This window comes from Salmo salar, chromosome 13 (assembly GCF_965601325.2).
Source record: "Salmo salar chromosome 13, fSalSal1, whole genome shotgun sequence".
Lineage (NCBI taxonomy): Eukaryota > Metazoa > Chordata > Actinopteri > Salmoniformes > Salmonidae > Salmo > Salmo salar.
The window spans coordinates 97,390,966-97,535,144 of record NC_138303.1 but is presented as its reverse complement, the minus strand read 5'-3'; the positions used below and the strand labels follow the sequence as shown (position 1 = coordinate 97,535,144).

General features: G+C 43.6%; 5 protein-coding genes across 16 annotated transcripts in view; 2 read left to right on the top strand and 3 right to left on the bottom strand.

Annotated features, from left to right (window-relative positions):
- The window catches only part of LOC106568132 (ras-specific guanine nucleotide-releasing factor 2), a 74,223-nt gene extending 26,815 nt beyond the window's left edge, over positions 1-47,408 (bottom strand). For 3 of the 4 annotated variants that reach the window (XR_014380190.1, XM_082960476.1, XM_082960478.1), the window contains exons 1-18: positions 46,639-47,408; positions 35,008-35,114; positions 33,145-33,292; positions 32,105-32,194; positions 31,739-31,992; positions 31,573-31,652; positions 22,325-22,518; positions 22,036-22,145; positions 15,993-16,111; positions 15,654-15,817; positions 15,419-15,485; positions 15,076-15,212; positions 14,811-14,893; positions 14,417-14,665; positions 13,785-13,877; positions 9,433-10,043; positions 9,131-9,349; positions 8,738-8,844 (exon numbers count right to left, since the gene is read on the bottom strand). Coding sequence is in view for 3 of the 4 variants with exons in the window: in XM_082960476.1 (XP_082816602.1) it covers positions 8,738-8,844; positions 9,131-9,349; positions 9,433-10,043; positions 13,785-13,877; positions 14,417-14,665; positions 14,811-14,893; positions 15,076-15,212; positions 15,419-15,485; positions 15,654-15,817; positions 15,993-16,111; positions 22,036-22,145; positions 22,325-22,518; positions 31,573-31,652; positions 31,739-31,992; positions 32,105-32,194; positions 33,145-33,292; positions 35,008-35,114; positions 46,639-46,917 (3,111 nt within the window). In the remaining variant the exon portion in view is untranslated. The remainder of the gene's footprint in view (positions 1-8,737; positions 8,845-9,130; positions 9,350-9,432; positions 10,044-13,784; positions 13,878-14,416; positions 14,666-14,810; positions 14,894-15,075; positions 15,213-15,418; positions 15,486-15,653; positions 15,818-15,992; positions 16,112-22,035; positions 22,146-22,324; positions 22,519-31,572; positions 31,653-31,738; positions 31,993-32,104; positions 32,195-33,144; positions 33,293-35,007; positions 35,115-46,638) is intronic. The other variant, XM_082960477.1, reaches the window with a different exon arrangement.
- An 11,206-nt stretch (positions 47,409-58,614) lies between these two features.
- Positions 58,615-86,649, top strand: LOC106568133 (exportin-7). 7 transcript variants are annotated; one of them, XM_014138179.3, is made up of 30 exons: positions 58,615-58,886; positions 61,398-61,544; positions 61,907-62,000; positions 62,105-62,186; positions 62,311-62,395; positions 62,489-62,554; positions 62,684-62,788; positions 62,907-63,072; positions 63,873-63,946; positions 64,038-64,157; positions 64,289-64,435; positions 66,091-66,263; positions 66,337-66,530; positions 66,654-66,759; positions 74,543-74,678; positions 76,240-76,313; positions 76,394-76,474; positions 76,581-76,644; positions 76,768-76,876; positions 77,300-77,495; positions 77,709-77,816; positions 78,511-78,576; positions 78,913-78,995; positions 79,088-79,302; positions 79,443-79,581; positions 84,218-84,282; positions 84,378-84,470; positions 84,560-84,664; positions 84,856-84,983; positions 85,078-86,649. In XM_014138179.3, exons 1-30 carry the CDS (start codon positions 58,836-58,838, stop codon positions 85,169-85,171), a joined length of 3,366 nt encoding a protein of 1,121 aa, XP_013993654.2. In that variant the 5' UTR covers positions 58,615-58,835; the 3' UTR covers positions 85,172-86,649. The 7 variants fall into 7 exon arrangements, with proteins under 7 accessions (XP_013993654.2, XP_013993655.2, XP_013993653.2 ...); XM_014138180.3 differs by having other exon boundaries at positions 62,486-62,554; positions 84,560-84,658; XM_014138178.3 differs by having other exon boundaries at positions 62,486-62,554.
- Positions 86,650-86,759: 110 nt separating this feature from the next.
- pbdc1 (polysaccharide biosynthesis domain containing 1) lies at positions 86,760-91,544 on the bottom strand. Its single transcript, XM_014138198.3, has 6 exons — positions 91,298-91,544; positions 90,222-90,287; positions 90,053-90,112; positions 89,795-89,935; positions 89,567-89,678; positions 86,760-89,424 (listed from the first exon to the last, which is right to left on the bottom strand). The coding sequence occupies exons 1-6, from the start codon at positions 91,325-91,327 to the stop codon at positions 89,333-89,335; spliced, it is 501 nt and encodes a 166-aa protein (XP_013993673.1). The 5' UTR covers positions 91,328-91,544; the 3' UTR covers positions 86,760-89,332.
- Positions 91,545-91,579: 35 nt separating this feature from the next.
- Positions 91,580-126,239, top strand: LOC106568134 (dematin). The gene is made up of 16 exons (XM_082960475.1): positions 91,580-91,715; positions 108,293-108,358; positions 110,468-110,542; positions 110,782-110,853; positions 110,934-111,014; positions 111,108-111,134; positions 111,321-111,417; positions 111,526-111,570; positions 111,681-111,815; positions 113,104-113,207; positions 113,386-113,506; positions 113,586-113,626; positions 113,711-113,767; positions 120,481-120,546; positions 120,640-120,720; positions 122,285-126,239. The coding sequence occupies exons 2-16, from the start codon at positions 108,350-108,352 to the stop codon at positions 122,396-122,398; spliced, it is 1,125 nt and encodes a 374-aa protein (XP_082816601.1). The 5' UTR covers positions 91,580-91,715; positions 108,293-108,349; the 3' UTR covers positions 122,399-126,239.
- A 1,486-nt stretch (positions 126,240-127,725) lies between these two features.
- LOC106568136 (serine/threonine-protein phosphatase 2B catalytic subunit gamma isoform) lies at positions 127,726-143,433 on the bottom strand. Of its 3 annotated transcripts, none has more exons than XM_082960472.1 (13): positions 142,819-143,433; positions 132,873-133,070; positions 132,674-132,798; positions 132,281-132,392; positions 131,888-132,033; positions 131,487-131,704; positions 130,594-130,688; positions 130,357-130,482; positions 130,176-130,253; positions 129,603-129,687; positions 129,319-129,416; positions 128,591-128,617; positions 127,726-128,043 (listed from the first exon to the last, which is right to left on the bottom strand). In XM_082960472.1, the coding sequence occupies exons 1-13, from the start codon at positions 142,877-142,879 to the stop codon at positions 127,886-127,888; spliced, it is 1,527 nt and encodes a 508-aa protein (XP_082816598.1). In that variant the 5' UTR covers positions 142,880-143,433; the 3' UTR covers positions 127,726-127,885. The 3 variants fall into 3 exon arrangements, with proteins under 3 accessions (XP_082816598.1, XP_082816599.1, XP_082816597.1); XM_082960471.1 differs by having other exon boundaries at positions 127,729-128,052; positions 142,819-143,432; XM_082960473.1 differs by lacking the exon at positions 128,591-128,617 and having other exon boundaries at positions 127,727-128,052; positions 142,819-143,432.
- Between the last annotated feature and the right edge of the window lie 746 nt (positions 143,434-144,179).

Sequence of the window (144,179 nt, the reverse complement as noted above, 5' to 3'; positions counted from 1 at the left end):
GTCATATCATATCTACTACAGTCATGTCATATCTACTACAGTCATGTCTACTACAGTCATGTCATATCTACTACAGTCATGTCATATCTACTACAGTCATGTCATATCTACTACAGTCATGTCTACTACAGTCATGTCATATCTACTACAGTCATGTCTACTACAGTCATATCTACTACAGTCATGTCATATCTACTACAGTCATGTCATATCTACTACAGTCATGTCATATCTACTACAGTCATGTCATATCTACTACAGTCATGTCATATCTACTACAGTCATGTCATATCTACTACAGTCATATCATATCTACTACAGTCATGTCATATCTACTACAGTCATGTCATATCTACTACAATCATATCATATCTACTACAGTCATGTCATATCTACTACAGTCATGTCATATCTACTACAGTCATGTCATATCTACTACAATCATATCATATCTACTACAGTCATGTCATAACTACTACAGTCATGTCATATCTACTACAGTCATGTCATATCTACTACAATCATATCATATCTACTACAGTCATGTCATATCTACTACAGTCATGTCATATCTACTACAGTCATATCATATCTACTACAGTCATATCATATCTACTACAGTCATGTCATGTCTACTACAGTCATGTCATATCTACTACAATCATATCATATCTACTACAGTCATGTCATATCTACTACAGTCATGTCATATCTACTACAGTCATGTCATAACTACTACAGTCATGTCATATCTACTACAGTCATATCATATCTACTACAGTCATGTCATATCTACTACAGTCATGTCTACTACAGTCATGTCATATCTACTACAGTCATGTCATATCTACTACAGTCATGTCATATCTACTACAGTCATGTCTACTACAGTCATGTCATATCTACTACAGTCATGTCTACTACAGTCATATCTACTACAGTCATGTCATATCTACTACAGTCATGTCATATCTACTACAGTCATGTCATATCTACTACAGTCATGTCATATCTACTACAGTCATGTCATATCTACTACAGTCATGTCATATCTACTACAGTCATGTCATATCTACTACAGTCATGTCTACTACAGTACACTTCATTTTTATGCTGATGATACTGTTATTTACTGTTGTGCTTCATCTCTTACAAAAGCTTTCCAGAACTTGCAAACTGCTTTTAATACTGTTCAACATACCTTGTCTCAATTGAAGCTTATCCTCAATACTGACAAAACTAAACTACTGGTGTTTTCTAAAGCAAGAAATAGACCCCTGAACCTTTCACCTATTACTACCTTTCAGGGCAAGGAGATTGAGGTTGTAACCTCATATAAATATCTTGGAATTTTGATTGATGATGGCCTGTCTTTTAAAATGCATATTCAACAACTTACAAAAAAATTGAAGCTGAAATTAGGATTTTATTTTAGGAATAAGGCTTGTTTTTCTTTTGATGCCAGAAGGAGGCTAGTATCAGCTACATTTATGCCGTTACTAGACTATGGGGATATTTTATATATGAATGCTTCCGCTCAGTGTTTGAGATCAATTGACACCCTTTACCATGGCACTTTGAGATTTATTTTAAATTGCAAAACCCTTACGCACCACTGCACTTTATATACCAGGGTTGGCTGGCCTTCTCTAGTCACTCGTAGGCTCAGTCACTGGTATACTTTTATTTACAAAGCCATTTTGGGTTTACTACCTTTTTATTTGGGCATTTTTATTGTTCAGAAATGTGGTGGGTACTCTCTTCGTTCGAGGGACTTTATCTTGCTAACTGTTCCAAATGTCCGAACTGAATTTGGTAAAAGGGCTTTTATGTACTCTGCGCCATCGTCTTGGAATGCCTTACAAAATACTTTTAAACTGGAAGAACTTGTCCCGATTGGTATTTTTAAATCACTGATGAATGATCTTGATACTGATTCCCTGACCTGTCAATGTTTTTAATTTGCTGTTTTTGATTTTGTTATATTCTTTGTTAATTCTATGGTTTTTACTAGATTACTTGTAGTTTTTTATGTTGTTTGTCTAATTTTTGTAATGACTTGGCGCTGCCTATCTTGGCCAGGACGCTCTTGAAAAAGAGATTTTAAATCTCAATGAGCCTTTCCTGGTTAAATAAAGGTTAATAAATAAATAAATAAGTCATATCATGTCTACTACAGTCATGTCTACTACAATCATGTCATATCTACTAAAGTCATATCATATCTACTACAGTCATATCATATCTACTACAGTCATGTCATATCTACTACAGTCATGTCATATCTACTACAGTCATGTCATATCTACTACAGTCATATCATATCTACTACAGTCATATCTACTACAGTCATGTCTACTACAGTCATGTCTACTACAGTCATATCATATCTACTACAGTCATGTCATATCTACTACAGTCATGTCATATCTACTACAGTCATGTCTACTACAGTCATATCATATCTACTACAGTCATGTCATATCTACTACAGTCATGTCATATCTACTGCAGTCATGTCCAATCTACTACAGTCATGTCATGTCTACTACAGTCATGTCTACTACAGTCATGTCATGTCTACTACAGTCATGTCTACTACAGTCATGTCTACTACAGTCATGTCATATCTACTACAGTCATGTCATATCTACTACAGTCATGTCATATCTACTACAGTCATGTCATGTCTACTACAGTCATGTCATATCTACTACAGTCATATCTACTACAGTCATGTCATATCTACTACAGTCATGTCATATCTACTACAGTCATATTATATCTACTACAGTCATGTCATATCTACTACAGTCATGTCATATCTACTACAGTCATGTCATGTCTACTACAGTCATGTCTACTACAGTCATGTCATATCTACTACAGTCATATCATATCTACTACAGTCATGTCATATCTACTACAGTCATGTCATATCTACTACAGTCATGTCATGTCTACTACAGTCATGTCTACTACAGTCATGTCATATCTACTACAGTCATGTCATATCTACTACAGTCATGTCATGTCTACTACAGTCATGTCTACTACAGTCATATCATATCTACTACAGTCATGTCATGTCTACTACAGTCATGTCTACTACAGTCATGTCATATCTACTACAGTCATATCATATCTACTACAGTCATATCATATCTACTACAGTCATGTCATAACTACTACAGTCATGTCATATCTACTACAGTCATATCATATCTACTACAGTCATGTCATATCTACTACAGTCATGTCATATCTACTACAGTCATATCATATCTACTACAGTCATGTCTACTACAGTCATATCATATCTACTACAGTCATGTCATATCTACTACAGTCATGTCATATCTACTACAGTCATGTCTACTACAGTCATGTCTACTACAGTCATATCATATCTACTACAGTCATGTCATATCTACTACAGTCATATCATATCTACTACAGTCATGTCATATCTACTACAGTCATGTCATGTCTACTACAGTCATGTCATATCTACTACAGTCATGTCTACTACAGTCATGTCTACTATAGTCATGTCATATCTACTACAGTCATGTCTACTACAGTCATGTCATGTCTACTACAGTCATGTCATATCTACTACAGTCATGTCTACTACAGTCATGTCTACTATAGTCATGTCATATCTACTACAGTCATGTCATATCTACTACAGTCATGTCTACTACAGTCATGTCATATCTACTACAGTCATGTCATATCTACTACAGTCATATCTACTACAGTCATATCATATATACTACAGTCATGGCATGTCTACTACAGTCATGTCATATCTACTACAGTCATATATCTACTACAGTCATGTCATATCTACTACAGTCATGTCATATCTACTACAGTCATGTCATATATACTACAGTCATATCATATCTACTACAGTCATGTCATATCTACTACAGTCATGTCATATCTACTACAATCATATCATATCTACTACAGTCATGTCATATCTACTACAGTCATGTCATATCTACTACAGTCATGTCTACTACAGTCATATCATATCTACTACAGTCATGTCATATCTACTACAGTCATGTCATATCTACTACAGTCATGTCATATCTACTACAATCATATCATATCTACTACAGTCATGTCATATCTACTACAGTCATGTCATATCTACTACAGTCATATCATATCTACTACAGTCATATCATATCTACTACAGTCATGTCATATCTACTACAGTCATGTCATATCTACTACAATCATATCATATCTACTACAGTCATGTCATATCTACTACAGTCATATCATATATACTACAGTCATGTCATATCTACTACAGTCATGTCATATCTACTACAGTCATATCATATATACTACAGTCATATCATATCTACTACAGTCATGTCATATCTACTACAGTCATGTCATATCTACTACAGTCATGTCTACTACAGTCATGTCATATCTACTACAGTCATATCATATCTACTACAGTCATGTCATATCTACTACAGTCATGTCATATCTACTACAGTCATGTCATGTCTACTACAGTCATGTCTACTACAGTCATGTCATATCTACTACAGTCATGTCATATCTACTACAGTCATGTCATGTCTACTACAGTCATGTCTACTACAGTCATATCATATCTACTACAGTCATGTCATGTCTACTACAGTCATGTCTACTACAGTCATGTCATATCTACTACAGTCATCCCCGTCATATCACTACTACAGTCATGTCATACTCTACGTCAGCACCCGTCATATCATATCTACTACAGTCATGTCATATCTACTACAGTCATGTCATATCTACTACAGTCATATCATATCTACTACAGTCATGTCTACTACAGTCATATCATATCTACTACAGTCATGTCATATCTACTACAGTCATGTCATATCTACTACAGTCATGTCTACTACAGTCATGTCTACTACAGTCATATCATATCTACTACAGTCATGTCATATCTACTACAGTCATATCATATCTACTACAGTCATGTCATATCTACTACAGTCATGTCATGTCTACTACAGTCATGTCATATCTACTACAGTCATGTCTACTACAGTCATATCATATCTACTACAGTCATGTCATATCTACTACAGTCATGTCATATCTACTACAGTCATGTCATATCTACTACAGTCATGTCATATCTACTACAGTCATGTCATATCTACTACAGTCATGTCATATCTACTACAGTCATGTCATATCTACTACAGTCATATCATATCTACTACAGTCATGTCATATCTACTACAGTCATGTCATATCTACTACAGTCATGTCATATCTACTACAATCATATCATATCTACTACAGTCATGTCATATCTACTACAGTCATATCATATATACTACAGTCATGTCATATCTACTACAGTCATGTCATATCTACTACAGTCATATCATATATACTACAGTCATATCATATCTACTACAGTCATGTCATATCTACTACAGTCATGTCATATCTACTACAGTCATGTCTACTACAGTCATGTCATATCTACTACAGTCATGTCATATCTACTACAGTCATGTCTACTACAGTCATGTCATATCTACTACAGTCATGTCTACTACAGTCATGTCATATCTACTACAGTCATATCATATCTACTACAGTCATGTCATATCTACTACAGTCATGTCATGTCTACTACAGTCATGTCATATCTACTACAGTCATGTCATATCTACTACAGTCATGTCTACTACAGTCATGTCATATCTACTACAGTTATGTCATATCTACTACAGTCATGTCATATCTACTACAGTCATGTCTACTACAGTCATGTCTACTACAGTCATGTCATATCTACTACAGTCATGTCATATCTACTACAGTCATGTCATATCTACTACAGTCATGTCATATCTACTACAGTCATGTCATATCTACTACAGTCATGTCTACTACAGTCATGTCATATCTACTACAGTCATATCATATCTACTACAGTCATGTCTACTACAGTCATGTCATATCTACTACAGTCATGTCATATCTACTACAGTCATGTCATATCTACTACAGTCATGTCTACTACAGTCATGTCATATCTACTACAGTCATGTCATATCTACTACAGTTATGTCATATCTACTACAGTCATATCATATCTACTACAGTCATGTCTACTACAGTCATATCTACTACAGTCATGTCATATCTACTACAGTCATGTCATATCTACTACAGTCATATCATATCTACTACAGTCATGTCATATCTACTACAGTCATGTCATATCTACTACAGTCATGTCATATCTACTACAGTCATGTCATATCTACTACAGTCATATCATATCTACTACAGTCATGTCATATCTACTACAGTCATGTCATATCTACTACAGTCATGTCTACTACAGTCATGTCATGTCTACTACAGTCATATCTACTACAGTCATGTCATATCTACTACAGTCATGTCATATCTACTACAGTCATGTCTACTACAGTACACTTCATTTTTATGCTGATGATACTGTTATTTACTGTTGTGATTCATCTCTTACAAAAGCTTTCCAGAACTTGCAAACTGCTTTTAATACTGTTCAACATACCTTGTCTCAATTGAAGCTTATCCTCAATACTGACAAAACTAAACTACTGGTGTTTTCTAAAGCAAGAAATAGACCCCTGAACCTTTCACCTATTACTACCTTTCAGGGCAAGGAGATTGAGGTTGTAACCTCATATAAATATCTTGGAATTTTGATTGATGATGGCCTGTCTTTTAAAATGCATATTCAACAACTTACAAAAAAATTGAAGCTGAAATTAGGATTTTATTTTAGGAATAAGGCTTGTTTTTCTTTTGACGCCAGAAGGAGGCTAGTATCAGCTACATTTATGCCGTTACTAGACTATGGGGATATTTTATATATGAATGCTTCCGCTCAGTGTTTGAGATCAATTGACACCCTTTACCATGGCACTTTGAGATTTATTTTAAATTGCAAAACCCTTACGCACCACTGCACTTTATATACCAGGGTTGGCTGGCCTTCTCTAGTCACTCGTAGGCTCAGTCACTGGTATACTTTTATTTACAAAGCCATTTTGGGTTTACTACCTTTTTATTTGGGCATTTTTATTGTTCAGAAATGTGGTGGGTACTCTCTTCGTTCGAGGGACTTTATCTTGCTAACTGTTCCAAATGTCCGAACTGAATTTGGTAAAAGGGCTTTTATGTACTCTGCGCCATCGTCTTGGAATGCCTTACAAAATACTTTTAAACTGGAAGAACTTGTCCCGATTGGTATTTTTAAATCACTGATGAATGATCTTGATACTGATTCCCTGACCTGTCAATGTTTTTAATTTGCTGTTTTTGATTTTGTTATATTCTTTGTTAATTCTATGGTTTTTACTAGATTACTTGTAGTTTTTTATGTTGTTTGTCTAATTTTTGTAATGACTTGGCGCTGCCTATCTTGGCCAGGACGCTCTTGAAAAAGAGATTTTAAATCTCAATGAGCCTTTCCTGGTTAAATAAAGGTTAATAAATAAATAAATAAGTCATATCATGTCTACTACAGTCATGTCTACTACAATCATGTCATATCTACTAAAGTCATATCATATCTACTACAGTCATATCATATCTACTACAGTCATGTCATATCTACTACAGTCATATCTACTACAGTCATGTCATGTCTACTACAGTCATGTCTACTACAGTCATGTCTACTACAGTCATGTCATATCTACTACAGTCATGTCATATCTACTACAGTCATGTCATATCTACTACAGTCATATCTACTACAGTCATGTCATATCTACTACAGTCATGTCTACTACAGTCATGTCTACTACAGTCATATCTACTACAGTCATGTCTACTACAGTCATATCTACTACAGTCATGTCTACTACAGTCATGTCTACTACAGTCATGTCATATCTACTACAGTCATGTCTACTACAGTCATGTCTACTACAGTCATGTCATATCTACTACAGTCATGTCATATCTACTACAGTCATGTCTACTACAGTCATGTCTACTACAGTCATGTCTACTACAGTCATGTCATATCTACTACAGTCATGTCATATCTACTACAGTCATGTCTATTACAGTCATGTCTACTACAGTCATGTCATATCTACTACAGTCATGTCATATCTACTACAGTCATGTCTACTACAGTCATGTCATATCTACTACAGTCATGTCATGTCTACTACAGTCATGTCATGTCTACTACAGTCATATCATATCTACTACAGTCATGTCATATCTACTACAGTCATGTCATATCTACTACAGTCATGTCATATCTACTACAGTCATGTCATGTCTACTACAGTCATGTCTACTACAGTCATGTCATATCTACTACAGTCATGTCTACTACAGTCATGTCATGTCTACTACAGTCATGTCATATATACTACAGTCATGTCATATCTACTACAGTCATGTCATGTCTACTACAGTCATGTCATGTCTACTACAGTCATGTCATGTCTACTACAGTCATGTCATATCTACTACAGTCATGTCTACTACAGTCATGTCATATCTACTACAGTCATGTCTACTACAGAGGCCAGAACACCAGGGGGCCCCTGGGGAGCAGAGTGACATTTCTCTGGTCATCACGAGTACAGAGCAGGTCTGGCAGGGGGTAGGCAGTGTGTGTGTGTGTGTGTGTGTGTGTGTGTGTATGTGTGGTTCAGACCTGTGAGTGCTTGGAGACCCAGTGACGCAGTACATTGAGGACTCTGTTGGTAGCAGCTCTACGGATGATAAACTCCTTGTCACAGGTCCTTTCACTATTATTGAAACCTAAGAGAGAGAGAGAGAGAGAGAGAGAGAGAGAGAGAGAGAGAGAGAGAGAGAGAGAGAGAGAGAGAGAGAGAGAGAGAGAGAGAGAGAGAGAGGAGAGAGAGAGAGAGAGAGAGAGAGAGAGAGAGAGAGAGAGAGAGAGAGAGAGATAAGGAGAGAGAGAGAGAGAGAGAGAGAGAGAGAGAGAGAGAGAGAGAGAGAGAGAGAGAGAGATAAGGAGAAAGCGAGAGTCAAAGAAGGAAATTTACGATGCAGGTATTTACCAGGTGTTGATGTTGTCTTTTACCCTGGGAACTGCCGTGTCCGGCGGCTGCCGTTGCAATAGCATAGGCTGAGGCTGGTGACATCGTACCACGATTGTTCTCCCCCGTGGAACCTCTGTATCGCATGTGTCGGTGTGTAGAGGGGGAGCGACAGGGGGACTCTGTCAGGGGGACTCGATCCTCGCTGACTTGAGGGTTAGACTCTGGAAGGAACTTCTCCAGAGAAACGGTCTCCAGAACAGCTGTTAATTAAAATACACAGGCACTCAGTAAGTGTGCGTTTATTTGTGTGTGTGTGTGTGTTCGTGTGTGTGTGCCAGCCTACCCCTGCGGATGCCTCGTCTGAGTTTCCCACAGCTGGCGTCGATGCGCGGCATGTCTCCTCCTCCGTCTTCCAGCGTTGGGGGGGCAGGTTCCGGAGAACCGGGAGAATGGTCCACAGAGGTGGTGTGAGGGGAGTTGGAGAGCCCCGGGATTGTTGGCAGGCTGGGAGCCCGTGTGCAGGTGGGAGGGGGGGACGAGAACCCTGACGGAGCCCGGTTGGAGGTGGGAGGGGGGGACGGGAACCCTGACAGAGCCAGGGTGGAGGTGGAGGTGGGAGGGGGGGATGAGAAACCTGATGGAGCCAGGGTGGAGGTGGGAGACGGGGAGGAGAAGGAGGGAGGGTGGGAGGAGGTGGTGGAGTTAGCAGCAGAGGAGGAAGGGGTGTAGAGGTCTAGGACTCCTGCCTTGGAGGAGAAGGGGGAGGAGAGGGAAAGTTTGCGGGAGTGGAAGGGGGAGGAGAGGGAGAGTTTGCGGGAGTGGACAGGGGAGGAGGTGAGGGAGGGGGTGGTGAGAGGAGGAGAGGAGAACTTGCGACAGAGACGGGGAGATTTGTTGTTGAAGTGCTCGCCGCCCCACGTCCCCTGGTTGGTAGCAAAGAACAACTCCAGAGACCTGAGAGGAGGAGAGGAGAGAAGAGAGGTGTGGGATAAGAAGAGGAGAGACCAAAGGTAGAAGAAGATGAGGAGAAAGAAAAAATTGACACACTTATTTCTACTGAGAAAAACGTCATGTGACAAACCTCTGCAACTGGGTCATTCCACGAAATGAGTGCCTTTTGATATTTTAGGTAGAAATTGTGCACAAATATTGAATTTTAAAAACTTGTTATATTACATTAAGTGACCTATATACCGCATGGAAAATTCAAGAAATCTGATGTTTTTATATGAATATAAACTTGCTAAAGTGCCAAAATTCAGCATCTTGACATCTCCCTCTGTGCACCCTCTGACTTCTAGGAAGATTTGAACCCACTTAACCCCAACATTTCTCCAAGTTTTCACCATCATTGTAAAGCCCTCATTATTTTGTTGCTTTAAGAAAGTCATTTCTGAAGTATTAAGTCATTTCTGAAGTACTAACTCATTTCTGAAGATGTATTATGTATTTAATGTGATTAGCGATTAAATGTAAGTTAAAAGAAAATACCTGTCAAGTGTTAATGTTTTTTAAAGAAACATTGAACATCTAATAGTCAGATCACATTGTCAAAGCAGGTTAACTGATTCTCTTTTTGGCCATTTTCTAGTGTTTTGTGGTGGAAAACTGAGCGGGTCGAGCCTTATAAGTCAACCCTGTTACCCATAGATAGGCTAGAAATGTTTAAACAATAAAAAAAAGAAATGTGTGACGCTTGCATTCAGTTGCTCCTCCTTGTTGCACAAAGCAAGCTTTCTTTCCCCTGTCACAAGGGGATTTATGGCTGATTTGAGATGAAATCTGTCATGATTCCACCTGTCACAAGAGGGCAGCAGAGACCGTCCAGGAGACATTAAATGACACTCAGGTGTGTCCTATTACTAATTATGATTTCCCTCTAAGAGAGGTGTGTTTTCTGTTTCGCTTTGCAGTAGCTTGATTTCTGTTCCCTGTGTGTTCGTCCCCAGAGTGAGTTGTCCAGTGTTGGTTGTTTTTCCCCAGTATCAATGCTCTACTTTCCGGCTACCCGGATAAAGCACTAAATAAACTTCAGTTAGTGCTAAATACAGCTGCTAGAATCCTGACTAGAACCAAAAAATTTGATCATATTACTCCAGTGCTAGCCTCCCTACACTGGCTTCCTGTTAAGGCAAGGGCTGATTTCAAGGTTTTACTGCTAACCTACAAAGCATTACATGGCCTTGCTCCTACCTATCTTTCCGATTTGATCCTGCCGTACATACCTACACGTACACTACGGTCACAAGACGCAGGCCTCCTAATTGTCCCTAGAATTTCGAAGAAAACAGCTGGAGGCAGGGCTTTCTTAGAGCTCCATTTTTATGGAATGGTCTGCCTACCCATGTGAGAGACACAGACTTGGTCTCAACCTTTATGTCTTTCTGAAGACTCATCTCTTCAGTAGGTCCTATGATTGAGTGTAGTCTGGCCCAGGAGTGTGAAGGTGAACGGAAATGTTCTGGAGCAACGAACCGCCCTTGCTGTCTCTGCCTGGCCGGTTCCCCTCTCTCCACTGGGATTCTCTGCCTCTAACCCTATTACAGGGGCTGAGTCACTGGCTTATTGGTGTTCTTCCATGCCATCCCTGGGAGGGGTGCGTCACTTGAGTGGGTTGAGTCACTGACGTGGTCTTCCTGTCTGGGTTGGCGCCCCCCCTTGGGTTGTGCCGTGGTGGAGATCTTTGAGGGCTATACTCGGCCTTGTCTTAGGATGGTACGTTGGTGGTTGAAGATTTGCCTCTAGGGGTGTGGGGGCTGTGCTTTGGCAAAGTGGGTGGGGTTATATCCTGCCTGTTTGGCCCTGTCCGGGGGTATCATTTACATTTACATTTGAGTCATTTAGCAGACGCTCTTTAGCAGACGCGACTTACAGTAGTGAATGCATACATTTCATTTCAGGCATTATTTCTTTTTTGTTGTTGTACTGGCCCCCCGTGGGAATCGAACCCACAACCCTGGTGTTGCACACACCATGCTGGCGTTGCAAACACCAAGAAGACCTGTGTATCATCGGATGGGGCCACAGTGTCTCCTGACCCCTCCTGTCTCAGCCTCCAGTATTTATGCTGCAGTAGTTTATGTGTCAGGGGGCTAGGGTCAGTCTGTTATATCTGGAGTATTTCTCCTGTCTTATCCGGTGTCCTGTGTGAATTTAAGTATGCTCTCTCTAATTCTTTCTTTCTTTCTTTCTTTCTTTCTTTCTTTCTTTCTTTCTTTCTTTCTCTCTCTCGGAGGACCTGAGCCCTAGGACCATGCCTCAGGACTACCTGGCATGATGACTCCTTGCTGTCCCCAGTCCACCTGGCCGTGCTGCTGCTCCAGTTTCAACTGTTCTGCCTGCGGCTATGGAACCCTGACCTGTTCACTGGACGTGCTACCTGTCCCAGACCTGCTGTTTTCAACTCTCTAGAGACAGCAGGAGCGATAGAGATACTCTCAATGATCGGCTATGAAAAGCCAACTGACATTTACTCTTGAGGTGCTGACTTGTTGCACCCTCGACAACTACTGTGATTATTATTATTTGACCATGCTGGTCATTTATGAACATTTGAACATCTTGGCCATGTTCTGTTATAATCTCCACCCGGCATGAGTGAAAGGAAGGATCTACTGTATGAGTGAAATGAGGAATGTACTGTATGAGTGAAATGAAGGATCTGCTGTATGAGTGAAATGAAGGATCTGCTGTATGAGTGAAATGAAGAATGTACTGTATGAACTACTGTATGAGTGAAATGAAGGATCTGCTGTATGAACTACTGTATGAGTGAAATGAAGGATGTACTCTATGAACTACTGTATGAACTACTGTATGAGTGAAATGAAGGATGTACTGTATGAACTACTGTATGAGTGAAATGAAGGATGTACTGTATGAGTGAAATGAAGGATGTACTGTATGAGTGAAATTAACGATCTGCTGTATGAGTGAAATGAAGGATGTACTGTATGAACTACTGTATGAGTGAAATTAAGGATGTACTGTATGAACTACTGTATGAGTGAAATGAAGGATGTACTGTCTGAACTACTGTATGAGTGAAATGAAGGATGTACTGTATGAGTGAAATGAAGGATGTACTGTATGAGTGAAATGAAGGATGTACTGTATGAGTGAAATGAAGGATGTACTGTATGAACTACTGTATGAGTGAAATGAAGGATCTGCTGTATGAGTGAAATGAAGGATGTACTGTATGAACTACTGTATGAGTGAAATGAAGGATGTACTGTATGAGTGAAATGAAGGATGTACTGTATGAAATACTGTATGAGTGAAATGAAGGATCTGCTGTATGAACTACTGTATGAGTGAAATGAAGGATGTACTGTATGAACTACTGTAGGAGTGAAATGAAGGATGTACTGTATGAACTACTGTATGAACTACTGTAGGAGTGAAATGAAGGATGTACTGTATGAACTACTGTATGAGTGAAATGAAGGATGTACTGTATGAACTACTGTATGAACTACTGTAGGAGTGAAATGAAGGATGTACTGTATGAACTACTGTATGAGTGAAATGAAGGATGTACTGTATGAACTACTGTATGAACTACTGTAGGAGTGAAATGAAGGATGTACTGTATGAACTACTGTATGAGTGAAATGAAGGATGTACTGTATGAACTACTGTATGAACTACTGTAGGAGTGAAATTAAGGAATGAAAGAAAAAAGAGTGTTACTCTTGTTGGTCCAAAGCAAGCCGTGTGATCTTCAGACTGTAGTCAGGACAGAGAGACGTGATGGACAGACGATCAGAGGAGTGATACTGAACCCTGTGAGGAGAGGAGGAGGAGTGGAGTGGAGGAGCAGAGTGGAGGAGGGGGGAGGAGTAGGGGAGGAGTGGAGGATGGGGGTGGAGGAGGGGAGGAGTAGGGGAGGAGTGGAGTGGAGGAGCAGAGTGGAGGAGAGGGAGGAGTAGGGGAGGAGTGGAGGATGGGGTGGAGGAGGGGAGGGGAGGAGTAGGGGAGGAGTGGAGTGGAGTAGCAGAGTGGAGGAGGGGGGAGGAGTAGGGGAGGAGTGGAGGATGGGGTGGAGGAGGGGAGGGGAGGAGTAGGGAAGGAGTGGAGGATGGGGGGAGGAGTAGGGGAGGAGTGGAGGAGAGGAGGATGGGAGGGAAGTGGAGGAGGACAGGGGTGGAGGGAGAGAAATGAGAGTGAAAGAGACAGAGATGGTGATGGTCAGCATGCATGTCTAATATATGAGGATTGACGGGGGAAGAGAGAGAATGGATAAAAGAGTGATGGAGTGATGGATGAATGAGAAGACACATATTGTGGATGTGTGTGTGGGTTCATACTGTATATCTTTCTACCTGACCGGTATAGAGGTAAAGGGTTTCTTGTATATGTCGGCCAGTTTGTCCATGACCACAGCAGCGGTAGTAAAGATCCTGTACGTGTGGAGGAAGGTGTTGAGGAAGTCGATGGACAGGAAGCGCAGGTCAGTCAGTCTTTCCAGCAGCCGCTCCACGCTGGCGTAGCGGATCTGGGGGACCTTGCAGGAGTTGAGCGTCTTGCTGAAGCAGATGTCCACATCATCTTTGTGCAGCCGTGCGTCCGACCTGGTGGAACACGTATGAATAAGATCGTCAGTCATTGGGTGATCTCCCAGAGAGGGCGAAGGGAATTGGATAACCTGGGGATTATGAACCCTCACTGGTGTAGAAAAGGGGGAAAAAATTATTTAAACTTTATTTGAGCTCTTACTTGATCATGTGCGGCACAGTGACTTTTGAGTTTTCCTCAAACACACTGGTCATCAGGCCATTACAGCGGATATTATCTATACACTATAGACAGAGAGAAATAAATAGTTACAGAATGAAAGACAGAGGGAGAAAAGAGTGGTGAGACACTCATGTCCCTGTCCATGGTGCTGAACCGCTTTCAAAATCAGTGTTTAGAGGTTTGCAGAAGTAGTAGGGGTAGGAGTTGATTTGGGACTGGGCACCTCATCCCCAGGTGTTTTTACCTGACTGATGTCACTGGTCCAGCCAGCTTTCTCCTGGCGGGAGGGAGCCAATAGGATGACAGAGAAGGCGGGGCCATCAGGGGGTTCCACCATGATCTTAAACTCCAGGTGGTTGAAGCCCTGACTTCCTGCATTGTCTACAGAGGGGAGAGAGGGGGAGGGCAAGAGGGAGTGAGAGAACAAGTGTGAGAGAGAGAGAGAGAGAGAGAGAGAGAGAGAGAGAGAGAGAGAGAGAGAGAGAGAGAGAGAGAGAGAGAGAAACAAAGAAACAAAGAGACAAGATTAACAGACTTCTTGCTGATTGGGTGATTGATTTGTTTCATTGATTAAGAAAGACACTTACAGTCCTCATCATTGGCGTCCAGCTCCTCTACAAGTGTACATTCTATCAGGGTCAACATCCCGCCCTGCTGTTAGGATCAAAGGGCAGAGGTTAGAGGTCATACATCATGTATAGAGGGAAGGTCAGTTGAGTTAAAATCTGCTTGACATACAAACGTTTCCTACTACCTTGTGTGCAGGTGTTTGACCATGAGAAAGTACATGCATGTGTGTCTGTGTGTGTGTTTGATTCTCACTTTGATCAGGTGCAGCTTGCCCCCGGAGGTGCGTGTGCAGACAAGGAAGTGTTTTGTAAACAGGAAACACTGTCGCTCTCCTTCCTTCTTGAGTGACAGAGAGCCCAGACGGACCTTACTGAGCATGCCCCGTTCATTGCTGGATGGGAGCTGGATCAGAGAGCCTGATGGGTAGATGGAGAGGGGGGATGGTGTGTGTGTATATTTGGTGGGAGGCGGGGAAACAAAAAATATCGGTTACACATACTGTACTACTGATGACAGTTACCGGCAACCATGTTATAATGCTGTGGATTCTGCCTGGTGTGTGTGTGGGTGTTTACACGCGTATGTACTCACCCTGTCTGACAAAGGTCTGGCTGGTATCCAGTAATATGTCACAGCCTTCTACGATCATTCTCTCAATGGCCAGATTCTTACGAATGTTCTCTGTATCGCTCACCTCATCATGCATCATCCTGACAACAAAACCACAGTTAGCTACATTATCAACACAACAACTGTTACCTACATTATGAACACAACCACCGTTAGCTACATTATCAACACAGTGACGGTTAGCTACATTTACTACACAACCACTGTTAGCTACATTATCTACACAGCTTCCGTTAGCTACATTATTGACACAGCCAACGTTAGCTACATTATCGACACAACCACTGTTTGCTGAAAATACATTATCTACACAACCACTGTTAGCTTAAGCTACATTATCTACGCAACCACTGTTAGCGATAGCTACATTAGCTACACAACCACCCTTGGCAACATTATCAACACAACCACTTTCAGCTACATTCACACAGCCACTGTTAGCTACATTATCTACACAACCACTGTTAGCTACAGACACATTATCCACCCAATCACTGTTAGCTACATTATCAACACAACCACTGTTAACTACAGCTACATTTTTTACACAACCATTATTTGCTACAGCTACATTATCTACACAACCACCCGTATCTAAATTGTTAACATCCACTGATAGTGACATTCTCTACACAGCCACTGTTATTAACTACAGCTAAATTATCTACACAACCACTGCTAGCTACAGCTACCTTATCTATGCAACCACTGTTAGCTACAGCTACATTAGCAACACAACCACTGTTAGCTACATTATCAACACAACCACAGGTAGCTAAATTATATACACAACCACTGTTAACTACAGCTACATTTTTTACGCAAGAACTATTAGCTACAGCTACATTATCTACACAACAACCCTTAGCTAAATGATCAACAACCATTGTTAGCGACATTACTGTTATTAACTACAGCTAAATTATCTACACAACCACTGTTAGCTACAGCTACCTTATCTATGCAACCACTGTTAGCTAAAGCTACATTTTCTACACAACCACGGTTAGCAACATTATCTACACAACCACTGTTAGCTAGATTATCAACACAACCAGTTAGCTACATTATCAACACAACCCCAGTTAACTGCATTGTCTACATAACCACTGTTAACTACGGCTACATTATCTGCACAACCACTGTTAGCTGCAGCTATATTATCAACACAACCACTGTTAACTACAACTACATTATCAACACAACCATCCTTAGCTACATTATCAACACAACTACTGTTAGCTACATTATCAACACAACTACTGTTAGCTAAAGCTACAGTATCCACAAAGCTACTGTTAACTACATGATCTACACAACCACTGTTAGCTACAGCAACATTATCTACACAACCACCCTTAGCTACACTATCGACACAACCACTGTTAGCTACATTATCAACATGACTACCATTAGCTACAGCTACATTATCCACACAGCCACTGTTAGCTGCATAATCCACACAACCACGGTTAGCTACATAATCTACACATCCACCGTTAGCTACATTGTCAACACAAACACTGTTAACTACATTATCACCACAACCACTGTTAGCTATATATACAACATACACGCTGTTATCTACAGCTACCGTTGAAGTCAGAAGTTTACATACACCTTAGCCAAATACATTTAAACTCAGTTTTTCACAATTCCTGACATTTAATCGCAGTAAAAATTCCCTGTTTTAGGTCAGTTAGGACCAACACTTTATTTTAAGAACATGAAATGTCAGAATAATAGTAGAGAGAATGATTTATGTCAGCTTTCATTTCTTTCATCACATTCCCAGTGGGTCAGAAGTTTACATACACTCAATTAGTATTTGGTGTCATTGTCTTTAAATCAGGGCGCTGTGATGGCCACTCCAATACCTTGACTTTGTTGTCCTTAAGCCATTTTGCCACAACGTTGAAGTATGCTTGGGGTCATTGGTCATTTGGAAGACCCATTTGCAACCGAGTTTTAACTTCCTGACTGATGTCTTGAGATGTTGCTTCAATATATCCACATAATTTTCATCCCTCATGATGCCATCTATTCTGTGAAGTGCACCAGTCCCTCCTGCAGCAAAGCACCCCCAAAACATGATGCTGCCAACTAGGGCTGGGCGATATGGACCAAAAGTCATATCCCGATATACACTGCTCAAAAAAATAAAGGGAACACATAAACAACACAATGTAACTCCAAGTCAATCACACTTCTGTGAAATCAAACTGTCCACTTAGGAAGCAACACTGATTGACAATACATTTCACATGCTGTTGTGCAAATGGAATAGACAACACGTGGAAATTATAGGCAATTAGCAAGACACCCCCAATAAAGGAGTGGTTCTACAGGTGGTGACCACAGACCACTTCTCAGTTCCTATGCTTCCTGGCTGATGTTTTGGTCACTTTTGAATGCTGGCGGTGCTTTCACTCTAGTGGTAGCATGAGACGGAGTCTACAACCCAAACAAGTGGCTCAGGTAGTGCAGCTCATCTAGGATGGCACATCAATGCGAGCTGTGGCAAGAAGGTTTGCTGTGTCTGTCAGCGTAGTGTCCAGAGCATGGAGGCGCTACCAGGACACAGGCCAGTACATCAGGAGACGTGGAGGAGGCCGTAGGAGGGCAACAACCCAGCAGCAGGACCGCTACCTCCACCTTTGTGCAAGGAGGAGCAGGAGAAGCACTGCCAGAGCCCTGCAAAATGACCTCCAGCAGGCCACAAATGTGCATGTGTCTGCTCAAACGGTCAGAAACAGACTCCATGAGGGTGGTATGAGGGCCCGACGTCCACAGGTGGGGGTTGTGCTTACAGCCCATCACCGTGCAGGACGTTTGGCATTTGCCAGAGAACACCAAGATTGGCAAATTCGCCACTGGCGCACTGTGCTCTTCACAGATGAAAGCAGGTTCACACTGAGCACGTGACAGACGTGACAGAGTCTGTAGACGCCATGGAGAACGTTCTGCTGCCTGTAACATCCTCCAGCATGACCGGTTTGGCGGTGGGTCAGTCATGGTGTGGGGTGGCATTTCTTTGGGGGGCCGCACAGCCCTCCATGTGTTCGCCAGAGGTAGCCTGACTGCCATTAGGTACCGAGATGAGATCCTCAGACCCCTTGTGAGACCATATGCTGGTGCGGTTGGCCCTGGGTTCCTCCTATTGCAAGACAATGCTAGACCTCATGTGGCTGGAGTGTGTCAGCAGTTCCTGCAAGAGGAAGGCATTGATGCTATGGACTGGCCCACCCGTTCCCCAGACCTGAATCCAATTGAGCACATCTGGGACATCATGTCTCGCTCCATCCACCAACGCCACGTTGCACCACAGACTGTCCAGGAGTTGGCGGATGCTTTAGTCCAGCTCTGGGAGGAGATCCCTCAGGAGACCATCCGCCACCTCATCAGGAGCATGCCCAGGCATTGTAGGGAGGTCATACAGGCACGTGGAGGCCACACACACTACTGAGCCTCATTTTGACTTGTTTTAAGGACATTACATCAAAGTTGGATCAGCCTGTAGTGAGGTTTTCCACTTTAATTTTGAGTGTGACTCCAAATCCAGACCTCCATGGGTTGATAAATTGGATTTCCATTGATTATTTTTGTGTGATTTTGTTGTCAGCACATTCAACTATGTAAAGAAAAAAGTATTTAATAAGATTATTTCTTTCATTCAGATCTAGGATGTGTTGTTTAAGTGTTCCCTTTATTTTTTTGAGCAGTATATTTAGGCTGAATATCGATATAAGATATATATCCCAATATTTTTTCCGCAAAGCGAGAGCAAATGTTCAGTCAAAGTCAAAACCAGATATGACATGTCTTAAGTAGTTTTATTGAAACCGGCTATTTCAGTGAACAGTTGAAAAATCAAATGAATAAATAATAAACAGGGCTCTTCACCTGGTTCAGATTAAATGCTCAGCTGTTCAAATAACAATAACATGTAAACATAAACACTGTATAACAACAGGAGTACCTTTTTTGAAATCAAAGCTCCATAAGGTGCACATTTAAATAAATACAAATATCTTAAACAAAAATAGCCTATAAAATAAAATAGGCCTATCTTTTTCTGAAATAAATATTATATATATTTATGAGAAAAGTCAACTTTTTTTTAGTTTGACAACTTTAAATGGCTTATTAAAATCAAATTACAGATTTCTTCTCCTTTCTAACAAATCCACAGATGCAAATAACGAACATGACAAAATAATAAAGTATGACAAACTCTAGTAAGGGCAGCAATTATATATAAATAAAGAACAAAATAAAGTGCTCAGTTTGAGAAAATGTTTTTTAAACATCAGCCTGAGATTACCATTTGCTTTTTGTTAACTAAATTTCTTATCTGAACAGCCTCAACCAGTTGCACAAGAAACAGACTATCAACTCAATAAACATTTTCCCCCTCTTTTTTTACTTTGATAAACAGTAATGCTGTCTTGAGGTAGACATTAGGCACACTGCGGGAAAATGAAGTTTGCAGTGAGCTTTGTTTCGGGGCTGGAGCTTTTTTGGGTTGTCGACGGCTTGCGGCTGGGGCTTCTGCAGCGCGCAGTTTCACACACTCTTCGTATTGCAGTTTGTGCCACTGTTTTGGTGGTGGTGAAAAAGATTTATAGTGCTTCCACCCCTGGCTGTAACTTTTTTATGGCACTGCCTACATATAACGTGATTTTGTTGCTCATCTGATACTTTGAATCCGAACCATCTCCAAATTACTGAGCCAATTCTTTTTCTTTTACTAACCAATTCCTCCTCAAAACGCTCCGCATACGCTGTTGCTTCCTCCATGTTTGTTGAAGTGTCTGTTCCTGCCCCTCCCCCCTCTGTGCATGAAAGAGGAGGGGCGGGGCGCGGGGAGCAGCGCAGAGAGCTCCGGGTCTGCAGCTTGCTTGGAGCAAGGATCAAAGCGCAAATTTGAACTATATCGATATATGCGAAATGGTCTAATTTCATATCACATTTAAAATATATCGATATATTTTTTATATCGATATATCGCCCAGCCCTACTGCCAACCCCGTGCTTCATGGTTGGGATGGTGTTCTTCGGCTTGCAAGCGTACCCCTTTTCCTCCAAACATAACGATGGTCATTATGACCAAACAGTTCTATTTTTGTTTCATCAGACCAGACGACATTTGCAAACCGTAGTCTGGCTTTTTTATGGCAGTTTTGGAGCAGTTGCTTCTTCCTTGCTCAGCGGCCTTTCAGGTTATGTCGATATAGGACTCGTTTTACTGTGGATATAGATACTTTTGTACCTGTTTCTTCCAGCATCTTCACAAGGTCCTTTGCTGTTGTTCTGGGATTGATTTGCACTTTTCGCACCAAAGTACGCTCATCTCTAGGAGACAGAACGCATCTCCTTCCTGAGCGGTATGACGGCTGCGCGGTCCCATGGTGTTTATACTTGCGTACTATTGTTTGTACAGATGAACGTGGTACCTTCAGGCATTTAAAAAAAGGAGAGCCGCACACCCAAGGAGCTCAGATGCAAAAACTTCAGGCGTTTGGAAATTGCTCCCAAGGATGAACCAGACTTGTGGAGGTCTTGGCTGATTTCTTTTGATTGGCACTGAGTTTGAAGGTAGGCCTTGAAATACATCCACAGGTACACCTCCAATTGACTCAAATTATGTCAATTAGCCTAACAGAAGCTTCTAAAGCCGTGACATAATTTTCTGGAATTCTCCAAGCTGTTTAAAGGCACAGTCAACAGTCACAGTAAACTTCTGACGTACTGGAATTGTGATACAGTGAATTATACGTGAAATAATCTGTCTGTAAACAATTGTTGGAAAAATTACTTGTGTATTGCACAAAGTAGATGTCCTAACCGACTTGCCAAAACTATAGTTTGTTAACAAGAAATTTGTGGAGTGGTTGAAAAACTAGTTTTAATGACTCCAACCTAAGTGTATGTAAACTTCCAACTTCAACTGTACATTATCTACACAACCACTGTTAGCTACAGATACATTATCCACACTCACTTTGACAGCTCCTCTAGTTTGGACTTGGCGAACTCCAGGCTCTTGCGCTCCACGTGCTCATGAGGTGTGTGTGCCAGCAACTCATGGAGAGTGATGATGTAACGAGGAATCTAAAACACAATGGAAAGATGTCTGACTGTCTGTCAGTCAGGCGACATATAGCTCTACAGGTGAGGAGAGAGGAGGTCTGGGCCATATGGTAGATGTGGAAGTTGAGGGGTTGAAGGTCGGAGGTTAATGAGGTCCGGATGTGTGTATGTGTGTGTGCGCGTGCGTGCGTGCGTTTTACCTGAAACATGGGGTATGTGAGGAAGGTCTCCAGCATGCGTTCCTCACAGGCAGTATTAGTCTCATACTGCTTCAGCAGCTTGTCAAAGTCTCTGTTCTGTTTACAGTTGGCCAGGACCTGCAGGCTGTACTGGTGGTTCCTCACAAACTCCTGGTAGATATTCAGCATGGGCAGCAGAATGTCAAACAGGTCCGCTAGAGAGAGAGCAAGAGAGACATTAATACACACATAACTTACACTGAACAAAAATATTTAAAAAAATAAACGCAACCGAGTTACAGTTCACATAAGGAAATGTATTAGGCCCTAATCTATAGATTTAACATGACTGGGAATACAGATATGCATCTGTTTGTCACAAATATCATTTTTTAAAGGTAGGGGCGTGGATCATAAAAACAGTCAGTATCTGGTGTAACCACCATTTTCCTCATGCAGCGTGACACATCTCTTTCGCATAGAGTTGATCAGGCTGTTGATTGTGGCCTGTGGAATGTTGTCCCACTCTTCAATGGCTGTGCAAAGTTGCTGCATATTGGTGGGAACTGGAACATGCTGATGCACACGTCAATCCAGAGCATCCCAAACATGCTCAATCGGTGACATGTCTGGTGAGTATGCAGGCCAGCTTCCAAGAATTGTGTACAGATCCCTGCAACATGGGGCCGTGCATTATGATGCTGAAACATGAGGTGATGGCGGTGGATGAATGGCACGACAATGGGCTTCAGGATCTCGTCATGGTATCTCTGTGCATTCAAATTGCCATCAGTAAAATGCAATTGTGTTTGAAGCTTATGCCTGCCTTCCCATACCATAACCCCACCGCCACCATTGAAAATTAGTCCCTTTCTTCAACAAGCCATACAAAGCTGGTTACAATTTCAGTTTTATCCTCCAGAAAATATATAATAAAAAAAAAAAATGTTATTATATTTATTAATGATATTATTAATAGAAACTGTGGAGTTATGTCACATAGTGTAGCTATCGAAAATATATGTGAATGTCTGCTCAATCCAAACTTACAACCAACTGATTGCAGCATTACCACATGGAGGAGGCAAGTGGAAAAGGGAGAAGGTAGGGACTGTTTTGCCTGCCATATATTAAAGATACAAATTGGCTGAAAGGAATTGAGATAAATAGATGAATATACCAGTTTCATTTGAGGACAGAAATGTTGACAGCTGCGCCATACAGGTTGCAAAACAAATGGGATGAGATTTTTGATGTACCGATTCCATGGCACATGGTTTATGAACTGGTACAAAAAACAACATCTGATTCAACACTTGAGTTTTTCAATGGAAATTATCATACAAAATTATTGCCACCAACAGAATGCTATATACAGTTGAAGTCAGAAGTTTACATGGAGTCATTAAAACTCATTTTTCAACCACTCCACAAATTTCTTGTTAACAAACTATAGTTTTGACATGTCAGTTAGGACAACTACTTTGTGCATGACACAAGTAATTTTTCCAACAATTTTTTACAGACAGATTATTATTATTTTACTAGGCAAGTCAGTTTAGAACAAATTCTTATTTTCAATGACAGCCTAGGAACAGTGAGTTAACTGCCTTGTTCAGGGGCAGAACGACAGATTTGTACCTTGTCAGCTCAGGGATTTGAACTTGCAACCTTTCAGTTACTAGTCCAACGCCCTAACCACTACGCTGCTACGCTGCCGCTCACTTAAAAATCACTGAATCACAATTCCAGTGGGTCAGAAATGTACATACACTAAGTTGACTGTGCCTTTAAACAGCTTGGAAAATTCCAAGAAATGATGTCATGGCTTTAGAAGCATCTGATAGGCTAATTGACATCATTTGAGTCAATTGGAGGTGTACCTGGGGATGTATTTCAAGGGTTACCTTCAAACTCAGTGCCTCTTTGCTTGACATCATGGGAAAATCCAAAGAAATCAGCCAAGACCTCAGAAAAAAATTTGTAGACCTCCACAAGTCTGGTTCATCCTTGGGAGCAATTTCCAAATGCCTGAAGGTACCACGTTCATCTGTACAAACAATAGTACGCAAGTATAAACACCATGGGACCACGCAGCCGTCATACAGCTCAGGAAGGAGACGCGTTCTGTCTCCTAGAGATGAATGTACTTTGGTGTGAAACGTACAAATCAATTCCAGAACAACAGCAAAGGACCTTGTGAAGATGCTGGAGGAAACAGGTACAAAAGTATCTATATCCACAGTAAAACGAGTCCTATATTGACATAACCTGAAAGGCCGCTCAGCAAGGAAGAAGCCACTGCTCCAAAACCACCATAAAAAAGCCAGACTACGGTTTGCAACTGCACATGGGGACAAAGATATTACTTTTTGGAGAAATGTCCTCTGGTCTGATGAAAGAAAAATAGAACTGTTTGGCCATAATGACCATCGTTATGTTTGGAGGAAAAAGGGGGAGGCTTGCAAGCCGAAGAACACCATCCCAACCGTGATGCACGGGGGTGGCAGCATCATGTTGTGGGGGTGCTTTGCTGCAGGAGGGACTGGTGCACTTCACAAAATAGATGACATCATGAGGGTGGAAAATTATGTGGATATATTGAAGCAACATCTCAAGACATCAGTCAGGAAGTTAAAGCTTGGTCGCAAATGGGTCTTCCAAATGGACAATGACCCAAGCATACTTCCAAAGTTGTGGCAAAATGGCTTAAGGACAACAAAGTCAAGGTATTGGAGTGGCCATCACAAAGCCCTGACCTCAAGCCTATAAAACATTTGTGAGCAGAACTGAAAAAGCGTGTACGAGCAAGGAGGCCTACAAACCTTACTCAGTTACACCAGCTCCGTCAGGAGGAATGGGCCAAAATTCACCCAACTATTGTGGGAAGCTTGTGGAAGGCTACCCTAAACGTTTGACCCAAGTTAAACAATTTAAAGGCAATTCTACCAAATACTAATTGAGAGTGTATGTAAACGTCTGACCCACTGGGAATGTGATCAAAGAAATGAAAGCTGAAATAAATAATTGTCTCTACTATTATTCTGACATTTCAAATTCTTAAAATAAAGTGGTGATCCTAACCTAACTGACAGGGAATTTTTACTGGGATTAAATGTCAGGAATTGTGAAAATCTGAGTTTAAATGAATTTGGCTAATTTGTATGTAAACTTCCGACTTCAACTGTATATGGGGCATACAACAATCTCAGCTCTGTAGATTTTGCAAAGTGTCACGTCCTGACCAGCAGAGGGTGTTGTTGTGTAGTTTTTGGTCAGGACGTGGCAGAGTATGTCTGTGTATGTATGTTCTGGGTGTTGTGTTTCTATGTGGGTCTGTGTGGCTCCCGATCAGGGACAGCTGGTTATCGTTGTTCTTGATTGGGAGTCATATAATTAGGAGTATGTTTGTCACTTGGGTTTGTGGGTGGTTGAGTTAACACTGCTATTCGTTTTGTTCATATGTAGCCTGTTAGCGTGTTGTGAGTGTTTTCTGTGTATACTTTACTTAATTATATTAAAAGATATCCACATTCCGCATGCAGTTTGGTCTCTTCAACACAGCTTCAACATTTATGACAGAACCACCCACCACAACAAGACCAAGCAGCGGAAAAAGGAGAAGAGGAACACTAATTATATGGACTATGGTGAAGAATGGACTTGGGAAGAGATTCTGGACGGGGCTGGACCTTGGCACCAGCCTGGGGAATACCGTCGCCCACGGGAGGAGTTGGAGGAAGCTAAGGCAGAGAGGAGGCGACATGAGGCTAGGAACGCGCTGGCGAAGAAGCCGGAGAGGCACCCCCAATCATTTTTTTGTGGGGGGCATACGGGTAGTTTGGCTAGGCCTAAGAAGAGCCATAAGCCAGCTACCCGTGAGTATATGGAGGAGCGTATGAGGTGGAGGGCACCGTGTTTCGCTGAAGTGCGCACTATCTCGCCCATACGCACGCACAGTCCGGTGCCCGCCATTCCAGCCCCTCGCAGATGCCGTGCTAGAGTGGGCATCCAGCCTGGTAGGAGGGTGCCTGCGCAGCGCGTCTGGTCGCCGGTACGCCTCCTAGGACCAGGCTACCCTACGCCCGCTCTACGTACGGCAACCATCAGGCCCCTGCACAGCCCAGTTCGCCCTGTACCAGCACCCCGCTCGTACAGAGCTGCTAGTTCCAGCCAGGACGGGTTGTGCAGGCGGTGCGGTCACGGCCACCTGTGCGCCTCCATGGCCGAGTCTTTCCGGTTCCCGCCTCTCGTGCTATCCCGGAAGTGAGTACCTCCAGTCTGGCACGACCATACCAGCAACCCGGACCAAGCTTCCCATTAGTCAGCCTAGTCCTGTTCAGCCTGTTCTCGCACTAGTCCTGGGGTGCGTGTATCCAGCCTGGTACCTCCTCTACCAGCCCCACGCATCAGGCGTCCAGTGCGTCAGCCCAGCCTCGAGAGCCCGGCACCAGTGTGCAGTCCAGAGTATCCGGCACCAGTGTGCAGTCCAGAGTATCCGGCACCAGTGTGCAGTCCAGAGTATCCGGCACCAGTGTGCAGTCCAGAGTATCCGGCACCAGTGTGCAGTCCAGAGTATCCGGCACCAGTGTGCAGTCCAGAGTATCCGGCACCAGTGTGCAGTCCAGAGTATCCGGCACCAGTGTGCAGTCCGGAACCGAAGGGGTCTGCCTGCGACCCGGAACCGAAGGGGTCTGCCTGCGACCCGGAACCGAAGGGGTCTGCCTGCGACCCGGAACCGGGTGAGTCTGCCTACGATCCGGAAATAAATATAATTAACTGTGAACTAAAAGAATCTGCCTATGACCCAGAACCCAATGAGTCTGCCTACAGCGTTAACCGGAGGGAGTATGCCTACGACCTGGAATGGAAAGAGTCTGCCCATGAGCCACAACGGAGTGAGTCTGTCTATGACCCGGACCCCAATGAGTCTGCTTACAACCTGGAGGGCAGGAGGCCTCCAGGATAGGTGGGTTGGGGAGGGGGGGGTGTAGCACAGTGCCGTCGTTGACGGCAGCCACCCTCCCTTCCCTCCCTTATTGTTTAGGGGGGTATTTGTATTTGTTTTTGTTGTGGTTTTGGGGGATTTTGTGGTTTCTTTTTTAGGTGCATTCGGGGTATGCACCTTTAGGGGGGGGGGGGGGGGTACTGTCAGCAGAGGGTGTTGTTGTGTAGTTTTTGGTCAGGACGTGGCAGAGTATGTCTGTGTATGTGTGTTCTGGGCGTTGTGTTTCTATGTGGGTCTGTGTGGCTCCCGATCAGGGACAGCTGGTTATCGTTGTTCCTGATTGGGAGTCATATAATTAGGAGTATGTTTGTCACTTGGGTTTGTGGGTGGTTGAGTTAACACTGCTATTCGTTTTGTTCGTATGTAGCCTGTCGTGAATGTTTATTGTTTTCTGTGTATACTTTACTTAATTATATTAAAAGATGAGTATCCACATTCCGCATGCAGTTTGGTCTCTTCAACACGGCTTCAACATTTATGACACAAAGAGACAGAATCACTAGAAATGTATTATGGTATTGCCCCTATGTAACTTGTTTCTGGTCACAGGTTCAGGAACGGTAATAAATATCACAACTTTCACTCAAAATGAACCTTACAAATAGCAGTGTTGAGCGATTTGGAAAGCCATAGTCAGTCAATAAATAATATAATAATACTTGTGGGAAAGATTTGAATCTTTAGCTCACAATCTATGGATATTATACAATTAAAGGATCAAAATGTATGTAAAACAGCACAATTTAAAAATATATGGCACATGGAAACCAAACGAGGGTGGTCTATGGTGATAGGTGGGATGGGCTGAGAGTGGCTGAGGGGTGGGATTAAAGAGTTTATGTTTGGTAATGTATTATTGTTATCTGATTGCTTTATATAAAAGTAACATGTATATGTAAAATGTATGTATATGAAGCAGAAAAGCTGTAAAAAAAAACAAAGAAGATATGAGTCCCTGGTGAGGAAGACGAGCACACAGATGAGCTTTCCTGAGGCTTTCCTGAGGTTTCTAACAGTTTGAGCAGGAATTCTTCAGTTGTGCAAACCCACAGTTTAATCAGCTGTCTGGGTAGCTGGTCTTAGACGATCCCGCAGGTGAAGAACTTGGATGTGAAGGTCCTGGGCTGGCGTGGTTACAGGTGGTCTGCAGTTGTGAGGCCGGTTGGACGTACTGCCAAATTCTCTAAAATGACAAAGCCACCTCGGCTTATGGTTGAGAAATGTGTTAATTCTCTGGCAACAGCTCTGGTGGACATTCAGTCAGCATTCCAATTGCACACTCACTCATAACTTCAGACATCTGTGGCATTGTGTTGTGTGACAAAACTGCACATTTTACAGTGGCCTATTATTGCCCCCAGCACAAGGTGCACCTGTGTAATGATCATAGTGTTTAATCATCTTCTTGACATGCCACACTTGTCAGGTGGATGGATTATCTTGGCAAAGGAGAAATGCTCACTAACAGTGATGTAAACAAATTTATGTAAACTGGAAACCACATATCCTGAGGCTGCATTTATTGTAGCTGGGGATTTTAACAAGGCTAATCTGAAAACAAGGCTCCCTAAATTTTATCAGCATATATAGAATGCGCGACCTGGGCTGGCAAAATTCTGGATCATTGTTACTCTAACTTCGCCGACGCATACAAAGCCCTCCCTTGCGCTCCTTTCGGCAAATCAGACCACGACTCCATTTTGTTGCTCCCAGCCTATAGACAGAAACTAAAACAGGAAACGCCTGTGCTCAGGTCTGTTCAACTCTGGTCCGACCAATCTGATTCCATGCTTCAAGATTGCTTTGATCACGTAGACTGGGATATATTCCCGGATAGCGTCGAACAACAACATTGATGTATACGCTGATTCGGAGAGCGAGTTTATTAGCAAGTGCATTGGTGATGTTGTACCCACGGCAACTATTAAAACCTTCCCCAACCAGAAACCGTGGCTTGATGGCAGCATTCGCGCAAAACTGAAAGCGCGAACCACTGCTTTTAATCAGGGCAAGGCGACCGGAAACATGACCGAATACAAACAGTGTAGCTATTCCCTCCGCAAGGCAATCAAACAACCTAAACGTCAGTATAGAGACAAAGTAGAGTCGCAATTCAACGGCTCAGACACGAGAGGTATGTGGCAAGGTCTACAGTCAATCATGGACTACAAAAAGAAAACCAGCCCTGTCGCGGACCCCGATGTCTTGCTCCCACAAAAACTAAATAACTTCTTTGCCCGCTTTGAGGACAATACACGGCCCACTACCAAAACCTGTGGGCTCTCCTTCACCGCAGCCAACGTGAGTAAAACATTTAAACATGTTAACCCTCGCAAGGCTGCCGGCCCAGACGGCATTCGTACCGCGTCCTCAGAGCATGCGCAGACCAGCTGGCTGGTGTGTTTACGGACATATTCAATCAATCCCTATCCCAGTCTGTTGTCCCCACATGCTTCAAGAGGGCCACCAGTGTTCCTTTCCCCAAGAAAGCTAAGGTAACTGAGCTAAACGACTATCACTTCCATCATCATGAAGTCCCTTGAGAGACTAGTCAAGGATCATATCACCTCCACCCTACCTGACACCCTAGACCCACTCCAATTTGCTTACCGCCCCAATAGGTCCACAGACAACGCAATATCACACTGCCCTATCCCATCTGGACAAGAGGAATACCTATGTAAGAATGCGGTTCATCGACTACAGCTCAGCATTTAACACCATAGCACCCTCCAAACTCGTCATTAAGCTCGAGACCCAGACCCGCCCTGTGCAACTTGGTCCTGGATTTCCTGACGGGACGCCCACCAGGTGGTAAGGGTAGGAAACAACATCTCCACCCCGCTGATCCTCAACACTGGGGCCCCACAAGGGTGCATTCTCAGCCCTCTCCTGTACTCCCTGTTCACCCATGACTGAGTGGCCATGCATGCCTCCAACTCAATCATCAGGTTTGCAGACGACACTACAGTGGTAGGCTTGATTACCAACAACGACGAGATGGCCTACAGGGAGGAGGTAAGGGCCCTCGGAGTGTGGTGTCAGGAAAATAACCTCTCACTCAACGTCAAAAAAACAAAGGAGATGATCGTGGACTTCAAGAAACAGCAGAGGGAGCACCCACCTATCCACATCGACGGGACAGCAGTGGAGAAGGTGGAAAGTTTTAAGTCCCTCGGCGTACACATCACGGACAAATGGAAATGGTCCACCCACACAGACAGCGTGGTGAAGAAGGCGCAGCAGTTCCTCTTCAACCTCAGGAGGCTGAAGAAATTTGGCTTGTCACCAAAAACACTCACAAGTTTTTACAGATGCACAATCGAGAGCATCCTGTCGGACTGTATCACCGCCTGGTACGGCAACTGCTCCCCCCACAAATGTAAGGCTCTCCAGAGGGTAGTGAGGTCTGCACAACGCATCACCAGGGGCAAACTACCTGCCCTCCAGGACACCTACACCACCCGATGTCACAGGAAGGCCAAAAAGATCATCAAGGACAACAACCACCTGAGCCACTGCCTGTTCACCCCGCTATCATCCAGAAGGCGAGGTGTACAGGTGCATCAAAGCTGGCACCGAGAGACTGAAAAACAGCTTCTATCTCAAGGACATCAGACTGTTAAACAGCCATCACTAACATTGAGTGGCTGCTGCCAACATACTGACTGAAATCTCTAGCCACTTTAATAATTAAAATTGGATGTAATAAATGTATCACTAGTCACTTTAAACAATGCCACTTTATATAATGCCTACATACCCTACATTACTCATCTCATATGTATATACTGTACTCTATACCATCTACTGCATCTTGCCTATGCCGTTTGGCCATCGCTCATCCATATATTTGTATGTACATATTCTTATTCATTCCTTTACACTTATGTGTAAAAAGTAGTTGTTGTGAAATTGTTAGATTACTTGTTAGATATTACAGCATGGTCGGAACTAGAAGCACAAACATTTCGCTACATTCGCATTAACATCTGCTAACCTTGTGTATGTGACCAATAAAATTGGATTTGATTTGTGCACACATTTTTTTGTGTATCGAAAATACATGGGATCTTTTATTTCAGCTCATGAAACATGGGACCAACACTTTACTTGCTACATTCATATTTTTGTTCATAGCTAGATTCATGCACAGATCCTAGAAATACAATACATTGATAGAACAGGTCACAAGACGATTCCATATTGATAATCGAAGAGGTCAGCATTAAATAACCCACTGTTTGAGCACTCTACTCACCCAGCACCAGAGTGGGCCAGTTGGCTATCCGAGCCTTCAGCCCCTGGTGGAAGATCTCATGGAGGAACATGATGGTCTCACTGAGGACAGAGAGAAGAAGAAGAGATGTAGTTGAGATCTCAGGCCTACCAGGTGAAGAAGATGCTTTCATATGTATGTGTGTTACCTGTTGAGGAAGATGCTGCTGACGTCATCGTGGCTGATGGGAGGTTTCTTGGAGCTGGCGGCCATACGTAGTGGTCTGAGGAAGAAGTTGACCAGGACAGAGAGCTGGCATACGTACTCTGTCTCTGCCTCCACCATGTTAAATACGATGTGGTTCCTCTTCCTCATGTTCTCAGCTTGTGGAGAACAGATGTAGTCCTGAACAATGATCTTCCACTTCCTCCGACACAGCCAGCCTCGCATGAAACTCTGGACCTGGAGGGGAGACAGGACACACCGGTCAGAATACACACATAAATATAGGTCAGAATACCTATCAAAACCTTGAGGGAAAGTAATCAAATACCGTAAAGACAATTGCTGATACCTTTTTGATCTTTTTAATGTCTGGATCCTCCTCCTCTTGATTAGTCTGCCAAGGCAGCATCCTTTCCTTTTCCTTATTCAACAGTACGATCTCAAAGAACACAGTCAACAGTCAGATCCATGTGAGTGTGTGTGTATGTGTGTGTGCGTATGTGTGTGTGTGTGTGTGTGTGTGTGTGTGTGTGTGTGTGTGTGTGTGTGTGTGTGTGTGTGTGTGTGTGTGTGTGTGTGTGTGTGTGTGTGTGTGTGTGTATGTGTGTGTATGTGTGTGTATCTGTGTGTGTATATGTGTGCGTGGGGCATTGGTGTAAAGTACTCAAGTAGTTTTTTGGGGGTTATCTGTACTTTACGTTACTATTTATATTTGGGGCAACTTTTACTTTTACTTCACTACATTCCTAAAGAAAATGATGTACTTTTTACTCCATACATTTTCCATGACACCCAAAAGTACTCGTTACATTTTGAATGCTTAGCAGGACAGGAAAATGGTCCAATTTACACACTTATCAAGAGAACATCCCATGTCATCTACTGCCTCTGATCTGGTGGACTCACTAAACACAAATACATCTTTTATAAATTATGTCTGAGTGTTGGAGTGTGCCTTTGGCTATCCGTAAATTTTAAAAACAAGAAAATGGTGCTGTCTGCTTTGCTTAATATAAGGGATTTGAAATGATTGATACTTTTACTTTTGATACTTAAGCATATTTTGAACCAAATACTTTTAGACTTTTACTAAAGTAATATTTTACTGGGTGACTTCCACTTTTACTTGAGTAACTTTCCATTAAGGTATCTATACTTTTACTCAAGTATGACCATTGGGTAATTTGTCCACCACTGGCTATGTGTGTGTGGCTGCGTATGTGTGTGCGGTGTGCATGTGTATGTATGTATGTATGTATGTATGTATGTATGTATGTATGTATGTATGTATGTATGTATGTATGTATGTATGTATGTATGTATGTATGTATGTATGTATGTATGTATGCATGTATGCATGTATGTATGTATGTGTATGAGTGTGTGTACCTCTGCTTTCAGCCTCTCTATCTCTGTGTCCTGGTCCTCTAGCTGGGTGCGTAGCTGGTTGGCTGCCACCTTCTCTGTCTCCATGATCAGGACCAGGTGGATGTACTTCTGCATCAGGACCTCGCGTTCAATGATGATGTCAGAGTAACTAGAGGTGGAATGGTAAGTGTTGAATGTTAAAACTAAGTTGACATGGTGAACATTGCACAGTGAACATCCCAAAAGCATTACGCTTGATACATATTACCAAGAAACATCATTTTCAAAGTTAACATTATAGCATTAATTTATTCATAATCCATCAATGTTAATTAGTAACAGCAGAACATACACATCTAGTTCAGTGGTAGTCTCTGGGAGGGAGGGAGGGAGGGAGGGAGGGAGGGAGGGAGGGAGGGAGGGAGGGAGGGAGGGGAGGGAGGTGTAGAGAGAGCGAGACAGAGATGTTATGATTAGTGGGATCAAGAGAAGAGACAGAGAGAGCGAGGCAGAGTGTTGAGGTCAGGGCTGTGTTGTAATCACTGTGGCAGTACAGCACCAAAATGTGACCTAAATGTGAACTGCTCTGAGCAGAGCACGCACAGACACACACACACACACACACACACACACACACACACACACACACACACACACACACACACACCACACACACACACACACACACACACACACACACACACACACACACACACACACTGTGGCGGATGAATCAGAATTAGTTGGGTAACATAGATAATTAAGATGTTTTATTTGCATAATATGCTTATGTGAGATACTTGTCATTAGAATGTATCCCTTTGGACTTTGGTGTTGACAGTTGCACGTCTTCCCTTATCTAGGGCTCAGTCACTTGGGGCCCAGAGAGGGGAGAGGTCAGGCTTGTCTTTCACATGTCCCTGGTGCTATGCAGAATATCAGAAAGGGAAGAGGACAGAATGGAACATTGTCTACATATGTGTGTGTATCTTACTGAGGATGGGCCTCTATGAGATAGCACTGACAGAGGAGATTTATGATGTCTTTGGGTAATAAAGCCTAAAGAGCATTCCAGAGGACATGAGCTAATGGTTCTGTTCTATACCGTACCAGGGAGAGACGGTTCCAGTTTGGAGTAGGAGGACCAGACTCTGGTCTATACAATGAACACTGTTGACACAGCAGTTGCTGTCTGCTTTGTTTTATAGATATCTTTCATACAAAACTTAGCCTTGTGACCCATTCTATGTATCTGTGGTTCGTCATGTACGTTGAGAGGGGTGTATCTTGGCTATAAAAGATCTTTGTACTTTTGTGTTGACACTTGCAATGGTTCATTAGAGATAGCGCAACATTGAAAGTCAAAGTGCTTTTGCAAAGCTCTTATTATTAAAGATGTAGTTTAAGTATAACTCTGATTGGTGTGTGAAGTTTGTAACTCTCCTCATTTGGTAATGCAGAAATTAGCCACCACAACACACACACACACACACACACACACACACACACACACACACACACACACACACACACACACACACACACACACACACACATACACACACACACACACACACACACACACACACACACACACACACACACACACCTCTTACAAATGGAGCAGACATGTGGAGAGGGGATTGTGTGTGTGTGTGTGTTTAGCGTGTGGATCACTATACAGTCACTGTGTGTCTTAGAGTAGATCAAGCCACACTGTCTACGTAGGGGAGAGTCAGCTGTTGAATTTACATGTGTCATGAGTACAACAAGTAAGCCAGACCCAAATCAAGCCCTAACTCATATCCTTCCCCTAGCCCCTAGCTGCTACCTCTTGTAAAGAGGTGTTGAGGTTTTGTTGTTGGATAGACTCCACCCTCTTACCTGGCCTGTTGGATATACTCCACCCACTTGTTGCATTCTGACTCCTCCTCTGTCCGCAGCTCCAGAGGCTTCTGACCGTCATGGCCAAACACCACCAGGAAGTAGTGCTGGAGGAAACAGGAAACAGAAATACTATTACAAGGAAGTAAACAGGAAATAGAATCAACATGTGAAGGTGCTACTCAATCAATTGCAGGTATCAGATCAAATCAAATCAAAGTTTATTGGTCACGTGCACCGAATACAACAGGTGTAGACCTTACAGTGAAATGCTTACTTACAGGCTCTAACCAATAGTGGAAAAAAGGTATTAGGTGAACAATGGGTAAGTAAAGAAATAAAAACAACAGTAAAAAAGACAGTTGCGAGGCTATATACAGTAGCGAGTCTATAACAGTAGTGAGGCTACATACAGGCACCGGTTAGTCAGGCTGATTGAGGTAGTATGTACATGTAGATATGGTTAAAGTGACTATGCATATATGATGAACAGAGAGTAGCAGTAGCATAAAAGAGGGGATGGTTGTAGTGCTTTCAGAAGTGTTTGATTTGCACAGCAGCATGTCCTGGAATGCCACACAAGCACGCACACATTCACACACACACGCACACATTCACACACATTCACACACATTCACACACACATAGACACACAGTGTCTTCTGATCCCTCCTGTCTCAGCCTCCAGTATTTATGCTGCAGTAGTTTATGTGTCGGGGGGCTAGGGTCAGTCTGTTACATCTGGAGTATTTCTCTTGTCTTATCCGGTGTCCTGTGTGTATTTAAATATGCTCTCTCTAATTCTCTCTTTCTCTCTTTCTGTCTTTCTCTCGGAGGACCTGAGCCCTAGGACCATGCCTCAGGACTACCTGGTATGATGACTCCTTGCTGTCCCCAGTCCACCTGGCCGTGCTGCTGCTCCAGTTTCAACTGTTCTGCCTGCGGCTATGGAACCCTGACCTGTTCACCGGACGTGCTTGTTGCACCCTCGACAACTACTATGATTATTATTATTTGACCATGCTGGTCATTTATGAACATTTTAACATTTTAACATTTTGACCATGTTCTGTTATAATATCCACCCTGCACAGCCAGAAGAGGACTGGCCACCCCTCATAGCCTGGTTCCTCTCTAGGTTTCTTCCTAGGTTTTTGGCCTTTCTAGGGAGTTTTTCCTAGGGAGTTTTTCCTAGCCACCGTGCTTCTTTCACATGCTTTGCTTGCTGTTTGGGGTTTTAGGCTGGGTTTCTGTACAGCACTTTGAGAATATCAGCTGATGTACGAAGGGCTATATAAAAATAAATTTGAAAATTTGATTCACACACACACATAGACACACACACACACACACACACACACACACACGTAGACACATACACAAGTTTCTCTTTCTCTGACAGGAATCCGATTAACACGCAATTTCCTCCATGTTAGGCGTTCCCACCACATAAACAATACTCTCAGAATATAAAGAATGAGTTAATTGTTTAAAACGTTAAAAAAAATGTAGAGAACATTTCTTGAGTCCTTGCCACTGGGCATGAAAAGCAGGAAATGTCGTCCCAAATGACCCCTTCTATCTGTGACTCAGTTCACTGACCAAAACACATTAGAGAGAACAGGAGAGTGCTATAAAGGTCATAGTACAGAACCAGGTTTCCTGCAAAATAAACAATTGTCTTATTTACCCATATGGCCCCATATGGATATTCAGTGGGCAAGGTGGGCACGGGCTAGTCCACAGCAATCCCACATCAGCCCAATTAATAAATTCCTATTAAATAGCAAAGGCTCATCGACCTAATGTGGGCAGCCCACATGGGGACAATATTTTAGCCCGGACTGGGCCCACATTGTCAATCAAATCAAATCAAATCAAATCATTGTGTCAATGTGGACATGTCTGCTGGGTAACTACTGTGTTCTGCCCACCCATTCCTTGGTAGGAAAGGAGAGTGACTGTTTATGTAAGAAAGACTGTGAAAAGAATGTCTCTATTCTATTCTATTTGACAATATTGTTACATTTTGAATGTTCAATTTCTATTTTAAATTAGAATGTAATTTAATACAATTATTAATCTAATGTCACCACTGATCTGCTTATTTAGAAAATAAAGATGTGAATCTGTATCCGATACATAAAATGCTGGACTCAATGACAATATGTTTTCATAGAATTAGATTCAAATTCCACCACAAGCTGTTGTTTATATCAAATAAAATCAGATGATAGAAAAATGTGTATGTATATAAGCGGGTAAGAGACACTACCGTGTTTGCCTGTTAAGAGACCAGAGAGAGGCTTAAGGGCTTGTTTGTGTTGTGTGTGTATATGTGTGTGTGTATGTATTTGTGTGTGCAGGTTACATAACGACCAGGGCTTGTGCAGCTTCTTACTGCTGTTAATCCGGCCTCCCCAGCCAAAGGCCTGCTGTCAGCTGGGGGATATCAATGAGAGAGAGAGTACTTTTATTTTAGTATTTACCCCAAAACAAGTACTTTTATTTTAGTATTTGAATGGTTATTTGTAAAAAACAAATAGTCTACCAAATTGAATTCAAGGGTATTTTAAAATACTTATTTGTTATACTATTTTCAAATACCTGGGATAAATGCATGGGTGTGTATTTGAGTATTTCCAAATACATTAAAATATTCAACTACTTGTCTAAAAATATTTCTGAATACTCACTTTGAAAGTATGTGAAAGTAACAGATATTTTAAATAGTATTTGAACCCAGGTCTTGTGTGTGTGAATGTGTGTGTGTTCATGCATTTTAATGTGTGTGTTAATGTGAGGACAGATGAATGATTTCTGCTGGTTAGCTGGCTATCATGGCTGTTTACAGCAACAAAACACACACATGCCCCCCAACCGCCCCTCTCTCTCTCTGGTTGATTTTTGTGGTATTATATGCTGGTTCTAAATGTAGTTTCATTGCTTTACTTGGCCTAGCAAAATGGTCTCTCATCTTCTCTCAGTCTCTCTGTAACTGTCACAGTCAGTCAGACACCATCACAGCAGAGTTTCACACACAAAACCTCTAAAACCCTCCCTTCAGTCCCTCCTCCTCTTCTCATCATAATAAATACTGTCAATCACATCCCAGTGCGCTCTCTCTCTCCTCATCATCTACATTTCTCTCTACTCATCTTCAGCCTCTCTCTCTCCTCATCATCTACATTTCTCTCTACTCATCTTCAGCCTCTCTCTCTCCTCATCATCTACATTTCTCTCTACTCATCTTCAGCCTCTCTCTCCTCATCATCTACATTTCTCTCTACTCATCTTCAGCCTCTCTCTCTCTCCTCATCATCTACATTTCTCTCTACTCATCTTCAGCCTCTCTCTCTCTCCTCATCTACATTTCTCTCTACTCATCTTCAGCCTCTCTCTCTCTCCTCATCATCTACATTTCTCTCTAATCATCTTCAGCCTCTCTCTCCTCATCATCTACATTTCTCTCTACTCATCTTCAGCCTCTCTCTCTCTCCTCATCATCTACATTTCTTTCTACTCATCTTCAGCCTCTCTCTCTCTCCTCATCATCTACATTTCTCTCTACTCATCTTCAGCCTCTCTCTCTCTCCTCATCATCTACATTTCTCTCTACTCATCTTCAGCCTCTCTCTCTCCTCATCATCTACATTTCTCTCTACTCATCTTCAGCCTCTCTCTCCTCATCATCTACATTTCTCTCTACTCATCTTCAGCCTCTCTCTCTCTCCTCATCATCTACATTTCTGTCTACTCATCTTCAGCCTCTCTCTCTCTCTCCTTATCATCTACATTTCTCTCTACTCATCTTCAGCCTCTCTCTCTCTCCTCATCATCTACATTTCTCTCTACTCATCTTCAGCCTCTCTCTCTCCTCATCATCTACATTTCTCTCTACTCATCTTCAGCCTCTCTCTCTCTCCTCATCATCTACATTTCTGTCTACTCATCTTCAGCCTCTCTCTCTCCTCATCATCTACATTTCTCTCTACTCATCTTCAGCCTCTCTCTCTCTCCTCATCATCTACATTTCTGTCTACTCATCTTCAGCCTCTCTCTCCTCATCATCTACACTTCTCTCTACTCATCTTCAGCCTCTCTCTCCTCATCATCTACATTTCTCTCTACTCATCTTCAGCCTCTCTCTCTCTCCTCATCATCTACATTTCTGTCTATTCATCTTCAGCCTCTCTCTCTCCTCATCATCTACATTTCTCTCTACTCATCTTCAGCCTCTCTCTCTCCTCATCATCTACATTTCTCTCTACTCATCTTCAGCCTCTCTCTCTCCTCATCATCTACATTTCTCTCTACTCATCTTCAGCCTCTCTCTCCTCATCATCTACATTTCTCTCTACTCATCTTCAGCCTCTCTCTCCTCATCATCTACATTTCTCTCTACTCATCTTCAGCCTCTCTCTCTCTCCTCATCATCTACATTTCTGTCTACTCATCTTCAGCCTCTCTCTCTCTCTCCTTATCATCTACATTTCTCTCTACTCATCTTCAGCCTCTCTCTCTCTCCTCATCATCTACATTTCTGTCTACTCATCTTCAGCCTCTCTCTCTCTCCTCATCATCTACATTTCTGTCTACTCATCTTCAGCCTCTCTCTCCTCATCATCTACATTTCTCTCTACTCATCTTCAGCCTCTCTCTCTCTCCTCATCATCTACATTTCTGTCTACTCATCTTCAGCCTCTCTCTCTCTCCTCATCATCTACATTTCTCTCTACTCATCTTCAGCCTCTCTCTCTCTCCTCATCATCTACATTTCTCTCTACTCATCTTCAGCCTCTCTCTCTCTCCTCATCATCTACATTTCTCTCTACTCATCTTCAGCCTCTCTCTCCCTCATCATCTACATTTCTCTCTACTCAGCTTCAGCCTCTCTCTCTCTCCTCATCATCTACATTTCTCTCTACTCATCTTCAGCCTCTCTCTCTCTCCTCATCATCTACATTTCTCTCTACTCATCTTCAGCCTCTCTCTCTCTACTCATCATCTACATTTCTCTCTACTCATCTTCAGCCTCTCTCTCTCCTCATCATCTACATTACTCTCTACTCATCTTCATCCTCTCTCTCTCCTCATCATCTACATTTCTCTCAACTCATCTTCAGCCTCTCTCTCTCCTCATCATCTACATTTCTCTCTACTCATCTTCAGCCTCTCTCTCTCTCCTCATCATCTACATTTCTCTCTACTCATTTTCAGCCTCTCTCTCTCCTCATCATCTACATTTCTCTCTACTCATCTTCAGCCTCTCTCTCTCTCCTCATCATCTACATTTCTCTCTACTCATCTTCAGCCTCTCTCTCCCTCATCATCTACATTTCTCTCTACTAATCTTCAGCCTCCTCTCTCTCCTCATCATCTACATTTCTCTCTACTCATCTTCAGCCTATCTCTCTCTCCTCATCATCTACATTTCTCTCTACTCATCTTCAGCCTCTCTCTCTCCTCATCATCTACATTTCTCTCTACTCATCTTCAGCCTCTCTCTCTCTCCTCATCATCTACATTTCTCTCTACTCATCTTCAGCCTCTCTCTCTCTCCTCATCATCTACACTTCTCTCTACTCATCTTCAGCCTCTCTCTCCTCATCATCTACATTTCTCTCTACTCATCTTCAGCCTCTCTCTCTCTCCTCATCATCTACATTTCTGTCTACTCATCTTCAGCCTCTCTCTCTCTCCTCATCATCTACACTTCTCTCTACTCATCTTCAGCCTCTCTCTCTCCCTCATCATCTACATTTCTCTCTACTCATCTTCAGCCTCTCTCTCCTCATCATCTACATTTCTCTCTACTCATCTTCAGCCCCTCTCTCCTCATCATCTACATTTCTCTCTACTCATCTTCAGCCTCTCTCTCTCTCCTCATCATCTACATTTCTGTCTACTCATCTTCAGCCTCTCTCTCTCTCTCCTTATCATCTACATTTCTCTCTACTCATCTTCAGCCTCTCTCTCTCTCCTCATCATCTACATTTCTGTCTACTCATCTTCAGCCTCTCTCTCTCTCCTCATCATCTACATTTCTGTCTACTCATCTTCAGCCTCTCTCTCCTCATCATCTACACTTCTCTCTACTCATCTTCAGCCTCTCTCTCCTCATCATCTACATTTCTCTCTACTCATCTTCAGCCTCTCTCTCTCTCCTCATCATCTACATTTCTGTCTACTCATCTTCAGCCTCTCTCTCTCTCCTCATCATCTACATTTCTCTCTACTCATCTTCAGCCTCTCTCTCTCTCCTCATCATCTACATTTCTCTCTACTCATCTTCAGCCTCTCTCTCTCTCCTCATCATCTACATTTCTCTCTACTCATCTTCAGCCTCTCTCTCCTCATCATCTACATTTCTCTCTACTCATCTTCAGCCTCTCTCTCTCTCCTCATCATCTACATTTCTCTCTACTCATCTTCAGCCTCTCTCTCTCTCCTCATCATCTACATTTCTCTCTACTCATCTTCAGCCTCTCTCTCTCTACTCATCATCTACATTTCTCTCTACTCATCTTCAGCCTCTCTCTCTCCTCATCATCTACATTACTCTCTACTCATCTTCATCCTCTCTCTCTCCTCATCATCTACATTTCTCTCAACTCATCTTCAGCCTCTCTCTCTCCTCATCATCTACATTTCTCTCTACTCATCTTCAGCCTCTCTCTCTCTCCTCATCATCTACATTTCTCTCTACTCATTTTCAGCCTCTCTCTCTCCTCATCATCTACATTTCTCTCTACTCATCTTCAGCCTCTCTCTCTCTCCTCATCATCTACATTTCTCTCTACTCATCTTCAGCCTCTCTCTCCTCATCATCTACATTTCTCTCTACTCATCTTCAGCCTCTCTCTCTCCTCATCATCTACATTTCTCTCTACTCATCTTCAGCCTATCTCTCTCTCCTCATCATCTACATTTCTCTCTCCTCATCTTCAGCCTCTCTCTCTCTCCTCATCATCTACACTTCTCTCTACTCATCTTCAGCCTCTCTCTCCTCATCATCTACATTTCTCTCTACTCATCTTCAGCCTCTCTCTCTCTCCTCATCATCTACATTTCTGTCTACTCATCTTCAGCCTCTCTCTCTCTCCTCATCATCTACATTTCTCTCTACTCATCTTCAGCCTCTCTCTCTCTCCTCATCATCTACATTTCTGTCTACTCATCTTCAGCCTCTCTCTCTCCTCATCATCTAGATTAATCTCTACTCATCTTCAGCCTCTCTCTCTCTCCTCATCATCTACACTTCTCTCTACTCATCTTCAGCCTCTCTCTCTCCTCATCATCTACATTTCTCTCTACTCATCTTCAGCCTCTCTCTCCTCATCATCTACATTTCTCTCTACTCATCTTCAGCCTCTCTCTCTCTCCTCATCATCTACATTTCTCTCTACTCATCTTCAGCCTCTCTCTCCTCATCATCTACATTTCTCTCTACTCATCTTCAGCCTCTCTCTCCTCATCATTTACATTTCTCTCTACTCATCTTCAGCCTATCTCTCTCTCCTCATCATCTACATTTCTGTCTACTCATCTTCAGCCTCTCTCTCTCTCCTCATCATCTACATTTCTGTCTACTCATCTTCAGCCTTTCTCTCTCTCCTCATCATCTACATTTCTCTCTACTCATCTTAAGCCTCTCTCTCTCTCTCTCCCTCAATCCATCCATCTTTCACTATTTCCCCAGCCTCCTCTTAGCCTTATCATCTCTCATTCTCTCCCTCATTCTCTTTTTCTCTAATTATCTCTCCCCCTCTTTCTGAGAAAACTTGTAGGCTACCTTACATAACATTTCTTGAAGTGCTTCTGTGTGTGTATGGTGTGCGTGGTGTGTTGACAGCGATGTGTGGGTGTGTGAGAGTGTGTGTGTGTGTGTGTGTGTGATGTGTTCTAAAACTGTGCCACTTCAACCAACAACCATGGTAACCATGGTAACCCATAAATCAGCCAACTGGCTGGCGCTGAAGTAGCCATCTTATTAGCACAAAGAATTTTCCTCTGTGGAGAGGTATATTATATAACAACTTACATAAAGAGAGAGATCAGAAAGAGAGAGAAAGACAGATAGAGAGACAGACAGAGAGACAAAGACAGACAGAGAGAGACAGACAGACAGAGAGAGAAACAGAGAGAGAGAGAGGCAGACAGAGAGACAAATAAAGAGAGCGAGAGAGACAGACAGAGAGACAGACAGACAGACAGAGACAGACAAACAGATAAAACAGAGAGACAGAGAGAGAGAGAGAGAGAGAGAGAGAGAGAGAGAGAGAGAGAGAGAGCGAGACAGACAGACAGAGACAGACAAACAGATAAAACAGAGAGACAGAGAGAGAGAGAGAGAGAGAGAGAGAGAGAGCGAGAGAGAGAGAGAGAGACAGAACACTTACAGGCAGGCAGTATTCCCTATATTTTTGCAGCCCCTCCCTACCCTCCTTTGCTCGTCCTCCATATAAAACAATTCATGCTTTATTTGGCCTCATTTGCATCTGCAGCTCTCAATGTTGCTTCAGGGTCCTTTGCACGCCCCCCTCCCAAAAGCATTAAAGGAAACACTGATTCCCAAACTGCTGCTGTTCGCTAATTTACAGTCTGACCCCCCCCCCCAACCCTGCCTTTTCACCAGCGACTGAGCCTTCACATGGAACTATCTCCCCTCTCTGCAGAGTCTACGGCCTCAGAGCCCACAGCAAGGCTACAGAGACCCACGCTATCCTCCACTACCTCACAAGACCAACACCACACACACACACAGACAACCAGGACCAGAGACATAACACAATGCACAGCCCAAACCCCCCAGACACGTACAGTTGCTACAGTAGTTGATAAAGGTTTTTAAATGATGACAACAGCAACTATAAGGAGATGAGGCTGCTGCTAGGCACGATATATTCTAAACTGTACTGCTCAGTGTGTGTGTGTGTGTTTGTGCTATCTGCAATGTTTTTGTCTGGTTTAAATGTTTAATAAAGGCAAAGCAGCTTGCAAGGTACTTCTCTGTGCGGTCATGGGCAGCCTAGCTGTAGGCCTATGGAAAAGAGGGTGCTTTCTAAATCTATGAGTGTCCAGATATCCATGACCTTTGACCTGTTTGAATCCTTTTCGACTGTAATTGTGATACATAGGATTCAAATAAAGTATCTAATGTGTGTGTGTGTGCACGTGTGTGTTACTGTTTGCGTGTGTGTTACTGTTTGAGTGTCTGTGTGTGTTGTGTGTCGTGTGTGTCTGTGTGTGTTTGTGTGTGTCCATGTGTGTGTGTGTGTGTGTCTTTAAAACCCTCTCACTTTGCAGCCTTTGGAGCTGTGTGTTTGTTGTCCAATAAGTGGCCTTTATCCAACAGGACCAAACACTGTATTGTTTGGGATGTACCATGAATATGCTAAGCTGAAGCACCAGGTAGAAATTAATTAGGTTTACAACACCTTAGTAATAACATTGTAATAATATATATTGTTATAATACTGTTATAAGACTGTTCTATACCTGTTTGTTGCTCAGCTGTATCAAACCTGTTAAGGAGCATGTTCCCTACTACGTGGTCAAAACGTTGACCTCACACACACTATAAACCAGGGGTACCCATTCCCAACTTTTGTCTCCCAGGGCCCCCTTTTTTGCCTTTTAAATACACCACCAAAAGCTTGATTGTGTATAATCTGAGGGACCAAGGAAAGTGTTTATATATTGAAGCTCATTTCCTGCAATTCCACATAGTTTTACAACACTCACGACATCCTTTAGGTAGGCTATTTAATGATAATAAAAATAATAATGGATAAGGAAAATAAAGTCTAGACCCGATTTCCCCAGATGTTATTCCGCTACCTAATATGTTTTATTATTATAATTTATATTAATCCTCTATTTAAATATACATAGTCTTTTACAGAAAGTGAATATATCAATTGATAGCGACAGAGTCACACATTGTATAACTCCTTGAATTTAAGTCGTAGCTCAGATTCTGAATGTCATAAAGACAAACCATATATCCCCCATGTGCATCAGAGTTGCGTCTTCCTCCAGCGGTTTACAGCTTGTTTCTAGCCAAACGCATCACAGATTTAAGTGTCATTATAGATCGGTATATAAAATCGCAAATACCCCTCAAATCAAGGAAGGTTCCACGCCCCCCCAGATAACTTTGGGGGGTGCGACCCCTAGATTGGGAACCTCTGCTATAAGCCACATGCACACATCATACACACATCACACACGTCACACACACTTCACACACACTTCACACACACACCTGAGCTGAGCAGAATACAGTGCACACAGGAGGTTCAGTGACCTCATTTATAACATGCAATCACTGGAGTAACAGAATCTGAGGGGGGAAGAGAGTGATATGCTACAGTTGCAATTTCTCATGTTGCAATAAGGTTTGTTCAATGTTTAATGGAGACATATGACTACAACTGAGTACCACCAGAGCTAGCTGTGAGAGTTAGATAACGGTGTCAGACATGGGGTGCGGGGAGCATCTGATGTGGCCAAATGTGATCTAATCAATGTGTGTTCCCAACACCAGCAACCACCAACCTCTCAGATAACATGGCCAGATCTGATGTGACAATACAAATCCCTCTTCCTGGTGCCTCCAGGCTATGAGCTAATCACTGTCTTACTAGATGATGATTGCCGTGGTGTGTTGGGGATTTTTGTTGTTGTCCTATTTTCACCAATGAGCTACCCTTCTGATACTTCTGATCTAATTAGTGTTTTCAACTAAAATAAAAATGAAATAAGCACAAGGACCTGGACATGATTTTTGAAGCTAAATGATGTTGATACCCCTGATTTAGAGATTGTAAAGTGATGTTAATATGAAGTGAGTAGCCTATATTTAGTACAGGACACGGATGCAGGTGTTGGTTTCGGGGTAATTTCAAAGGCAGGGGTTGAATACTTTGCCAAGGTGACGTCAAGCGGCACACATTGGAGATACACAGACAGATACTGAGTATGCAAAGAGCTTGAGAAACACAGAGATATATACAAATACAGATGAATGGAAAAATATTTATATAAGAAACATTTGCATTGATGTGTATATCCAAAGGTAGACTACTGTACTGTATACAGAGAAAGTGAACATGCTGTCTCCACTCTCCAACTGTGAGGATGTAAAGTAAACAGGAAAACGTCTGTTGCCAGTTACTGACTCCATGCAGCTCATCACAATAACAAAAGATGTCGGCCAGTAATGGAGCTCTTCATGTGGCTACTGGACTAGTATTTCCATATTTAGCTTCAGTTCACTACATTGGAATATAGTACAGCAACTGTCATGAGGATATGGCAAAGTAGTCTGTGCTGCCATGCTCTAAAATCACAACACGTCTAGTGTAAAGCCACATTTAGAAATATTCTACACATTCTACATGTATTCCAGGTAGCATATGGAGGAAATCAATTGTCATCCCTCCAGCCAACCTCTCCTCTCAACTAAAGTGCACCTTCTCTGCTTAATCCTCGTCCTTAATCTGTTTTATGTAAGAAAACAGGGAGACAAACCTGTGTCAGCACTGCGAGCAGAGACCAAAACACAGAAGCATGTGTGGTGCACTGCACTACCAGATACCATGGTAACTTGGGTACCTAGCCCACCTGCTGCTTGTCCACGGTCTCCTTGTTGACAGCGGAGCCTTTGTGCGCGGGAACCCTCTCGCACGTGCACCCCTCCAGCAAATAGATCCCAGAGGGCCGCGTGCTCTGGTCGTTGTCGAAGTAAAAGAGCACATTCTGGTAGAGAGCGAAGTACTTGTCGTTCCACCGACTGTTCTCCGTAGACTTCTTGCTCAGGATACCGCGTTTTGTGCCCTCTTTGCGCGCGACAACCGACAGATATAGAGCGTGGCCCTCATTATATCGCACGCTCTTCTGCATTTTCCGTGAGACCCCTTCTCGCTGTAGATTTCAATAAGTGATCGTTGTTGTTGATGTTATATCTGTGACATCTCTCATATTTTCAAAGAGAGTTGGACAGGAAATGAGAGAGAGGAAGTAGATGTGGAGGAGCGAGAGAGGTAATCCAAGTTTACCACGGACGTGCAGGGAAAAGTTTGGAGTCCTGTCCACGCAGCGCGCTGCAAAGCAGCAGACTAGCACCTTCCACTCACTCAGATGGACTCACCAACCAGAAATAAATCTATAAACCCACGTTGCAATGCCTCAAACTTCCAGAAAGTGTTCCAAAGGCCCCAAATGACAAGAAAATGTATATACAAAATGGAAAATCGCAAAATCGCATCGTTCAGGCTGTAGCTGCGTAAAACCAAAATAGATTGAGGGAACAAACGGTGAAAACAGCGCTAATCGGATTTGTCAGGTCGCTCTGGACTGGAGCTACTGTCTGTCACTGTAGCATAGCCTGGTTACTGTCTGACTTTCTGGGCGGGACGACTAACCGTCATTGTACAGTCTAGCTGCAGCGTTTGCGCCTCCCTCGCGCTCAGTTGTGGTAGAAAGGTGAAACTATAGGTTTTACTCAGGGGCGGACTGGGACAAGATTTCGGCCTTGGAATTTTATCCACAACAGCCCACATCACTGCATGTGCCACCAACTCATCACTAACCATACACACACAGCCCATCACCACAAATACACCCTACACCCTGACCCTACACACCCGACTTAGACACAGGCAGTAGTGCTGATATATAACATTGTCAGTACAGTACAGATTTCTCAACCATTTCTGTACCAGTGACTGGTGAGACATGGTCCTCTTTTTTTAACCAGCTCATGTTGAAAACAAATACAATATGTAAACACACCACTGGAGATATAGCTCACGAGTGGTGTAAAGTACTTAAGTAAAAATACTTGAAAGTAATACTTAAGTCATTTTTTTGTGTGTATCTGTACTTTACTATTTCTAATTTTGACTACTTTTACTTCACTACATTCTTAAATCAAATAATGTACTTTTTCCTCCATACATTTTCCCTGACACCAAAAAGCACTCGTTACACTTTGAGTGCTTAGTAGGACATGAAAATGGTCCAATTCAGACACGTATTAAGAGAACATACCTACTCATATTGCCTTTGATCTGGTAGACTCACTAAATACAAATGCTACGTTTGTAAATTATGTTTGCGTGTTGGAGTGTGTATAAGGACACGAAAAGTGTGCTGTCTGGTTTGCTTAATATAAGAAACTGAAAATGATTCATACTGTTACTTTTGATACTTGATACTGATGCTTGATACTGTAACGGCTGTCTTCAGAAATGGACCAAGGCGCAGCAGGTATGTGAATACTCATATTTAATTTCAAATAAGGAGTAAAGCATCCACTTAACAAAACAATAAAGGTGACAACAGCAACAGTTCTGCAGGCTATAAACGCAGTGCAAAAACAACCACCCACAACCCCAAAGAAAAACACACACACCTATATAGGACTTCCAATCAAAGGCAACTCAACACACCTGCCTTCAATTGGAAGTCCCAATCAACAACACAATCATTCACATACAAAAACTGCCATGTCCTGACCCCAAAACGAATACAATAGCTCCATCTGCTGGTCAGGACGTGACAGTACCCCCCCCCCTCAAGGTGCAGACCCCGGAATGCACCTACCAACAGAAAACACCAACAAAAAACCCATAAACACTAACCCCTAAACAATAAGGGAGGGAAGGGAGGGTGGCTGCCGTCACCGATGGCACTGTGCAACACCCTCCCTCCCCAACCCACCTATCCTGGAGGTGGCTCAGGTGCAGGACGTGGACCTCGCTCCACCTTCAGCGTCGCCCACTTTGGTGGCGCCGATAGCTGCACCGGGCAGACGGGCCACTCGGGCTGACCCTGGCAGACGGACCACTCGGGCTGGGCCGGAGGACAGGCGGGCCACTCGGGCTGGGCCGGAGGGCAGGAGGGCCACTCGGGCTGGGCCGGAGGGCAGGAGGGCTCTCGGGCTGGGCCGGAGGGCAGGAGGGCCACTCGGGCTGGGCCGGAGGGCAGAAGGGCCACTCGGGCTGGGCCGGAGGGCAGGCAGGGCACCCTGGCAGAACTGGGCAGTCGGGCCACTCTGGCAGTTCCGGGCAGTCGGGCCACTCTGGCGCTTCCGGGCAGTCGGGCCACTCTGGCGCTTCCGGGCAGTCGGGCCACTCTGGCGCTTCCGGGCAGTCGGGCCACTCTGGCGATTCCGGGCAGTCGGGCCACTCTGGCGGTTCCGGGCAGCCGGGCCACTCTGGCGGTTCCGGGCAGCCGGGCCACTCTGGCGGTTCCGGGCAGCCGGGCCCCTCTGGCGGCTCCTGACTGGCGGGCGGCTCTGGCGACTTACGACTGGCGGGCGGCTCTGGCGACTTACGACTGGCGGGCGGCTCTGGCGACTTACGACTGGCGGGCGGCTCTGGCGACTTACGACTGGCGGGCGGCTCTGGCGACTTACGACTGGCGGGCGGCTCTGGCGACTTACGACTGGTGGGCGGCTCTGGCGACTTACGACTGGCGGGCGGCTCTGGCGGCTTACGACTGGCGGGCGGCTCTGGCGACTGTTGACTGGCGGGCGGCTCTGGCGACTGTTGACTGGCGGGCGGCTCTGGCGACTGCTGACTGGCGGGCGGCTCTGGCGACTGTTGACTGGCGGGCGGCTCTGGTGACTGTTGACTGGCGGGCAGCTCTGGTGACTGTTGACTGGCGGGCAGCTCTGGCGACTGTTGACTGGCGGGCAGCTCTGGCGACTTCCGACTGGTGGGCAGCTCTGGTGACTTACGACTGGCGGGGCTGGGCTGACACACTAGACTCCTGATGCGTGGGGCTGGTACTGGACGTGCCAGCCTGGAGACACGCACCTCCATGCTAGTGCGTCTAGCGGGAAACACCGGACCGAAAGGGCGCACTGGCGGTCTTGAGTGCAGGGTTGGCATCACCCCTTCCGGCTCGATGCTCACCTTGCCCTGGCACCTGCGGGGCGCTGGTACTGGGCGGACTGGGCTGTGCGTCCGTATAGGCGAGATGGTGCGTACCTCAGCGTAACATGGCGCCCTCCACCTCATACGCACCTCCCTGTAGTCACGGGTAGCTGGCTTACGGCTCTCCCCTGGCCTGGCCAAGCTACCCGTGTGCCCCCCCAATTTTTTTTTATTGGGGGTGCCTCTCGGATGTCCTACCCAAACGTGTTCCAGCATAACGTTCCCGTTGGTTCCTCTGTCCAGCTGCCTCCACTCTCCTGAGTGCCTCCACCTGTTCCCATGGGAGGCGATCCCTTCCGGCCAGGATCTCTTCCCAGGTGTAGGCTCCCTTGCCGTCCAGGACGTCCTCCCATGTCCATTCCTCCCTTTTTTTCTCCTGTGGCTTCCTCCTCTTCTGCTGCTTGGTCCTGGTTTGGTGGGTGGTTCTTTAACGGCTGTCTTCAGAAATGGACCAAGGCGCAGCAGGTATGTGAATACTCATATTTAATTTCAAATAAGGAGTAAAGCATCCACTTAACAAAACAATAAAGGTGACAACAGCAACAGTTCTGCAGGCTATAAACGCAGTGCAAAAACAACCACCCACAACCCCAAAGAAAAACACACACACCTATATAGGACTTCCAATCAAAGGCATCTCAACACACCTGCCTTCAATTGGAAGTCCCAATCAACAACACAATCATTCACATACAAAAACTGCCACGTCCTGACCCCAAAACGAATACAATAGCTCCCTCTGCTGGTCAGGACGTGACAGATACTGGTTAAATACTTAAGAATATTTTAGCAATTACATTCAATTTTGATACTTAAGTATATTTAAAACCAAATACTTTTAGACTTTTACTCAACTAGTATTTTACTGGGTGACTTTCACCATTTCTTGAGTCATTTTCTATTAAGGTATATATACTCATACTCAAGTATGACAATTGGTTACTTTTTCTACCACTGCAGCGCACCACTGTGCCTCTGCTATAGCCATTTTGTTACCTCCCTGTTGTGCTGTCTGTCTCATCGTCTTCTCTGCTGTCACTCTGTGCTTCTTCTTGTTTTCTGTCTGTCTGCCTGTCTGCTTACTAAAGACTTATACGTTATTAAAGCAAAGGTAACGACCTAGGCTATATTGCAAATCAGTGGCGGTCGGTGCTGTTTAAGATTACAGGGGATGATTTTGTTTATGAGCACGGCCATATTTCTATTACAGCATATTAGATGACTGTCATGCATATTCCATTAACCCAGCTCAAATTAACATCGAGAGGTTTAGGCTACTACATGATACTCAAATTTTCCCTTTACCCATCATGAGGTTGCTACAACATAGCCTAGGTTTTGTACTGAAATCAATGTACTCAGAGGAGGACAGAAACTAGCTGTCCTCTGGCTCCACCTTGGTGCTACCCCAGAGAGTGCTGTTGAGGCTACTGTAGACCTTCATTGCAAAACAGTGTGTTGTAATCAGTTATTTGGTGACATGAATATATTTAGTATAGTTTTATCTAAAAAGGATAGTTTCACTATTTAATTTTTTCTGAAATTCACTGAGTAGGATGGTCCTCCCCTTCCTCCTCTGAGGAGCCTTCACTGTTTGAAATTAGTGCCACATAAGTGTTCCCCTGAATCAACATCAACACCTTGAATCAACATCTAGTGTGAATTACTATTACAGGGCTCCAGAGTAACATTTTCCCCTGGTGTCACTGGTGCCACTAACTTTAACAGTGGGTGGCACCAGCCCATGACAGCCTTGCCACAACACAGCTGATTGGCTCGAATGCATTAAGAAGGAAAGAAATTCCACAAATGAACTTTTAACAAGACAAACCTGTTAATTGAAATGCATTCCAGGTGACTACCGCATGAAGCTGGTTGAGAGAATGCCAAGAGTGAGCAAAGCTGTCATCAAGGCAAAGGGTGGCTACTTTGAAGAATCTAAAATCAAAAATATATTTTGATTTGTTTAACACTTTTTTGGTTACTACATGATTCCATATGTGTTATTTCATAGTTTTGATGTCTTCACTATTATTCTACAATGTAGAGAATAATAAAAAATAAAGAAAAACCCTTGAATGAGTAGATGTGTCCAAACTTTTGACTGGTACTGTACATCTTTATGTGCACTAACTAATATAATAGGCTAATTCATTTGGGGTTCAACACCTGAGGAAGTGGAAACTCAAAATACATCAACTAGATCCCTAACTATAAATATAATACCCACTGCTAGTAGCCATGTATTCATCCAACAATAAATGCAATGTTCATGTTGTTGTTGTTGTTGCAGTTGTAGGCTACTACCCATGAGACATATAGGCTTATGCCCTCGCAATGGCCGGTGTGCATTTCGTGCCCATGCCGCTCCATATCTCAAAGCTATCTCGGTTGTAAAATAGTTGCTATTGAGCTGAATATCAAATAAATATCCAATATAATATTGAGAGTTGAAAAAGAAAATTATACCTAGAGAAAGCTGAGGCCCTCCTCACTTTGACAGGGACAAGGGGACAAAGCTTGTAAAACTGTATTTTTCCTGCAATTGCATTTTGAAATGTTATATGATCAGAACACATTTTTCTCTCGAGCGCATGGGGGAAGAGGAGAGTGGCTCGCTCATTACAGCAGCAGGCCCCAGCAAAACAGGCACAGGGGCAGAACAGACACTTTCCTTACAGGAATCATGAAGAAAACTTTACTGTTTGACCATAGGACTTTTTGAGTGAGGTGACATAGTAGAATGTGCTCTTTCTACGTTTACAGTATACGCACCCTTTTAATTTTTTACGATCCGTGATCTTGGCTGTCTAACTGATGAGTTGGAGTAGGTCTCTATGCTAATACCACGTTTGACTTTGAACGTGAGTTTGCGTGACCTCAGAAAACCGGAAGAGCCCAAAATGTAATTATAATTTTTTTTTGTCCATTTTTACCAGCCCACCCAACTAAAAAATGGTCCAGCCCATCTGGCATTTGCCAGATTTGCCAGATGGCCTAATTCTGCCCCTGGTTTTACTCAGCTGGACCTCACAGTGTTGCTGTGAAATGGAATAGAAATTATTAAACATAAATAGCCTTTTCTATGATGATGTAGACATAGGGCTACATTTTTGAGACAGGCAGAGGATAGGGTCAGTAAGAAGCAACCATTTAACACCAAATATACAGTCAGAGCATGGCTGGTCTCCTACAATGGGGGCCAAACTTACAGTCAGTGCAGGCTGTATGATGGGATTTTAAAGGAACAATGGATAGTTATATTTTAGATTAGTGGCAATTTATTCCTTATTATTTAGAATTGGAAAGTTTGGTTGGAAAGTAAATATTCCCAAATCAGGCTAGAGTTCATGGGGAGCCTTCCCCTTCCAAGCTTGTAGGCTTCTTACTCCCTGGTCAAGCCCAAGGCATACCCTCCATTCACTCAGTTGTTTGTGGCTGACCTTGGGATGTTCAATGTCCACCTTCCACTGTCCTGTGGTGCTGAACTGCGGAATTCCGGTACAGCCATTGTCATCACAGTGGTGCTGAATTGCCGTGGCACGTGACTACTACAGTGTCGGTTCAGGGAACACCTGTCAGTGGACAGCGACCGTCTCAGAAGCAGACAGGAAATAACCAAAGAAACAGAAACGGTTTTGTTTCTTTTTAATGTATTTTTAAGTGACTACTGTTGTTGATATTAGACATGGGGAGAGACAGAGATAGTGGTCTTGTAGGGGCATTCAAAACCTTTCTTTCTCCTCAGTGGGCAGAGGCAGCACTGAAGAATTATGGGGGATTACCAATACTGTATTGTATGTCTTGTCCATCAACCCCACCCAGGCCATGAATCTCTAAAATTACCCACCACTCCACAATCTGTTTTGTTGATGTTTGGAGTGTAAACAAATCCTTAACGGCAAAAGAGAGCGAGGGATGGAGAGAAAGAGAGAGATTATTTCCCTGTCATCTATTTTATAAATTTCTATATGTTTAGTTTGGAAAGAGAGATGATGAGAGGTGGTTGTCTGTAGCTCAGTTGGTAAAGCATGACGCTTGCATCTCCAGGATAGTGGGTTCGCCTGGTGTAGCGGTGCCTGCCATCTAGGACCTCTACACCAGGCGGTGTCAGAGGAAGGCCCTAAAAATTCTCAAAGACCCCAGCCACCCCAGTCATAGACTGTTCTCTCTACTACCGCATGGCAAGCGGTACCAGAGTGCCAAGTCTAGGACAAAAAGGCTCCTCAACAGTTTTTACCCCCAAGCCATAAGACTCCTGAACAGGTAATCAAATGGCCACCCGAACTATTTGCATTGTGTGCCCCCCCCCAACCCCTCTTTTACGCTGCTGCTACTCTCTGTTTATCATATATGCATAGTCACTTTAACTATACATTCATGTACATACTACCTCAATTGGGCCGACCAACCAGTGCTCCCGCACATTAGCTAACCGGGCTATCTGCATTTTGTCCTGCCACCCACCACCCGGCCAACCCCTCTTTTACGCTACTGCTACGCTCTGTTCATAATATATGCATAGTCACTTTAACCACATCTGCATGTACATACAACCTCAATCAGCCTGACTAATAGGTGTCTGTATGTAGCCTCGCTACTGTATATAGACTCGCTACTGTATATAGCCTGTCTTTTTACTGTTGTTTTATTTCTTTACTCACCTATTGTTCACCTAATACCTTTTTTGCACTATTGGTTAGGGCCTGTAAGTAAGCATTACACTGTAAGGTCTACACCTGTTGTATTCGGCGCACGTGACAAATAAACTTTGATTTGATTTGATTCATGGGACCACCCACACTTAAAATATATGCACGTGTGACTGTGAGTTGCTTTGGATAAAAGCGTCTGCTAAATGGTAAATATTATGAGAGAGAGAGAAAAGGTTGATGAGAGAGAGGCTAGTAGTGTGGGTGAAAAATAAACAGTGGGGTGACATTCATCAGACCAGCCATCTCTCTTCCTCCCAGCCAGTCTCCTGTTGCTGCAGACAGGTCGGTCAGACTGGGCCTGGACAAGACCAGGGTACCCCTCTCATTTCACGTGCATGCCTTCTCATTGAGACTCAATGACATTTACAATGTATTATCCTGTAGTCATAAAGCAGGCACTTTATTTATTTTTTTACAGAATTCAACCATAGACTTTATCACAGATCATAAACTGGGTGGTTTGAGTCCTGAATGCTAATTGGCTGAAAGCCATGGTATAGCAGAACATATACCACGGGTATGACAAATCATTTATTTTTACTGTTCTAATTACATTTGTAAACCGTTTCTAATCGCAATAAGGCAACTCTGGGGTTTGTGGTATATGGCCAATATACTGTACCATGGCTAAGGGCTGTTCTTATGCACGATGCAACATGGAGTACCTGGAAACAGCCATTAGTTGCCTAATTGCTTAATAAAATGCTGTTCAGATGCTCCATGTGTGTGTAAAACTTAGAACTCTCCTGGAAATCCATATTCCTGAGAATGCCATTGGCATGTCCGTATGTACAGTTGAAGTCGGAAGTTTACATACACCTTAGCCAAATAGATTTATACTCAGTTTTTTACAATTACTGACATTTAATCCTAGTACAAATTCCCTGTCTTAGGTCAGTTAGGATCACCACTTTATTTTAAGAATGTGAAATGTCAGAATAATAGTAGAGAATGACTTTCAGCTTTTATTTTTCATCACATTCCCAGTGGGTCAGAAGTTTACATACACTCAATTAGTATTTGGTAGCATTGCCTTTAAATTGTTTAACTTGGGTCAGACGTTTAGGGTAGCCTTCCACAAGTTTCCCACAATAAGTTGGGTGAATTTTGGCCCATTCCTCCTGACAGAGCTGGTGTAACTGAGTCAGGTTTGTAGGCCTCCTTGGTCGCACACTCTTTTTCAGTTCTGCCCACAAATTGTCTATAGGATTGAGGTCAGGGCTTTGTGATGGCCACTCCAGTACCTTGACTTTGTTGTCCTTAAGCCATTTTGCCACAACTTTGGAAGTATACTTGCGGTCATTGTCCATTTGGAAGACCCATTTGCGACCAAGCTTTAACTTCCTGACTGATGTCTTGAGATGTTGCTTCAATATATCCACCAAATTTTCATCCCTCATGATGCCATCTATTTTGTGAAGTACACCAGTCACTCCTGCAGCAAAGCACCCCCTCAACATGATGCAATCACCCCGTGCTTCACAGTTGGGATGGTGTTCTTCGTCTTGCAAGCATCCCCCTTTTTCCTCCAAACATAACGATGGTCATTATGGCCAAACAGTTCTATTTTTCTTTCATCAGACCAGAGGACATTTCTCCAAAAAGTATGATCTTTGTCCCCATGTGCAGTTGCAAACTGTAGTCTGGCTTTTTTATGGTGGTTTTGGAGCAGTGGCTTCTTCCTTGCTGAGCGGCCTTTCAGGTTATGTCGATATAGGACTCGTTTTACTGTGAATATAATAGTTTTGTACCTGTTTCCTCCAGCATCTTCACAAGGTCTTTTGCTGTTGTTCGGCGATTGATTTGCACTTATCGCACCAAAGTACATTCATCTCTAGGAGACAGAACGCATCTCTTTCTTGAGCGGTATGACGGCTGCGTGGTCCCATGGTGTTTATACTTGCGTACTATTGTTTGTACAGATTGACATGGTACCTTCAGGCTTTTGGAAATTGCTCCCAAGGATGAACCAGACTTGTGGAGATCTACAGTTTTTTTCTGAGGTCTTGGCTGATTTCTTTGGATTTTCCCATGATGTCAAGTAAAGAGGCACGGAGTTTGAAGGTAAGCCTTGAAATAGATCCACAGGTACACCTCCAATTGACTCAAATGATATCGGTGGCATGTAGCCTAGTGGTTAGAGCGTTGGATTTGTAACCGAAAGGCTGCAAGATCAAATCCCCGAGCTGCCAAGGTAAAAATCTGTTGTTCTGCCCCTAAACAAGGCAGTTAACCCACTGTTCCTAGGCTGTCATTGAAAATAAGATTTTATTCTTAACTGACTTGCCTAGATAAAAAAATATATTTTTATTTTTTTATATATTTTTTTAATTGGCCAATCAGAAGCTTCTAAAGCCATGTCATCATTTTTGGGAATTTTCCCATTTTAATATTTTATTGACCAGTCTGAGATATTTTTCTTTGCCATTCTGCCTAGAAGGCCAGCATCCTGGAGTCGCCTCTTCACTGTTGAGGTTGAGATGGGTGTTTTGCGGGTACTATTTAATGAAGCTGCCAGTTGAGGACTTGTGAGGCGTCTGTTTCTCAAACTAGACACTCTAATGTACTTGTCCTCTTGCTCAGTTGTGCACCGGGGCCTCCCACTCCTTTCTATCTGGTTAGAGACAATTTGCGCTGTTCTGTGAAGAGAGTAGTACACAGCATTGTATGAGATCTTCAATTTCTTGTCAATTTCTCGCATGGAATAGCCTTCATTTCTCAGAACAAGAATAGACTGATGAGTTTCAGAAGAAAGTTATTTGTTTCTGGCCATTTTGAGCCTGTAATTGAACGCACAAATGCTGATGCTCCCGATACTCAACTTGCTTCTTTAATCAGCACAACAGTTTTCAGCTGTGCTAACATAATTACAAAAGCGTTTTCTAATGATCAATTAGCCTTTTAAAATGATCAACTTGGATTAGCTAACACAACGTGTTATTGGAACACAGAGGTGATGGTTGCTGATAATGGGCCTCTGTATGCCTATGTAGATATTCCATAAAAAATCTGCCGTTTCCAGCTACAATAGTCATTTACAACATTAACAATGTCTACACTGTATTTCTGATCAATTTGATGTTATTTTAATGGACAAAAAATGTGCTTTTCTTTCAAAAACAAGGACATTTCTAAGTGACTCCAAACTTTTGAACAGTAGTGTATCCATTTCTGCCAAGATGACCCACTACCCTTGCCACCGCCGCTGAAAAAATTCCTAGGGAAACACTGGGGTGAAGTGTAACGTAGGTAGTTTGAAACCATGCTGTGCCTGAGACCTGAAGACTTCCGTTGGCTCCCTCAGCGGGCTAATGTGCTCCACTAGACTGTGAAACAAAACATTATTAAATAAGCAAAGATTTATTATATTTATGTCCCCAATCCCCAAAGCAGACAAATAGGACTGGAATACTTCACATCTGAGTCTATTTAGCTACTATTTAGCATGCAGTGCCATTCATAAACATAAACAATTCATAAACATTTTTTACTGTATTTGATTAAACCAGAGAGGAAGAGGCAAAGCGAGAGGGTTAACTGTGCCCAAAATCTGTCTTCTCCAGCAGGTGGCATTTTTTAAAGTTATCTTATCTTGCTGAGCGTGGAGTTTTTGTTTGGAGGTCAACGAGACTGTCGAATTTGGTCAACAAACAATTACATGTCTTGTTTGCTACGTGTGGCTTATTTGGTCAAATAAAAGTTTCGTAATACTAAGGTTGTTATGAGAGTACTGATATAAGTAGGACACGTGACATCCTGGCAACTTTGATACAAAAAAAAAACACTTTATATCGGAGTTGTGCAGGTTGTTTCATTAGTATCTGCCCTCTCAATGACTAGAATGGTCCCGACTGCCTTCCATTTGTTAATACATTTATTTCCATTGTTAGAGCGGCCCCTTGAGTATCTGGTCAATATAATGGATAATCTGTTATTAAACCCATTCCAGAACAGAAACTAGCAACATTAAGCAGTTTCCCTTTAAGAGCCATGTAAACAAAGAGCGGGTTTGCTTATATGAGAGGTATTTTATTTTGCACTTTTTATTCTGTGAAGTTGCACGGGGTTCTAAAGGGGGTTCCAACGATTGCGCGAGCGTAAATGCTTTCTGAATGTGAAAATCTGCGCTCATTCACTTTGTCAGGGGGAGTGAGATAGTTCAATGGGAGTGAGAGAGGAGCATGAATGGAGCAAAATGGCGGATCATGTGCAGGTAACCACAGCTTTATGTTTTGTAATATATCAATCCTCTATAAGCCTTTGAATGAGCTGTAATATATATTTCGATGCGTAATTTAATATAGAGAGAGTGAATGCATCCATAAAGCGGTCGTGGTACAGGTTGTGTGCGATATGTGTAGCTAGGATGCGAGCTGCAGTGTTGACTTGTGGCCTGTCATCGTGTAGCTTTCGCCGTTTAAAGATGCGGACCCGAAAACAAAACATTGGTGTTTATGAAACATGGCTAACTGTTAACTAGCTAGGACTGTTTCTACTGGGCGAATGTATTGATTGTAGCAGCTATCCACCTTGTCATTCTGTTTTATCTCGTGCCTTTTTTACGAAGTAAAGAACATCTTTAACATGTATGTTCAATGGGTCGGCCTATCTGCTAGCAAGGATGGGGAAAATGCAAGCCAGTTAGTTGACAGTAGCTAACTAGCTAGCACTAATTCATTGGTTAGCAACTCTCATACTTCATCCTTCGCGTCCTGAACGAAATCCGGTCAAATGTAATTATTGATTATGTTTTGCTTGCTTGATCAGACCTTTGAAATGCACCGCTATTTGTAATTTACCACGCTAGGTTAACTGTTGCTAGCTTACAGGTATAGCAACACGACATTCTCCCGCGCGACCCTCTTCGTTTTTTTTTTTTTTGTGAGCTGACATGTAGCTAGCTTGGAACCTGGCTCGTGGACGGTGTTGTCGTTATTATACTTATTAAACCCCACCGTGCATATTTTGCAACCCAAACAAGAATGTGCTACTCCGAAACGGACACACCTAGCAAGTTAACTAGATAACGTTATCTGGCATGGAGCATAACACATTAATAACTAGGTATCATTCTAGGTATCATTCTATCTGAGAATATAGCTACCATTAGCTAGCTAATCAGGTGACAATTAACTTTGCCAAACAACTAGCTTCGTCTTTCCAGCCAATGTGCTAAAGTAAGATAGCTTAGCTGGGATGCTTGCTGTCACGTGGGCACATTTTTGTACAACTGACTGACATTAGTTAGCTACTGTTAGTTAGCACTTGCAGCTAACTGTCATATCAAGCAGACGATAGATTAACAGTAACTATATCTGCCTCAAGCTTTCTGTAACTACTGTTTGTGTTATTAGCAACTTGCCACTGAAAGTGTCGGCGTCTGCTGATGTGAGTAGGTAGCTGGCTAATTGTTATTTTGCTAAGTCAGACAGGTATATATGTATGTGTTGATTAAATGAAGTCTTCACCCCACCCAGGTGGCTAATTCTGTGCATTATATACATTATTTTAGAGATGCTTGGTGTCAGTATTTTTATTAGATTTTTTACGTTAGCTCAGCAGGCTGATGGTGAGAGTGCCAGATAGATATCTAGTTTAGTAATAATAATTACAGATGTAAGCGCGCTGAGGCAGCGCTTCCTGGTCAGGGTGTCTGACTGTGTGACGTAACTGTCTCTTATTGCAAAGTCATCATGGACAGCACGGGACACACACACAACAGGGTCCAGACACACAAATTCTGTTCTGGCCTGCTCAGAACATTCGTTCTTGCCAATGTTCTCAGGAACCATCAGCATGACATGATGATCTAACTAGCCCACCCAAATCCTTAGTCAGATGTACTGCACAGCATCAGGATTGTTGTAGTAGTAATATTAGTAGGTGTGTGTGTGGTACACTATGAGTCAGACTCAGCAGCAGCAGTGTTGGGGTATTGAGCTCTTATCTATGTCTAGCAGTCCTCTTCTCCCTAGCCATGTGCATCCAACTCCCTCCCTAGACTAGTACATCCTGTACTATATCAGTAGCTAGCATCAGACTGGCCCTGGGATTCTGCTGACTTGTCCTTTAAACAATATGATGTTGGTTAGGCTAGCTGGGGTGTGCATGCATGAGTGGTTATGTAGTTCTTTACAACAATGGAGTTACTAATGCTAAATGAGGTGAATAGACTACTGCATTGTTACATCCGTTAGCTGGATGGATTTACTTTGTGAGTTAGTTAAACCTTATTATGTTAGTGTTGTGTATTGGGGTAGGTTAACTAACTGTGGGGTTTCCGGTCCCACCCACTCCCTAAAGCAGTAAAGGCTGCTGAGGGGATGACGGCTCATAATAATGGCAGGAATGGAGTCAATGGAATGGTATGAAACACATGGTTTCCATACAGCCTCCACTGCCCTATAGCCACTACATCGGTCTGTGTCTGGCTGGTGTTTAGCCCCTGTGTTTCTATCTAACAAGGGTCATATTCAATAGGGTGCTACTGAATGTTTATTTTGGTAAACTTTTTTGTCTTTGTAAAACAAATTGAGCGAGGCATGTCTATTTTCCGAAATAAGCTATAGTCTTTCTTATTTCTGTCTGAACGCTCCACAACGTTGTGCCGTACTGATTGCTCACAGCCCAATATAACTGTCTACACCTGTATCCTGGCTGTTGATGAGGGATGTTTTTTGGTGCTCTACTCACTTAGGTCTCTCTCTCCTGTGTGTGTGAGTAGAGCCTAGCCCAGCTAGAGATCCTGTGTAAGCAGCTGTACGAGACAACAGAGACTGGTGTGAGGTTGCAGGCAGAGAAAGCTCTGGTGGAGTTCACTAACAGCCCCGACTGTCTCAGCAAGTGTCAGCTACTACTGGAGAGAGGCAGCGTGAGTAGTACACGCACACACACACTGACATTATATCAATAAGCTGTTGATATTTACCATATTACCTGATTAAAAAGGGTGGCAGGCTTCCTAGCAGTTAAAAGCTTTGGGCCATTAACCAAAAGGTCGCTGGTTCGAATCCCTGAGCGGACTAGGTGAAAAACCGTTTGATGTGCCCTAGAGCAAGGCACTTAACCCTAACTGCTCCTGTAAGTAGCTCTGGATAAGAGCATCTGCTAAATGATTAAAATGTAAAAATGACTGACAGTGTTTACTGTATGACTTGCTATTTTAGCTCAGCTGATGTGTTGTCTCTATCACTGTCCATGCTTGTATTCCCATCTCTCTCTCTCTCTCCCCAGTCTTCCTACTCTCAACTTCTTGCAGCTACCTGTCTGTCTAAACTGGTTTCGCGCACCAGCAACCCTCTTCCCTTGGAGCAGCGCATCGACATCCGTAAGACTCACTCACACACATCCCACCAGTCTATATTCATGCTGTACAAGTTAGTCCATAAGGCTCATGTGTGTGTGTGTGTGTGTGTGTGTGTGTGCATGCAGGGAACTATGTTCTGAATTATCTGGCGACGCGGCCGAAGTTGGCAGAGTTTGTTACCCAGGCTCTGATCCAGCTGTACTCCAGGTAAACCTCTCCCTGCTCCTCTCTCCTCCTCTCTTCATCCCTCTCTCCTCCATGTGAGTGATTCTCTCCCTTGTTTTTGTCTCCTCCAGGATCATCAAGCTATGTGTTTTTGTGTGTGTTTCAGGATTACGAAGCTTGGCTGGTTCGACTGTCAGAAAGACGACTATGTCTTCAGAAACGTCATCGCAGATGTCACACGCTTCCTACAGGTACAAACGTGTGTGTGTGTGTAGCCAATATAATTTGTTTTCTTGAAGTAGGTAGTGGACTGATCAAAGCTGTCTTTCTTTGTCTGTCAGCAGGACAGTGTAGAACATTGCATCATAGGAGTCACCATCCTATCCCAACTGACCAATGAGATCAACCAGGTACTCTACCTCTCTTTCCTCTCCTCCACATCTCCCTCCTCTCCTCTTACTTCCCCTTCTCCCCTCTAATCTGAAGTGGTGGTTGTGTTGTTGTGTGTGTTAAATATGTGTTTGTTGTTGTGTGTACAGGCAGATACCAGCCATCCTCTGACCAAACACAGGAAGATTGCATCATCGTTCAGAGACTCGTCCCTCTTCGACATATTCACCCTGTCCTGCAATCTCCTCAAACAGGTGTGTGTGTGAGATGATGGTTGTGGTGGGTGTGTGAGAGGGATTGTATTAATGTGTTGACATACCTATTGACATCCATTTCCAGTTGTTCTTGTGAACTCAATGTGTGTGTGTCTAGGCGTCGGGTAAGAACCTCAACCTGAATGATGAGAGTCAGCATGGTCTACTGATGCAGCTACTGAAGCTCAGTCACAACTGTCTGAACTATGACTTCATCGGAACTTCCACAGACGAGTCCTCTGATGACCTCTGCACTGTTCAGATCCCCACTTCCTGGAGATCAGGTAAGACATTCTGTCAATTCTGTAAAATAGCAGTACTGCGTCACCTATTGCTGGTGTTGGGGTAACGCGTTACGTAATCAGATTCCTTTTATGAGTAGTGGAGTAAAGTAACATGTTACTTTTTCAAATTGGGTAATATTATTACAATTACAATGGGGAAACAACGCAAGCGTTGTTTTCAGAGTCATATCTCTAGCGGCCGCGTGTTTCGACTTGTTTCCTCATTTAATTCTCGAGCGAACGGAGAAAGGCTGAAGAAATGTAGTAAAGTATTGAGGGAGCACCTCTGATCTTTGCCATTTATCGTTTCTGGGATAGCAAAGCCTATAGAAGGTTTTCCCGTCTAGTGGCGAGTGTACCCTCTATACATCTCTGTGTCAGTGTACGTGCGGTCTATAACCAGAACTGGTGGCTCAAGAGAAAGATTTTGAATGAAAAGATAGGAAATGTTTGGCTTGCAGTACATATGGCTAATTAAGCAGCTCATATGATAGTGCAGCACTTGTAGACTAGCACAGGAAAGCATCGCCACAGATGAAAGGAGAATCGAGTGATCAAACCTGAGTTAATAAGTAGCCTGTCTTTGGTAGAGCGCACCCGGTTCGCTTTGCTCCCGCCGACATTCAAACAACCGGTGAGATTTTTTTAATGAAAGTAACTCAAAGTAGTATAACGTGTTACTTTCCAAACAAAGTAATATTGTAAAGTAACTAGAAATATGTATTACATTTCAAGTAACTAATCCCAACACTGCCTATTACTGTGTACTAACCTAATCTGTCTCTCTCTTTCTCTCACAGCGTTTTTGGATTCCTCCACTCTCCAGCTCTTTTTTGATTTGTATCATTCCATCCCTCCCTCCCTCTCCCCGTTGGTGAGTAAAGCGGAGTGTGTGAGTGTGTGGCTTGTATGTTCACTTCAGTACAGGATGGGTGTATTGTTTAATGCTCTGTGTGTGTGTGTAGGTGTTGTCGTGTCTAGTCCAGATAGCATCAGTGAGGAGGTCTCTGTTCAACAACGCAGAGCGAGCCAAGTTCCTCTCTCACCTGGTGGATGGAGTCAAGAGGATACTAGAGAACCCACAGGTAACACACACACTATTACATGTTACAAGACTCTTAAATTCTGTTATTCCTTCAAATTTGGTCCCCCCTTATTTTGGGTGAAATCATATTTTATGCTACAAGTAACTAACAATGCTGTCTTTGTGTTCCAGAGCCTCTCAGACCCTAACAACTACCATGAGTTTTGTCGTCTGTTGGCGCGACTGAAAAGTAACTACCAGCTGGGAGAGCTGGTCAAAGTAGAAAACTACCCAGAAGTCATCAGGCTTATAGCCAACTTCACTGTCACCAGTCTACAGGTACTATGTGTGTCTGTCTGTGTGAGACCCTGGAGGCAGATTGGTGCATGTCTTGGTAAACACAGACATTTCATAAATAGTCCTTCTTAATCTGCCCTTCTATACCTCTCAATGATCTTGTTAGATGTTAACTTCTTACGGCTGAAATCCCGTGAACGGGATCGATATGACAACAGCCAGTGAAAGTGCAGAGAGCCAAATTCAAACAACAGAAATCTCATAATTAAAATTCCTCAACCATACAAGTATTTTACACCATTTTAAAGATAAACTTCTCGTTAATCCAACCACAGTGTCCGATTTCAAAAAGGCTTTACAGCGAAAGCACACCAAACGATTATGTTAGGTCAGCACCTAGTCACAGAAAAACAGCCATTTTTCCAGCCAAAGAGAGGAGTCACAAAAAGCAGAAATAGAGAGAAAATGAATCACTAACCTTTGATGGTCTTCATCAGATGACACTCATAGGACTTCATGTTACACAATACATGTATGTTTTGTTCGATAAAGTTCATATTTATATCCAAAAATCTCAGTTTACATTGGGGCGTTATGTTCAGTAATGTTTTGCCTCCAAAACCACTGGTGATTTTGCAGAGAGCCACATCAATGTACAGAAATACTCATCATAAATGTTGATGAAAATACAAGTGTTATGCATGGAACTTTAGATACACTTCTCCTTAATGCAACCGCTGTCAGATTTCAAAAAAGCTTTACCGAAAAAGCACACCATGCAATGATCTGAGTACGGCGCTCAGACACAAAAACAAGCCAAAAATATATCCGCCATGTTGGAGTCAACAGAAATCAGAAATAGCATTATAAATATTCACTTACCTTTGATGATCTTCATCAGAATGCACTCCCAGGAATCCCACTTCCACAATAAATGATTGTTTTGTTTGATAAAGTCCATCCTTTATGTCCAAATACCTCCTTTTTGTTCGCGCCTTCAGTTCACAAATCCAAATTCACGACGCGCAGGTCAGACAAACTCCAAAAAATCCATTACAGTTCGTAGAAACATGTCAAACGATGTATAGAATCAATCTTTAGGATGTTTTTATCATAAATCTTCAATAAGATTTCAACCTGAGAATTCCTTTGTCTTTAGAAATGCATTGGAACTCAGCTACCTCTCACGGGCGCACGCATGGCTGAAGCTCATGCCCATCTGGCAGACACCTGATACAATCAGCTCTTATTCCCCTCCACTTCACGGTAGAAGCATCAAACAAGGTTCTAAAGATTTTTGACATCTAGTGGAAGCCTTAGGAAGTGCAATAGGACCCCACAGACACTGTATATTGGATAGGCCAAGACTTGAAACACTACAAACCTCAGATTTCCCACTTCCTGGTTGGATTTTTTTCTCAGGTTTTTGCCTGCCATATGAGATCTGTTATACTGACAGACATCATTCAAACAGTTTTAGAAACTTCAGAGTGTTTTCTATCCAAATCTACTAATAATATGCATATCTTAGCTTCTGGGCCTGAGTAGCAGGCAGTTTACTCTGGGCACCTTCATCCAAGCTACTCAATACTGCCACCCAGCCATAAGAAGTTTTAACGTTCTGCCGAAAACCTTGTTCTCCTTACTGAGATAACAGTGACAATTTTCTGATAACTTTTATATTGTGTGTGTTGCAGCACTGGGAGTTTGCCCCTAACTCTGTCCACTACCTGTTGAGCCTGTGGCAGCGCCTGGCAGCGTCTGTCCCTTACGTTAAAGCCACCGAGCCTCACCTGCTAGAGACATACACACCTGAAGTCACCAAGGCCTACATCACCTCACGCCTCGAGTCTGTCTGCATCATACTCAGGTAACACACACAGACACACACACTCTCACAGATGAAATTATGAAACGTTGAAATAATTTTCACGTCTGTGAAGGGATGGGTTAGAGGACCCTCTAGATGACGCAGGGTTAGTCCAGCAGCAGTTAGACCAGCTCTCCACCATCGGTCGCTGTGAATACGAGAAGACCTGTGCCCTATTGGTCCAGCTCTTCGACCAATCAGCACAGACCTACCAGGAACTACTGCAGTCTACCAACTCTAGTACCATCGACATCACTGTCCAGGAGGGTACGTCTCTTTCCCTCTCAATCAATCAATGAAGTATGTCAAAATATAGCTTTTAACAACACGTTTTTGTTACCAGGGAGGTTGTTGTGGTTGGTTTATATAATTATATTTCTATATCTATAGGGAGGTTAACATGGTTGGTGTATATAATTGGGGCGGTCATTGGAGGAAGAGTGTCCTTCGCCTCTACAGATGAACAAGACGCCATGGACGGAGAACTAGTCTGTCGGTAAGTTCACACACAAGTAACCTCACCCTAACCAATACCACTACCTATTAGGCTAGTGGACAATCCTCAAAAAGGGCTTTAGTTTTTGAGATACCCATACCCTAGGTATAACAAAGCACAAGCATGTTTTTCCATATCTCTGTCTCCCATACAGGGCATTTGGAAAGTATTCAGACCCCTTCACTTTTTCCACATTTTGTTAGACTTTAGAGTAAGGCTATAATCTATTACATTGATGAGCGAATTCTACACACAATACCCCATAATGACAAAGTGAAAACAGTTTTTTAGAAATGTTTGCAAAAAAGAAATGAAATGCATTATTTATATACAGTTGAAGTCGGAAGTTTACATACACCTTAGCCAAATACATTTAAACTCCGTTTTTCACAATTCCTGACATTTAATCCTAGTAAAAATTCCCTGTCTTAGGTCAGTTAGGATCACCACTTCATTTTAAGAATGTGAAATGTCAGAATAATAGTAGAGAGAATGATTTAGTTCAGCTTTTATTTCTTTCATCACATTCCCAGTGGGTCAGAAGTTTACATGCACTCAATTAGTATTTGGTAGCATTGCCTTTAAATTGTTTAACTTGGGTCAAACGTTTCGGGTAGGCTTCCACAAGCTTCCCACAATACGTTGGGTGAATTTTGGCCCATTCCTACTGACAGAGCTGGTGTAACTGAGTCAGGTTTGTAGGCCTCCATTTGCGACCAAGCTTTAACTTCCTGACTGATGTCTTGAGATGGTGCATCCACATAATTTTCCATCCTCACGATACCATCTATTTTGTGAAGTGCACCAGTCCCTCCTGCAGCAAAGCACCCCCGCAACATGATGCTGCCACCCCCGTGCTTCATGGTTGGGATAGTGTTCTTCGGCTTGCAAGCCTCCCCCTTTTTCCTCCAAACATAACGATGGTCATTATGGCCAAACAGTTCTATTTTTGTTTCATCAGACCAGAGGACATTTCTCCTAAAAGTACGATCTTTATCCCCATGTGCTGTTGCAAACCGTAGTCTGGCTTTTTTATGGCGGTTTTGGAGCAGTGGCTTCTTCCTTGCTGAGCGGCCTTTTAGGTTTCAGAAGAAAGTTATTTGTTTCTGGCCATTTTGAGCCAGTAATCGAACCCACAAATGCTGATTAGAGGTCGACCGATTATGATTTTTCTACGCCGGTACCGATACCGATTTATTGAAGGACCAAAAAAAGCCAATCTTTTTGAATTTTTTAAAGTTTTTGTTTTTACATTTATTTGTAGTAATGACAATTACAACAATACTGAATGATCAATGAACACTTTTATTTTAACTTAATATAATACATAAATAAAATCTATTTAGTCTCAAATAAATAATCTAACATGTTCAATTTGGTTTAAATAACGCTAAAACACAGTGTTGGAGAAGAAAGTAAAGGTGCAAGATGTGCCATGTAAAAAAAGCGTTTAAGTTCCTTGCTCAGAACATATGAAAGCTGGTGGTTCCTTTTAACATGACTCTTCAATTGTCCCAGTTAAGAAGTTTTAGGTTGTAGTTATTATAGGAATTATGACGCGTCGACTATTTCTCTCTATACAGTTTGTATTTCATGTACCTTTGACTATTTGATGTTCTTATTGGCACTTTAGTATTACCAGCCTAATCTCGGGAGTTGATAGGCTTGAAGTCATAAACAGCGTTGTGCTTCAAGCAAGGCTAAGAGCTGCTGGCAAACGCAGTAAAGTGCTGTTTGAATGAATGCTTACGAGCCTGCTGCTGCCCACAACCGCTCAGCCAGACTGCTCTATCAAATCAAACACACAGAAATACGAGCCTTTGGTCATTAATATGACAACGTTTATTCTTTCAGTGAAATACGGAACCGTTCCGTATTTTATCGAACGGGTGGCAACCCTAAGTCTAAATATTGCTGTTACATTGCACAACCTTCAATGTTATGTCATAATTATGTAAAATTCTGGCAAATGAATTACGGTCTTTGTTAGGAAGAAATGGTCTTCAAACAGTTTGCAACGAGCCAGGCGGCCCAAACTGCTGCAAAACCCTGACTCTGCTTGCACTGAACGCAGGAGAAGTGACACAATTTCCCTAGTTAATATTGCCTGCTAACATGCATTTATTTTAACTAAATATGCAGGTTAAAAAATATATACTTCTGTGTATTGATTTTAAGAAAGGCATTGATGTTTATGGTTAGGTACATTTGTGCAACGATTGTGCTTTTTTTAGCGAATGTGCTTTTGTGAAATCATCCCCCGTTTGGTGAAGTTGAAGTAGGCTGTAATTTGACGATCAATTAACAGGAACCGCATTGATTATATGCAACGCAGGACAAGCTAGTTAACCTAGTAAAGCTTTGCTTGATTTACAATCTGATACGTCAGTCCTTATTCGTCCTGCTGATAAGGGTGGGTCGGTTGTACTCATGGATAGGACAGCTTATGTAAATGAGTGTCATAGACATCTGCTTGACAACACCTTTTACAAGAAACTCAGAAGTGACCCTACTTCCCAATTTCAGAATACTATCTTTTCTGTCCTAGATGGGTATTTAAGTTCTGGTCAGATAACCAAAAAAGGACATGACTTTTTGGCTATTCAACACCCTAAAATTGCCACTTTCTATACTTTGCCGAAATTACACAAGAATGTTACAAACCCTCCATGGCGCCCTATTGTAGCGGGCATTGACACAGTAACGGCCCCTCTATCTACTTTTGTTGACTTTTTTATTAGACCACTTGCAGAACAGCTCCCCTCCTTTGTAAAGGACACCAGCAGTATGATCTCTATCATTGAATCTCTCGATCCTCTCACTGAGAATACCTTGTTAGTTACTTTTGATGTTGAGTCGTTATACACTAATATTCCACACGAGGGCGGTATTGAAGCTATGGAACATTTTCTTCTGCAACGTGACCCTAATGAATTACCTTCCAGTGCATGCATTATAACATTGGCTGAAATAGTACTCACACAACTATTTCATGTTTCTAAATGATTTCTTTATTCAGACGAAGGGTACTGCTATGGGATCCCCCATGGCTCCTAACTATGCTAATTTGTATGTGGGTTACATGGAGAAACAGTCTATTTTCAATCCTCTCAAAAATGTTTTCTTGCCTCACATCATTATTTGGAAACGGTATATTGATGATATTTCTGTTCTATGGAGGGGTGATGCAAAACAGCTCCAGGCATTCCATGCTTTTCTTAACCCCTGTTCTGAGCATCTGAGATTTACTATGCAATCTGATACACGTCAAATCAGTTTTCCTGATCTTGTGTGAAAATAATGTTCTATACACTGATCTTTACAGGAAACCTACTGATCGTAACAGTTTGTTGAGGACTGACAGTTGTCACCCACTTCCCTTGAAAAATAGTTTGCCCTACAGCCAATTCTGTCGAATCAAAAGAATTTGCAAAAAACAATCAGATTTCGACAGAAATATGGCTGAGACGCAAAGAAAGTTCAAGGAGAGGGGGTACAAAAATGATCAGATTAATATTGCCATTGATAAAATTCAAAACAAAACGAGACATGACCTTTTTCAAGGTCAGTCTCGCAAAAAGATGCATTCTTGCGTTCTAACTACCCGCTATTCAAAGTGCTCTGAACAAATTAAGGGAATTGTGCACAAACACTGGCACATTCTAAAATACGATGATCATCTCGGTAATGTGTTTTCGGACCTTCCCTTGGTCGTATTCTCGCGGGGCAGAAATCTGAGACCAATTGGTACACTCTGATTTACCACCCCAAGATATTCCTGAACAACGTCTATTTGCGCCTCTACTGGATGGAAATTACAAGTGTAATGGCTGTGCTCAATGCAATGGCACTTATAAATGTAGATCCTTCAAACACCCACAAACAGGGAAATCTATCCCAATTAAAGGTGTTACTACGTGCTCCACCAAGGCAGTTATTTATCTTATAACTTGTCCTTGTGGTAAAAATGATGTGGGTAAAACAAAGCGTAAATTAAAAGTATGTATCTCAGAGCATCGTAGCACCATTAGGTGCAAAAACTTGACTTACCCAGTTGTGGCCCACTTTTTGGAAGCAAACCACTCAATTTCGTCTCTGCGTTATATTGGCATCGAACATGTCACCCTCCCTAGGAGAGGGGGTGACCTTGATAATTTATTGTTAAAACGAGAGGCTGCCTGGATCTTTAACTTAAAGACCCTTGCACCCTTCGGTCTCAACATAGACTTTGATCTTAAGCCATTCTTGTGATTATTGTGACTTTGCCACTGTAATTGTTTGTAAGCTTGTGTAGTCTAAAATGAATCTATGATCGTATGGTATCCATTTGTTTTCTTGTATGGTGTTCTTTGAATGCCATTTTTATATTTGAGAATTAACCAATGATATTAGGCCACACTTGGCCATGATTACAGACACCTGTGTGTCTTTTGACACTATATAAACGAGTCATCTCGCAGTGTTTGTGATCATACCCTGATGAAGACAGCTTGGCTGTCGAAACATTGGATATTACATTTTTGCATCTGAGCTCCTAGAGTGTGCGGCTCTCCCTTATTTTCAAGTTTTCTACTCCGCTAGCCAGCACCTCGCCTTAATAGGTGTGCGTTTCTTTTCCTTCTAGATTACAACCTAGTAATATCAACACCCATGTGTAGTTAACTTGTGAAGATGGGTTTAATACTAGCTAGCAACTTACCTTGGCTCCTTGCAGCCACAAGGTCCTTTTGACACTGCACTCGCGTAACAGGTGGTCAGCCTGCCACGCAGTTTCCTCGTGGATTGCAATGTATTCGGCCATAATCGGCACCCAAAAAGGCGGATTACCGATTTGTTTTGAAAACTTGAAATTGGCCCTAATTAATCGGCCATGCCGATAAATCGGTCGACCTCTAGTACCCATGTTCAAAATCAATTACGTAGTCCGTCATTGCAACTGAAATGTGTCTCGTAACGCTGTCAAAGTTCAAATACGCCTCGTAGGCACAGTTTTGCTCTTTAAAACCTGTTAGGGACAGACGTTCCGCTAGCAGAACGCCTCACCAATATCCAATGGTATAGAGTGGCGCGAATTACAAATACCTCAAATGCAAAAACTTCGATTTCTCAAACATATGACTATTTTACACCATTTTAAAGACAAGACTCTCCTTTATCTAACCACATTGTCTGATTTTAAAAAGGCTTTACAACGAAAGCAAAACATTAGATTGTCAGGAGAGTGTTGTTTTGGTTCGAAATAATCCATAGTTATATCCAAATAGCTCCGTTTTGTTCGTCAAGTCACTATCCGAAGGGTGACGCGCCGGTGCATTTCGTGACAAAAAAATTCAAAATATTCCATTACCGTACTTCGAAGCATGTCAAACGCTGTTTAAAATAAATTTTTATGCTATTTTTCTCATAAAATAGCGATAATATTCCAACCGGGCGACGTTGTGTTCATTCAAACACTGAAAGAAAAAAATTGAGTCGTCTCGTGCACGTGCGCCTCAGTGTCATTGTTCTCAGAAGTACCACTCACAAAAACCCCTGCTGTTTTTCGCCCAGAGACTGGAGAGCTCTCATTCCACTTTCTGGCGCCTTCCTAGAGCCAATGGAAGCCTTAGAAAATGTCACGTTACAGCAGAGATGCTGTATTTTTGATAGAGATGCCCTAGAAGGAGAACAAATTGTCAGACAGGGCACTTCCTGTATAGAATCTTCTCAGGTTTTGGCCTGCCATATGAGTTCTGTTATACTCAGACACCATTCAAACAGTTTTAGAAACGTTAGTGTTTTCTATCCAAATGTACTAATTATATGCATATTGTAGTTTCTGGGCAGGAGTAGTAACCAGATTAAATCGGGTACGTTTTTTTATCCGGCCGTGAAAATACTGCCCCCTATCCCAAACAGGTTAAGAAACACAGAATCCAGTGCTCTGATCAAAGTTCCCATTCTGTCATCCTGGGTCAAATCCTCCGCGGATATTTCCAGTGCTGTATCTCTTGCTCTTCCCTCGAGCAATAATACCACTGCAAGTGCTTGCTTTTTCTTGTCCAGATTGGTAACCCGTGTCCAGATTCCAAGTAAATTTTTCCAACTCTCATACGACCTCTTCTCATCGACGCGAGGTGGCACATTTGTATTTATTAGCCATCTTCTGAAACCAATGTGATCTCCAAATGACACAACTAGGTTCCAGTTTAGCAGTTTACTTCACAATATCAGCGCGGTATTACACTCTGGCCCGGTCCAACAGGGACTAAAACTTCTGCGCAGGTGCACTTCTAACAGAGGGAGAGGACCATAATAACAGAAATATAGGGCTACTTAAAGCATGAAATTAACTCATGCATTGGTCTGAGAAACTGCAGTAATCACAAGATGCCTATAAGGACATAAGCCATTTATGGCAAGCAAGAGGCTCCTTAGGATGGTGTAACTTGCTTTATGTGATCGTTTATGGTGGCTGGGAATTGAATGTGAGATGGTGGTCTTTGTGCACTATGCTTTGTGCATCAGCTCAGGGATCAACTTCAAAAGTAAATGTGTGTGGAGCTGTGCTATGTCCCTCATAACCAACACTTCTTATTAATAGTCTATGATCTAGCTACACTAACGTTTAAGTAACCTGAGGTCACCCTCACAGGTTCTGTCACTCTCCATCTCCTGCTGGGCATTCCCCAGTACATAATCAATGCCAACCACCCACACTTAATATTGGCCAAATTATCATCTGACCTGACTTCCAAAGGAATATAAAGAAAAAAGTGCTTTAAGATTCCCTAATGTTGTTTGTTTCTGTATGTACGGCAGACAATTGACTACTTGTATTCAACATTTTAGCAACTTGCAATATTGAGTTATGTGGCCCAAGTTGACTGAGAACATATTCTCATTTACAGCAACGACCTGGGGAATAGTTACACTGAGTTAAGAGGGTGTGTTACAATATCTATCAATGTAACCACTTTCACAGTAAAATATTTGGACAACCATCCATTTCATAAAATAGTAGACCCTAGAGATATGGAAAACATGGTTGTGTTTTGTTATACCTCAGGTAGGGGCATCGCCACATTTTTGGGGCCTTGCCACTAGCCTAATACATTGAGTGCACAAAACATTATGAACACCTTCCTAATATTGAGTTGCACCCTCAGAACAGCCTCAATTATTTTCTTGCCCATTCATCCTCTGAATGGCACACATACACAGTCCATGTCTCAAGGTTTAAAAATCATTCTCCCTTTAATCTACACTGATTGAAGTGTATTTAACAAGTGACATCAATAAAGGATCATAGCTTTCACCTGGTCAGTCTGTCATGGAAAGAGCAGGTGTTCCTAATGTTTTGTTCACTCAGTGTACATGTCCTATTGTAAATGTACCTCAGGATACAGCAGCAGATGAGTCAATCGTGTGTGTCTCAGGATGCTTTTTAAAAATATATCTTTTAATTTAACTAGGCAAGTCGGTTAAGAACAAATTCTTATTTTACAATGACGGCCTAACCCGGGCAACGCTGGGCCAATTGTGCGCCGCCCTGTGGGACTCCCAATCACAGCCGGTTGTGATACAGCCCGGGATCCCTCCAGAGTCTCTAGTGACGCCTCGAGCACTGAGGTGCAGTGCCTTAGACCACTGCGCCACTCGGGGGCCCTGATGCTGAGTCAATCACACGTGTGTGTGTGTGTGTGTGTGTGTGTGTGTGTGTGTGTGTGTGTGTGTGTGTGTGTGTGTGTGTGTGTGTGTGTGTGTGTGTGTGTGTGTGTGTGTGTGTGTGTGTGTGTGTCAGGGTGCTCCAGTTGATGAACCTAACAGACTCGCGGCTGGCCCAGGCGGGTAACGAGCGGTTGGAGTTGGCCATGCTCAGCTTCTTTGAACAGTTCAGGAAAATCTACATCGGCGACCAGGTGCAAAAGTCCTCCAAGGTAAATACTTTTACCACACACACACAGAGTTATGTTTCAGACCTCAAACATGATTTAATGTTGATGAGTCCACATGTCATACTGTCTTGTTTAGATCCACAGCTATCTCTATCTCTCTCCGTTCCTCTCTACGCATGACTAACTCTTTCTCTCTCTATTCCTCTCTTAGCAAGACTAACTCCGTTACTATCAATTCAAGGGGCTTTATTGGCATGAGAAACATATGTTTACATTGCCAAAGCAAGTGAAATAGATAATAAACAAAAGTTAAACAAACAATACAAAATGAGCAGTTAACATTACACTCACAAAAGTTCCAAAGGAATAGAGACATTTCAAATGTCGTATTATGGCTATGTAGTGTTGTAATGATGTACAAAAGGGGAAAAAATCAACATAAATATAGGTTGTATTTACCATGGTGTTTGTTCTTCACTGGTTGCCCTTTTCTTGTGGTAACAGGTCACAAATCTTGCTGATGCGATGGCACACTGGTATTTCACCCAATAGATACGGGAGTTTATCAAAATTAGATTTTTTTTTTTCTCGAATTCTTTGTGGCTCTGTGTAATCTGAGGGAAATATGTGTCTCTAATATGGTCATACATTTGGTAGGAGGTTAGGAAGTGCAGCTCAGTTTCCACCTCATTTTGTGGGCAGTGTGCTCTTGAGAGCCAGGTCGGCCTACAGCGGCCTTTCTCAATAGCAAGGCTATCTTCCTTCCTCTCATGACTAACTCCATCTCTCTCCATTCCGTTCTCTGTCTGTAGCTAGTGGGAGTTGTGTTATATTTGAACTAGTAGCTCTTTTGTCTGTGGGTGTGTTAGTGCTGACACACAGCCTTGGGCTGACTGACTGACTGAGTGTGTTTTGTTTGTGCTGGGCAGAGGCTGCGAAATGTGAACAGTTCAGATAAGTGGTGACAGTCGAGAGAGCAGCCCTCCCCAACGTGTCTGTTTGGTTTGGTCTTCTACTTATCCTTCCCTATCCCTTCTTAGTGACATGGTCAGTTTTACTGTTAACATGGTGGATAAAGTAGGTGGAATCATGGCTAACCAGAGAATTCTCCGTGGAGTGGAGGCAGGGGAGTAGTTCTAGAATAATTAATATGATGAGGGTTCTGGAATGTCTCATTTCAGGTTGTGTATGTGTGAGATGGACCGTATGAGTCTGAGGTGGCAGAATAAAGAACACCCCAGACCTGCAGGAGATACACACCCCTCTATGACACCCCCTACCCTAACCCCCTGATACTAAGGCAAACCATCCTCAGCTCTGCTCAACTTAACACTATCACACAGACTCTCTTGATCTCGCTCACCCTCACACACTACTTTACCTCAGCTCAGGGTTTGGTGGAATGTGCAGCCATGTTGGGGAGATGAGAGCAGAGCTGATTGGTGTGTGTTTGTCTTTAACCCTGTGGAGATGTATGACTAGTGCTACGCTGCTGGCAGCTGTTACTGTTTGTGATTATATCATAGTTGTCCTACTGTGTAGTTGCGCACTCTCCAGGGGATCTTCCAATGGTTAATGGCGTGTGTCTGTGTGTGTGTCACAGCTGTACCGGCGGCTGTCAGAGGTTCTGGGGCTGAATGATGAGACCATGGTACTCAGCGTCTTCATTGGAAAAATGTGAGTTTCAACACTTCCTGTGTTACTACTACTGCTGGTTCTATGAACTAACCACTGATTAATACCATTTGTGATTGCAGCATCACCAATCTGAAGTACTGGGGCCAGTGTGAACCAATCACTTCCAAGACACTTCAGTTACTCAATGACCTCTCCATAGGATATCCTTTTGCACGTGTGTGTGTGAGAGAAGGGGGGGGGGGGGGTGTATTTGGTATTCTGTTATATTCCAACTCCTGTGTTGTCTCTTTGACGGTGTGTGTGTACGTACAGCAGTGTGAGGAAGTTGGTGAAACTCAGCGCTGTTCAGTTCATGCTGAACAACCACACAGTAAGTACCCTGACCTTTGACTCTTCACCCTGACCCTTAACACTAACCACCTGAAACTCAATGTATGCTTTTTCATCCAGTTCTTTTCCCATAATGCCCTTATCCTTTCTCCTATGATGTCAGAGCGAGCACTTCTCCTTCCTGGGCGTGAACAACCAATCAAACCTCAGCGACATGAGGTGTCGCACCACGTTCTACACCGCACTGGGACGCCTGCTGATGGTCGACCTAGGTAGACACACACACACACACACACACACACACACACACACCACACACACACACACACACACACACACACCTACAGTCTACAGGATTATCAGTAATGATCTTATTTGGATAATTACAAACTTTTCATTCTTTCACCTAGGGCTGTGATGATACCAGTATCATATATTTTTTCCATGGTAAAAATGAAAACACGAAGCAGATCAAACTCGTTGGTCCTTTAAAACCTGTTGTATGTAAAATATAGTGTGCTATAGCTTGGAAAAATAAATCAATGTGACTCTGGATGACAAGATGATGATGTTTGTTTCCAACATTAGGGCTGTTTTCCTAAACAAGTTAAATCCACTTCGTGTGTTGGTCCCTTGCCGTGATACTGGTATCGTCCCAGCCCTACTTTCACTTTGTTTTCATCTTGTGTGTGTAGGTGAGGATGAGGACCAGTTTGAACAATTCATGCTTCCCCTAACGGCGGCGTTTGAAGCAGTGGCTCAGATGTTCAGCACCAACACATTCAACGAGCAGGAGGCGAAGAGGACGTTGGTAGGACTGGTCAGAGACCTGAGAGGTATCGCTTTTGCCTTCAACGCCAAGACCAGCTTTATGATGCTCTTCGACTGGATGTATCCTTTACTGACCCCTGACCTTTACGGACCAGGGGCCTGCTTAGGAGGTTGAAAGGTTAAAGAACGTTCAGATAGAAATGCATTGTGTAGAAGAGATATGACTGTCTGTCATAGAATAGGAAATCACTGTAGAGTTGTGAATTGCAAGTAGTGTTGTCCTTCACTTGAAGTCTCATTGGTGCACAGTGTTGTTCTTAACCCCTCCCCCAGCTACCCAGCCTACATGCCCATCCTGCAGAGAGCTATAGAGCTCTGGTACCACGTACCAGCATGCACCACTCCTGTCCTAAAGCTCATGGCTGAGCTAGTCCACAACAGGTACACAAACATTCATACAGTCAGAACCCTGACACTTCTCCCTCGACCTCTAACCCCTGACTTCCAACCCTTTGTAGGGATTAACACCAATTTCCTGAACAAGTGCCTTCCTGATTACCAAGATAAAAACATTTTTTTAAGTATCTCGAACAATAATATAACATTTCTATGCAACACTAATGCAAAAACAGAAAATATGCCATGCTAGAAACCTGCATTATTTAGGCTAGTCTCCAATAGAAAACGTCTACATGGCTTCTATAACTTACACTGCTACACACGACTTCTCCACGCAGTCACGGTAGGTCATTTCCATCCCAGGTTTCTCCTCTACAGTTTGTTCATTCAAATAACTATCCAAACGGCAGCTGTGTTGCACAACAGAGGCTCCAAAATATAAATTACTAACTACTGCTAACAAAACACCTAATACATTGTGTCTGCAAAAGCGCTCAAGGAAATTGACACTCGCAACATTGTTCCAAGTTGTTACACTAACAAAAGCAAGGGCACTGGCTTGACTAGAAGGTCAGATTCACATGGAATTGATCGGCAGCAGTCCATGGTGCGGATTCTACACAGTTTGCTTGTCTGTCACAGGGAAAATATCCAATGCTGCGCTAAACAAACAGTCACCACGTAAGTGAGTTTTCATAGTAAAAACAGCCATAATCTTTCCAAATTCCCCTGATAGCCAGACAGCTGCTCTGCAAGGGGAGAGGAAAGAGCCAACAAGCTGGGTGTCATCTTTCAGTCAACGGTAAAACGACCCTGTCATTTTCACTAGCTATAAGAACTAGTAGTTAAAACTATAGGTTACATAAACAAAATAGTGTGACGACTTTGAGAGAACTTTGAGTTGATTTAATTACAACAAATACAACAAGAAACCGTTAGATACCTGCAAGTGTTTCTCAATTTATAGTGATTAGAATTATGTCCGTTCCACAATTGCGGGTATTAAATGCTTTTAGATAGCATTTCTGGTTGGAAGGATCTCGGGATACTTGGCAAAGGCTTGCAATTTTCTCAGGATGGAAAATTGGTAAATGTTTGAGGAAAATATGAATCCTTAACTCTGTGTCTGTGTTTCCAGGTCACAGAGGTTACAATTTGATGTGTCATCACCCAACGGAATCCTGCTTTTCAGAGAAACCAGCAAGATGATCACCACCTATGGTACTACACTCACTGGAGCAATGTAATTGGTTGGTCAGCCACACATTTTTTTATATATTAATTCCCTTGGTTCTCTCTCTCCCCTTCTCCAGGTAACCGTATCCTGACCATTGGGGAGGTGCCTAAGGACCAGATGTACAGTGTGAAGCTGAAGGGTGTCAGTGTGTGTTTCTCCATGCTCAAGGCTGTGCTCTCTGGGAACTATGTCAACTTCGGGGTGTTCCGTCTCTATGGAGATGACGCACTGGACAACGCACTACAGACCTTCATCAAACTGCTGCTGTCCATACCACACAGCGACCTGCTGGTACACACACACACTCCTCTCCAACCCTCACAGCGAAGTACTTCCCTGAACATTCTAAATATGTCTGACAATGACAGTTTCAGCACACTTAATCTCCTTCTTTCTCCCTCCCCCCTTCTCTTTCTCCCTCCTCACTCCAGGACTATCCCAAGTTGAGCCAGTCGTTCTACAGTCTGTTGGAGGTGTTGACTCAGGATCACATGAACTTCATTGCTTCTCTAGAACCGCATGTCGTCATGTACATACTGTCATCTATCTCCGAGGGACTCACTGCACTGGGTAATGTATATACATACACACACTGCACCGAGAAATTATACATACACAGTATACCGCTGCACTGGGTAATGTATATACAGTTGAAGTCGGAAGTTTACATACACTTAGGTTGGAGTCATTAAAACTCGTTTTTCAACCACTCCACAAATTTCTTGTTAACAAACTATAGTTTTGGCAAGTCGGTTAGGACATCTACTTTGTGCATGACCCAAGTAATTTTTCCAACAATTGTTTACAGACAGATTATTTCACTTATAATTCACTGTATTACAAATCCAGTGGGTCAGAAGTTTACATACACTAAGTTGACTGTGCCTTTAAACAGCTTGGAAAATTTCAGAAAATTATGTAATGGCTTTAGAAGCTTCTGATAGGATAATTGTGAATTGGAGGTGTACCTGTGGATATATTTCAAGGCCTACCTTCAAACTCAGTGCCTTTTTATCATGAGAAAATCCAAAGAAATCAGTCAAGACCTGGTTCATCCTTGGGAGCAATTTCCAAATTCCTGAAGGTACCACGTTCAGCTGTACAAACAATAGTACGCAAGTATAAACACCATGGGACCACGTAGCCGTCATACCGCACAGGAAGGAGATGTGTTCTGTCTCCTAGAGATGAACTTACTTTGGTGTGAAAAGTACAAGTCAATCCCAGAACAACAGCAAAGGACCTTGTGAAGATGCTAGAGGAAAAAGGTACAAAAGTATCTACATCCACAGTAAAACAAGTCCTATATAAACATAACCTGAAAGGCCGCTCAGCAAGGAAGAAGCCACTGCTCCAAAACCGCCATAAAAAAGCCAGACTACGGTTTTCAATTGCACATGGGGACAAAGGTCATGCTTTTTGGAGAAATGTCCTCTGGTCTGATGAAAGAAAAATAGAACTGTTTGGCCATAATGACCATTGTTATGTTTGGAGGAAAAAGGGGGAAGCTTGCAAGCTGAAGAACACCATCCCAACCGTGAAGCACGGGGGTGGCAGCATCATGTTGTGGGGGTGCTTTGCTGCAGGAGGGACTGGTGCACTTCACAAAATAGATGGCATCATGAGGGATGAAAATTATGTGGATGCAACATCTCAAGACATCAGTCAGGAAGTTAAAGCTTGGTCGCAAATGGGTCTTCCAAATGGACAATGACCCCAAGTATACTTCCAAAGTTGTGGCACAATGGCTTAAGGACAACAAAGTCAAGGTATTGGGGTGGCCATCACAAAGCCCTGACCTCAATCCCATAGACAATTTGTGGGCAGAACTGAAAAAGCATGTGCGAGCAAGGAGGCCTACAAACCTGACTCAGTTACACCAGCTCTGCCAGGAGGAATGGGCCAAATTCACCCAACTTATTGTGGGAAGCTTGTGGAAGGCTACCCTAAACGTTTGACCCAAGTTAAACAATTTAAAGGCAATGCTACCAAATAATAATTGAGTGTATGTAAACTTCTGACCCACTGGGAATGTGATGAAAGAAATAAAAGCTTAAATAAATCATTCTCTCTACTATTATTCTGACATTTCGCATTCTTAAAATAAAGTGGTGATCCTAACTGACCTAAGACAGGGAATATTTACTAGGATATAATGTCAGGAATTGTGAAATACTGAGTTTAAATGTATTTGGCTAAGGTGTATGTAAACTTCCGACTTCAGCTGTACATACACACACTGCACCAGGAAATGGTACATATACAGTATACCACTGCACCGGGTGATATATACAGTGACTTCAGAAAATGTTCACACCCCTTGACTTTTGTTGTGTTGCAAAGTGAGATTAAAACATATTTAATTGTCATTTTTCATCAACGATCTACACACAACATTCATGTTAGAATTTTTCTTCAACTTTGACATCTATAAAAAATTCATGAAAAATAAAACGCTAATATATCTTGATTCGATTCAACCCCCTGAGTCCATACATGTTAGAATCACATTTGGCAGCGATTACAGCTGTGAGTCTTTCTGGGTAAGTCTCTTAAGAGTTTTGCACACCTGGATTGTACAGTATTAGCCCATTTTAATGATTTTAAAATTCTTCCATCTCTTTTTAGTTGGTTGTTGATCATTGCTAGACAACCATTTTCAGGCCTTGCCATTAGATTGTCAAGCTGATTTAAGTCAAAACTGTAACTAGGCCATTCAGGAACATTTAATGTCATCTTGGTAAGCAACTCCAGTGTAGATTTGGCCTTGTGTTTTAGGTTATTGTCCTGCTGAGGTTGAATTTGTGGTTGAAATTTGTTTGAAATTTACTGCTCGACTGAGGAACCTTACAATTATCTATATGTGTTGGGTATAATCGTGTTAAACAATAGCTGTCATCCAAGGTGGCTACTTATATTTGAAGAATCTCAAATATAAAATATATTTAGATTTAACACTTTTTGGTTACTACATGATTCTATATGTTATTTCATAGTTTTGATGTCTTCTATTATGTAGAAAATAGTAATAATAAAGAAAACCCCTTGTATCAGTAGGTTTGTCCAGACTTTTGACTGGTACTGTATATAACATTCTATTGGTTTCAAGAATTTTGTATAATTTTAAGTAGAACAATTTTAGGTTTTGAATCTGGCGTCGTTTTGCCTATCAGTTCATAAACCATGTAATCAGTACATCAAAATCTCTTAACTATTTTTCAATCTATATGGCACAGCTGTCAATTTTTTTGGTCCTTAAATGAAACTGGTATACTTAAAAAAGATATATATTCATCACCATTTTCTTTAACCAATGTTGGTCTTTAATGCAGGGCCGACAGACAAGTTCCTTACTTTTCCCCCTTCCACTTGCCTCTTCCATTTTTGCAGTAATGCTGCAAATTTGGGTAGAGCAGACATTTCCATATTTTTGTTAGCTGCATGTGTGACAACTCCACCAGTCCTATTTATGATATAATTTACAAAGATTATACTTTATTTTTATTTTTTTCAATTAGTATATTTACGTTTAACCACTTTGTTGTATTATTTGTTCTGTCTTTTCTGGTGGATTAAACTGAAATTGCAACCAACTTTTTTTTTATGGCTTGTTTTAAAAATAGCGATATTTTGGAGATTTCATTTTCAAATAACTGAAAGTGAGAGGTTGTAATCTGAATAAAGGGAAAAAGGCCGTTCTTGAACATGGCGTGAGACATTCTTACTAATCTGCTAGAGAACCAGTTGGAATTTAACTATAACTTTTGTATGACTGACACCTTTTAGTGAGAGGTTTAATGCTTTAATATTTAGTCATTTTTGCCCTCCAAATTCATATTCATTTTATAAATAGGCCTGTTTAATGTTGTGTGGCTTGCCATTCCAAATAAAGTTGAATATGTTTTGCTCATATAATTTAAAAAGCAGGTCACTAGGTGTAGGCAAAACCATACGCAAATAGGTAAACTGTGATATGACTAAAGAGTTAATCAGGGTGAGTATTCCACAAATAGACAGGCATTTTCCTTTCCATGGCAGCAAGATCTTAACTATTTTTGCTAACTTTCTATTAAAATGTATTGTACTGAGATCATTTCTTTCTTTTGGATATGTATACTGAGTATGTACACATCATCATCAGACCATTTTATTGGTAAACTACACAGTAATTTAAAAGTTTTATTTTTTTTGTGACCCAATACATAATATAGTACACTTATCACACTTTGGTTGTAATCCAGAGAGGTTAGAAAAGTATCTTGATCCTCTATTAGGCTGTGGAGTGATCCAAATTGTGGATTTAAAAGAAAGCTTGAATCATCGGCGTACAATGACACCTTTTTGTTTTTAAGCCCTGGATTTCTAATCCCTTGATATTATTGTTGGATCTGATTTTAATAGCTAACATTTCAATGGCCATAATAAATAGATATGCCGATAGTGGACAACGTTGTTTTACTTCTCTTGACAGATTAAAACTTTCTGAGAAGTAGCCATTATTTACTATTTTACACCTAGGGTTACTATACATAACTTTAACCCATTTTATAAGAGATTCCCCAAAATTGAAATATTCCGGGCAGTTATATATAAACTGCAGTTGTACTTTATCAAAAGCCTTTTCAAAGTCAGCTATGAAAACCAGGCCTGGTTTCCCTGATATTTCATTGTGTTCTATTGTTTCCAGTAGTTGCCTTATATTATCTCCAATGTATCGTCCATGTAAAAAACTTGTCTGATTAGGTAATGTATGTGCCAATTAGTTGATGGTCCGACTGCATTCTGTCCCCTACCAACACTTTATTTATTTATTATTTACTTGATGACCTTGGTGGGGGCACCCCACCAGAATCCCCACCGGCTAGGTACAAGGTCATCAAGGTACTCATTAGCAGCTTTGAGAAATTCCTTGTATATTATGCTCACCCATCAGGGGGCTCTGGCTTTGTTGGACCAATCCTGCCAGGCAGGCTCAGAATCTTGAGGGGGCGGTGCTGCTCTAGAAGGTCTCTGACTGCATTTATCTTTTTGTTTTGGCTGCGTATAGGCTACTTACAGTAGGCCCATAAAACAGATCAGGACTTCTCCTTAGTGTATGGGTCTCTCAGGTGGCTGTATAGGGTTGTGGACTGTTCCATCATGATAGGACAATAAATAAATCAACTATATTTATAATTTATTTTAAAATGACTAACGTGTGTTGTAGATACTATGGTGTGTACTGGGTGTTGTTCCAGTCTGGACCATATCGCCACCTACCTGTTCAAACAGGTAACCTCTCCCTCTGTTCATCTGTAATCTATTAATATCATTTTATACATACATGTATGTACATATATTGATGCTAATGTATTGTTTCTGTTTAGCTGTCTCGCTCCACTAAGAAACGGCCTGTTGCCATGGCAACAGACGAACGCTTCCTACACATCATGCAGCAACACCCAGAGATGATCCAACAGGTACACACACCCCAAACACACACACACACACCGATCTCGCTCTCTCGCACACTCACTCACACTAATCATTCTGTGTGTTTGTCCTACAGATGCTGTCCACAGTGTTGAACATCATCATCTTTGAGGACTGCAGGAACCAGTGGTCCATGTCCAGACCTCTACTGGGCCTCATCCTGCTCAACGAGAAGGTACAGGTACACAACCACATCCACACACCCATTATCCAACCATTCCCTGGAAGACGTGGAAATTGTTGCTGAGTGGACTATCCTGGCTAAAAAAAGGAAAGAAAAAAACCTAACACACCAGCCTCGTCCTGTGTGGGTCTCCATTCCTGCAGTATTTTGCCGATCAGAGAACATTCTTTTTTTGTGTGTGTGTGTAGTATTTTGCAGACCTGAGGAACAGCATTGTGAACAGCCAGCCTCCAGAAAAGCAGCAGGCCATGCATCTCTGCTTTGAGAACCTGATGGAGGGGATAGAACGCAACCTGCTAACCAAGAACAGAGACAGGTACACACAATTCCATTGACTGTGTGTGCGCGCTCACTTTGTGTGTGTGTGTGGTAACTTTGTTTTTTAACTGTGTGTATATTAATCTGTGCAGGTTCACCCAGAACCTCTCGGTGTTCCGGAGGGAGGTGAACGACAGCATGAAAAACTCTTCATACGGAGTCAACACCAATGACATGATGAGCTGACATTCCACACACGCACACCTGCTCCACACAGAGCAGCTTCCCAAAACTCAACCCCCTCCACTCCTCCTCTCACCCCTCTTCCTCTTCTCACCCCCTCTTCCTCTCCCTTGTGGTTCCACCCCCCTTTTTATAGAAGCCTATATAAATATACAGACCTATTTTAAAGCCAGTCTGTAGAGGTCACCCTGCTACTCGCTGGGAGGAGAGGAGGATGAGGATATCTCTACACACTCTGGAGGGAGAGAATCTGCTGGGGGGATGAAGGTGAAAAGGGAGAAGCCGGTAAATGTAGTTCTCTGCTTCTGCCTGCCTTGTATAGAAACACAACAAATCAAGTGTACATTTTTTTTCATAACATTTTGAACAATGTTTATATTGATTGAATTTAAAACACAAAATGAGAAATGTGTGATTGAACTTTTTACAGTGTAGTGAGTCAGTGCACCTGTCTGTCTGTGTGTGGGGGGAAAAAACTTTCTACGGGGGATGAGAGGAGCGAGAAAGTAGAGAGCACTAGAGCTGTGAAGGGGTAGAGACAAAGAGAGTGAGAAACTGTCCATTTTGCACATTTTCCTCTGGCCCTCTGATTTGAGTGATGTAAATACCCACCACTGTTACTCCCTAGGCACTGCCCCTAGACACCACCTTTACTCTCTATGCACTGTCCAAAGCCCCTAGACACCACCTTTAGCCCCTAGACATTTAAGCCTAGAAAATAATTGGTTGGGTGTAGGTGTGGGGCAGGGTTATGGGAGTAGGTTTGGGTTAAGGTCATGCTCCACTTTACCCTCTGGTAGGCTGGTTGGAGCTGACACTAACCTCAGGGGAGTCGGTTGGGTTAGGGGAGAGTGAAGTGTCTCAGCATGCTAGCTAGTGTGTAGGGGTCACAGATCTGATAACAGAAAGGAGCGTGGCTGCAGTCTATCTCTGGAGTAGGTGTGACTCAGAGTGTGTGTGTGCGCGCGTGGCCTCTCGTGGTGCTGTAAAGGAGCGGTGCGCTCCAGACAGAACCTTCCAGGACATTCTAGAACGTTCAGCTCTCGTTTCCGAGCTCCCTGAAGGATAGTTTATTTCTAATTGAGAAACTAAAGAAGAATGCAACCTTTTGTAGAACAGAGAGCTGTGTATTACAGGGAAATGGGTGGTAAGAAAAAGACAGAACTGTGTATTAAAGAGATGTGGGTTCAGAGTTCATTAGCAACTTGTGCTACTCTACAGGTGTTGCTGCTAACTGTTTGTGACAACTAGCTCATCTCTAACAATGTTGATTTGACTTCCTGGTTTATTGTTTTGGTTCCCTAAAGTGTGTGTGTGTGTGTGTGTGTGTGTGTGTGTGTGTGTGTGTGTGTGTTGGATCGGTACCTTGGTTCTCTGATGTGAGTGTGTGTTGGATCGGTAGTTTGGTTGAGTTGTGTGGATGTCTGCTACATATTATAGTGTCGGCATTGTGACTGCAAATAAACGTTATTTGGTTTGTATACTGTGCTGTCACTGTTTCACTGCACAACATGGGTCATGTCTTTAGTGTGTGGTGAAGACTAGCAAGGTATTGTCTTCATAAGGATTTATCTGAAACACAGGCTACAGGTTGATTTTTGACATCCATTTATTCAGATTCAGGTATAAAAAAAAAAAATATATAGTTGAAGTCGGAAGTTTACATACACTTAGGTTGGAGTCATTTAAAACTTGTTTTTCAACCACTCCACAAATCTCTTGTTAATAAACTATACTTTTGGCAAGTCGGTTAGGACATCTACTTTGTGCAGGACACAAGTCATTTTTCCAACAATTCATTACAGACAGATTATTTCACTTATAATTCACTGAATCACAATTCCAGTGGGTCAGAAGTTTACCTGTGCCTTTAAACAGCTTGGAGAATTCCAGAAAATTGTGTCATGGCTTTAGACGCTTCTGATAGGCTAATTGACATCATTTGAGTCAATTGGAGGTGTACCTGTAATTCAAGGCCTACCTTCAAACTCAGTGCCTCTTTGCTTGACATCATGGGAAAATCAAAATAAATCAGCCAAGACCTCTGAAAAAAAATAGTAGACCTCCACAAGTCTGGTTCATCCTTGGGAGCCATTTCCAAACGCCTGAAGGTACCACGTTCATCTGTACAAACAATAGTATAAACACCATGGGACCACGCAGCCGTCATACCGCTCAGGAAGGAGACACGTTATGTCTCCTAGAGATGAACGTACTTTGGTGCGAAAAGTGCAAATCAATCCCAGAACAACAGCAAAAGACCCTGTGAAGATGCTGGAGGAAACGGGTACAAAAGTATCTATATCCACAGTAAAATGAGTCCTATATCGACATAACCTGAAAGGCCGCTCAGCAAGGAAGAAGCCACTGCTCCAAAACCACCATTAAAAAAAGCCAGACTACGGTTTGCAACTGCACATGGGGACAAAGATTGTACTTTTTGGAGAAATGTCCTCTGGTCTGATGAAACAAAAATAGAACTGTTTGGCCATAATGACCATTGTTATGTTTGGAGGGAAAAGGGGGAGGATTGCAAGACGAAGAACACCATCCCAACCATGAAGCACGGGGGTGGCAGCGTCATGTTGTGTGGGTGCTTTGCTGCAGGAGGGACTGGTGCACTTCACAAAATAGATGGCATCATGAGGGATGAAAATTATGTGGATATATTGAAGCAACATCTCAAGACATCAGTCAGGAAGTTAAAGCTTGGTCGCAAATGGGTCTTCCAAATGGAGAATGACCGCAAGTATACTTCCAAAGTTGTGGCACAATGGCTTAAGGACAACAAAGTCAAGGTATTGGAGTGGCCATCACAAAGCCCTGACTTCAATCCTATAGAAAATTTGTGGGCAGAACTGAAAAAGAGTGTGCGAACAAGGAGGCCTACAAACCTGACTCAGTTACACCAGCTCTGTCAGGAGGAATGGGCCAAAATTCACCCAACTTATTGTGGGAAACTTGTGGAAGGCTACCTGAAACGTTTGACCCAAGTTAAAGGCAATGCTACCAAATACTAATTGAGTGCATGTAAACTTCTGACCCACTGGGAATGTGATGAAAAATAAAAGTTGAAAGTCATTCTCTACTATTATTCTGACATTTCACATTCTTAAAATAGTGGTAAGCCTAACTGACCTAAGACAAGGAATCTTTACTAGGATTAAATGTCAGGAATTGTGAAACACCTTAGCCAAATACATTTAAACTCAGTTTATGTAAACTTCCGACTTCAACTGTGTGTATGTGTGTGTGTGTGTGTATAAAAACATATGACGAGGCCAGTCCGAAGGTAGAAACCAAATGCAGTTGGATACACTGGGTAAATCTGAAAGAACACCCTATTTCTTATTTAGTGCACAACTGCTAGCCAGAACTCTGGTCATAAGTGGTTCACTATAGAGAATATGGTGCCATTTGAAAGACGTTTACAACTTTGTACAAGGACATACGCAATCCCAGAAGTGCTTGGCACAAATAAGAGGAAAGCTAATTACATATAGCTACGATGCTCAGTTTAGACATCAGTACACACACACACTTGTGGGATGCAGGCTGGTGTGTGTGTGTGGAGGGAGGGGGGGTGGACTTCTGGGCCATGTTCAGTAAGCAAATGTTGCAGATAGAAATACTGTGAATTGTTTGTTGTACATATTTATCTTAACATGCCCTGTGATGTATTACACAGATTGTTGCAAAACGTTCTGCAACAAACCATTTATTCCAAACAGAAAACGAGTTTCTATTGTAAAAATTCAGGTAGCTCCCTCCAGGTTTAGTTTTGGTTCTTAAATGTTTTCTGTTGCAAGACGTAAAGAATATATCCCTGCTGAACGCGCCCCTGGTCAAGTTTCCAGTAGACCACCTATGTTGTCAACAAGGTGGGTAACCACAGGAAAAGTTTGTAAGGAGATGGTGGTGTGTCAAGTATTGGGTATGTTTACACTAGTAACCAGGGCTGTTGAAACTTTCTCTGTGTTAGAGGTGGTGGTGGTAGGGTTTATAAAGGGTGTTTACCTGATACACAGGGCTGACAACTTTCTCTGTGTTAGAGGTGGTGGTGGTGGTAGGGGTTATAAAGGGTGTTTACCTGGTACACAGGGCTGACAACTTTCTCTGTTACTGGGTTAGAGGTAATAGCAGGTTGGGTTATAGGGTATGGGTTTACGAAGGCTGCTTTTTAGCCTGGAAAACAGGGGTGTTGAATCCTTCTCTGTTCCTAGCGATCTCGATGGCAAAGAACTGGATCCTGGTGGCTGCAGGGACAATAAGGCCATTGTTAAATACTCATGATAACTAAAAATCCAGGTGAATATTCATAATAAAAAAAGAGAAGGCCTGCACACTTATGCTCCTAATTAGTGACAACATTTCTTGTGTAATAGTGACTGAACATACCAAATATGGTGTTTTCCTCTGTGTAGTCCTTCACACAGTCAAGTCGTAGCAGAGTCCCATAGTTAAAGTCCTCCACCACTCCGTCAAACTGGTTACAGAATGGACGCCACTTCTATTGATGCCAATACAGAGGTGAGGTTAGTTTCTCTCACACACACACCCACCCACCCACCCACTCTTCATCTGTCCCTCTTATCTCTGACTCCTGTAACACACATTGTCCTCTACCTCTTTGGCCTCTGCCGTCTTGAGCATGTCTGGGTCCAAGTTCTTAATGTTGAGATCTGAGAAGGATTCTTTGAAGGATGCATAGATCCGGTCATCCACCTTGGTCAACTTCAGATTACTGGGGTCTACCGACGAGATCAGCTACAGTACACACACATTATTAGCTAGAGGGGAGAGGACTAGATCAGTGCAATGTGGCTGCTAGTATTGATAATATGCTCCAACTGGTGCAGGTACTTGTGAGTAAGAGATACTCACATTGAAGTAGATCTCTGCGTGATTGTAAGCCTTCATCGCCCACATCACTTCCAGTTGAGGCTAAGACACATGCACCCATACACAGGTTAGCTAACTGACACTACAATTATACTGTGTTGAGTGTGTCAGAGGATGGAAAACCTCAATAGACCGTGTGTTGTCAACTCACATCGTTCCCATAAGCCTCAGCTGGTAGAGACAGAGCCTGTGCAGCTGCTGTAGCTCCCTCCATGCCCTGAATAACATGATATAACAGAATCATTAACATTATCATTACAATTGCTCCTTTACACTAGCTTTGGGACACAACACAGGAGTCTGTATTGGTTGGACTCCCTGAGTTGTGAATCGTTCTGATGGGTGGCAATGGAAAATAACCCTACCAAAATATAGCCGGCTACACCAAAAAATAATTTCCTGTCAACGAAAGCATATAATCTCTAGGAACTCGATTTACCAGACGTAAAGTGAAATGTGACCCTCGCTATTAAATAAAGGTCTGAATTCAACTTGAACTACACCAAGTGCGTGGTTTAATGGCAGCCCGCTGTCTAACTCAACAGGAATTCAAGTTTGATTCAGACATTGGCTCTATTTACTCATTTGAAAACGCTAATTAGCATCAAAGTAGACCATGCAAAACTACACATTTCTGCAAACTCCTGCATATCATCTCTCGCTGACACCTTTGCTATATATACACATACACACGTCACCTTGTCCAGAGAGAGATTTACATGGTTATCAAAACGTCACGCCTGGGTAAGCCTACACGAAACACAGCCCTTATTTTAGGTGTTTGTAAAATTCCCTATGGGAAAAATTAATGGTGGAAAAAAACGATTGAAACCTGTTTGACTACTAGGTTTTATGGGTATGATGACACCTCCACCGTGGGGCTCTATATTGTGGTAGGTATTTTCCATCCCCACGGACCAGAACGATTCACAACTCAGGTAGTCCGAACAATACAGACTTCCGATGCTGTGTCCCAAAGCTAGTTCACACCCTAAATAATACGACGAAATGTTGGCATTATCAATTCAATATTACTGTTATTGCTATAGTCTAATAATGGTATTAAAACATGTTCAATTCAATCAATGTTGTTCCCGTTTAGGAAGAAGCACTACTACAAATAAAAATGCAGCATATACTTTAAGAATTCACATACAGCTACTCTCTACCGGTATATGACATGTACATTAAATTCAAATACAGTTATTCAACCGTGTGGATTCTCACCAGAGAAGCAAGTCCATTTCCCGACGCCATAGCTGTAAACCCCTGACCCGATGACGTCACATCGTTCTGCTTAAAGGGCCCACGCCTTGTCTCCTTTCCTATATCTGCTGTGACATCTGGGACTGGTTAAAGCTAAATTCTCGTATTCATTGTTCACCATGTTGCTTCTTATCCACTTGTTGTCAGATAGGCTAGGAGAGGGAAGGAGCTGGGGAGAGAAGAGTAAAAGAGAGGAGGAGACGAGAGAGAAGAGAGGACGCACTCACACCCTCCCACCAGTCTCCTCGATATCTAGGAGCGCGCTTAAACTGACAGGCTCCCGCCCATGGCACGCGACTGATGGGATTTCGGGATGCTCGATCTGTTCGCGTCACTAGCTGGAGTGTTATTTTGTTGATGACGGCGGATTGATTGGCAGGTAAGATTAGATCATTTGATTCCATTTTGTTATTAGTTACGTTTATAAAGACATTACACTTGACTAGGGACTGTTGTATTCTAGGTCGGTCTGAGGGGTAAGGTCGTCTAGGAAGGGTTAATAATATCATTTTGTCATGGGGTATTTTCAGCACATTTCATATAAACAATTCAAGATCTTGTCTTCTAGATCGCCTCTCATTCCCCGTCGTGGGAATTTATCGATGAAAGGCCGCATGACGTTGTTATTATAGGCCTACTGGATAGGGAGGATATAAATTATAGGCTTATACAGTATGTGATGTACAACTAATAGTCTATAGCCGATATGAGCCTATGTTCATCTGTTGCGTCGATGTTTATCTATTATGAGGCTATATTGTAAAAAAGTTTTATTAGAACAGTAAAGCAAATATGACTCCATGAAAGCCACACCAATAACCGTTAGCCAGACAAGCCAGGCGTGCATAGGCCATCAGACAATTCTGACAAAAGCCAGATGGGCTGCACCATTATTTTGGTGTGTGGGCTGATCGGAATTGACACACACACACACATATTTTTATGTGTACTCATTCTAGGGTTTTTCTTTATTTGTACTATTTTCTACATTATATAATAATTGTGAAGACATCAAAACTATGAAATAACAAATATGCAATCATGTAGTAATCTAAAAAGTGTTAAACAAATCAAAATATATTTTATACTTGAGATTCTTAAAAGTATCCACCCTTTGCCTTGATGACAGCTTTGCACACTATTGGCAGTCTCAACCAGCTTCATGAGGTAGTCACCTGGAATGCATTTCAATTAACAGGTGTGTCTTAAGTTAATTTGTGCTATTTCTTTCCTTAATGCATTTGAGCCAATCAGTTGTGTTGTGACAAGGTAGGGGTGGTATACAGAAGATAGCCCTATTTGGTAAAAGACCAAGTCCATATTATGACAAGAACAGCTCAAATATTAGGAGACAGTCCATCATTACTTTAAGACATGAAGGTCAGCCAATGCAGAACATTTCAAGAACTTTGAAAGTTTCATCAAGTGCAGTCGCAAAAACCAAAAAGCGCTATGATGAAACTGGCTCTCATGAGGACCGCCACAGGGAAGGAAAGACCCAGAGTTACATCTGCTGTAGAGGATATGTTCATTAGAGTTACCAGCCTCAGAAATTGCAGCCCAAATAAATGCTTCACAGAGTTCAAGTAACAGACACATCTCACCATCAACTGTTCAGAGGAGACTGCGTGCATCAGGCCTTCATGGTCAAATTGCTGCAAAGAAACCCCACCAAAGGACACCAATAAGAAGAAGAGACTTGCTTGCGCCAAGAAACACAAACAATGGACATTAGACTGGTGGAAATCTGTCCTTTGGTCTGATGAGTCCAAATTTGAGATTTTTGGTTCCAACCACCGTGTCTTTGTGAGACGCAGAGTAGGTGAGGGGATGATCTCCGCATGTGTGGTTCCCATCATGAAGCATGGAGGAGGAGGTGTGATGGTCTGGGGGTGCTTTTCTGGTGAAACTGTCAGGGATTTATTTAGAATTCAAGGCACACTTAACCAGCATGGTTACCACAGCATTCTGCAGCGGTACGCCATCCCACCTGGTTTGCACTTAGTGGGACTATCATTTGTTTTTCAACAGGACAATGACCCAACACACCTCCAGGCTGTGTAAGTGCTATTTGACCAAGAAGGAGAGTGATGGAGTGCTGCATCAGATGACCTGGCCTTCACAATCACCCGACTTCAACCCAATTGAGATGGTTTGGGATGAGTTGGACCGCAGAGTGAAGGAAAAGCAGCCAATAAGTGCTCAGCATATGTGGGAACTCCTTCAAGACTGTTGGAAAATAATTCCAGGTGAAGCTGGTTGAGAGAAGCCAAGAGTGTGCAAAGCTGTCATCAAGGCAAAGGGTGGCTACTTTGAAGAATCTCAAATATATTTAAGCTATTTTAGGACATTCAATTTACTGTTGGATGGCTACTAGCAGTGGGTATTATATTTAAGGTTAGCGATCTAGTGTATGTGTTTTTTTAGTTTCCACTCCCTCATGTGTTTAACTCCAAATTAATTAGCCTATGAAATTAGTGAACATAAAGACGTATGTAATTCATCTCTCTGGAGTCCTATTTTTACAGTAAAATATAGCAATTATAGTCTAATTGTCAACCCTAACAGAATTCATGTCAATCACTGGATTAGGTTGAACAAAATAGAGAAAGTGAGAGAGACCGCATTAACCGCCCTGTAGCACTCACTTCCGTCATCATGAAGTGCTTTGAGAGACTAGTCAAGGACCATATCACCTCCACCCTAGACCCACTCCAATTTGCTTACCGACCCAATAGGTCCACAGACGACGCAATCGCCATCACACTGCACACTGCCCTAACCCATCTGGACAAGAGGAATACCTATGTAAGAATGCTGTTCATCGATTACAGCTCAGCATTTAACACCATAGTACCCTCCAAACTCGTCATTAAGCTCGAGACCCTGGGTCTCGACCCTGCCCTGTGCAACTGGGTCCTGGACTTCCTGACGGGCCGCCCCCAGGTGGTGAGGGTAGGTAACAACATCTCCACCCCGCTGATCCTCAACACTGGGGCCCCACAAGGGTGCGTTCTCAGCCATCTTCTGTACTCCCTGTTCACCCACGACTGCGTGGCACGCACGCATCCAACTCAATCAAGTTTGCAGACGACACTACAGTGGTAGGCTTGATTACCAACAACGACGAGACGGCCTACAGGGAGGAGGTGAGGGCCCTCGGAGTGTGGTGTCAGGAAAATAACCTCGCACTCAATGTCAACAAAACAAAAGAGATGATCGTGGACTTCAGGAAACAGCAGAGGGAGCAGCCCCCTGTCTACATTGACGGGACAGTAGTGGAGAGGGTGGAAAGATTTAAGTTCCTCGGCGTACATATCACGGACAAACTGAAATGGTCCAGACAGCGTGGTGAAGAAGGCGCAGCAGCACCTCTTCAACCTCAGGAGGCAGAAGAAATTCGTCACGCTGTCACCAAAAACACTCACAAACTTTTACAGATGCACAATCGAGAGCATCCTGTCGGGCTGTATCACCGCTTGGTACGGCAACTGCTCCGCCCATAACCGGAAGGCTCTCCAGAGGGTAGTGAGGTCTGCACAACGCATCACCGGGGGCAAACTACCTGCCCTCCAGGACACCTACACCACCCGATGTCACAGGAAGGCCAAAAAGATCATCAAGGACAACAACCACCCGAGCCACTGCCTGTTCACCCCGCTAACATCCAGAAGGCGAGGTCAGTACAGGTGCATCAAAGCTGGAACCGAGAGACTGAAAAACAGCTTCTATCTCAAGGCCATCAGACTGTTAAACAGCCATCACTAACATTGAGAGGCTGCTGCCAACATACTGACTCAACTCAAGCCACTTTAATAATGGGAAAATTGATGTAATCAATTTATCACTTGCCACTTTATTTATATTAGATAATGTTTACATAACCTACATTATTCATCTCATATGTATATACTGTACGCCATACCATCTACTGCATCTTGCCATAATTAGATGTATCACTAGCCACTTTAAACAATGCCACTTTATATAATGTTTTCATAACCTACATTACTCATCTCATATGTATATACTGTACTCTATACCATCTACTGCATCTTGCCATCCTAATGTAATGTATCACTAGCCACCTTAAACAATGCTGCTTTATGTTTTCATACCCTACAATGCTCATCTCATATGTATATACTGTACTCCATACCATCTACTACATCTTGCCTATGCCGTTCGGCCATCACTCATTTATATATTTTTATGTACATATTCGTATTCATTCCTTTACACTTGTGTGTACAAGGTAGTTGTTGTGGAATTGGTAGATTACTTGTTAGATATTACTGCATGGTCGGAACTAGATGCACAAGCATTTCGCTACACTTGCATTAACACCTGCTAACCATGTTTATGTGACAAATAAATTTGATTTGATATGCGTCAAAAGCAACCTTGGGAAAATCCTCTGCATTATCATTAACAGCAGACTCAGCAGCATACATTTCCTCAGTGAAAACAATGTATTGAGCAAATGTCAATTGTTAAATTTTTTAACCAAATTCCCGTACAAAAGACCATGTATTCACCTTGCACACCCTAATTGACAACGAAACAAATCAAAACAAAGGCAAAGTCTTCTCATGCTTTTGATTTCAAAAAAGCTTTTCACTCAGTTTGGCATGAGGGTCTGCTATACAAATTGATTTAAAGCTGTGTTTGGGGAAAACATATCACATTATAAAATCCATGTGCACAAACAATAAGTGTGCGGTTAAAATAGACAAAAAACACATTTCTTCCACCGGGCTGTGGGGTGAAACATGGATGCAGCTTGAGTCCCACCCTCTTCAACATGTATATCAACGAAGTGGCGAGAGCACTAGAACGGTCTGCAGGACCCAGCCTCACCCTACTAGAATCTGAAGTCAAGTGTCTACTGTTTGCTGATGATCTGGTGCTGTCCCCAGGCCTACAGCAGCACCTAGATATTTTGCACAGATTCTGTCAGACCTGGACCCTGACACTAAATCTCAGTAAGATTAAAATAATGGTGTTCCAAAAAAGGTCCAGTTGCCAGGACCACAAATACAAATTCCATCTAGACACCGTTGCCCTAGAGCACACAAAAAACGATACGTACCTCGGCCTAAACATCAGTTAACTTCCACAAAGCTGTGAACGATCTGAGAGACAAGGCAAGAAGGGCCTTCTATGCCATAAAAAGGAACATAAAATTTGATATACCAATTAGGATCTGGCAAAAAAATTATTCAGTTATCAGAATCAGTTATAGAACCCATTGCCCTTTATGGTTGTGAGGTCTGGGGTCTGCTCACCAACCAAGAATTAACTAAAAGGGACAAACACCAAATTGAGACCTCATGCAGAATTATGCAAAAATATATTCTGTGTACAACGTAAAACACCAAAAAATTGCATGAAGAGCAGAATTAGTCCGATACCCGCTAATTATAAAAATCCAGAAAAGAGCTGTTAAATTCTACAAACACCTAAAAGGAAGCGATTCCCAAACCTTCCAGAACAAAGCCATCACCTACAGCGAGATTAACCTGGACAAGAGTCCCAAAAGCAAGCTGGTCCTGGGGCTCTGTTCACAAACACAAACAGACCCCACAGAGCTCCAGGACAGCAATACAATTAGACCCAAACAAATCATGAGACAATAAAAAGATAATTACTTGACACATTGGAAAGAAGTAACAGAAAAATGGAACAAACTAGAATGCTATTTGTCCCTAAAGAGAGAGTACACAATGGCAGACCCAAAATTAAGGAACCTTTGACTATGTACAGACTCAGTGAGCATAGCTTTGCTATTGAGAGAGGCCGCCGTAGGCAGACCTGGCTCTAGAGAAGACAAGCTATATGCACACTGCTCACAAAATGAGGTGGAAACTGATCTGCACCTCCTAACCGCCTGCCAGATGATAACCATATGAGAGACACATATTTCCCTCAGATTACACAGACCCGCAAAGAATTCGAAAACAAACCCAATTTTGATAAACTCCCATATCTATTAGGTGAAATACCAGTGTGCAAACACAGCAGCAATATTTGTGACCTGTTGTAACAAGAAAAGGGCAACCACTGAAGAACAAACACCATTGTAAATACAACCTATATATATACTGCTCAAAAAATAAAGGGAACACTTAAACAACACAATGTAACTCCAAGTCAATCACACTTCTGTGAAATCAAACTGTCCACTTAGGAAGCAACACTGATTGACAATACATTTCACATGCTGTTGTGCAAATGGAATAGACAACAGGTGGAAATTATAGGCAATTAGCAAGACACCCCCAATAAAGGAGTGGTTCTACAGGTGGTAACCACAGACCACTTCTCAGTTCCTATGCTTCCTGGCTGATGTTTTGGTCACTTTTGAATGCTGGCGGTGCTTTCACTCTAGTGGTAGCATGAGACGGAGTCTACAACCCACACAAGTGGCTCAGGTAGTGCAGCTCATCCAGAATGGCACATCAATGCAAGCTGTGGCAAGATGGTTTGCTGTGTCTGTCAGCGTAGTGTCCAATGCATGGAGGCGCTACCAGGAGACAGGCCAGTACATCAGGAGACGTGGAGGAGGCCGTAGGAGGGCACAACCTAGCAGCAGGACCGCTACCTCCGCCTTTGTGCAAGGAGGAGCAGGAGGAGCACTGCCAGAGCCCTGCAAAATGACCTCCAGCAGGCCACAAATGTGCATGTGTCTGCTCAAATGGTCAGAAACAGACTCCATGAGGGTGGTATGAGGGCCCGACGTCCACAGGTGGGGGTTGTGCTTACAGCCCAACACCGTGCAGGTCGTTTGGCATTTGCCAGAGAACACCAAGTTTGGCAAATTCGCCACTGGCACCCTGTGCTCTTCACAGATGAAAGCAGGTTCACACTGAGCACATGTGACAGACGTGACAGTCTGGAGACGCCGTGGAGAACGTTCTGCTGCCTGCAACATCCTCCAGCATGACCGGTTTGGCGGTGGGTCAGTCATGGTGTGGGGTGGCATTTCTTTGGGGGGCCGCACAGCCCTCCATGTGTTCGCCAGAGGTAGCCTGACTGCCATTAGGTACCGAGATGAGATCCTCAGACCCCTTGTGAGACCATATGCTGGTGCGGTTGGCCCTGGGTTCCTCCTAATGCAAGACAATGCTAGACCTCATGTGGCTGGAGTGTGTCAGCAGTTCCTGCAAGAGGAAGGCATTGAGGCTATGGACTGGCCCGCCCGTTCCACAGACCTGAATCCAATTGAGCACATCTGGGACATCATGTCTCGCTCCATCCACCAACACCACTTTGCGCCACAGACTGTCCAGGAGTTGGCGGATGCTTTAGTCCAGGTCTGGGAGGAGATCCCTCAGGAGACCATCCGCCACCTCATCAGGAGCATGCCCAGGCATTGTAGGGAGGTCATACAGGCACGTGGAGGCCACACACACTACTGAGCCTCATTTTGACTTGTTTTAAGGACATTACATCAAAGTTGGATCAGCCTGTAGTGTGGTTTTCCACTTTAATTTTGAGTGTGACTCCAAATCCAGACCTCCATGGGTTGATAAATTGGATTTCCATAGATTATTTTTGTGTGATTTTGTTGTCAGCACATTCAACTATGTAAAGATAAAAGTATTTAATAAGATTATTTCATTCATTCAGATCTAGGATGTGTTATTTTAGTGTTCCCTTTATTTTTTTGAGCAGTGTATATAGCCATAATGACATGTCTCTATTCCTTTGGATCTTTTGTGAGTTTATTATTTATTTCACTTCCTTTGTCAATGGTAACATATGTTTCCCATTCAAATAAAGCCCATTGAATTGAGAGGATTGATTTGGTTGTAGTGCAGAAAATTATGCTATTTCAATGGAAATTCCTCTGTGAGCAGAGTTGGGGACTTGAGTCTGTGACTAGGGCACTGTCGTGGCAAAATGTAGATTTCTGCCTAAATAGACATACGCAAAAGTAACTGCTATTCATGTGTAATTACATGATTCTTACATGCAAAAACTTGGTATATTGTGGAAAGAAGACATATGGGTATAACGACACAAGGCGAGACCCAGAGGCAGATGGTTTGAGCGCTGGTATTTATGAATCAAATCAAATCGAAGTTTATTTGTCATGTGTGCCGAATACAACAGGTGTAGACCTTACAGTGAAATGCGTACTTACAGGCTCTAACCAATAGTGCGAAAAAAAGGTGTGTGTAGGTAAGTAAAGAAATAAAACAACAATAAAAAGACATTTGAAAATAACAGTAGCAAGGCTATATACAGACACTGGTTAGTCAGGCTTATTGAGGTAGTATGTACATGTAGGTATAGTTAAAGTGACTATGCATATATGATAAACAGAGAGTAGCAGCAGCGTAAAAGAGGGGTTGGGGGGGGGCACACAATGCAAATAGTTCGGGTAACCATTTGGTTACCTGTTCAGGAGCCTTATGGCTTGGGGGTAAAAACTGTTGAGAAGCCTTTTTGTCCTAGACTTGGCACTCCGGTATCGCTTGCCATACGGTATTAGAGAGACCAGTCTATGGCTGGGGTCTTTGACAATTTTTAGGGCCTTCCTCTGACACCGCCTGGTGTAGAGGTCCTGGATGGCAGGCAGCTTTGCCCCAATGATGTACTGGGCCGTTCGCACTACCCTCTGAAGTGCCTTGCGGTCAGAGGCCGAGCAATTGCCGTGCCAGGCAGTGATGCAACCGGTCAGGATGCTCTCGATGTTGCAGCTGTAGAACCTTTTGAGGATCTCAGGATGTCAGCACATGCTCTGAGCACACGTCCTGGTAATCCGTCTGGCCCCGCAGCCTTGTGTATGTTGACCCATTTTAAGGTCTTACTCACGTCAGCTACGGCGAGTGTGATCACACAGTCGTCAGGAACAGCTGATGCTCTCATGCATGCCTCAGTGTTGCTTGCCTCGAAGCGAGCATAGAAGTGATTTAGCTCGTCTGGTAGGCTTGTGTCACTGGGCAGCTTGTGGCTGTGCTTCCCTTTGTAGTCTCTAATAGTTTGCAAGCCCGGCCACATCCAATGAGCGTCGGAGCTGGTGTAGTATGATTCAATCTTATCCCTGTATTGACGCTTTGCCTGTTTGATGGTTCGTCGGAGGGCATAGCGGGATTTCTTGTTAGATTCCTGCACCTTGAAAGCGGCAGCTCTACCCTTTAGCTCAGTGCAAATGTTGCCTGTAATCCATGGCTTCTGGTTGGGGTATGTACGTACAGTCACTGTGGGGACGACGTCCTCGATGCACTTATTGATAAAGCCAGTGACTGATGTGGTGTATTCCTCAATCATAATCCAAGGGATAGACAAAAGGCAGCTCGGGGACAGGCAATAATTCATAGCCAGGGCAGAGTCCAAAACGGTACAGGGCGGCAGGCAGGCTCGAGGTCAGGGGCAGGCAGAGTGGTCAGGCAGGCGGGCTGAGTGTCAGGACAGGCAAGGGTCAGAACCAGGAGGACGAGAAAAACAGACTGGGAAGAACAGGAGCTAGGAGAAAAACGCTGGTTGACTTGGCAAACAAGACGAACTGGCAGAGACAGACAGAAAACACAGGTACAAATACCCAGGGGAAGATGGGTGACACCTGGAGGGTGGTGGAGACAAGGACAGGTGAAACAGATCAGGGTGTGACACTGGGAGATTTTAAGGAAATGATCAGAACATAGAGTTGATGTCGGAAGTTTACCTACACCTTAGCCAAATACATTTAAACTCAGTAAAAATCCCCTGTCTTAGTTCAGTTAGGATCACCACATTATTTTAAGAAAGTGAAATGTCAGAATAATAGTAGAGAGAATGATTTATTTCAGCTTTCATTTCTTTCATCACATTCCCAGTGGGTCAGAAGTTTACATACACTGTGATGGCCACCCCAATACCTTGACTTTGTTGTCCTTAAGCCATTTTGCAAGTATGCTTGGGGTCATTGTCCATTTGGAAGGCTCATTTGCGACCAAGCTTTAACTTCCTGACTGATGTCTTGAGATGTTGCTTCAATATATCCATATACTTTTCATCCCTCATGATGCCATCTTTTTTGTGAAGTGCACCAGGCCCTCCTGCAGCAAAGCACCCCCACAAATTTTTTTCCATATTCCTGCCGAATTGGTGGAATGCTCGTGCGCTTCTTTCAGCGCCTCCATGGCTTTTTAAAAATCTGCTAGCTCTATATTACAGGGAGAATCGGAGCCGTTTGTCGCCATATCAATAGTTATTATCCCCTAACCTCTCCCGACGGTGTTCAGGGTATCTTAGATTACTTCACTCCCGTCTATAATACACACCTTCTATTAACATTTTTTTTTAGATAGCACTACACACTTCCCAGGATAATAATTAATGGGTCACGGCACTTAATACCTTGTATTTAGAACCGATACCATTGCGGCTGCAAATTTATTACTGGAAAATACGGATTACTTATTTCCTCCAATATCCCTATTATTGATAACACACATCACCAAAATTATTCACACTTGTCTTCCTATTTCCACATCATCTGCCATGGTTCCCTACCCCAACAGGGCACACAACTAACCTCTTCCACACACACACTCACACCCTGCACTCTCACGGTCACTGCAACTGGGCCTTTTGTCCTCTCGTCACAGTTTTAGCAGGGATCCAATTCCACCCAGAATTTACCCCCTAGGACTTAACCTTCGCAGGTACTAGTCTGCTCGAGTTTACCTACCGGGACTTATACTTACAGTACTAGCAGGAACCAACCTACTAGGGATTTACCATTTACGTTATAGTACTAGCAGGAACCAACCTACTAGGGATTTACCATTTACGTTATAGTACTAGCAGGAACCAACCTACTAGGGATTTACCATTTACGTTATAGTACTAGCAGGAACCAACCTACTAGGGATTTACCATTTACGTTATAGTACTAGCAGGAACCAACCTACTAGGGATTTACCATTTACGTTATAGTACTAGCAGGAACCAACCTACTAGGGATTTACCATTTACGTTATAGTACTAGCAGGAACCAACCTACTAGGGATTTACCATTTACGTTATAGTACTAGCAGGAACCAACCTACTAGGGATTTACCATTTACGTTATAGTACTAGCAGGAACCAACCTACTAGGGATTTACCATTTACGTTATAGTACTAGCAGGAACCAACCTACTAGGGATTTACCATTTACGTTATAGTACTAGCAGGAACCAACCTACTAGGGATTTACCATTTACGTTATAGTACTAGCAGGAACCAACCTACTAGGGATTTACCATTTACGTTATAGTACTAGCAGGAACCAACCTACTAGGGATTTACCATTTACGTTATAGTACTAGCAGGAACCAACCTACTAGGGATTTACCCTCTAGGACTTACCCTACAGGTACCAGCCTGTACGAGTTTACCTTCCGGGATTTACCATTTACCATAAAGCTACGACCGGTCGTTATACAATGGGCCGACTGAATTAAACTCAGGCTCTCCAGGTCCATATCCTATAATGTTCAGCCTACGATTCTCATCTCCCCAAGATGTCAAAATGAGTGGAAACAGATGTAGAAACTAGCCTACCTTGTTTGTTGCCAGCTCTGCTCCACTGATCTGGACTCTTTGGTTTGACTACAAATCGTGGTGAATCCTGCCGACAACGCCAACTGTTAGGTTCTTATTTTTCAGAGTAAATAACTCACGGACACTAGAGAAGCTTAACCAAGTTGAATTCTTCCCAAAGGGTCGACACAGCTGTATTCAGAGAAAAAACATTACTCACCATCACAAGTATGTATACCCCACTTGGGACACTCCTCCTTCTCTCCAATCCTTACATCTTATGGTTCCACAGGAAGAGGGTAATAAACCCTTATTACTCCCTTCAGGGGATCTGACCTGACCTCCTGACCTAAACCCCTCCTTCACCTAATCCACAGATGTCCATCCGCTCCCCTATAGCAATCCTGTGATCTCCTCCCGTCCACCCAACACATTCCAAAGCCATCTGTCTTTCTACAGAAAACCCTTAACTTCTGACATAAAACCCATTCTCTTCCACTCCTTATATTCTATGCTTCTGATCTATTATTTATTTAATATCTCAATGTTCAAAGTTTATCCTGAATCCAACAGTATCAAAATGTGAAAAAAGTCCAGGGGTCTGAATACTTTCCGAGTGCACTGTACACACACACACACACACACACACACACACACACACACACACACACACACACACACACCACCATATATACACACACACACACACACACACACACACACACACCACCATATATACACACACACACACACACACACACACACACACACACACACCCCCCCCATATATACACACACACACACACCACCATATACACACACACACACACACACACACCACCATATACACACACACACACACACACCACCATACACACACCACCATACACACCTCCACACACACACACCACCACCACCATTTATATATACACCACACACACACACACACCAACATATATACACACACACACACACACACCACCATATACACACACACACACCACCATATACACACACACACCACCATATACACACACACACCACCATATACACACACACACACACACCACCATATACCACCATACACACTAACCACCACACACACCTCCACACACCTCCACACACACACACACACACCACCACCACCATTTATATATACACACACACACACACTCACCACCATACACACACACACACACCACCATACACACACACACACTCACCACCACACACACACACACACTCACCACCATACACACACACACCACTTATGCTGCTGCCATACTGTTTACTACTATTATTATTATTATTATTATTAATATTACTATTATTTATCCTGCTACCAGTCACTTTCTCCAAATCCCAGCCTACATGTACATATCTACCTCAAATACTCTATTCTGCACACTGTAAATTAATCATGTATATAGCTTCCTCTATTATTTGTAATTTTTTGTGTTTTTAAATTGTTCTTTATTTTCTTATTAGTTATAATTATTTTGATATTGAATACTGCACTGTTAGTTAGGGCTTGCAAGTTAGGGCTTTCTAGTTAAGCATTTCACCGTACTTGTGCATGTGACAAATAACATTTGAACAGATTTCTATAGGTATAAGCAAGGTGGAGCTATTAGCCTTCTATTACCCTCTAGACTAGACCCCATCTATATTTTACTTTAGCGTCTGTGGCCTGTCTGCTCCCGATAGATCACCTAACCCAGGAACAACTTTCAGAGAAACAGATCCCAGTAGATCAATATGAATCTACTCACACTGCTGGCAGAGAGCTCAGAGCTGACACACACTGCTGGTTATACACTGTAACGTGTGTGTGTGTGTGTGTGTGTGTGTGTGTGTGTGTGTGTGTGTGTGTGTGTGTGTGTGTGTGTGTGTGGTGTGTGTGTGTGTGTAGCTATCTTAAGATGAATGCACAAATGTTAGTCGCTCTGGATAATGTAAATTACAAACGTGTGTGTGTGTGTCTTATAAAGGCGAAAGGAGGGACTGGGTGCGAAAGACGCACACAGAGAAAGAGAGAAGGCCTCTCCAAGGGGATGTTCCCTAGTGGGGGGAGTGTAACCGTGGTGATGGCTGGCTGGGCGTCAGCCTGACTGGCTGGACTGATAAACAATTCAGTTAGAGAGAAAAAGAGATGGGGAGGAGGCAGGAGAGGGGAGGGAGGTCAGCGCCTGGGAGGGCTACTGAATCATTATGGAATGGACTGGTGTACGAAATCTGGCAAACGAGTGCACTTTAGGGAGAAGGTAGGGAGAAGCAACCTAGCCAGGGGGAGGGAGAGGAAGAGAGGGAGCAGGGAGGGGGAAGAAGAGGGAGGAAGCGGAGGAAGAAGAGGGAGGGAGGGAGGGGAGGAAGAAGAGGGAGGGGGAGAGAAAGAGAGGGGAAGGAGAGGAAGAGGGAGGGGGATGAGGAAAAATAGGAGGGAGGAAGGGGAGAGGAAGAGGGAGCGGGGAGAGGAAGAAAAGTGAGGAGGGAGAAGGAGAAGTGGGAGGAAGAAGAGGGAAGAGAGGGAGGGGGATAGGAAGAAGGGGGAGAGTAAGAGGGAGGGGGAAGGGAGGAGGAAGAGAGGGAGGGAGGGGGAAGGGAGGAGGAAGAGAGGGAGGGAGAGGGAGGGGGGAGGAAGAAGGGGAAGAGGGAGGGGGGAGGGAGAAGGGAGGGAGGGAGATGGGGAGGGAGAGGGAGGGAGGAGGGAGAGGGAGGGGGGAGGAGGGAGAGGAAGGGAGAAAGAGGGAGGAGGAAGTGGGAAGGGGGAGGAAGAAGAAGGTAGGAGGAAGAATGAAGAGGGAGGGGGAGAGGGAGGGGGAGGAAGTAGAGGATGAGGAAGAAGAGGGAGGGGGAGGAAGTAGAGGGAGAGGGGAGAGGGAGGAAGTAGAGGGTGAGGAAGAAGAGGGAGGGAGAAGAGGGAGGGGGGAGGAAGAAGAGGGAGGGGGAGGGTGGAGGAGGGGGATAGGAAGAGAGGAAGGAGAGGGGGGGAGGGGAAGAGGGAGGGGGAGGGAGGAAGAGGGGGAGGGGAGAGGGTGGGGGAGGAAAAGGGGGTGGAGAGGAATAGAGGGAGGAGGGAAGAGGAAGGAGGGGGGAGGAAGATGAGGGGAGAGGGAGAGGAGGGAGAAGATGGAAAGGGAAATGGGGAGGAGGGAGGGAGGGGGAGAGAAAGGGGGAGGGAGGGAGGGAGGGAGGGAGGGAGGGGGAGGGAGGGAGGGAGAGGAGAGAGAGGAAGGGACGGGAGAGAAAGAGAGGGAGGGAGAGGGAAATGGGGAAGAGGGAGGGAGGAGGGAGGGGGGAGATAATGGGAGGGAGAGGAAGAGAGGGAGGAGGGAGAGGAAAAAGAGGGGGGAGAGGAAGAAGAGGGAGGAAGAGAGGGAGGGAGAGAGGAGAGAGAGAGAGAGAGAGAGGGGGGAGGAGGGAGGGGAGAGGAAAAAGAGGGCAGGGGAGAGGAAGAAAGGGGGAGGGAGAAGGAAGAAGGAAGTGAGGGAGGCCTCTGACTTCATGGGGACTCCTTTAACCCTCCTCTATTCTCTCTCCCTTTCTTTAAAACCCTTATGATAGTCTTAACTCTCACTTGTTTAAAGATTATCTTTCTTTTCATCACATGTTGTGATTTGATTTATTGGGATCCCCATTAGCCGACGCAAATAGTGACAGCTAGTCTTAGTGTGGTCCGACACAACGAAAAAGACATTAAAGATAAGCTCACATGATTTATTTGTTTTTTGAAACCAGGTTTGCCGTTCACTTGCGCTATATTAGATAGAAGGGAGTTCTGTGCATTCGTGTATGTGTGTCACACACCATGTAGGGTGACTATAGAAGGCAGTGTTTTTATATTATTATTTTTTTTACCCCCTTTTCTCCCGATATCCAGTTGGTAGTTAGTCTTGTCCCATCGCTGCAACACCCGCATGAACTCGGGAGAGGTCGAAGGTCGAGAGCCATGCGTCCTCCGAAACACCACCCTGCCAAACCGCACTGCTTCTTGACACACTGCTCGCTTAACCCGGAAGCCAGCCGCACCAATGTGTTAGAGGAAACACCGTACAGCTGGCAACCAAAGTCAGTGTGCATGCATCCGGCCCGACACAAGGAGTCGCTAGTGCGCGATGGGACAAGGACATAGCAGCCAGCCAAACCCTCCCCTAACCCAGATGATGCTGGTCCAATTGTGCGCTGCCTCATGGGTCTCCCGGTCGCGGCCGGCTGCGACACAGCCTGGGATTGAACCCGGGTCTGTAGTGATGCAGTGCCTTAGACCACTACGCCACTTGGGAGGCCCTGAAGGCAGTGTTTTTGTGCTGTGTGACACGAGCTCAGTTTCCATCCAATTGGCTACAAATTTTCATGCAAATATTTTTCAATCTACATAAAGAAAATATGTGCATTTTCCCACCAGTGGTTTTTCCACCAAACTGACTTGTTGCAGATACAAATCAGTGCGTGATGACGTAGTGCACACAATTTTCTTTATCGATTAAGTTTTCATGTACCGAATAAAAATCTGAAGTTCAATGTGTTTCCATCACATTTTCAACTCTACCGTTAGTTTTGTCACAAAAACTGTTGTGTTAAATAGCAAATGTACCTTATCTGTTCTTGGCACGTGTTCTCTAGCCAACAGCTCGCAGATACAGTGTGGGTAGGCTAGTCTACATAATAAGATTATTATGGATGAGAGTGAGAATATTTTTATTTGTCAAATGGCAGCCAAGCATCGATCATCATGTCACTAGAATAAGACCCTCGATATTTAATGGAAAGGAGCATCAAGCTCATCACCTTGCACTTTCACCACCATTGAAAGTTCATAAGTTATTTCATCTGTAGCCTCATAAACTGCATGGTTTCCTGAGGTGTAGTGGGAGGACCACACACCATATCATTGCGTAACTCCAAGTTCACTTCGATATGATCGTTTTTATATCAATATTTGCGCTTAAAGTCATTTCCACCGCCATTTCTCGCATAATTAATTTTACAGACACAAAAAAATCCCACCGTGTTGAACGAACAAATAATCTTTCGGGATTTATAAAAAAGTTTCCATCACAGCTGTCCTGATTTCTTTTTTTCATCTGTGACTTTACTCTCCTAAAAACTGTGGATGGAAACATGGTTATTGTGAGTTGGTTAGTGTGAGTGTGATGTTGTGAGGAGCCTGTGGACACAGTTCACAGTGGCAACAATATCCTCCGTCAGAAAGACGGGCTTTATGAACCTTGTTCCTTATCTACATCACTGTTCTACGTCTGTCTGTCTGTCTGTCTGTCTGTCTGTCTGTCTGTCTGTCTGTCTGTCTGTCTGTCTGTCTGTCTGTCTGTCTGTCTGTCTGTCTGTCTGTCTGTCTGTCTGTCTGTCTGTCTGTCTGTCTGTCTGTCTGTCTGTCTGTCTGTCTGTCTGTCTGTCTGTCTGTCTGTCTGTCTGTCTCAGCCAGCCAGCCAGCCAGCCAGCCAGCCAGTTTAAGCCACAGGAAGGATTTCCACCATCATGCAGAAGGTAAGACACACAAACATACAGTGCCTTCAGAAAGTATTCACACCCCTTGACTTTTTCCACATTTTGTTGTGTTACAGCCTGAAATGTAGATTTTGTGTCACTGGCCCACACACAATACCCCATAATGTCAAAGTGGAATTATGTTTTTATTTTTTAAATTTTTACAAGTTAATTAATAATGAAAAGCTGAAATGTCTTGAGTCAATAAGTATCCGACCATTTTTTTATGGCAAGTCTAAATAAGTTCAGGAGTAAACGTGAGAATAACATAATAAGTTGCATGGACTCACTCTGTGCAATAATAGTGTTTATCATGATTTTTGAATGACTACCTCATCTCTGTATCACACACATACAGTTATCTGTAAGGTCCCTCAGTCGAGCAGTGAATTTCAAACACAGATTCAACCACAAAGACCAGGGAGGTTTTCAAATGCCTCGCGAATGAGGGCACGTATTGGTAGATGGGTAAACATTTTAAAAAGCAGACATTGAATATCCCTTTGAGCATGGTGAAGTTATTAATTACACTTTGGATGGTGTATCAATACACCCAGTCACTACAAAGATACAGACGTCCTTCCTAACTCAGTTGCCGGAGCGGAAGGCCAATGGTGACTTTAAAACAGATTTTAATGGCTGTGATAGGAGAAAACTGAGGATGGATCAACAACATTGTAGTTACTCCACAATACCAACCCAACTGACAGAGTGAAAAGAAGGAAGCTTGTACAGAATAAAAAATATTCCAAAACATGCATCCTGTTTGCAACAAGGCACTAAAGTAATACAGCAAAAAATACTGGGTACCACCCTCCATATTTTCAAGCATGGTGGTAGCTGCATCATGTTATGGGTATGCTTGTAATCGTTAAGGACTGGGAGTTTTTCAGAATAAAAAATAAACTTAATGGAGCTAAGCACATGCAAAATCCTAGAGATAAAATCAAGTACACCTATAAGCCTACCGCTGGCCAATCAGATAGCTCAGATCACCATATCGGCACAGTTTCCTAAAGCCATAGACCATAAAAAGAAACCTTGAATGCACATCAAAGTTGATACTGTGAGATTTCTAAACTTTTAAAACCATGACTAGAGAGAGACTCAACAAATACAGCAAAGAGCTGCTGTTTTTATGAGCAAGTTCATGTTTAAGTTGTTATTCAGCACTAACAACACTTTGTTCAACACTTTTCGAAGTCATAAAATGCATGTTCTCCCTACTTCCACTCATGCTACAACCAGTACTGCAGCTGTAATGAATGAGGACAGTAAAGTGTTCCCATAAGCTTGTGTTGTTATTATTAGCGGCTTGTGTCTTTTTAATATTGAGGAATATTTCACTTTCTCTGGTCATAGGAGTAACAACATCAGGCAGAAATAATGCAGTGTGACTTTTTTTGCCATCAGCTGGAAGACCGTGTCCCCTTTTCTCAGTGAAGGGAGGGAGACCGGAGGGATGGTGAGTCGTGTGAGAGGCAGCCTCCCCGCTGCTCCCTCCCTCCCCCCAGACTGACCATCAGTCCAATAAAAAAATAAAAAGCTCATTATTATGCTCACTCACCTGTGCCTCACAAGTAATACAACAAATTATCTTTGACTTAAATCAGCTTGAGAATCTATGGCAAGACTTGAAAATGGCTGTTTAGCAATGATCAACAACAAACTTGATGGAGCTTGAAGAATTTTCTAAAGAATAAAATGCAATTATTGTACAATCCAGGTGTGGAAAGCTCTTAGAGACTTACCCAGAAAGACTCACAGCTGTAATCGCTGCCAAAGGTGATTGTAATGTGTTGACTCACAAAATTTAATCAAATAATTTGTTGACTTTGTCATTATGGGGTATTGTGTCTAAATAAAAAATGTAATCCATTTTGAATTCAGGCTGTAACAACAAAATGTGGAATTAGTCAAAGGGCATGAATACTTTCAGAAGGCACTGTACGTCTTCCTCTGTGGAGGGAGGGGTTAGGGTTAAGTGTGTGTGTGTGTGTGTGTGTGTGTGTGTGTGTGTGTGTGTGTGTGTGTGTGTGTGTGTGTGTGTGTGTGTGTGTGTGTGTGTGTGTGTGTGTGTGTGTGTGTGTGTGTGTGTGGGGGGGGGAGGTAGAGGGATGGCCAGCCACGGGCAGAATGTCCTCCTTGCGGGGTCCAAGTGCTCCTGGCTCATCCAGCATCAAGGTAAAATACACACACACACACACACACACACACACCAGTGGAGGCTGTTGAGGGGAGGACGGCTCACAATAATGGCTGAAACGGAGCAAATGGAATGGCATCAAACACAAGATTTGTTGTATTTGATACCATTCCACGAATTCCGGTCCAGCCATTACCATGAGCCCAGCCTCCCCAATTAAGGTGCCTCCAACCTCCTGTGACACACATTCACATACATACACACACTGTCCCTCCAGGCCCGTGTGAATGATGAGGTGGTGGACTACACAGATATGGCTGCTCTGCCCAGAGACAAAAGTATTCTTCAGGTGTGTGTGTGGTTTCTGTGGGGGGTGTGTGTATGTGGAGCGTGCGTGCTTGTGATTCACCACTGACTGCTATTCTGCAGGTGGAGAGACCAGATCTCATGACCTACCAACCTCACCTCACCTACTCACCACTAGACGCAGTGTGTACGCCCCGTAAAGAGGTACACACACAATTCATGTTACAGTAAGTAACTCGTAAAGGCTGTTTAGGAAGAGAAGTGTGATGTGACTGTGTTCTCCTCTTCCATCTCCAGAGATCCCTCTCTCCTCCCTCTCCTGAGGTAAGACACTTCTTCAGACCTCTCTCCTTTCCTGACCTCCCCTTCTTCTCTCCCCTGTCTCCCCCTCCCTTTATTTCTCTGTGTTGCGCTGTGTAGGTGTTTCTCTTCATCCAGTTACCCAGCAGCACTAACTCTCTCCGTTTCTCTCCATATATTTCTCTCTCCTCTCTCTATTCTCTCTCTCAGCTGAAGGTGTGTAGGGAGGATGGAGGGTCTCCAGGAGGCTCCACAATTCAGCTCCGAAAGACATCCATTCCCCTACAGCAGCATTTCCACAGGCCAGGTACACACACACATGCACGTATGCACACACAAACACACACACTCACACACACGTGCACCAACGCACACACACACACACATACTTTTCTAATTCTGTGTTTTATTTCAGATAATGGTGCCAATATCTACATGAAGCTGCCTAATTTTAAACAAGGTACTGTATATTTGTGTGTGTGTTTGGCTTTGAGATTTGTGTAAGCCTGTACGTGTGTGTGTGTGTGTGTGTGTGTGTGTGTGTGTAATTCTTTCTCTCCCTGTCTGTAGAGGTCAGCAAGCAGCAGGTGATGGGCAGCATTATCCAGTCGTCTAAGTTCCCAGCAGCTCAGAAACCAGACCCCAACCTGCCCTCAAAGATAGAGACAGAGTACTGGCCCTGTCCTCCCTCACTGGCTGCTATGGGTAAGATCCACGCACCCACATACATGTTTGTTTTACTATCCTTTTGGGGACCAGACAATTGATTCCCATTCAAAATCATATTTTTCCTAACTTCTAACCCTTAACCTATACCTAAGTCCAAACACCTAACCCTATAGAATGAGTTTACCACTCCTGATGTAAATTTAAGATTTATACTCAGTCGTTTCTCACACAGTATTCAAGATTCTGCCCTCAATGCATAGTCTCCAATAGAGACACATCCTATGACGCTCCTCACCATCACAGATCTGTCAGGTGTGGTGGGGTGTGAGTAATACCTGTGTGATTCATTCAAACCAAGTACTGCTGCAAAACCTGTTGATAAACGTTGTGTATTGCATTTAATGCTTTGAAGGTAGTGATTAGAAAGTTTTCCTGCAAATTTTGTCTGACCCCAGTAATGAGAGTATGGGCACGAACTGCAAAAATCACTGAAGCTGGAGACTCATATCTCCCTCACTAGCTTTAAGCACCAGCTGTCAGAGCAGCTCACAGATCACTGCACCTGTACATAGCCCATCTGTAAACAGCCCATCCAACTACCTCATCCCCATACTATATTTATTTATTTATTTGTCTTGCTCCTTTGCACCCCAGTATCTCTACTTGCACATTCATCTTCTGCACATCTAGCAAAAATGCTCTCCTAACCTGCTACGAAAATCCCTTTGTATCGAAGTGGCGTGAAAAGTGTGTCCCAGCTAGCTTGCTGTGTTTTTGGCCAGGCTAATCTAGAGGCGAAAGAAACGCACACCTATTTAGGCGAGGTGCTGGCTAGCGGAGTAGAACACATGAAAAATTAAAGGAGAGCCACACACTCTAGGAGCTCCGATGCAAAAATGTAATAACCAAGGTTTCGACAGACAAGCTGTCTTCATCAGGGTATAGCCAGGCTGTCAGCTAGCTACTACTAGCAAGGGAAGGCGGCAACACTTCACAAAATGAAATGACAGAAATAAAAAACGTTGCTATCGCCCCCTTATGAATGGGAGTGGGACCGGTGAGGATATCATGTTACCAAAAGATGTCTGCTGTTCCAAAATTCCCACTCCACGCACATGAACAGAGTGAAGCTTGTAGGAAGTAGCCTTAAGCCTCAAATAGCCTTTTTCCTTGTGGGGTCCAGCAAAATGTCCCCACAAATGTCCTTGCTTTACCATCCTTGTGAGGACTTCTGGTCCCCACAAGGATAGAAAAACCAAACACACACACGTGATTGGATAGGTAGTGGTAGTGTGTGGTCTGACCTCTCCTGTTGTTGCCACAGAGATCGAGTGGAGGAAGAGGAAGGAGGAAGAGGACGAGGGGAAGGATGAGTTTGAAGTCCTGACTGATGACACCAAGACACTACAGGAGCAGGAACTCCACAAGGTAACTCTTCACATGGATTCCTTCTTCGTAATGTATTACATAAGTGCTTTTAGAATGCTTATTCAGTATATACAGTATATTATCATAGGAAGTTTTACCGTCTTCACTAATCAATATTTATCGATTGATGGTGTGTCTGTGTGCATGGGTGTGTTTGTGTGTGTGGCGTGTGTGCCAGATCAAGTCTAACCTGGGCAGGCTGATCCTGAAGGAGGAGAAGGAGGAGCAGGAGAAGGCTCTACTTGACATTGGCCGCAGGAAGACGCAGTCACTGCCAGACAGAACACACATGCACACAAGTAAGTTACAGTCCATTGTGTATGTCTGTGAGTGTGTGTGCTCGAACCTGATTCTGATTGGTTGCGCTGATGTCTTCAGGTTTCTCCTTGAAGTTGTCCTCCAGTTCAGGTCTGACCAGGGTGAGTGTACAGTGTGTTTGCATGTGTTGCAGTAAGTGTGTGTGTGTGTGTGCGTGATGATTTATATGTGTTACCTCTGTGCAGATGCAGTCTGCAGAGTTCACTACAGAGGGAAATCAGGGCAAAACAGGTAGGCTACAGGTATTATGTATTACAAAAACAGTTGTAGTAGTGAAGTAGGACCTACACAATCAGTTTCACCAAATTACGATTTTGTGTCACTGGTCTACACACAATACCCCATAATGTCTACCTCATCTCTGTACCCCACACATATAGTTATTTGTAAGGACCCTCAGTCAAACAGTGAATTCATAACAAGAATTAAAACACAAAGACCAGAGAGTTTTCCAATGCCTCGCAAAGAAGAGCATCTATGGCAAGACTTGAAAATGGCTGTCTAGCAATGATCAACAACCAACTTGACAGAGCATGAAGAATTTTATAAATGATAATTATTGATTGATTCACAAAATTTGTCATTATGGGGTATTGTGTATAGATGGGTGAAAAAATCTATTTAATCCATTTTGAATTGAGGCTGAAACAACAAAATGCACATACAGTGCCTTCGGAAAGTATTCAGACCCCTTGACTTTTTCCACATTTTGTTACGTTACAGCCTTATTCTAAAATTGATTAAATAAAACATTTTCCTCATCAATCTACACACAATACCCCATAATGACAAAGTGAAAACAAGTTTTTAGAAATGTTGCTAATTTATTAAAAATATAAAACCTTGTGTCTTATTTATGTAAGTATTCAGACCCTTTGCTATGAGACTCGAAATTGAGCTCAGGTGCATCCTGTTTCTATTGGTCATCCTTGATGTTTCTACAACTTGATTGGAGTCCACCTGTGGTAAATTCAATTGATTGGACATGATTTGGAAAGTAACACAACTGTCTATATAAGGTCCCACAGTTGAAAGTGTATGTCAGACCAAACCCCAAGCCGTGAGGTCGAAGGAATTGTCTGTAGAAATCCGAGACAGGATTGTGTCGAGGCATAGATCTGGGGAAGGGTACCAAAACATTTCTGCAGCATTGAAGCTCCCTAAGAACACAGTGGCTTCCATCATTCTTAAATGAAAGATGTTTGGAACCACCAAGACTTTTCCTAGAGCTGGCCGCTCGGCCAAACAGCAATCGGGGGAGAAGGACCTTGGTCAGGGAGGTAACGAATAACTCTAATGGGCAATGACAGAGCTCCAGAGTTCCTCTGTGGAGATGGGAGAACCTTCCAGAAGGACAACCATCTCTGCAGCACTCCAACAATCAGGTCTTTATGGTAGATTGGCCAGATAGAAGCCACTTCTCAGTAAAAGGCACATGACAGCCCACTTGGAGTTGCCAAAAGTCACCCAAAAGAAACAAGATTATCTGGTCTGATGAAACCAAGATTGAACTCTATGGCCTGAATGCCAAGTGTCACGTCTTTAGGAAACCTGGCACCATCCCTACGGTTAAGCGTGGTGGTAGTGTAACTGTGTAGGTTCCGTCCCTCTCCTCGCCCCAACCCGGGCTCGAACCAGGGACCCTTGCACACATCAACAACTGACACCCACGAAGCATCGTTACCCATCGCGCCACAAAAGCCGCGGCCCTTGCAACGCAAGGGGAAACCCTACTTCAGGTCTCAGAGCGAGTGACGTCACTGATTGAAACGCTATTAGTGCGCACCACCGCTAACTAACTAGCCATTTCACATCGGTTACACTCACCCCCCTTTTGACCTCCTCCTTTTCCGCAGCAACCAATGATCCGGGTCACGGCACCAATGTAACTGTGTAGGTTCCGTCCCTCTCTTCGCCCCAACCTGGGCTCGAACCAGGGACCCTTGCACACATCAACAACTGACACCCACGAAGCATCGTTACCCATCGCGCCACAAAAGCCGCGGCCCTTGCAACGCAAGGGGAAACCCTACTTCAGGTCTCAGAGCGAGTGACGTCACTGATTGAAACGCTATTAGCGCGCACCACCGCTAACTAACTAGCCATTTCACATCGGTTACAGTAGCAGCATCATGCTGTGGGGATGTTTTTCAGCAGCAGGGACTGGGAGACTAGTCAGGATCAAGGGAAAGATGAACAGAGCAAAGTACAGAGATATCCTTGATGAAAACCTGCTCCAGAGTGCTCAGGACCTTAGAATGGGGCGACGGTTCACCTTCCAACAGGGCCATGACCCTAAGCACACAACCAAGACAATGCAGGAGTGGCTTCGGGACCAGTCTCTGAATGTCCTTGAGTGGCCCAGCCAGAGCCTGGACTTGAACCCGATTTGAAAATCTCTGGAGAGACCTGAAAATAGCTGTGCAGCGACTCTCCCTATCCAACCTGATAGAGTTTAAGTGGACCTGCAGAGAAGAATGGGAGAAACTCCCCAAATACAAGCTTGTAGCGTCATACCCAAGAAGACTCGAGGCTGTAGTCGCTGAGGTGCTTCAACAAAGTACTAGGTAAAGGGGCGGCAGGTAGCCTAGTGGTTAGAGCGTTGGACTAGTAACCGAAAGGTTGCAAGATCAAATCCCCGAGCTGACAAGGTGAACATCTGTTGTTCTGCTCCTGAACAAGGCAGTTAACCCACTGTTCCTAGGCTGTCATTGAAAAGAAGAATTTGTTCTTAACTGACTTGCCTAGTTAAATAAAGGGGGGAAAAAAGGTTCTGAATACTTACATAAATGGAATTTTTCAGTTTTTCTTATTTTTAATAAATGTGAAAAAAATCTAAACCTATTTTTGCTTGGTCATTATGGGGTATTGTGTGTACAGTTGTGGCCAAAAGTTTTGAGAATGACACAAATATAAATGTTTACCGTCTGCTGCCTGAGCTTGTATGATGGAAATTTGAATATACTCCAGAATGTTATGAAGAGTGATCAGATGAATTGCAAAGTCCCTCTTTGCCATGCAAATGAACTGAATCCCCCAAAAACATTTCCACTGCATTTCAGCCCTGCCACAAAAGGACCAGCTGACATCATGTCAGTGATTCTCTCGTTAACACAGGTTTGAGTGTTGACGAAGACAAGGCTGGAGATCACTCTGTCATGCTGATTGAGTTCGAATAACAGACTGAAAGCTTCAAAGGGAGGGTGGTGCTTGGAATCGTTGTTCTTCCTCTGTCAACCATGGTTACCTGCAAGGAAACACGTGCCGTCATCGTTGCTTTGTACAAAAAGGGTTTCACGGGCAAGGATATTGCTGCCAGTAAGATTGCACCTAAATAACCATTTATCGGATCATCAAGAACTTCTAGGAGAGTGGTTCAATTGTTGTGAAGAAGGCTTCAGGGTGCCCAAGAAAGTCCAGTAAGCGCCAGGACCGTCTCCTAAAGTTGATTCAGCTGCGGGATCGGGGCACCACCAGTACAGAGCTTGCTCAGGAATGGCAGCAGGCAGGTGTGAGTGCATCTGCACGCACAGTGAGGCGAAGACTTTTGGAGGATGGCCTGGTGTCTAAGAAGAGCAGCAAAGAAGCCACTTCTCTCCAGGAAAAACATCAGGGACAGACTGATATTCTGCAAAAGGTACAGGGATTGGAATGCTGAGGACTGGGGTAAAGTCATTTTCTCTGATGAATCCCCTTTACGATTGTTTGGGGCATCCGGAAAAAAGCTTGTCCGGAGAAGACAAGGTGAGCGCAACCATCAATCCTGTGTCATGCCAACAGTAAAGCATCCTGAGACCATTCATGTGTGGGGTTGCTTCTCAGCCAATGGAGTGGGCTCACTCACAATTTTGCCTAAGAACACAGCCATGAATAAAGAATGGTACCAACACATCCTCCGAGAGTAACTTCTCCCAACCATCCAGGAACAGTTTGGTGACGAACAATGCCTTTTCCAGCATGATGGCGCACCTTACCATAAGGCAAAAGTGATAACTAGGCGGCTCGGAGAACAAAACATCCATATTTTGGGTCCATGGCCAGGAAACTCCCCAGACCTTAAGAACATTGAGAACTTGTGGTCAATCCTCAAGAGGCGGGTGGACAAACAAAAACCCACAAATTCTGACAAACTCCAAGCATTGATTATGCAAGAATGGGCTGCCATCAGTCAGGATGTGGCCCAGAAGTTAAATGACAGCATGCCAGGGCGGATTGCAGAGGTCTTTGAAAAAGAAGGGTCAGCACTGAAAATATTGACTCTTTGCATCAACTTCATGTAATTGTCAATAAAAGCCTTTGACACTTATGAAATGCTTGTAATTATACTTCAGTATTCCATAGTAACATCTGACAAAAATATCTAAAGACACTAAGGCAGCAGACTGTGAAAATGTATATTTGTGTCATTCTCAAAACTTTTGGCAACGACTGTAGATTGATAAGGGGGGGACGATTTAATACATTTTAGAATATGGCTGTAACGTAACAAAATGTGAATGCACTGCATATACAGTACCAGTCAAAAGTTTGGACACACCTACTCATTCAAGGGTTTTCTTTATTTTTTACTATTTTCTACATTGTAGAATAATAGTGAAGACATCTAAACTATGAAATAACACATAAGAAATCATGTAGTAACCAAAAAGTGTTAAACAAATCAAAATATATTTTATATTTGAGATTCTTCAAAGTAGCCACCCTTTGCCTTGATGACAGCTTTGCACACTCTTGGCATTCTCTCAACCAGCTTCATGAGGAATGCTTTTCCAACAGTCTTGAAGGACTTCCCACATGCTGAGCCCTTGTTGGCTGCTTTTCCTTCACTCTGCGGTCCAACTCATCCCAAACCATCTCAATTGGGTTGAGGTCAGGTGATTGTGGAGGCCAGGTCATCTGATGCAGCACTCCATCACTCTCCTTCTTGGTCAAATAGCCCTTACACAGCCTGGAGATGTGTTTTGGGTCATTGTCCTGTTGAAAAACAAATGGCGTATCGCTGCAGAATGCTGTAGTAGCCATGCTGGTTAAGTGTGCCTTGAATTGTAAATAAATCACAGAGAGTGTCACCAGCAAAGCACCCCCACACCATCACACCACCTCCTCCATGCTTCACGGTGGCAACCACACATGCTGAGATCATCTGTTCACCTACTCTGCGTCTCACAAAGACACAGCAGTTGGAACCAAAAATCTCAGAATTTGGACACATCAGACTAAAGGACAGATTTCCACCTGTCTAATGTCCATTGCTCGTGTTTTTTGGACCAAGCAAGAGTCTTCTTGTTATTGGTGTCCTTTAGTTGTGATTTATTTGCAGAAATTCGACCATGAAGGCCTGATTCACGCAGGCACCTCTGAACAGTTGATGTTGAGATGTGTCTGTTACTTTAACTCTGTGAAGCATTTATTTGGAGTTAACTCTAATGAACGTATCCTCTGCAGCAGAGGTAACTCTGGGTCTTCCTTTCTTGTGGCGGTCCTCATGAGAGCCAGTTTCATCATAGCGCTTTTTTGTTTTTGCGACTGCACCTCAAGAGACTTTCAAAGTTCTTGAAATGTTCCGTATTGACTGAACTTCTGACCCACTGGGATGTCTTAAAGTAATGATGGACTGTCGTTTCTCTTTGCTTATTTGAGCTGTTCTTGCCATAATATGGACTTGGTTTTTTACCAAATCGGTCTATCTTCTGTGGAGCACCCCTACCTTGTCACAACACAGCTGATTGGCTCAAACGCATTAAGAAGGAAAGAAATTCCACAAATTAACTTTTAACAAGGCACATCTGTTAATTTAAATGTATTCCAGGTGACTACCTCACGAAGCTGGTTGAGAGAGGGCAAAGCTGTCATCAAGGCAAAGAGTGGCTACTTTGAAGAATCTCAAATATAAAATATATTTTGCTTTAACACTTTTTTTGTTTACTACATGATTCCATATGTGTTATTTCAGTTTTTCACTATTGTTTTACAATGTAGAAAATAGTCAAAATAAAGAAAAACCCTAGAATGAGTTGGTGTGTCAACTTTTGACTGGTTCTGTATATACACACAGTAGCCAGTTGCCTCCAGAACAGCCTAAATTCTTTGTGGAATGGATTCCACAAGGTGTGGCATTCAAATTATGCTCAGTTGGTATCAAGGGACCTAACGTGTGCCAGGAAAACATTCCCCACATCATTACACCACCGCCACCAGCCTGTACCGTTGACACCAGGCAGGATGGGGCCATGGACTCATGTTGCTTATGCCAAATCCTGACTCTGCCATCAGCATGTTTTTCCACTCCTTAATTGTCCAGTGAAGGTGATCGCGTGCCCACTGGAGACGCTTCTTCTTGTTTTTAGCTTATAGGAGTAAAACCTGGTGTGGTCGTCAGCTGCAATAGCCCATCTGTGACAAGGAATGACGAGTTGTGTACTGTGCCATTATTTGCCCCAATGCCTGAATGCCTGTTTTATATATCAAGCTACAGCCATGTGACTCACTGTCTGTAGGAGCGAACTAATTTCGTGAACGGGGTGGTGTACCTAATAAACTGGCCACTGAGTGTATATTAAAGTGTATATCTACAGCCTTTTATATGTTGAATATAACTATTTAATTATCTTCTTTTCTCTTGTCTCTCCCTGTTGTGTTGTGCAGCTGAAAAGGTAAGGGTGTTCTTATGCCAGGATTTATTCTGATCAGCACCAGGTCCGCGTTAATATCTAACTGAGCCGACATCTGTAGCCTTGACATGCGATCTCCACGAAAGCGATAACATTGCCTTTTAAAAAGCTGTGTTGTCTACAAGCGTGGTCAGGTTGAATCCCAGCCTTATTTTCATACCGACTCTTCCCTCTGCTCAAGTCATATCTATCTACCGCCAAGGCATTTTGATTACACAAACGGTGTGTGCGTGCGTGCGTGCGTGCGTGCGTGTGTGTGTGTGTGTGTGTGTGTGTGTGTCTAGAATGGAGAGGCACCGCGGGAAAGGATGGACAGAGGAAACTCACTGCCAAGTATGCTGGAACAGAAGGTGAGCACTGGTGAATACGTACCACGCATTCATGCACACAGGCAAAAATACATATAATAAAGACCCAGACAAAACTGTGTTTTTTCTCCTCAGATCTACCCATATGAAATGCTCATAGTCACCCATAGAGGGCGCTGCAAGCTGCCGCCGGGTGTGGACCGTACCAGACTGGAGGTGTGTGTGCGTGTACATACGATATCATATGCGTCAAATGTACAGTTGAAGTCGGAGGTTTACATACATTTAGGTTGGAGTCATTAAAACTCGTTTTTCAACCACGCCACAAATTTCTTGTTAACAAACTATAGTTTTGCCAAGTCGGTTAGGACATCTACTTTGTGCATGACACAAGTAATTTTTCCAACAATTGTTTACAGACAGATTATTTCACTTATAATTCACTGTATCACAATTCCAGTGGGTCAGAAGTTTACATGCACTAAGTTGACTGCCTTTAAACAGCTTTGAAAATTCCAGAAAATTATGTCATGGCTTTTTGATAGGTTTCTGATAGGCTTATTGACATCATTTGAGTCAATTGGAGGTGTACCTGTGGATGTATTTCAAGGTACCACGTTCATCTGTACAAACAATAGTACGCAAGTATAAACACCATGGGACCACGCAGCCGTCATACCGCTCAGGAAGGAGACGGGTTCTGTCTGTGCAAATCAATCACCGAACAACAGCAAAGGACCCTGTGAAGATGCTGGAGGAAACCGGTACAAAAGTATCTATATCCACAGTAAAACAGGTTCTAAATCGACATAACCTGAAATGCGCTCAGCAAGGTAGAAGCCACTGCTCCAAAACCGCCATAAAAAAAGCCAGACTACGGTTTGCAACTGCACATGGGGACAAAGATCGTACTTTTTGGAGAAATGTCCTCTGGTCTGATGAAACAAAAATAGAACTGTTTGGCCATAATGACCATCGTTATGTTTGGAGGGAAAAGGGGGAGGATTGCAAGCCGAAAAACACCATCCCAACCATGAAGCACGGGGGTGGCAGCATCATGTTGTGGGGGTGCTTTGCTGCAGGAGGGACTGGTGCACTTAACAAAATAGATGGCATCATGAGGGATGAAAATTTGGTGGATATATTGAAGCAACATCTCAAGACATCAGTCAGGAAGTTAAAGCTTGGTCGCAAATGGGTCTTCCAAATGGGCAATGACCCAAGCAGACTCCCAAAGTTGTGGCAAAATGGCTTAAGGACAACAAAGTCAAGGTATTGGAGTGGCCATTACAAAGCCCTGACCTCAATCCCATAGAAAATTTGTGGGCAGAACTGAAAAAGCATGTGCGAGCAAGGAGGCCTACAAACCTGACTCAGTTACACCAGCTCTGTCAGGAGGAATGGGCCAAATTCACCCAACTTATTGTGGGAAGCTTGTGTAAGGCTACCCGAAACATTTGACCCAAGTTAAACAATTTAAGGCAATGCTACCAAATACTAATTGAGTGTATGTAAACTTCTGACCCACTGGGAATGTGATGAAAGAAATAAAAGCTGAAATAAATAATTATCTCTACTATTATTCTGACATTTCACATTCTTAAAATAATGTGGTGATCCTAACTGACCTAAGACAGGGAATTTTTACTAGGATTAAATGTCAGGAATTGTGAAACTGAGTTTAAATGGATTTGGCTAAGGTGTATGTAAACTTCCGACTTCAACTGTATGTATGAATGTGTTTGACTGTGTTACTAAGCGTGTGCGTCTTTCTCCTCAGAGACACCTGTCTCCTGAGGACTTTGAGCGTCTGTTCGGAATGCCCATCGCCGAGTTCGACTGTCTGTCACTATGGAAACGAAATCATTTGAAAAAGAATGTTCAACTTTTCTAGCAGAAAGTGACCTTATCCGTCACAGGAAACAGGAACCACTCCACTGCCTAACGAAGAATACCCCACAACACCAAACTATCACACCCTAACTAACCATATATACGTCACATCCTAACTAGTCCTATATCACTGTAGCCATATTCAACCTGTATGTTCCGACGTATCCTCTAGGGCTCTATTCAGTCACATCCGCTTTTGCCGACATCTGCATAGCGGTTGTTTTGGCGGTGTCAGAGGTAGAACTGCACTAGAGCTGTCAAATCCACAAGCGCCTCCTGGCTTTATACCTAAAGCGGACAATGCCATTGGTTGCACAGAGTTGCATTAAGAGAAATCCCATGTAGCCTTGTTTACAAGTTGGAACACTGGAATGTGAGATGTAATCTACACCTCCATTAAGCTGATAGAAATCCTCATCATTTAGTTTAGTGATTTTCAATTTGAGCGTCATTATTCTATATGGCATACATTCTGAACTTCTAACGCGAGTGGGACGGGTGCGGCTGCGTGACAATGATCAAGAGCAGCTGCTCACGTTTTGACAGCTCCGACTTAGTTACACCTCCAAAACATCAGCTATGCGAGTGTCTGCTGTCGCCGGTTAATGCTGGATTTGATTGAATCTGGGCCCTAGTCTCACTGGCTTTGATATAGAGCATCAGTACAGAGACAAGTCTTACCCCTAACCGACCTGATCATAAGCATTGAGAATCTCCTAGTATCCACTGCCTCCCCACCACATACACAGATGTGAATACTGTACACACACTATCTGGCCACACAATAATTATCACTGCTTTTAACACCTAGAAATGTGAAAATATCATTTTCATATTAAATCTACAGTGCATTCGGTAAGTGTTCAGACGTCCTCTTTTTTCCACATTGTTATGTTACAGCCTTATTCTTAAATGGATAAAAAAAAAAAAAACATGTTTACATAAGTATTCAGACCCTTTACTCTGTGTTTTGTTGAAGCACCTTTGGCAGTGATTATAGCCTTGAGTCTTCTTGGGTATGACACAACAAGCTTGGCACACTTGTATTTGGAGAGTTTCTCCCAAGCACTGTCAGGTTGAATGGGGGGCGTCGCTGCACAGCTATTTTCAGGTCTCTCCAGAGATGTTCAATTGGTTTCAAGTCCAGGCTATGGCTGGGCTACTCAAGGACATTGAGACTGGTCCCGAAGCCACTCCTGCATTGTCTTGGCTGTGTGCTTAGGGTCCTGTTGGAAGGTGGACCTTCGCCCCAGTCTGAGGCCCTGAGCACTCTGGAGCAGGTTTTCATCAAGGATCTCTCTGTACTTTGCTCTGTTCATCTTTCTCTCGATCTTGACGAGTCTCCCAGTCCCTGCCGCTGAAAAACATCCCCACAGCATGATGCTGCCACCACCACGCTTCACTGTAGGGATGGTATTGGCCAGGAGATGAGCAGTTCCTGGTTTCCTCCAGACGTGTTGCTTGGCATTGAGGCCAAAGAATTGGTTTCATCAGACCAGAGAATCTTGTTTCTCATGGTCAGTGTCCTTTAGATGCCTTTTGGCAAACTCCAAGTGGGCTGTTATGTGCCTTTTTTTGAGGAGTAGCTTCCGTCTGGCCACTCTACCATAAAGGTCTGATTGGTGGAGTGCTGCAGAGATGGTTGTCCTTTTGGAAAGTTCTCCCATTTCCACAGAGGAGCTCTATCAGAGTGACCATCGGGTTCTTGGTCACCTCCCTGACAAAGGCCATTCTCCTCTGATTGCTCAGTTTGGCTGGGAGGCCAGCTCTAGGAAGAGTCTTGGTGGTTCCAAACTTCTTCCATTTAAGAATGATGGAGTCCACTGTGTTCTTGGGGACCTTCAATGCTGCAGAATTGTTTTGGTACCCTTACCCAGATCTGTGCCTCGGCACAATCCTGTCTCAGAGCTCTACGGACAATTTCTTCGACCTCATGGCTTGGTTTTTGCTCTGACTTGCACCGTCAACTGTGGGACCTTATATAGACAGGTGTGTGCCTTTCCAACTCATGTCCAATCAATTTCATTTACCACAGGTGGACTCCAATAAAGTTGTAGAAACATCTCAAGTATAATCAATGGAAACAGGTTGCACCTAAACTCAATTTTGAGTCTCATGGCAAATGGTCTGAATACTTGTGTAAATAATGTATTTCTGTTTTGATTTTTAATAAATTGGCAACATTTCTAAAAACCTGTTTTTGCTTTGTTGTTATGGGGTGTAGATTGATGAGGGAAAAAAACGATTTAATACATTTTAGAGAAAGGCAACAAAATGTGGAGAAAGTCGAGGGGTCTGAATACTTTCCGAAGGCACTGTATGTTCAAAGTTCACATCACTGTGATTTGTTTTTACATGATTGATCGACCATGGTTAATGTTTTATAGAAATATTGTTGTGTATTAGTACAGCTTTTTATTCACGTTAATATATTTCCTGGTGTGAACCCATGACTGAGGTTGACAAATATTATTGTATTAATTTGAAAATGATTCTCTCTTAGTCCTTCAGAACAGCATTATTTTTTTCTTTTCGTGGTTCTTCTCAAATCGGAAACAGGCTCTAAGATCGTAGGAAAGGTTCTGAGACCAGTAGGACATTCCTGGCGTCAAGAACACCAGAAATTCCAAATCCCACCCAGAACAAGACCCCTAATCCCTACCTCCCAACCCTAGTGTATATGCTGAATTTGGAAAATTAATAAAATAAGTGTTGTGTTTTAATTACATTTTGCATTCTACAACAAATCTAGCTGTATAGAAAACACTGTCCTTTGTCATTCAACAAATTCTACAAGGTAACAAAGGTGTTACTTTTCAGTTTTTTATTGAATGGATACAGCTACATAAATCAGAGGCCTGCAGTACAAATACTTGACAAAAAAAGTTTTGAAATTCAGCTATTAAGAAAACCTTGATTAAACGATCTCTGTACATTCTGTGAGATATGTTGAGGAGCTGGAACAGAAGTCAGAAACAAGACGCTCACATACACGATGTGTCTCTATTGACCCTCCACCCCATCCACCCTTAATACCGCCACCCATGCAAACACACACACTCCAAACAGCCTTCACTTAGTCATCATCCAACTACCACCATCTTCCACACTTTCAAACACCTTTCATTCATACCTCTCCCTCATACACAAACACCATCTAGCTTCTACTTCTCCACTCGTAACAGACTGACGTCTTCAGAGAGAGAAAACAAATCTCTTCCCTCCCACATCCCTCACCCCCTCGCTGATCTAGGTATGAAGCCTAATTCTATTTTTCATAAAACAAAAACAGTCAATCACATTGAGAGACGGGAACATTTATAATGTACATATAATATAAATGTCAATACTCTTGTCACACTGTCGTTGGCATTAGAAAGGATGGATTTAATGCAATGGTGGTTCAAACGGATTTCTCTCTTTTTATTCAAGTGCTCTTGCTTGCTCTTTTTGGGTGGGACACAGACACAGCGAAGGTACTTTATATACTATATATCTTAGGCACCATAGCCTAGGTACTTTATTTCTTAGGCACCATAGCCTAGGTACTTTATATACCTTAGGCACCATAGCCTAGGTACATTATATACTATATATCTTAGGCACCATAGCATAGGTACTTTATATATTAGATAACATTACTAAGATATAAAGTACCTAGGCAAAGACCTTTTATATAAGTTGCAGCGTAGGTCTTCCTTGCCAAGCACACAAATAGGTAAAAAGGTGGTCTGACTATTATCCCAATTATCAACTCAAAATTACAAAATGGATTTGCCTTTTATTTAATACGGCAGTGATGCCCCAGCCTAGGGACAGTCAATAAAGAAATGTACATTGTAGATTGAATCGTCATGTATCATTTATAGAAATGTACAATGTAGATTTAATCATGTGTCATTTGTTCAGATCCACTGTTAAACTCCAATGACATTAGATTCATTCTAGATGATGAAATAAATAAACATGATGCTAGGACTGATTCTCTGGAGGCCAAGTAACAAAGACCCATCCTACTGCCCCTCAGAGAGGGAGAGAGAAAGGGAGAAGAGGCACAAGACCGGAGAGCAGAGGGAGGGAGAAGAGGAGAGCGGTAGAAAAGAGGAGAGCAGGAAAAGAGGGGGACACGGAGGGAGGGATAGCGGGAGGGATACGGAGGGAGGGAGGGACACGGAGAGCGGGAGGGAGGGAGGGAGAGCGGGAGGGATACGGAGGGAGGGAGGGACACGGAGAGCGGGAGGGAGGAGGGAGAGCGGGAGGGATACGGAGAGCGGGAGGGAGGGAGGGATACGGAGAGCGGGAGGGATACGGAGAGCGGGAGGGATACGGAGAGCGGGAGGGATACGGAGAGCGGGAGGGATACGGAGAGCGGGAGGATACGGAGAGCGGGAGGGATACGGAGAGCGGGAGGGAGGGAGGGATACGGAGAGCGGGAGGGAGGGAGGGATACGGAGAGCGGGAGGGAGGGAGGGATACGGAGAGCGGGAGGGAGGGAGGGATACGGAGAGCGGGAGGGATACGGAGAGCGGGAGGGATACGGAGAGCGGGAGGGATACGGAGAGCGGGAGGGATACGGAGAGCGGGAAGGAGGGATACGGAGAGTGGGAGGGAGGGATACGGAGAGCGGGAGGGAGGAGGGAGGGATACGGAGAGCGGGAGGGAGGGAGGGATACGGAGAGCGGGAGGGAGGGAGGGATACGGAGAGCGGGGGGAGGGAGGGTACGGAGAGCGGGAGGGGGATACGGAGAGCGGGAAGGAGGGATACGGAGAGCGGGAAGGAGGGATACGGAGAGCGGGAGGGATACGGAGAGCGGAGGGATACGGAGAGCGGGAGACGGAGGGAGGGATACGGAGAGCGGGAGGGATACGGAGAGCGGGAGGGATACGGAGAGCGGGAGGGATACGGAGAGCGGGAAGGAGGGATACGGAGAGCGGGAGGGAGGGAGGGATACGGAGAGCGGGAGGGAGGGAGGGATACGGAGAGCGGGAGGGAGGGAGGGATACGGAGAGCGGGAGGGAGGGAGGGATGGATACGGAGAGCGGGAGGGAGGGAGGGATACGGAGAGCGGGAGGGAGGGAGGGATACGGAGAGCGGGAGGGAGGGAGGGATACGGAGAGCGGGAGGGATACGGAGAGCGGGAGGGAGGGAGGGATACGGAGAGCGGGAGGGAGGGAGGGATACGGAGAGCGGGAGGGATACGGAGAGCGGGAGGGAGGGAGGGATACGGAGAGCGGGAGGGATACGGAGAGCGGGAGGGAGGGATACGGAGAGCGGGAGGGAGGGATACGGAGAGCGGGAGGGAGGGAGGGATACGGAGGGAGGGGAGGGATACGGAGAGCGGGAGGGAGGGAGGGAGGGATACGGAGAGCGGGAGGGAGGGAGGGATACGGAGAGCGGGAGGGAGGGAGGGATACGGAGAGCGGGAGGGAGGGAGGGATACGGAGAGCGGGAGGGAGGGAGGGATACAGAGGGAGGTGGGCCAGATGCCTAGGCCTGTGTGTTGGTCCCGTTCTTGTTAGGTGGGCCACTGGCTGGGAGGTTGTTGGGAGGGGGAGGAGCATCTTGGCGAGGGGGCATCCGCTCATTGACCCTGTCCAGACCTCGGGCCTCCTCAAAGGACTGGATCTTATGCTGCGGGTTGAACCCTTGGATGGCTGGAGAGAGATGTAGAGTTTAGTATTAGTGCAGGAATACAGCACAATACAGGGGGTTTGGTCTGACGCTTAGTAAGGGAGGTATGGGGGTGAAGAGAAAGATTTAGGATCTAATCTACAGTCTAGTAGGTACTAGTTAGTGGTTGGTAGGGGTAATAGAAGTATAGTCTAATATGGTCATGTTCAGTCTAATACATAAAGTGTAGTCTGACATTGTAGACTTGAAGGGTTTGGTTGTTAGAAGGTTTTGGTAGTTAGAGGTAAGACACTTACTTCAAAAACATCAAGGCAGCATGGGCAAACAAACAGAGAGAAGGAGATTGAGACCAGGTGGAGGAGACAGAGAGAGGGAGTGGAGCGAAGACTCAGACTATTTGGTAAATGGCATAAATAGCCTGATACTTCATGGTACGTCCACAAAACGTCTCTTAACTTAGTAATATGTATATAAACAACAATAATACACTCAAACTTTGGGGAGGGAGGAAGAGGGAGGAGAGAGAGAGAGAGAGAGAGAGTTGAGAAATGACTTGCGTACCTCGTGCCTCTTCTGCCTGTACGGTAGCTGTGTAAGCGTGAGTAGTAGAGCCATGCCCAAAACATACAGAGAGAGAGTTAACATTACCAACAGACCCAGATCAGTGAGGAATCAATGCATTCAGAGTGTTAAACATCTATAGTCAGTGAGATAATGTATTTATTCAGAGTGTTAAACATCTATAGTCAGTGAGATATCAATGTATTTATTCAGAATGTTAAACATCTATAGTCAGTGAGTTATCAATTTATTTATTCAGAGTGTTAAACATCTATAGTCAGTGAGATATCAATTTATTTATTCAGAGTGTTAAACATCTATAGTCAGTGAGATATCAATGTATTTATTCAGAGTGTTAAACATCTATAGTCAGTGAGTTGTTATCAATGCAGTCAGTCATAAGATCATTCAACCCCACCCCCAACCTCCCCAGCCCACTTCCCTCTCAACCCTGACACAGGAGTTCCACATGACTGGGATTAGTGCAGAAAGGGGAATGTTCTGGGTTTAAGAGATTGATCAAGGTTTAAAGAGAATTCTGCAGGTTAAAGGAGAATGTGGATTAGGGATAGGTGAGTGTGTGAGAGTCAGGGAGCCCGAGAGAGGGAGGTGGAAGGAGCATTAAGTCTGTTGGTGGGTTTGAGTGCAGGCAAAGGATAAAACAATTGTCTCATGATGCCATAGTAGTTCAGGTGAGAGTGTGTGTGTGTGTAGGTGTGCATACGTACCGCTCTCCAGGGTCTGCCGTCCTCCAGACAGAACTCCCACAGGCAAGGCCCCAGTGGGGGTCAGCCCCTTCAGCTGTAACACACTCTCATTCTCCTCTCTGTCAACACACACATTCAGTTTCCAGATTCAACAGCATGGTTGTTACAAGCGGGGCACCATACAAAAGATTGGACTGGAAGCTGAACATAACCAAGTCCAGATAGAATCTGGATGCAGGTCTTCTCATCAATACCTTTACAGAGGTTGATTACATCTAATCAATGAAACCAGATGTGTACTGTACCTGAGCACAGAAAAGACACGGGCCATCTTCCCAATTGCTCTGATCTTATTCCTGATGACCTCCTTCCTCACAGCAGACGTTCCAGCTGAGAGGGAGAGAAAGAGCAAGAGAGAGAAAATGAGAAAGAGAGCGAGGGAAGGAGGATAGAGAGAAAGAAGGTAGGAGAGAGGGAGAAAGAAGGGCGAGGTACGGGACTTGTGAAACATTACACACACCGGCCGTGTTCGAGAGCATCCAAAACTGTGACGTATCATGGGTAAATAGATTTTTAGATCAGTCAGTCGACTTTAAAGTCTGCTGCAATGTCGAACTCGCCCACACACACAGCTCAGCTGATACTCAGCTGCCATGTGGCAACAATAGAGGTGTTGACCAATATCTGTTGTTGAATCCGTTGTGGGTGTGAACTCTTCACCTCTCTTCACGTCTATTTTTGCTACACTGCACTTCAGTCAAAAACAACTTCACTTCCTTAAAGGTTTCATTTCCTCTTTGAAGGAACACGTTGCTACTATATCATCATTATCATACATGGAAAGTCAATATGAAAGTGTTGTTAAGTGTGTTTCTTACCCTCGCAGGTGTCGTCTCCTTCAGACATGAGCTCGTCGTCAGAGCAGATGTTGAGCACGTTAACCAGCATCTCTGTCACTGTAGGAACACACACATTATCTCACACAGAGGTCAGTTTTGCAAAGGTAACAAGAAGCCCAAAGTTACTATACACACCGTTATAACACACATATACACTCACCCTTCTCGCCTACGAAGGGCAGAGACCAGGTGAACACGTCCATGAAGTTGGGCAGCCAGTAGGGATGGGGGGAGCAGTTGAACTGACGGATGTTCATCACGTTATTCTCATACTTCAGTACCGCCGCTACAAGAACACACACACACCATCTGCCATGTGTTGCCATGGTTTCTACCTTGTTATGTTTCTAACCTATTGTCATGGTTTGAAATGTGGGTAACCTTTGTGTTTGTTTACCTTTGTTGTTGTACACGTCCAGGTAATTCGGAGCAGAGAATATCGTGATCAGAGAAGGAAAACCCGTCGTCTGGCTTTTCCTGTACATTCTATACCTGAAATACACAGTTTATATCACAAAACAGTATCATACTACTATTATTATGAATTAATAATACTCACCCAGCGTCCTGGGCTTCATGTGCTCTCAAAACAGTATCATACTACTATTATTATGAATTAATAATACTCACCCAGCGTCCTGGGCTTCATGTGCTCTTAAAACAGTATCATACTACTACTATTATTAATTAATAATACTCACCCAGCGTCCTGGGCTTCATGTGCTCTTAAAACAGTATCATACTACTACTATTATTAATTAATAATACTCACCCAGCGTCCTGGGCTTCATGTGCTCTTAAAACAGTATCATACTACTATTATTATTAATTAATAATACTCACCCAGCGTCCTGGGCTTCATGTGCTCTTAAAACAGTATCATACTACTACTATTATTAATTAATAATACTCACCCAGCGTCCTGGGCTTCATGTGCTCTTAAAACAGTATCATACTACTACTATTATTAATTAATAATACTCACCCAGCGTCCTGGGCTTCATGTGCTCTTAAAACAGTATCATACTACTATTATTATTAATTAATAATACTCACCCAGCGTCCTGGGCTTCATGTGCTCTTAAAACAGTATCATACTACTACTATTATTAATTAATAATACTCACCCAGCGTCCTGGGCTTCATGTGCTCTTAAAACAGTATCATACTACTACTATTATTAATTAATAATACTCACCCAGCGTCCTGGGCTTCATGTGCTCTTAAAACAGTATCATACTACTACTTTTATTATTATTATTATTATTAATGACTTAATATAATACTCACCCAGCATCCTGGGCTTCATGTGCTCTTATTACTGACAGCAGATTATTGTTCATCAGAAAGTCACATACTGCTGGGTAACTGTAGAAGTAGGAGCAACCTCGAACTGAGTTATGAGCAAAGTGTTCCTGGGACTTCTCAGAGCCATAGTCTTCTCCAGGGTCTGACCACAGCAGGTCACACATGGGTCCGAACGCAGGGGGCTCCTTAAACCGGTCCAGCTGGTCAACACAGAGTTAAACACAGTTAATCTACAGGGTTAATCCGGTTAAACAGTTCAATAACGCCGGGTGCTCCTTATACCCGTCAAAACACTGTTAATAACATTGTCAGCTTAACCAGTTAAAACGATTAAGATAGAGTTCATCCAAAGCAGGTCAGGGGTCAGAGGTCAGGGGTCATACCTTGCGTATGTCGTCCAGGCAGGTGATTTCAGGGCTCAGGCCTCCGTGGACACACAGGAACTGCTGGTTGAGGAGCGCAGCCAGGGGAAGGCAGTCAAACGCCTCCATACACGCATCATACACACGCTCAGAGTACTTTATCTTACCTAGAACACAACAGAGAGGACATTATTATTACTATAAGACCCACCTACCCACAGAGTACTTTATCTTACCTAGAACACAACAGAGAGGACATTATTATTACTATAAGACCCACCTACCCACAGAGTACTTTATCTTACCTAGAACACAACAGAGAGGACATTATTATTACTATAAGACACACCCACCCACAGACACGCACCCACCCACCCACCCACCCACACACACTAAATACACAGGACCACTCACACTCCTGTTTAAAGGTGAAGTACTCTGTGAGATGTCGGCACTCATGGTTTCCTCTGAGGAGGAACAGAGTGGTGGGGTGGTTGATCTTCAGAGTCCACAGGAACAACACACACTGAAGAGAAAGAGAGAGTGAGTTCCATCTACACTAGCTACGATCACGACAGCTAGGATGAAGGCCAATAGATATGTAATGATATCATTACAATACACTGGCTTAATCAGAACCTAAGAGGAACACAAAACCCAATTGTGTGTGGGGTGGGGTTCGACGACAACTGGGTACTGTGCTGCTGACTATTTAAAGATGTGCTGCTAAGCCCTGCGACTCAAGACCGGGTTACAGGCCATGACTCCAAATGTTAGATGAAACAGCAGATTCAGAAACACACTGACCTCGATGCTGAAGTATCCTCGATCAACATAGTCCCCCAGGAACAGGTAGCGGGTGCTGTTGGGCGAGCCGCCCACCTCAAACAGCTTCATCAGGTCAAAGAACTGGCCATGGACATCCCCACACACTGCAACACACACACACGAGTTAGAGGTCCATCTGTCGGAGAATGTTTGGGGTTAGTAACAGGTCAGAGGTTACCTGTTATAGGTGCTTCCACCTCCAGCATGCATTTCTCTTGTCGCAGGATGTTGGCTCCATCAGTAATGATCCGTAGAGCTGCTTCCTCCTCCAGACGGCCCTCCTTAACGAGATGGGTCTTGAGCACCTCAACACTGGGCTTCCCGTCTACATACAGGTCCTTTACCGTCAGCTTGGAGCCAGGGGGGTAGGGCACCGCTACAACGCAATACAACATTATTATAAAGAATATACACTACCAACACTAATTAACTAATGAATCTATCAAACACCAGGACACACCCTGTAGCAGCTCTATTGGTTTATTACAACCCAGGACACACCCTCTAGCATCTCTATTGGTTTATTAAAACCCAGGACACACCCTCTAGCATCTCTATTGGTTCATTACAACCCAGGACACACCCTCTAGCATCTCTATTGGTTCATTACAACCCAGGACACACCCTCTAGCATCTCTATTGGTTCATTACAACCCAGGACACACCCTCTAGCATCTCTATTGGTTCATTACAACCAAGGACACACCCTCTAGCATCTCTATTGGTTCATTACAACCCAGGACACACCCTCTAGCATCTCTATTGGTTCATTACAACCCAGGACACACCCTCTAGCATCTCTATTGGTTCATTACAACCCAGGACACACCCTCTAGCATCTCTATTGGTTCATTACAACCCAGGACACACCCTCTAGCATCTCTATTGGTTTATTACAACCCAGGACACACCCTCTAGCATCTCTATTGGTTCATTTAAACCCAGGACACACCCTCTAGCATCTCTATTGGTTCATTAAAACCCAGGACACACCCTCTAGCATCTCTATTCGTTCATTAAAACCCAGGACACACCCTCTAGCATCTCTATTGGTTCATTAAAACCCAGGACACACCCTCTAGCATCTCTATTGGTTTATTAAAACCCAGGACACACCGTCTAGCAGCTCTATTGGTTCATTAAAATCCAGGACACACCCTCTAATGTATCTATTGGTCTATTGAACCCCAGGACACACCCTCTGGAGGTCTCAGGGTACCAATCCTTCCACATTAAAATGTGGTGGCTCTAGTCTAGAGATAGACAGTGTGTTGCATGGCTGAGTGACTGGGTAAAAATACAGCGTCATATTTGCAAGAGGACTGGCAGGAATCAGGAAGATCAGATTTGACTGGCAAAAAAAACTCTATCGGTCTCCCTCCCTCTGGGCTATATTAAGTCCTAGTCACATGAATAGTCTACCATTCATTCATTCATTCATTCATTCATTCATTCATTCATTCATTCATTCATCAGAACCCACTATTTTAATGTTACCGTCGGTGTGGTGCCAGGTATTGCATCCATAATTCCCTCTGAAAATAACTAAAATACACTATATTTCCAAAAGTATGCGGACACCATCTCGTTGAACATCTCATTACAAAATCATGGGCATTAATATGGAGTTGGTCCCCCTTTTGCTGCTATAAAAGCATCCACTTTTCTGGGAAGGCTTTCCACTAGATGTTGGAACAGTGCTGCAGGGACTAGCTTCCATTCAGCCACAAGAGCATTAATGAGGTAGGGCACTGATGTTGGGGGATTAGGGCTGGCTCGCAGTCAGCGCTCCAATTCAAGTTTCCAGTTTTAATGTCACATGCACAAGTAAAGTGAAATGATTTTCTTGCAAACTTATAACCTAACAATGCAATAACAATGTATTACTAGAAAATACACATTAAATAACAATAAGAAATATGAAATACACAAAGTAAACATACTATACACAGGAAATATATTTGTTTAAAGTCAGATCCAATACCATATTTCCATGTGCAGGAGTGATGGAGGTAGACATGTATAGGGGTAAGGGAGCTAGGCAACAGGATCTAAGATAAACACAGTAGCAGCAGCTTGCATATGAGTGTGTGTGTGTGTGTGTGTGTGTGTGTGTGTGTGTGTGTGTGTGTGTGTGTGTGTGTGTGTGTGTGTGTTGGAGTAACAGTGTGTGTGTGTGTATAGGGCCCTGTGAATGTGCATAGAGAGAGTGCAAAGGTTGAAATAAAAGGTCAATAAAGATACAAGGTAAACTCAAATAGTCCATGTAGCTATTTATCAGTTGTATTGTTTGGGGATAGAAGCTGTTCAAGAGCCTGTTGGTGTCAGACTTGATGCACCGGTACCTCTTGCAATGCGGCAGAAGAGGAAATAGTCTATGGCTTGGGTGGTTGGAGTCTGACAATTTTCCGGGCCTTCTTTTCACACCACCTGATATAGAGGTCCTGGATGGCAGGGAGCTTGGCCCCAGTAATGTACTGGGCTGTCCACACAACCCTCTGTAGCGCCATGCGATCCAGGGCGATGCTATTGCCATGCCAAGCAGTGATGCAGCCAGTCAATATGCTCTGAATGGTACAGCTGTAGAACCTTTTGAAGATTTGAGGGCCCATGCCACATTTATCCAACCTCCTTAGGGGGAAGGGGCACCGCGGCGCCTTTTTCACAACTGTGCGTGTGTTTGGACCATTTTAAGTCTTTAGTGATTTGGACATTGAGGAACTTGAAGCTGTCTACCTGCTCCACTGCCGCCCCGTCGATGTGGATGGGGGCGTGCTCACCCTGTAGTCCACGATCAGCTCCTTGGTCTTGCTGACGTTGAGGTTGTTGCTCCGGCAGCACACTCCCTGTTAGATGACTCATCGTCACTGCTGATCACCACTGTTGTGTTGTCAGCGAACTTGATAATGGTGTTGGAGTCATGCGTGGCCACACAGTCACGGGTGAACAGGGAGTACAGGAGGGGACTAAGCACACAGCCCTGTGGGGCCACTGTGTTAAGGGTCAGGAAGTCCAGGATCCAGTTGCAAAGGGAGGTGTTCAGACTCAGAGTCCTAAGCTTGGTGACGAGCTTGGAGGGGACAATGGTGTTGAATGCTGAGCTATAGTCAATGAACAGCATTCTCACATAGGTGTTCCTCTTAACTACATGGAGAGCAATTGAGATGGCGTTGTCTATGGATCTGTTGGGGCAGTATGCAAATTGGAGTGGGTGTAGGGTGTCTGGGATGGTGGAGTTAATGTGTTCCATAACCAGCCTCTAAAAGCACTTCATGATTACAGAAGTGAGCTCTACAGGGCGGTAGTCATGATTACAGAAGTGAGCTCTACAGGGCGGTAGTCATGATTACAGAAGTGAGCTCTACAGGGCGGTAGTCATGATTACAGAAGTGAGCTCTACAGGGCGGTAGTCATGATTACAGAAGTGAGCTCTACAGGGCGGTAGTCATGATTACAGAAGTGAGCTCTACAGGGCGGTAGTCATGATTACAGAAGTGAGCTCTACAGGGCGGTAGTCATGATTACAGAAGTGAGCTCTACAGGGCGGTAGTCATGATTACAGAAGTGAGCTCTACAGGGCGGTAGTCATGATTACATTAGTGAGCTCTACAGGGCGGTAGTCATGATTACATTAGTGAGCTCTACAGGGCGGTAGTCATGATTACAGAAGTGAGCTCTACAGGGCGGTAGTCATGATTACAGAAGTGAGCTCTACAGGGCGGTAGTCATGATTACAGAAGTGAGCTCTACAGGGCGGTAGTCATGATTACAGAAGTGAGCTCTACAGGGCGGTAGTCATGATTACAGAAGTGAGCTCTACAGGGCGGTAGTCATGATTACAGAAGTGAGCTCTACAGGGCGGTAGTCATGATTACAGAAGTGAGCTCTACAGGGCGGTAGTCATGATTACAGAAGTGAGCTCTACAGGGCGGTAGTCATGATTACAGAAGTGAGCTCTACAGGGCGGTAGTCATGATTACAGAAGTGAGCGCTACAGGGCGGTAGTCATGATTACAGAAGTGAGCGCTACAGGGCGGTAGTCATGATTACAGAAGTGAGCGCTACAGGGCGGTAGTCATGATTACAGAAGTGAGCTCTACAGGGCGGTAGTCATGATTACAGAAGTGAGCTCTACAGGGCGGTAGTCATGATTACAGAAGTGAGCTCTACAGGGCGGTAGTCATGATTACAGAAGTGAGCTCTACAGGGCGGTAGTCATGATTACAGAAGTGAGCTCTACAGGGCGGTAGTGATTGTGGCATGAAGCCTTAGAGTTGTTGGGGACAGGGAAGGTTGTGGTCATCTTAAAACGTGGGGATTACAGACTGGGACAAGGAAAGGTTGAAAATGATCGTGAATATGCCTGCCAGCTGTTCTGCGTATGCTCTGAGAACGAGCCCTGGAATACCGTCGGGGCACGCTGCCTTGTGAGTGTTGACCTGATTCATCCCAAAGGTGTTCAATGGGGTTGAGGCCAGGGATCTGTACAGACCAGTCAAATTCTTCCACACCGATCTTGACAAACCATTTTTGTATGGACCTTGCTTAGTGCACGGGGGCATTGTCATGCTGGAACAGGAAAGGGCCTTCCCCAAACTGTTGCCATAAAGTTGGAAGCACAGAATTGTCTAGAATATCATTGTATGCTGTAGTGTTAAGATTTCCCTTCACTTGAACTAAGGGGCCTAGCCCGAACCATGAAAAACAGCACCAGACCATTATTCCTCCTCCACCACCAAACTTTACAGTGGGCACTATGCATTCAGGCAGGTAGTGTTCTACTGGCATCTGCCAAACCAAGATTAGTCCGTTGGACTGCCAGATGGTGAAGCGTGATTCATCACTCTAGAGAATGCGTTTCCACTGCTGCAGAGTCCAATGGCAGCAAGCTTTACATCCCTCCAGCCGACACTTGGCATTGTGCATGGTGATCTTAGGCTTGTGTGTGGCTGCTCGGCCATGGAAACTAATTTCATGAAGCTCCCAACGAACAGTTCATGTGCTGATGTTGCTTCCAGAGGCAGTTTGGAACTCGGTATTGAGTATTGCAACCAAGGAGATGATTTTTATGCGCTATGCGATTCAGCACTCGGCAGTCCCATTCTGTGGCCTACCACTTCGTGGCTGAGCCGTTGTTGCTCCTAGATGTGTCCACTTCTCAATAACAGCACTTACAGTTGACCAGGGGAGCTCTAGCAGGGCAGAAATTTTACTGACTGACTTGTTGGAAAGGTGGCATCCTATGATGGTGCCACATTAAATGTCACAGAGCTCTTCAGTAAGGCTATTCTACTGCCAATGTTTGTCTATGGAGATTGCATGGCTGTGTGCCTGATTTTATACACCTGTCAGTTACGGGTGTGGCTGAATTAGCCAAATCCACTAATTTGAAGGGGTGTCCACATACTTTTGTAGATATAGTGTAATTCTTCCCTCCATTTCTCTACCTCTATCCCACCCTCTGCCCAGTTAGTGTACATTTTCAACACAGAAGCAGGTCACACAGACAGACTGAGCTATTCATGTCACACTAAAGGTTCATCTTATCTAACCCATACTCCACACACATACTACATACTGGTTCATCATATCACACTACACACACTAATCCCGGGCCGAGCTCCTGTATACGCTAGGGCCCAGGGCCGAGCTCCTGTATACGCTAGGGCCCAGGGCCGAGCTCCTGTATACGCTAGGGCCCAGGGCCGAGCTCCTGTATACGCTAGGGCCCAGGGCCGAGCTCCTGTATACGCTAGGGCCCAGGGTGCGAGCTCCTGTATACGCTAGGGCCCAGGGTGCGAGCTCCTGTATACGCTAGGGCCCAGGGTGCGAGCTCCTGTATACGCTAGGGCCCAGGGTGCGAGCTCCTGTATACGCTAGGGCCCAGGGTGCGAGCTCCTGTATACGCTAGGGCCCAGGGTGCGAGCTCCTGTATACGCTAGGGCCCAGGGTGCGAGCTCCTGTATACGCTAGGGCCCAGGGCCGAGCTCCTGTATACGCTAGGGCCCAGGGCCGAGCTCCTGTATACGCTAGGGCCCAGGGTGCGACCTCCTGTATACGCTAGGGCCCAGGGCAAAAAAAGGGCCCATATCCATACATGTATGAAGACAGTATCATTACACAGGCAGAGCAATGCAGCTGGCTGGCCTGATCAGGTTACTTTCGGTAACTAAGCCAAAAGGTCAAAAATGTCAACCCTCACAGAGCACTGACAACACGCACGCCTCTGACAGAAACTGATTATTGATCGCAGCAAATTACACTTAACAAAAATATAAAACGCAACATGTAAAATGTTGGTCCCATGTTTCATGAGCTGAAATAAAAGATCCCAGAAATGCATGTGCATCTCTTGCACGTGCGATTGAAGCACATGATATTTACTGGGGGGAAGAAATGCAGCGACACTCCTCAGCTCGGCAACAATAACAATGGTGTTGGGTGCGGCCAGTTTCCCCATGCTGTGGATTCCATCTCTAAAGGCATAGGTTGCTTTCTTTAGACAAACAACGGTGTGTAACTAATCAACAATATTAGCATGAGAGGTGTTCTGCCAAAATGAATCGATTCTATTGTAATACCAATTTATTACCTCCATGCTGCCACTGTTTGGGTACACAGAGAAGGCGTCTCTTTTAATAAACCTTATTGGCCTAAAAAGCAGTTTGTTAAATGGTTTAAAGTAGTAAGATTACATTTTGGCCTATTCTAATTTGATGTAGGGAATGGGATAGAAATAAGTTGTTTTTGTGACCAGTAGGCCTAACTAACTGGTTAGCGTAAATTACAAATAAAACAATTGGTGGGAAAATGTGTGAATCTTCTAGTGGTTTAGATCTGCCTTGGCAGGCTTCCACACTGACTCATTTCTCTTCAAAAGTTGGCAGAACAACATTTGGTGCAACAGGCCTAGGCCTATACAGAATGAAGCAAGCACAGGCATGCTAGATCTATTGAATGTACAGTTGGCCCAGAAGACAGCAGCACAGCTGGCCCTTAAATGTACACAGAGGGCTCTCCTGACTCAAAGTAGAGAGATTGACTGCATTACTAATTGTCTTTGTGACAGGAATTGACGTGTTAAAAGCAAACTGTCTGTTCAAACAGCTAACACAAAGCTCAGACACCCTACATACCACAAGACATGTCACCAGGGGTCTCTTCATAATCCCCAAGTCCAGAACAGAGGCTGGGAAACACACAGTACTACATAGAGCCATGACTACATACAATTCTATTCCACATCAAGTAACTCAAGTTAGCAGTAAAATTCCACACACACAAAAAAAACACTGTGGACACACTAACATTGTATTGTTGTAATATTTTACATATTATATTGTAAATGTGTAATGGTGGAGCAGTGTACATTTGTACAGTGCACAATGTCTTGTCTGATGTAGACATTGTTTTGTTCTTGTTTGGACCCCAGGAAGAGTAGTGGCTGCTTTGGCAGCATCTGATGGGGATCCCAATAAAATACTAAATGCCGGTAATGTCTACCGGTAATGTCTACCGGTAATGTCTACCGGTAATGTCTACCGGTAATGTCTACCGGTAATGTCTACCGGTAATGTCAGCAGATGAACCTAATTTTGACTTGTTACACAATTGACGTGTGTGTCATGAAATGTTTTTTTTCCATTTCATTTCATGTTTACTATGTCAGCTAAAAGCTGAATTACAGTAACACATACAATAAACAGATTTAAATGAATAAGATACAACAAAATCTAAATGTCAGGGAGTTGAGACAAGAATGGAGGTTGACCGATCTGAGCGGTGGAGGGAGGGAAAGGGGCGTATCTTGGTCAGTGACAGCCACAGCGAGGGGCGTATCTTGGTCAGTGACCGCCACAGCGAGGGGCGTATCTTGGTCAGTGACAGCCACAGCGAGGGGCGTATCTTGGTCAGTGACAGCCACAGCGAGGGGCGTATCTTGGTCAGTGACCGCCACAGCGAGGGGCGTATCTTGGTCAGTGACAGCCACAGCGAGGGGCGTATCTTGGTCAGTGACAGCCACAGCGAGGGGCGTATCTTGGTCAGTGACAGCCACAGCGAGGGGCGTATCTTGGTCAGTGACAGCCACAGCGAGGGGCGTATCTTGGTCAGTGACAGCCACAGCGAGGGGCGTATCTTGGTCAGTGACAGCCACAGCGAGGGGCGTATCTTGGTCAGTGACAGCCACAGCGAGGGGCGTATCTTGGTCAGTGACAGCCACAGCGAGGGGCGTATCTTGGTCAGTGACAGCCACAGCGAGGGGCGTATCTTGGTCAGTGACAGCCACAGCGAGGGGCGTATCTTGGTCAGTGACAGTCACAGCGAGGGGCGTATCTTGGTCAGTGACAGCGAGGGGCGTATCTTGGTCAGTGACAGCGAGGGGCGTATCTTGGTCAGTGACAGCCACAGCGAGGGGCGTATCTTGGTCAGTGACAGCCACAGTGAGGGGCGTATCTTGGTCAGTGACAGCCACAGCGAGGGGCGTATCTTGGTCAGTGACAGTCACAGCGAGGGGCGTATCTTGGTCAGTGACAGCGAGGGGCGTATCTTGGTCAGTGACAGCCACAGCGAGGGGCGTATCTTGGTCAGTGACAGCCACAGTGAGGGGCGTATCTTGGTCAGTGACAGCCACAGCGAGGGGCGTATCTTGGTCAGTGACAGCCACAGCGAGGGGCGTATCTTGGTCACAGTCGCAGCCAGGGAGGTCAGTGGTCATAGAGTCAAGCTGTAGGCCTATGTATGAATGAGTGAGTGTGTGCGTGTTTCGCCCAGTGCTGTCTGTAGGATGGTTAACCTGGTGGCATCTGAGAGGCAGGTTTAATGACCTCAGCCTCTTGATGCTCCTAACCCTCACTAACCCACTGCACCCGTCACACACTCTCACACACTTTGGGTCCACAACAAAAGACATTGTCATAAATAACAAGGTCATCACAGTTCTTGGAGCTCCTCAATCCTACTTGGTCCTCTTCACTCCCTGTGGAGCGTAAGGCCTTACCCTCAGTCCTGTTGTTGTTTTCATAACATAGATCAGGGTTACAGTTAGATCAGGCAACATACAGTAAGCCTACCTGCTACCATTCAGAAATACCTGCTACAGTGTAGACAGAGCAGTTCTATGCACTGTTAGGCTTACCATTTACATTCTGTACAAGTGCATTACAAATTTCAAATAGAAGCCGATATTTCGAAAGCAAATGTTGCAAGTTGGTAGCAATAGCCCCCCACACCCCAATAGGCCACCCAGGTTGTAAATCAAAAGACCCGCTCCATGCCACTCAATCAACTGACAGTCATTCAGCATATGCCGCAGGAGCCCTGGGTGTGTGTGTGTGTGTATGCTGTGGTATAACCCACAAGTGTGTACACACACACACACACACACACACACACACACACACACACACACACACACACACACACACACACACACACACACACACCAAAAGAGGTTGATGGCATCATGGGGAGGACAGGCTCGTGGTAATGGCTGGAGCGGAATGGTATCAAATACATCAAACATAAGGCTTCCATGTGTTTGATGCCATTCCATTTGTTCCCTTCCAGACATTATTATGAGCCGTCCTCCCCTCAGCAGCCTCCACTGACACACACACACACTCTCACCTCACTGAGCCAGACAAGACACTTGAGAACACACACATGCTTATTTCAGTTCAGTCAGTGTGACAGTCAGATAAAACTAAAAATATAATCTAGCTAGGAGTCTCAAAAACATCTGACTATCTAGCTAGTTTGTTACAACAAGATTGATGGCAAAATCTAAGTTATTTGAGGTAAAATATTTATTAGCTTGCTTTATTCTTTAACGACGTGTCATCCGAGTGCTGCAGACTAGCAACCTAACTAGGGAAGCTAGCTTGTAAATGAACAAACCATTAACATTATCCCACTTGTTCCAAGCAAGCCAAATACGATGAACACCTGAACGATATAAGTAGCTAGCTAACGTTAGTTGGCAAGAAGCATCTTGTCCTTATTGGTGCATCTACGGCCAACCAAGCTAGCTTGATCGCTAGCTAGTTGTTTTCATCGCGAATTAGCTGCTAGCTAACTTCCTGCAACCACTTGCTGAATTAATATAGATACGATTGCATAGCTACCTTTAATGGGCCGATCGGTGGTGGACAGTTTGGCTGGTGTTTGGTCTTTCGTCATCGACATCTCGGCGTATCTGCCCCAGGAGGAAACAGTTAGCTAATGGTGTGAATTCCAAGGCGTAGCTAGCAGGCTAGCTAGTGAAATGAACTAGCCGTGCTAGCTAGCTAGCTCCAACAGCACCTCTGGATCCGCAGCCGTCCTCTCCGGCAGGGGGTTAGCAGACTAGGGAAGTGCAGATCAACTGGGCAGGAACGTAATTTAGCTTGCTAGATGTGGGGAGGGAGGGGGAGGGGGGGAATCACTTTAACCACTAAATGAAAGCTTTTTCTTCCTGCCTTGTAGAGCCTGAGGTAGCTAGTAAACCAACTGCTGTCAAATTATCTGTCAGATGAACAGACTGCTCCCGTCCAGGAAAAGGTTTCCACCGATCTCACTGTTTTCTCAGGTTTACACACCGCAGCTCAATTCATGTCTTAATTTCATCTGTTTCTTCTTGGCTGTACCTAATCTGATCCAGGCCTCTTGGTTTGGGTTTTAGTCGTGATCAAATATATCGCCCAGACTGCTGTAGGATTACTGTAGCAATCCACCACAAACGGATTTCCTACAACATGGCTGTGTCTGTCAAACGCATGGTGTTGTGGGTAGTGTAGTATTATTGTCATGACCCGACACACCTGTGGGACACACCTGTCCACATAACTGTCTGCTTGTAGGCCGCCTATACACAGACATACAGAAACACACACACAGATTATCTCAATAGCAACAAATATACTGTTTCCTTGTGGTCAAGACCCTTGGTGCATGCTGTTGAGCCTGTTTGGACATTTTGCTCTGATGGTATTTTTGAATTGTTTTATTGAACCTTTATTTAACTAGGCATGTCAGTTAAGAACACATTCTTATTTACAATGACGACCTACTAAAAGGCAAAAGGCCTCCTGCGGGGACGGGGGCTGGGATTAAAAATAAAAATATAGGACAAAACACACATCACAACGAGAAAGGCACCACAACACTACATAAGAGACCTAAGACAACAACATAACATGGCAGCAACACATGACAACACAGCATGGTAGCAACACAACATGACAACATGGTATCAACATAACATGGCAGCAGTACAACATGGAAGCAGCACAAAACATGGTACAAACATTATTGGGCACAGACAACAGCACAAAGTGCAAGAAGGTAGAGACAAAGTATGTACACACTAGTTTTTATGTATGGGGTAAATGCGATCTTCAGGACTACATGTGTATTTGGATATACCGTAACCTGCTGTGCAACCTTCGTTTTCTTATGTTCTCATTAAGACACTTCCTCCCAGAACAGTTTGTCTTTTAGTCAATAT

Coding starts and splice junctions, on each gene's coding strand:
- LOC106568133 (XM_014138178.3), top strand. CDS start 58,836: ATGGGAGTGAGAGAGGAGCATGAATGGAGCAAAATGGCGGATCATGTG. Junction 64,158..64,288: donor GGATACTAGAGAACCCACAG/GTAACACACACA, acceptor TTTGTGTTCCAG/AGCCTCTCAGACCCTAACAA. Junction 84,665..84,855: donor TGCTCAACGAGAAGGTACAG/GTACACAACCAC, acceptor GTGTGTGTGTAG/TATTTTGCAGACCTGAGGAA.
- pbdc1 (XM_014138198.3), bottom strand. CDS start 91,327: ATGGCGTCGGGAAATGGACTTGCTTCTCTG. Junction 89,679..89,794: donor AGACGGCAGAGGCCAAAGAG/GTAGAGGACAAT, acceptor TGGCATCAATAG/AAGTGGCGTCCATTCTGTAA. Junction 89,425..89,566: donor AGAGGAAAACACCATATTTG/GTATGTTCAGTC, acceptor TTGTCCCTGCAG/CCACCAGGATCCAGTTCTTT.
- LOC106568134 (XM_082960475.1), top strand. Junction 111,015..111,107: donor TGTGTACGCCCCGTAAAGAG/GTACACACACAA, acceptor TTCCATCTCCAG/AGATCCCTCTCTCCTCCCTC. Junction 111,816..113,103: donor TCCCTCACTGGCTGCTATGG/GTAAGATCCACG, acceptor TTGTTGCCACAG/AGATCGAGTGGAGGAAGAGG.
- LOC106568136 (XM_082960471.1), bottom strand. CDS start 142,879: ATGTCGATGACGAAAGACCAAACACCAGCCAAACTGTCCACCACCGAT. Junction 132,393..132,673: donor GAGGATACTTCAGCATCGAG/GTCAGTGTGTTT, acceptor CTTTCTCTTCAG/TGTGTGTTGTTCCTGTGGAC. Junction 128,053..128,590: donor ACAGGCAGAAGAGGCACGAG/GTACGCAAGTCA, acceptor ATCTCTCTCCAG/CCATCCAAGGGTTCAACCCG.